Below are 113,816 nucleotides of genomic sequence, written 5' to 3' on the forward strand. Positions count from 1 at the left end.
GAGACTGAACCTCACGGTGGTTCAGATGGTGTGGGAGAGGTTCGGCAGAGCAGGTGTCGACCTGTTTGCCTCAGAAGCATCGACTCACTGCCCACTGTGGTTCTCCCTCTCAGAACCGACCAGTCCATTGGGGCAGGATGCCCTGGCACACTCCTGGCCAGACTGCCTCCTGTATGCCTTCCCTCCAATCCCACTACTCATGCTGACTCTTCACAGGATAGTCAGGAGCAATCACGTTGTGTTGCTGGTAGCTCCCTACTGGCCAGGCAGGATATGGCTTCCTCTCATCCGTCAGCTCCTCAACGGGGAGCCCTGGCCTCTTCCAATGAGGCAGTATCTTCTGTCATAGTTGGGCGGGAGCATATGGCATCCTCACCCGGGGCATCTCCAGCTGCATGTTTGGCCCCTGAAGGGCTGGACTCATTGCTAGATTCATGTGATCAAGCTGTTGTCGAGACCATAACCAATGCTCGTGCGTCCTCGACTAGACTGCTGTACGCCAACAGGTGGAAACTCTTTTCTGTTTGGTGTGGCAATCAGAATGTGAACCCAGAGCGTTGTTCTGTGCCTGTACTGCTTAGGTACATGCAAACGTTGTTGGATAGAGGGCTCTCTGTCTCTACTACAAAGGTATATGTGGCTGCTATCTCGGCTCGACATGCCCATGTGGATGGTCGATCGGTGGGCTCACATGTTCTTGTGAACAGCTTCTTGAAGGGTGCACTCCGGTTACGCCTTCCACATGTCGTTCGGGGGCCTTCATGGGATTTGTTGGTCGTCCTGGAAGCCCTATGTTCTCCTCCATTTGAGCCCCTGGAACATCCTGATCTCAGGTGGCTGTCTGTTAATGTCTTGCCATTACATCTGCAAAGCGGGTCGGTGAGCTTCATGCGCTGTCTATTGCTGCGGACTGTTTGCGTTGGGGTTCTGATGGATTACCATGTGGCCAAACCCCTCATTCCTCCCAAAGAGGCCTTCTGCTTTTCATGTCAACCAGCCTCTCAGTTTGACAGCCTTTGCCCCAGAGTCAGGGGCGGGGGGTCTACATTCTGATTCCAACTTACTCTGTCCTGTTCGAGCTCTGAGACAGTACATAGAGGTTTCGGCTAGATTTCGTAAATCCGACGCTCTATTTGTGTCATGGTGGGCACAGGAAGGGCTGTGCCTTGTCTAAGCAGAGGCTCTCGCATTGGGTTGTTGATGCCATTCCTCATGCCTACAGGCTTTAGGGTCTTCAGATCCCTCCTGTGAAGTGTCATTCGACAAGAAGCGTCTCCACATCATGGGCTGCTTTGAAAGGTGTTCCAATGAATGACGGCTGTCCTGTCTGTTCCTTCAGTCTGCAACTGAATTTCGGTGAGTGCGGATTCCTCATGACTTTGTTGGTACAGGTCATCCAGGTATTTCATACCGTCTCTGGCGGTCAGTAAGAATGAAATAGAATGAGAGTTACGAAACAAACAAATTCATAGAACTAAGGTTCTATGAATTCTGGATGACCGCCAGAGTTTGTTGTCACTCGGAATCTTGACGAGAAGATTCTGTAGGAGACGATCTCTGGGTACCAGCCTCCTTTATACAGGTCGCTTGTGTCACCCAGGTCACGTGACTTTGTTAATATTATGTCTCGATCTGCGCATGCGCGTGATGGATATCCAGGTATTTCATACCGTCTCTGGCGGTCATCCAGAATTCATAGAACCTTAGTTACATCCGTAACTCTCGTTATTTGTTGTGCTTCCGTTGTATTAAACAGCGACACGGCACAATTTACATATCACAATTGATTTATCCAGCTCTCCACCACACTTGTAAAAGCCAAAACTTTTCCACACACTTGACGCCAACCAGCGAGTTTATCACGTCAGGTTGTTCCTCCATGTCTCTACCATCTCTGACCTGACTCACCGCCTCGGGCTGCAGAGACAACTCAAACCAGAAGTAGACCAGTTTTTATAGTTTATATACGTTTATAATAATAGATATTATTTGGTCTGTATCGATGCAGATGTTTTAGATACGATACATCTCGCAGACGTTTGCCATCGATGCAACCGCATCGTATATATTCATATCGATATACCGATGCAAATCGGTGAATCTTCCCAACCCTACAACACAGCGTTCTCAGCAGTGGCTGAACTGTTTGTTTCGAACCTTCAAGTCTTCATAAAAGAGGTAATGGCGCAGATACACACCAAAAAAAACTTCCGTTCTATGGGATCATTAAGAATTATATGCTTAAATGTTACCAGAACTTGAAATGACATGACATGATCGAAACCCACTCGAGCCTGACAATCCTGGATTTTGTTTGAGCCTGGCCCAACCCATCAGGTCCCAACGGGCCAAGGTTGGGTATCTATGCTCTAGTGCTCAACATACAGTAGTGCTGAAACGTTTGGAGCCCCCATACCCAATATACCAGAAATGATGATGTCTTGAATGCAGCCTCACACCAGACATACTGCTTTACTGTCTCGTATTATCAGTTAAAATACAATTATAATTTTTTTTTTTATTTAATTATCAGTTTAAAGCAGACCTACACCGGAAATTCCAATTAACGCTGTTTTTTAGTGTGTATCTGTCACGTTTCCCTTTAAAGGGAAACTAAGATGTTTTAGGAGGAGGACCTGGATGCAGACAGGACAGCGGCAGGTAAGTAAAATAATGATTTTATCAGCTACCAGGTTGACAAGTGCTAACAGGAAATGTACGACACGAATGTACACGGGAAACGGAAAGCAGCTGGGCCAGATCCCACACAGCGACTCTTCGTGGCAACAGTGTTCGTTTGTTTTTCCCAGAGGAACGGACTCACTCGCAGGTGTAGCAGGGAGGAGTACTGATGTCCACAAGGATCGCGGGGAGAAAGGCAGCTGCTTCGTCGGCGTGGAGATGAAGGAGAATCTGAAGGGAGGCAACGATTCCGGAGGAGTTGGAATCCGTGGCAGCCCCGTGCTTCTCTCAGGAGCAGGAGACGTGGTAACCTGAACACGGAGGTTGAGGTAAGTACCAATCTTTAAAAGTCAATGTTTCTAATAGCGAAGTAAGTCGAGCGTCTTTACCAGCTGAACGAAAACAAGGAACTGACGCCAGAGAATCGCAAAGTCCCGCCTTATAAGCCCACATGATCGCTGATCAGGAACAGCTGGGCGGAACTGCGCAGGTGGTGGTGATCACTGGCGTCATTCTCCAGAATGTGGGTCAGAGAGAGAAAGACAACGGAGCAGGAGCAACCAATAATAAAAACAAACAGTGACATGAAATGTGGATCGTGACAGTATCTGCGTCATTACCTTGTTTAAGAAGCCCTGAAGGTTCTAAACAAACAGTTCAGCCATTGCTGAGAACGCTGTGTTTTATTGTAATCTCGGGCTCAGCGAGATCTCTGAAAAAACCCGGTCCGGTTACGTAAACAACGGTTCTCCTGAACAGCAGATCGTCCTGCTCCGGGCACTAGTCCGGGCACATCCGGTTGCGTACATTGAACCGCAGAAGAAGAATGATGTCTGTTGTGGAGGTGTTTCACGAGTGACAGTGTCTTCTGACTCTGGGTCTGACTCCGGGGTCAAAGTCATAAAAGGGACTGCGGCGGGGAGTTGTGACGAAGCTATTTTTAAACATTGTTAAAACAATGTTTTGATACTTAGTAACAGTGCATCCACCGTTCCAGCGGGGGGGTTGCGCTTCTGAGAGCGGGTGTGCTGAATATGTCACTTCTGGGTTCTGGCCAATCACAAGACAGTTGGGAAGCCGGGGTGAGAGTTGAGTCTCAAATATCGCGGCTGGGAAACTAGGAGGTTTTTGACCATAAAAACAAGTTAATGTATGTAAGTAGACCTCCATAACTTACATATATGTGCAACAGGACCACTCTATGTGAGCTTTAACACATCGCATGCTATCTACAAGTGATGATAAGTTGCAGTTGCAAACACCTGTTTGTCTGCATGGTGAGGTTTGTAACAGCAGCAAGAGTGATTTCCTCATGCATCACTTCTGATGTGGTGATGCAACTGGTTTGGTGGGAACATGCATGGTCCCTTCCTTAGCACCTGGCATGTGCTTTGCATCATTATTACGTGTAAACCATGCTTTAATTGAACTGGGAGGAAAATCAAAAATGTATTGCATGGAAACTGCCAGTGCTTTGAACCTGTAGGCAAAGAGGAACAAAAGTGATTCTCAGTAAACCTGCCAATATAAAGACAAAAGAGAGAGAGAGTGCAAGGCACATTTAAAAATACACCATTGACTATGTGAAGACATGATAGATGTCTAAGCACTTCGGCATGCGTTTCACAGGTTTGTAATACTTTCTGTGGATTTAAAGACACTCCCTTCTATCTGATCAAGAACAAAGCACGTAGTCTGAATGAAAATATGTCACTAATTCCTATAATAGTGGTTTAGGGTGGAGTAGTGCGAACTCTGTGTGTCCTCTCCTCACTCACACACCCACAGGTTTGTGCAGCTAGTCTTTGTAGGACACTGCATTGAATTCCAGTCATGTGGACAGCTTAAACAGACCATTATCCCTAACCAGAACCAGTTAGTGACGCCTGACCCTAACCTAAACCACAACCACAATTCAAGTATTTGCCCTAAACTTATCAGTTCCTCAGAAATGGGGTTCTGCCTCATTAGGACCAGATTTTGGTCTCCATCAAAACAAAAATCCTAAAGAGGTAAAGAGGTAACACAGAAAAACACAAACTGTACTTGTCCTTTGTTTGAGTAATGACAAAAGGAACACACACTATCTACATGTGCCTGTGTGTGTCATTTTGCGAACAGTAACATAAGGCCTGGAACATATTTCCAATGTATTGTACCACGATGCATTTCCACATTCACATGCTTGGCTGCTGTTCCGTTTATAGCAAGATGAAGTCTAGCATTCTATGCATGTGCAAATTTCAATTCAGAATTTCAGAGTTCTCGCCAGGAACTCATCTGTACTTTTACTGGACTTTGAGTGCTGAGTTGTAGAGGTATGGGTAATGATGGATCTCGTCACATTATCTTCAGGTCAGAAGCTTAATTTGAAATGTCCAGAAGGAGACTGTAACTCTAACAATGACATGATTGTTGAATACTGAAGCTGATGAATTGTGAGGAAACTCACAAATTCCAGCCACAAGGTAAACGGGCTACAACTGCAGGAACATCAACCTGAGGCTGCAGGTGAAACAGGACTAGATGGTGTGACACTGGAAAAATGTGGCTTGGCCTGAATTTTAGGTTTCTGCTACAGATGGCCAGTTCAAAATGTGGTTTGTGAATTGTATCTATCAACTTACTCATCCTACCTCTTCCTTGTGTCAACAGTCCAGACCAGTGAAGACAATGTGTTTCTTTTCACTCACTGGAGCATTACTACCAATAAATCTTGATGTGAATGCCACAGCCTGAGTGTTGTTGCTGACCACATTCATCTCTTCATGAATGTAATTTGAAATCTCATCATAATGGCTACTTACTGTAAAACGTGCACACAGTAGAGGTCATCTCCAATTTGCTTTGAGACAATGATTAGGTGGACTGCATATACAGTGTCATTCCCATTTAATCTGAATAAATCTGTAAGATCAATCATTGGATGTATTAGAAGAAGGAAACACATCTGCAAATATTTTGAATTCTGTAATGCAGTCATGTCATCATGGACCAGAATCTAAATTTAAATTCTGGAGCTATGGTTGGTATACATATGTACAGTACCAGATTACATTTAATCACATTACTGTACATTAATCAATGTACATAATACATAAATCAATCTCTGTCTCTCTCTCTCTCCCTCTCTCTCTGCTGACAGATGTGCAGCTGACAATCACAGTTTACCTCTCCAAATGTTTAGTAAAAATAATAATAATAATAATAATAAAATATCTTTCATGTTTTCTCATGTTTAACTGTAGCCGCCACTTTCATTTGTGTCATTTTTTTTTTTTTTTTTTTTTAAAGGTCCTATGTTGCCCGCTTTCCCCAGGGAACATAGGACCAAGGGAACATAGGTGCGACACCGTCAGAAAGATGCCATTTTGCTACTATTGTTAAACAAACAGCAATGAGAGAGAAAGAGCAGATCATTTTAGTTCTCAGATTTATTTCATTCAGGTTCATTTGATGCCAGCTGCTGCAACATTTATGCATTGGTCACATTGCTGTCAAGGTTTTTACAAAATAAATCTGGTTTCAACATAGTTTTAGCTTGAAGACAAGGAGTGGCAAAACAAGGCAGGGAAACATTTGACAGAATAGTAAAACAGAACTAGCCAGTGACCAATCAACTCAAGGTTTAAAAGGTAAACATGTAACATTACTCAAATGTATAATTCTTCTCTGTAGTGATAAGATTTGGTCAGTGACTTGCTCTTTTTTCTACTAAAACAGACATAAGATTCATGAGAACAGGTAGACAAAAATTGGTTCATCCATCTCAGCTCTGAGATCTAATTTCAGAGCAGATTAACAGTCTAATACATTTTATATTCTATCATTTCCTTGCTTTGTGTTAATGCTCCATCGCTCTTTTTTCTTATTTGTTGGATGTCAGTGCAGAAAGAAAACAATCTTTGTCTTGCTAACTGACCTCAGGCCATTGTGTGTTTAGGGCCTTGTTATCCTTCAGAAACTTTTGTCAATTCATGCTGAAGTGTGTAGTGAACAATACAGCCAGTGATACTTGAACCATACATGATGGCAGTGCCATCACAATGTGTTTTAGCAAACATTTTTGGTTCTTTTTCTTGATGAACAGTATAAACAATATTGTATAGGACGCTGAATTTCAAAATGTTCTGAAGGGGAAGAGGGACAGCTCTCCTTTTAAAAGTTTCCTCTTCTGCTGCTGCTTGATGAGACAACGGACTTGGTGATCATGCTACCACCGCCCATACCGCCCATACCGCCATAACTGCTCATACCGCCATAACCACTGCTGCCACCACCATAGCCATATCCGCCAGAGCTGGCAGACAATCCTGGAAAGAGGAAAAAAGACAGAAGGTGTTTTCATTTGTTCATCCATGTCTCATTATGGTCTGTTGGTTTGTGTTACTTATGATGATGATTATGTGTAAAATCTGAAACTTACCACCGCCTCCGGAGCTCTGCTGCACATGAATGGTTGCACTGGCACCACCGCTGGCAATTCTAATGTTGTAATGAAGCTCAGTTAGTCTTCAGTTCACAATTAAAACGGAGTGCAGGCACAAATCAGTATTTAATATTCAAGTATGTCCCACCTGCTCTCCTCTCCCTCCAGCAGTTTCCTGTAGGTGGCAATTTCAATGTCCAGAGCGAGTTTGACATTCATCAGCTCCTGGTATTCACGCACTTGCCGGGCCATGTCCTGCTTGGCTCTCTGCAGAGCATCCTCCAGGTCCCTGATGCGGAGCTTGGCGTCCTTCACTGCCAGCTCACCACGCTCCTCAGCCTCTGCGATCTGAGCCTCAAGGTTTGCCCTCTGTGGCAAAAATTATGTTACAAATTATTCAGTAACTCTGCAACCCCTTAAAAATGTGTAATGAGGCATCTGTCATGAGATGTTTCTTCAAATATACCTGTCCTTTGACTGCCTCGATTTCATTCTGGAGACGAGCGATCATGCGGTTCAGTTCAGCAATCTCAGCTTTGGTTGAGCGCAGGTCCTCACCATATGATCCGGCTGAGGACTGCATCTCCTCGTACTATAATGGAAAACACAAACAGTTTCATGACAGTTATATTGAAGGTTAGGAGATGTGTTGCACATGCTCAGACTAAAAGGCAATGTACCTTCACTTTGCTTTACACTCACCTTCTGTTTGTACCAGCCCTCAGCTTCTGACTTGCTCTTGTTGGCAATGTCCTCATACTGAGCACGAACTTCAGCAACAATGGAGTCCATGTCAAGGTTACGGCTGTTGTCCATCTCCACAATGACAGAGGTGTCCTTGATCTGGCCTTGCAGCTCACGAAGCTCCTACAGAAACACATGGTGATGTAAAATAGTGACTTATTTGTCTCATTTAGCTGTTATAAAATGATCAAATAATTATGCTGAAGTAGATTTTATATTACATACAGCCTCATAGACGGCCCTGAGGAAGTTGATCTCATCCTGAAGAGCATCAGCCTTGGCCTCCAGCTCGACCTTGTTCATGTAGGCAGCATCAACATCCTGGTAAAGAACAGAAGTGCATATATAAACTGTTAAAACTGGCCACATAACACATCCAGGAGTGAAAAATCTAAAGAACCATCAGGATGGATTTGTACCTTCTTCAGGAGAACAAACTCGTTCTCTGCAGCTGCACGTTTGTTGATTTCATCCTCATACCTGATGGAACACAAGGCAACAAATTACTTCATCTCCCCACACAGAACGTCTGCTCATTCTATCATTATTGTACTCATGTTGACACTCACTTCCTCTTGAAGTCCTCAACCAGGCCCTGCATGTTCTTGAGTTCACCCTCCAGCTTGACTTTCTCGTTGCCAAGCCCATCGAGCTGCCTGCGCAGGTTTGCAATGTAGGCCTCGAACATGCCCTCGATGTTGGATCGGGTGGTGGTCTGGTCCTGCAGGAGGCTCCACTTGGTCTCCAGCATCTTGTTCTGCTGTTCCAGGAAACGGACCTGTGCAGATAAAAAAAATCAAAAAAGATTAACAAATGTTCTTCCACAAAATTATTTAACTGTTTTTCTTACATATTTAATGGATATACTGTATATGGCTGATGTTTAGATTGCCATTGACTTCTTGCTGTTAAGGGTGGATTTTGACTGTTGGCATCCATAATACATTACTGCTGTCTTCTCAAGGGTGTGTCCTGTGTCATGTGTGGCTTTAAGGTGCCTCACCTTTATCTACACGACATGAAGATAACTACATATCTGAAGTGCCACACCCTTGTCACAACATTTCCAACTCATAATGAGGGCATACCTTTGTGAAAATGCTGTACAAGCTGCTGTCATGCGCAGCACATATGGTGCATATCTTCAATTCCTTATCCTTAAAACGAAGTGTATTATAGTGTATGGATACTCAGTATTTCACCTATTGTTTGCCTTCTTTAGCTATGACTCATCCTGTTAGCTCTGCTGAGCTGTGAAGGCCACACATTCACTCCAGTCATAAAAAAACTAGGTGTGGCTGATAAACCACACAAGACAGAACATTATCATTAGAGTTACAGTACTGAAATATTTAGAGAGTCCCACTCTACATAATGACAAATTGCATACAGCTTGTAAGCAAAGACGATTGTAACTACTATTGAAAAGCTGATTTTCAGCTCTGCACTCAACATTATTGTTTCCTACAACAACCAGGTGACGACAGACTTTGGACTCTGTGGGAACAGAGCAGACAGATCCCTATTCTGTCAGGTGAAGGATAAGCAAGTAACTGCAATATAATCCTCACCCATGTTTCCATAGTAGGCAAAATGGACAGCACTAATTTAGGGTAACTAGTGTCACTGGACTGCAATGCTTTCGTATGGCTTCTAATCCCTCTGTAACACATTGATGGATACAAGATTGACAGCTGTCTCGCTTTAGCAGCTTATACAGTAAATACAAACATGTTTGCATCTAGAAAACAATGCTTCACAAAAAGCACATTGCTGTTAATGGAGAAATGATAAACAGGTTTGAACTTTCTAGTCGTTTGTTTTTTTTCTCTCTGAAAGGACCTTAAGACAGCTGATGTTAAGTACCCAAGGAGGATTCAGGTTGTCATCACTAAGATAATCAGGCAGGAACTAACCTTGTCGATGAAGGAAGCAAAGCGGTTGTTGAGGGTCTTGATCTGCTCCTTCTCCTGGGTGCGGACAGCCTGGATGGTGGGGTCAATCTCCAGGTTCAGTGGGGCCAGCAGGCTCTGGTTGACTTGGACAGCTGTGATCTGTTGACCCATCTGTCCACTGAAACCACCTGACATGCCTCCACTGAAATAACCAGAAGCACCACCACCCATACTGCCACTGCCATAGCCCATTCCACCCATTCCTCCCCTTCCACCCATTCCAGAACCAACATTATAGCTGGATGTCTTGGTGACGGTGTAGCTGCTGTTGGCAGTTGGTGCAAAAGATCTGGAGGACCTGCTGCTATAGCCGTCTGCGACTGACAGTGACCTTCTTGCAGAATTCATGGTGGCTGATGAGTCTTGAGAGCACAAGAGATCTGAAGATGAGCAGACTTCAAAAGGAGAGCTAAATCCCTCTGAGTGTCTCAATGAAGACTCCAGCCTGCTTATATGGCTGCGTTGAGCCAGGGGGAGGATCCTTTTCAGCCACCACAACCTGTACTCTCACTTTTGCTGCACTCTCCCCTCCACCTCAGCCTACACGCCTCTGGCTCTGAATGACAGGAGTGGCCTTTCCTGTAAAACTGGTAAATAGGGATTGTCAGCAGATAAGCACTGCATTGACTTCCAATCATTTGGACAGCTTAAACAAACCATTATCTCTAACCAGAGCCACTTAGTGCCTGACACTAACCTAAACCAAAACCACAATTCAAGTCTTAAGCCCAATTTATACTTCTGCGTAAAGTGCTCTGCGTAGGTTACGCAGAGCCTGTCGAAGAGTCTCCGACTGTACAAAATATTTTTTAAGTGTCTGTCACTCCGTCAAGGGACAACGGAGACGGCAAGAGCTGCGATTGGTCCTCAGGACAGGCCGAGCTAAGCTGCTCAGTGTCGGCTCACAGTGAGCACCGAGCATCCACGGACGCGGAGCTGATCCCCGCCGATAACGCCACTGCCAAACTATAAATACGTCATATCTTAACACACAGAGCACATGTTTAGACTATAAATGGCCAATTTCTCGCCTCAAATTATCTTAAAACTGCGTTCCGTCACACAGAAAAGTGAGAAACATGGGCAGTGCACACCTGGTAGTTTCATTGTGTTTTTATTGTTTATGTGCTTTTCTTTTCTTTCATCGTCACCGTGTGCGTCTCACACACGGCTGTAACTTGTTTAGAATAGTATTTGTGAGCTATAGCTGAATCGAGGCACCACCCACACAGCTGTTTAATTGTTTACTATTCTCTGTGTGCCTTTCGCTTCGCGCGCAGCGGTCGATCATAATAGAAGTCTTAATTTGACCGGTAAAACGGCATATTTACTGGACAAACTCCAGCTAAATCTGTGTGGATGAATTAGGTTTCTATTCCTCCCACGTGTCCCCCCTTTTATTGCTGTGATTTGTTCCCCCGTGTATCGCGATCCTGCGTCTTCAACACAGCTTGTGATCACTTATTGAGAGGAAAACTTCCGTGATCTGTTAAAACCACAGTTAAGTCGGTCATCGCCGATTAAACTGTATGATTTACAAGCGTTTTCTGATCAGACACGTCCTCTTTGTCTACCTCACTTCCTTTTAAATTCTCTGTGTCACTGTTGACTCCATTTACTCCTTCAACTCTTCTCTTTTACTCAGCGCCCCCGCTGGTGAAAGACAGAAGAGCTGAGTGGCGAAATCAGAGCACGAGCGCCATCTCGCGTTAAACAAGAAGGAGGGGTCTCTGACGTGACGGTTGTCACGGCGACGCTCCTCCCACTTCCGGTTTACAAAAGGTTGCCTCAACCGTCACGTCAGAGACCCCTCCTTTTTGTTTACCTTTTAGCTTTGTTTGTTTTACTTCCTGTTTGCAACGGTGTTACCAGCTGCCAAAGTGACACGCCCCCGCCCGCCCCTTTTTGTCACACACACACACATTTCTGCACTCATATCCATGCCCCTTTCCTGCACATTTCAACATTTTTATCAGTAGTTATTTAGATTAGAGGATTAATGTTTGTTTGTTGTTATTGATCAATTTAATACTTCAATAAATGTTTAACCTTTATTTTAAAAGTACTGTTTCTGTCTTTTGTGCTTGCTTGTTTGTGACAAAGGGTTATTGAAAAAAGCCAGTGTACGATCTCACACCTTCCTTGTTAATTATTAATTAATACTAATTTACTTATTATTAATTAGTGATAACTGATAGTCGAGAGACACTTGCAGGTCGTTGAGTGACAGTCTTTCTGTCTTTCTGCTCGCCTTGAGAGGAGTGGTGTCCAGTTTTTAAGCAAATTAATAACAAAATTAATTATTAAAATAGTTAATCATTTGTATTATTTTCTCACTAATTACTAAGTTGAATCACAACACCACCATACCGGTGTATTTGATTACACAACATCCGGGCAGCCGCAGTGCTGTTATCTGCTTTGCGAGTGAGCGTGCTCTGCATGTAAGCGTTTCATTAATGTTTATATATTTGTTTCAAGCACTGAACGAAGCCTGTCATATTTGGGACAAGAGTTGAGACCTTAAATCACTTGCACAAAACTTTTGATCAGCACTCAGCATTTGTTTGTTTTATCATTTAAACCTGTGTGAGCAGAGAGCATGAGGCATTGTTGGCACGGGGCGGGAGAGAGAGAGAGCGAGTTCGAGAGAGTGAGGTTTGTGCTCTTGGTCATTAGTTCATTTACTTATTTTTTTGTAGGTAATATGTTGTAAAATATGTTGAAACTTAAATAAACTACATATACAGGTAGTTTTGTCTCGTTGTATTAGTTTGTCCTGTTATTGACGTCATGCTGTCATCGCCTGACAGTCTGGCCGATTGAAAGCCCCCCGATGCAGCGGATGCAACACACACCAGAGAGACCATCCTAAGTTGATCTACTGCAGTAATTCTGTTCTCAACCATTAGAAAATGCTGTGAACACCTGATTATGCATGGAAAAAAAAATACTGTCAGATACCCTGAAACCGTTCGAATTTTGAAAAATACCGTGATATATATTTTTGGTCATACCGCCCAGCCCTACCTGACATTAAGGAGTTACAGTAATCCAGCCTTGAAGTTATAAAGGTGTGATTACTTTCTCAGAGTCTTGTCGCGATATAATATTTCTAATTGTCTTAATGTTGCAAGGGTGGTAGAAGGCTGTTCTACATATTTGATGTGTGTCTAGTGATAAATCCTGGTCAAACAGGACCCCCAGGTTCCTTACTGTACTGCAGGGGACTGGGGTGTTACTGCCTAGGTTTATAGCTTGATTTGAAAATAGTGAACTTATGTGTTTTGGCCCTACAATTATGACCTCAGTTTTTTCTGTGTTAAGCATCAGAAAGTTCTGGGTCATCCATGTCTGTATGTCTATAAGACAATCTTGGAGTTTAATTGAGGGGTCTGGGTCGTCAGGTCGTACAGATACGTATAGGTGGGTGTCGTCTGCATAACAATGGAAATGTATGTTATGTTTCCTGATGCATGTACAGGGTAAAACGAATTGGGCTGAGCACGGAACCCTGAGGAACTCCGTAGTTAACTTTAGTGAGTATGGAGGACCAATTAAAATATTCGGACTGAATAAAATAATTGGCTGAGCTACCCGTCTGTCTTCTGTCGTGCGCCTCGTCTCTGTCATCTGTCACACGCCTCGCGGATCGCTGTCACAGTTTGCGAGTCATGCGCATCTCTGACAGAGCAGTGTACCCAACGTGGCGACTTTGTCGCCAAATCGGCCAAATTTTTTTGGTGTTCGGAGACTCTCACATGCAGTTACTGAGCTCAACAAGAAGCGTGTTAAACAGAGTAAGTTAAAATCCTGCTTATTTATTAATTCATTTAAGAGTACTGTTTTGGAGCGGAGGGAACGAATATTTAATAAACCACACTTTTGTAATGACAAAAGGGACACACCTTATCTACATGTGCCTGCGTCATTTTGCAAACAGCCAATAACATAAGGCCTGGAACATATTTCCCATGTATTGTACCACTATGCATTTTCACGTTCACATACTTGGCTGCAGTTCCGTTTATAGCAAAATTAAGTCTAGCATTCCATACATGTGCAAATTCCAATTCAGAATTTCAGAGTTCTCGCAAGGATTTTGATCTCATCTGTACTTTTACTGTACTGTGGGCCAATTCCAATTCCTATTTTAACCCTCAATCTTAACCCTTAATCTTAACTGGCCCTCAAAACCAAGTGTTGAGGGTTATTTTGTCACTTAGAAATGGGACACCCCTTAAATGCAGATACGTCTTCAGACTGCGGGGGGGCAGAATAACGCGAAAGCTGCGTCCAGTCTGTCAACTCCAAAAAAGAAGAAAAACACATTTACGTCACGATTATTTATTATGATCCGTTTGTCAGTCAAGTTATTAGGTTGTCAGTTAGTTATAAGATGATATTCATACAAATACCACAACCACGGACATATTCAGCTGACAGTTACCACACACCACGGCTTATTGAAAAGTAAACGATAGCAAACGATCGCGTGTCCGCACCGGCCGGCTATTGACAAAAGATCGTAAAATTAAAATAAATGTTACGCAACAATGACGTCAGTAATCCATAATATGGGCCTTAACTAAGATATTACATTGGTTTTCATAATTTTTAAAGCAAAATCAACAAAGAAAATACTTAATTTATAGCGTACTCGTTTCACTGCTTTCGGCGCCATCTTTGTTATGTGAAAACACACAATGCATTCTGGGTAGCCCTTGCTCCAAAGGGTGGTCTCGGAAAATCTCAATATTGAGGGCGATACAGCCCTTAAACTTGCCCCTCAACTTAATTTTTCTGAGAATCTGGACAGCACTTGCACTAGCGGGAGCGCTCATTTTTGAGATTGAGGGTTAAGCAAGGAATTGGAATTCACCCTTTGAGTGCTGAGTTGTAGAGGTGTGGGTGTGGGTGGACACTTAATTTTAAATGTCTGGAGGGAGACTGTAACTCTGAAAATGACATGATTGTTGAATACTGAAGCTGATGAATTGTGAGGAAACTAAGAATGCACAGCAATGCACACAATTTCCAGCCACAAGGTAAACGGGCTACAAAAGCAGGAACATCAACCTGAGGCGGCAGGTGAAACAGGACTAGATCGCCAGTTCAGAATGTGGTTTGTGAATTGTATCAATCAGCTTACTTTTCCTACCTTTTCCTTCCCAGTCCAGACCTGTGATGACAATATGTTTCTTTTCACTCATTGGAGCATTACTACCAATCAATCTTGATGTGAATGCCACAGCCTGAGTGTTGTTGCTGGCCACATTCATCTCTTCATGAATGTAATTTGCAATCTCATCATAATGGCTACTTACTGTAAAACGTGCACACAAAACAGAGGTAATCTCAGATTGGCTTCTGTTTCAACTTGATACTCGGTCTTGGACTCAAATGCATGAGATGTGAGCAGATTACAAAAGTTTGTTGCTTCGTTCAGCAAATTTATTTATTTTGTTTTGTTTTTCATTCAAATTAGCAACCAAAAAACAATAACAAAAACTCAGGGAGGGAGCGAAACAGGCTCAATTACTCCGCTAAAATACAGAAGACAAAACTACAGCCTTGCTGCAAAAAAACAAAAGACAAAACTACAGCCTTGCTACGTGACTCTCATAGATGATATAAAAACGAGACACATGAACTGGGAGTGTGGATATAACTTCTTTCGGTAAACATGAACAACACACTCACAACTGATGAGAGAGATGAGGGGAGCTTTTAAAGGGCCAGTGATAAAGAACACCAGGTGCAAGTGATAACTAATCATCAAGGGACGCAGTGAAGAAAAAAACAGTGAGCACAGACAGCGGAAACCCATCACCAAAATAAAACAGGAAGTGACGTAACAAAACCAAAACTAAACTAAAAAATCCCAATTTAACTAACATAGACACCGCTTCATGACAGCTTCACATGCAAAGACAATGATTAGGTGGACTTTAACGCTGCATATACAGTGTCATCCCCATTTAATCTGAATAAATCAGTAAGATCAATCATTGGATGTATTACAAGAAGGAAACACATTTGCAAATATTTTGAATTATTTATTGCAGTCTTGTCATCATGGACCAGAATCTAAATGAAAAGTCTCCAGCATCTGTCAAATCCATACCATGAAATACTGCAGTACCTATTGATATTTGATAAAGTGTCTGGTTGGTATACATATGTACAGTACCAGATTACGTTTAATCACATTACTGTACATTAATCAACTATGTGTGTGTTTGTGTGTGTGTGTGTGTGTGTGTGTGTGTGTGTGTGTGTGTGTGTGTGTGTGTGTGTGTGTGTGTGTGTGTGTGTGTGTGCGTGCGTGCGTGTGTGCGTGCGTGCGCGCATGCATGTGTGTTTTGAAATCTAACATTCAGAGGTGGAAAGTAATGAAATACATTCACTCAAGTTACTGTACTTTTTTGTGTATTTTGTATCCAAATCAGGATTTTGTATTTTACTTGAGTACGTATTGACTCAAGTATTGTACTTAGTTACTTTATGAATCCTATCCGTTACGGAGTAAAAATAAAAATTCAGCACAGTGAAGACCTAGAGGGGGGAAATATACACCAGAACCAGAAGAATGATGATGTGATTAGCACCAGCACTGGCGCATGAACATAGAGGGTTCGAGTCAAAGTGAAGTAATATCCTGTGTGTGAGCTCCAAAATAGTTTTGGATTTCTGACCCCTTGTCATATTTCTACTACCCTTACACCCCACAAAAAGTAACTAAGTAACTTTTACTTAAAGTACATTGCAAATTAACTACTTTTTACTTCTACTTGAGTACATTTTAAGATGACTACCTTTACTTCTACTTGAGTAATATTTCATCAAAATATTGGGACTTTTACTTGAGTACAATATTTTAGTACTTTTTCCACCTCTGCTAACATTTTACTTTCATTCAAGTGTACTGTTTGAAGTGGTGTACTCTGCTTAAATGTGCTATTTGATGGAACAAAAATAAATTAAAGAATAAGATTAAGCATAATACCTAATTGAGTGTTTGTGTTTGTTCCAATTGTTGAAACAAGCAACTGAGTAACTTTTACTCTTAAGTAAAGTTTCAATGAGGTACTTTTTTCTTTTACTTGAGTAGAATATTGTCATACTCTTTGCACCTCTGCACAGTACAGAGGGAGCTGCAACCAAGGAGGAAGTGTGAAAGTGGCACACCACTGCCACCATGTGAAACCACTGTCAGAAAAATGTCATTTTGCAGCCACTTAGCTGCTATTGTTAAAGACATGACTTTTTTACACAACAGTAATGAGAAGAGAGAGCAGATCATTTTAGTTCTCAGATTTATTTCATTCAGGTTCATTTGATGCCAGCTGCTGCAACATTTATGCATTGGTCACATTGCTTTTTTTTACAAAATAAATCTGGTTTCAACATAGTTTTAGCTTGAAGGCAAGGAGTGGCAAAACAAAGCAGGGAAACATTTGACAGAATAGTAAAAAGAACTAGCCAGTGACCAATCAACTCAAGGTTTAAAAACATGTACAATTATTTAACAGTCAAATTAACAGTCTAATACATTTTTATATTCTATCATTTCCTTACTTTGTGTTAATGCTCCATCGCTCTTTTTTCTTACTTTTTGGATGTCAGAAAGAAAACAATCTTTGTCTTGCTAACTGACCTCAGGCCATTGTGTGTTTAGGGCCTTGTTATCCTTCAGAAACTTTTGTCAATTCATGCTGAAGTGTGTAGTGAACAATACAGCCAGTGATACTTGAACCATACATGATGGCAGTGCCATCACAATGTTATAATTTTTTTTTACATTTCAGCAAACATTTTTGGTTCTTTTTCTTGATGAACAATATTAACATTATTGTATAGCACCCTGAATTTAAAAATGTTCTGAAGGGGAAGAGGGACAGCTCTCCTTTTAAAAGTTTCGTCTGCTGCTGCTTGATGAGACAACGGACTTGGTGATCATGCTACCACCGCCCATACTGCCCATACCGCCATAACCACTCACACTGCCATAACCGCTGCTGCTGCCACCACCATAGCCATATCCGCCAGAGCTGGCAGACAATCCTGGAAAGAGGAAAAAAGACAGAAGGTGTTTTCATTTGTTCATCCATGTCTCATTATGGTCTGTTGGTTTGTGTTACTTATGATGATGATTATGTGTAAAATCTGAAACTTACCACCGCCTCCGGAGCTCTGCTGCACATGAATGGTTGCACTGGCACCACCGCTGGCAATTCTAATGTTGTAATGGAGCTCAGTTAGTCTTCAGTTCACAATTAAAACGGAGTGCAGGCACAAATCAGTATTTAATATTCAAGTATGTCCCACCTGCTCTCCTCTCCCTCCAGCAGTTTCCTGTAGGTGGCAATTTCAATGTCCAGAGCGAGTTTGACGTTCATCAGCTCCTGGTATTCACGCACTTGCCGGGCCATGTCCTGCTTGGCTCTCTGAAGAGCATCCTCCAGGTCCCTGATGCGGAGCTTGGCGTCCTTCACTGCCAGCTCACCACGCTCCTCAGCCTCTGCGATCTGAGCCTCAAGGTTTGCCCTCTGTGGCAAAAATTATGTTACAAATGATTCAGTAACCCTGCAACCCCTTAAAAATGTGTAATGAGGCATCTGTCATGAGATGTTTCTTCAAATATACCTGTCCTTTGACTGCCTCGATTTCATTCTGGAGACGAGCGATCATGCGGTTAAGTTCAGCAATCTCAGCTTTGGTTGAGCGCAGGTCCTCACCATATGATCCGGCTGAGGACTGCATCTCCTCGTACTATAATGGAAAACACAAACAGTTTCATGACAGTTATATTGAAGGTTAGGAGATGTGTTGCACATGCTCAGACTAAAAGGCAATATACCTTCACTTTGCTTTTCACTCACCTTCTGTTTGTACCAGGTCTCTGCTTCTGACTTGCTCTTGTTGGCAATGTCCTCATACTGAGCACGAACTTCAGCAACAATGGAGTCCATGTCAAGGTTACGGCTGTTGTCCATCTCCACAATGACAGAGGTGTCCTTGATCTGGCCTTGCAGCTCACGAAGCTCCTACAGAAACACATGGTGATAGTAAAATAGTATCTTATTTGTCTCATTTAGCTGTTATAAAATGATCAAATAATTATGCTGAAGTAGATTTTATAATTACATACAGCCTCATAGACGGCCCTGAGGAAGTTGATCTCATCCTGAAGAGCATCAGCCTTGGCCTCCAGCTCGACCTTGTTCATGTAGGCAGCATCAACATCCTGGAAAAGAACAGAAGTGCATATAGAAACTGTTAAAACTGGCCACGAAACACATCCAGAGTGAAAAATCTAAAGAACCATCAGGATGGATTTGTACCTTCTTCAGGAGAACAAACTCGTTCTCTGCAGCTGCACGTTTGTTGATTTCATCCTCATACCTGATGGAACAAAAGGCAACAAATTAGTTCATCTCCCCACACATAACATCTGCTCATTCTGTCATTATTGTACTCATGTTGACACTCACTTCCTCTTGAAGTCCTCAACCAGGCCCTGCATGTTCTTGAGTTCACCCCCCAGCTTGACTTTCTCGTTGCCAAGCCCATCGAGCTGCCTGCGCAGGTTTGCAATGTAGGCCTCGAACATGCCCTCGATGTTGGATCGGGTGGTGGTCTGGTCCTGCAGGAGGCTCCACTTGGTCTCCAGCATCTTGTTCTGCTGTTCCAGGAAACGGACCTGTGCAAGAAAAAAATCAAAGAAGATTAACAAATGTTCTTCCACAAAAGTATTTAATTGCATTTCTTACACAGTGAATAAATCAGAGTGAGAGGGGCTAGACCCCCTGGTTAACATCCGAGACTCCCTGAAAGCCACAAAGGCAACAATTTGAGGGGGTCTAAACAGTGTAATTGGAAAACATGTTTTTTCCTAAAGATTTTTGTAATTTCAGTTTTTCATATATGATCTACATACATAATACACTTTTTTTACACTTTCTTATCCTTTATAACCAGACAAAATGTAAATTATTTTATTTGTAATTTTGTATGTTCATGTTTTAATTAATTACTTTCCAAATGGGGCTGTGGAAAAGGCCCACATTTGACAGGGAAGATAGCCAATACTGCAGGGTGGTACCTAGGGTGGTGAAACAGTATTGCACAACAAATGGGAGATGGGACCGAAGCCCCCACCCCTCATATGCGGCTTTAAGGTGCCTCACCTTTATCTACACGACTGAAAAGATTACTACATATCTGAAGTGCCACACCCTTGTCACAACAATTCCAACTCATAATGAAGGCATACCTGCATACCTTGCATTTAGAAAACAATGCTTCACAAAAAGCACATTGCTGTTAATAGAAATGATAAACAGGTTTGAACTTTCTAGACGTTTGTTTTTCTCTCTCTTAAAGGACCTTAAGACAGCTGATGTTAAGTACCCAAGGAGGATTCAGGTTGTCACCACTAAGATAATCAGGCAGGAACTAACCTTGTCGATGAAGGAAGCAAAGCGGTTGTTGAGGGTCTTGATCTGCTCCTTCTCCTGGGTGCGGACAGCCTGGATGGTGGGGTCAATCTCCAGGTTCAGTGGGGACAGCAGGCTCTTGTTGACTTGGACAGCTGTGATCGGTGCACCCATCTGTGCACCGAAACCACCTGACGAGCTTCCACCGAAATAACCAGAAGCACCACCACCACTCATGCCATAACTGGAACCACCGCTAAAGCCATAATTGGAACCGCCACCCATTTGAGAACCAAGACCAAAGCCACTGGATCTCTTGATGACGCTGTAGCTGCTGCTGGTTGGTACTGAAGCCCTGGTGCTGTAGCTGCTGCCTGCGACTGACAGTGACCTTCTTGCAGAAGACATGGTGGCTGATGAGTCTTGAGATTACAAGAGAACTGAAGATGAACAGACTTCAAAAGGACAGCTAAATCCCTCTGCGTGTCTCACTGATGAATCCAGCCTGCTTATATGGCTGCGTTGAGCCAGGGGGAGGATCCTTTTCAGCCACCACAACTTGTACTCTCACTTTTGCTGTCCAGCCTCCCCTCCACCTCAGCCTACACCCCTCTAGCTCTGAATGACAAGAGTGGCCTTTCCTGTAAGACAGGTAGATAGGGATTGTCAGCAGATAAGCACTGCATTGACTTCCAATCATTTGGACAGCTTAAACAAACCAATATACCTAACGAGAACCAGTTAGTGCCTGACCCTAATCTAAACCACAACTGCAATTCAGGTCTTAGCCGTAAACTCACCAGTTCCTCAGAAATGGGGTTCTGCCTCATTGGGACCTGATTTTGGTCTCCATGAGGACAAAAATCCTAAAGAGGTAAAGAGGTAACACAGAAAGACACACACTGTACTTGTCTATTGTTTGAGTAATGACAAAAGGAACACACACTATCTACATGTGCCTGTGTGTGTCATTTTGCGAACAGCCAATAACATAAGGCCTGGAACATATTTCCCATGTATTGTACCACGATGCATTTCCACATTCACATGCTTGGCTGCTGTTCCGTTTATAGCAAGATGAAGTCTAGCATTCTATGCATGTGCAAATTTCAATTCAGAATATCGGAGTTCTCGCCAGGATTTTGAACTCATCTGTACTTTTACTGTACTTTGAGTGCTGAGTTGAAGAGGTGTGGGTACTGATGGGTCTCGTCACATTATCTTCAGGTCAGAAGCTTAATTTTAAATGTCCAGAAGGAGACTGTAACTCTTACAATGACATGATTGTTGAATACTGAAGCTGATGAATTGTGAGGAAACTCAGAATGCACAGCAATGCACACAAATTCCAGCCACAAGGTAAACGGGCTACAACAGCAGGAACATCAACCTGAGGCTGCAGGTGAAACAGGACTAGATGGTGTGAGACTGGAAAAATGTGGCCTGGCCTGAATTTTAGGTTTCTTCTACAGATGGCCAGTTCAGAATGTGGTTTGTGAATTGTATCTATCAACTTACTCATCCTACCTCTTCCTCGTGTCAACAGTCCAGACCTGTGACGACAATGTGTTTCTTTTCACTCACTGGAGCATTACTACCAATAAATCTTGATGTGAATGCCACAGCCTGAGTGTTGTTGCTGGCCACATTCGTCTCTTCATGAATGTAATTTGCAATCTCATCATAATGGCTACTTACTGTAAAACTTGCACACAGCACAAAACAGAGTTAATCTCAGATTGGCTTCTGTTTCAACTTGATACTCGGTCTTGGACTCAAATGCATGAGATGTGAGCAGATTTCAAAAGTTTATTGCTTCGTTCAGCAATTCAAAATAGCAACCAAATAACAATAACAAAAACTCAGGGAGGGAGCGAAACGGACTCAAATACTCCGCTAAAATACAGAAGACAAAACTACAGCCTTGCTACGTGACTCTCATAGATGATATAAAAACGAGACACATGAACTGGGAGTGTGGATATAACTTCTTTCGGTAAACATGAACAACACACTCACAACTGATGAGAGAGATGAGGGGAACTTTTAAAGGGCCAGTGATAAAGAACACCAGGTGCAAGTGATAACTAATCATCAAGGGACGCAGTGAAGACAAAAAAAAAATGTTGATAAAGTGTCTGGTTGGTATACATATGTACAGTGCCAGTTTACATTTAATCACATTACTGTAAATTAATCAACTGTGTGTGTGTGTGTGTGTGCGTGTGTGCACTCGTCAACTTATTATTAGCCACACAGGGACGTGCAGGTATGAGGGGCTGTGTAGGCCATAATTCCTTTTTTTACCTCTCATATACACAATTTTACCTCTCACATACACAAGTTTACCTCTCACATACACAATTTTACCTCACACATTCACAATTTTACCTCTCACATACTCTCTTTTACCTTTTTACCTCTCACATACAATTGTTTTACCTCTCACATGTAATGTGTAAAAACATTTAATGTGAGCGGTAAAAAAAATTTAATGAGAGCGGTAAAACATTTAATGTGTGAGGTAAAACATTTAATGTGAGCAGTAAAACATTTAATGTGTGAGGTAAAAAACATTTAATGTGAGTGGTAAAAAACATTTAATGTAAGAGGAAGGCCTTCGGGTCATGTGACGAAAAGCAGGAACTGTGAACAGGTAGCGCATCATGGCGGCTTGGAGAGAACGAGAGCGCCTTGGCCAAGCTGTCGCTGCTTTATTGAACTGTCTGCTCTCTTCACCAGAAGCCATTCAGAATGTATCAAATAATCAGGGTGCGATCTTCGAACACGGACAATCAGAATAGGCTATTTTACACTGACAGATAGTGCTGTTTCTGAACGTTTCTGAGCGGCAGTCCAGGCAAGAGCTCAGTACAGAAGGGGGGGGCGGATACAAGAAGGCATAGTATAAGAAAACTTGTGCCCACTGCTTCTCTGGTTCTCCTGTTGCTTTTGGCAGGTTCCATTGACGCTAATGGTGTAGTTTCTGGCTTTTTCAGCCATTTGCGAATGCCCATTCTGAATGAAAGTATAGCTGGTTGCTTCCGCTTAAAAATCTGTACGGGAAGACACTGACAACATAACGCATGGGTGTCAAACTCTGGCCCATGGGCCAAATTTGGCCCGCCGTGTAATTTAATTTGGCCCTTGAGGCAATATCAAATTAACATTAGAGCTGGCCCGCCGGTATTATTATACACTTATCTATGTGAGCAACTTTTCTCCTCAATGAAGATGACGAAAACGTCTCACAGGATACGTCTGACTGATGAACACCTTCGTTCGATAATGAAGGTTGCCTCAGCTCAAAGCCTGAACCCTGACATTTATGAACTAGCATCCAAGAAAAGATGCCAGGTATCTGTCTTGGGCACATCAGATTAGATCAGTGTGTCGCAAACTGAGCAGTAAAAAGGCCTGAATGGTTGATTTATTCATTGTTATTTTATTTTGAAATTTGTGGAAAAAGTTAATGTTGATATTTACCTCAGAAGGCTGCAAATAGAAAAGAGGCATTAAATGTTTTATTTAAATTTTATTTAATATGCCATTGATGTTTTTTCGTTTGTTTTTTGAAAGTTGATTTTGCACTCTTAAGTTATATAAGCGTTGCTTGTTCCATATTCAGTGTTAAAGCAAATCAGTGTAGCAAACTGAGCAATAATTAACATTTTTTTCATGCACTTTCTCTTGCTACTTCAAGGCTTGAATGTTTGATATATTCATTATTGTTATTTTATTTTCAAATTTATTATTAGCCTGTGGAAAAAGTTTATTTTGATATTTACCTCAGAAGGCTGCAAATAGAAAAGAGGCATTCCATTTTTATCCATCCATTATCTACCGCTTATCCTGTATTTAGGGTGCATTCAATTTTTATTAAAAATTTTATTTGATATGCCATTGATATTTTTAATTATTATTATTATTATTTGAAACTTGATTTTGCATGTCACTATAAAGTTATATAAGCCTTGCTTGTTCAATATTCAATGCAAAACTTGTTTGGGTCCCTATTAAAAGGTTCATTTGTTCAACCTTGGCCCGCGGCTTTGTTCAGTTTTAAATTTTGGCCCACTCTGTATTTGAGTTTGACACCCCTGACATAACGTGACGTGTGGTGGGTTCAAGGACAACTGGAAACTCGGAATTTGCTCAACTGTTCATTATGGTTTTAACAAGTCAGTGAAATTACTTCCACATCAGGAAATCACAGGAAATTAGCATCCACTGTGTGAAAATAATCAAACTATTCATAGGAAAGCAGTGGACTTGGACAATGATATTTTTCAATTTATGACAAAAAAAAAAACTGACTTGAAAAATGGCTGCAGACACTTTCACTGTAACAGTGGGAGGTCCCCTATGTGATAGGTAGACGTGGGTCAAGGATCTTAGTCCCCACTTTGCTATTTCTTCAACAAAAAAAAAAAAAAGCACATTTGAAGTAATATTATGGTAAAAGACCTTTAAAGTAAATTTTCTATGCTTTTGTTTTTATTTAAAAATTACCAGAAACCAAAGTTCCCTGTTTGTCAGTGAAGAATGACAGTCCCCTCTCTGCTAGGTGTGCGCGTGTGTGCGTGCTATCAGGGCTATTTTATGCCAGCACACTATACTAAAACGAGTGTACAGTGCCTATGCGATGACATCAAACCAGTGCACGTGTAAATTTCATTCACTTTCAATGGACACACGGGCGTCACATATGTGTCATGCAGACGCTGCATACACGTTGTTGCACATACGCCTACGTGACGGGTGTGTGACGGGTGAACTACGCCTCAAATATGTGACGTGAAGACCACATGTGACAATTAGTACAATTCTACATGAGCGTACAGACACACACTGTGTAGTGTTTGTGGAAATCAAATAGTGAGGGGTCATGGGGGGCAGCTGTGGCTTAGTGGTTAAGGATTCGAGCTCGAGACCGGAAGGTAGCCGGTTCAATCCCCGACCAGTCCGCAGCTGAAGTGCTGTTGAGCAAGGCACCTAACCCCCTCACTGCTCCCCGAGCGCCGCTCACTGGCATGGCAGCTCACTGCGCTGGGTTACATGTTCTACACCTCACTGTGTGCTGTGTGTGTTCACTAACTCACTGCGGAATTGAATTTCCCCTTGCGGGACTTAAAGGGTTCTTAATCTTCTTAATCTTAATCTTAAATTCATGCCACCTGCACACGCAGCAGAAGTCTGTGCGCACACTCGTCTGCAGCTGCAAGTATTACCAAGAGAGAACGATGTGACAGTTTGCTGTTTCAGTCACGGGTGCACAAGTAAAGGCGTCTGAAGCTTTGGCTTCAGTACAATATTGACCACGCGTTAACGCCTATAGCGTGCACACGCCGACAGTCTAACTCATAACTAGAACATTTCGTCAAAAAAGGTATGTGATTGCATTGGACAGCCGGGCGGAGGGATTTCCTGGGAGCACATGACATCACTTGGGATTCCCTGTTCATCCCATTTCATTTTTGAAACCACGATTTCATGAGAATTACATTAGATATGAAAAAAGATGAGATGAACACACATTTTACGAGCACAGCTACTTCCACAGACACTTCCGACAGCAGGGGACGGGGCGGAACCGGGTGTGGTGCAGGTCGACGTAGTGCTGTCCAGGGTGCTGATCCTCATGAGGATTCATGGAGACATGGAAATGTTCTTCAGCAGAATAATTGAATTCAGTTCAAGAATATATAATTATAATGATATATAAACTAAACTGTATGGGTCTTGGTTTGGCAGCCGAACAGCGCATGAGCGAACTCGTTCCTATTTTCCAGCATTGCAGAGGTAGTAGATGATCATAATGAATAACACGTCATCAGTCTTGAAAGGATTAGTCAAGGTGGTTGAATTTGAAGCATAAGCAGATCTTAAAGACAATACTTGTAGTGGAGACCTAGGTGTATACTGGTTCTTGTGTATCACTAGTCCGATTCGGTGTGTCGGCCAGGACACCACTTTAAGCCAAATCTCCAGAGACTCAATGAGGAGGCTGGTGACCGTTTGGATCTCGTTTATTCTCCTCTTACAGGCGATTTGTTCTGTGGTTCTAAACATAAATGACAAATACACAAATGAATGAATAAATCAGCAGTAATTACTCAAACCACATAGCTCAGATCCAACTAAACATAGAATAACATGAGCATACACAATTACAGCTCTGAAAATATAATAACTAATCAGCAACAGATAAACACAACACTCTATGCAACGTCACGCTGAAAATAACCAACGTAATAACGATCGTGAAACACGGGCATATCACGTGACACTCAATATACTCGGGCGGAGAGTAAGCTAGCCATCATAACTAGCATATAGTACGGCTACGGCGCGACGAGCGTTAAAGCTCCGCGTCATACGGCCCAAACATCTAATAATGCAGCAATGCACATCCAACACACTCATATGCATACTTACATGCGTCATCCACGCACAGACAGTCGCCATAACATGAACCAATGACCCGTCTTTAAGTGTTCACTCCCCTCATTCACTGCGGCCGCACACACTGCTGCTCCGCTGCGTGCAGTCAATTACGACCCAAGCCCAGCAGGGGGCTCCCCCACACAGCAATCAACATACAACATACCTGACATAACAGTAACAATATGTGATAACTTTGGGGCCTTTTCTACATCCACCCCCAAATGTATATAATACATTTGCTACATGAAAGCAACAAAGTCTTTGGTCGGGATGAGGTCGTAGGAAGGGAGTTGTCCTCATCTTCTCCAGATGGAAGTGCAGGGAGGACCACCAGCCTGGCAACCGGCCGAGTGTAGACCCTTTCCCTCACTTTCACCTCAGCTGACTGAACGTGTCCATCAGGGCTCAGGCCTCCCTATGGGCCACAGCGCCCTGGGAAGTTGTCGATCTGCGATCATCGCCACACAGCCCTGTACGATGTTGGCTGGTGAGGCCTGCCACTTTTGGCGAGCTTGAAGACCTGGCACATAGAGCCGGATGAAACGGGCCCAGAAGTGATCAGCCAGGACTTGGGAGTGCCTCCAACGACGACGACTGATGAGCTCATTCTCTGGGTAGACTACTTGCGGTAACGATCCATCTGGCCGCCCCATCAGGAGAAAATTGGGCGTCACTGGGTCAGGGTCACTAGCATCGGAAGACACATATCCAAGGGGCTTGCTGTTAAGAATCCCTTCCACCTCAGTAAGCACTGTGTGAAGATCTTCCTCTGCGACTGGTTGAGCTCTCACAGTGGCATAGAGTGCTCCCTTAATTTCATGGGGGAGCAGATGGATCTGGTGAGTCACAGATGGAGGAGCAGGAGACGTGGTGACCTGAGCACGGAAGCTAAGGTAAGTAGCAGTCTTTAAAAGTCAGAGTTTCTAAGAGCGATGTAATCAATAGTCTTTACCAGCTGAACGAAAACAAGGAACTGACGCCAGAGAATCGCAAAGTCCCGCCTTATAAGCCCACATGATTGCTGATCAGGAACAGCTGGGCGGAACTGCGCTGGTGGTGGTGATCACTGGCGTCATTCTCCAGAATGCGGGTCAACCCTGCTGAGACAGAGAGAGAAAGACAACGGAGCATGAACACAACAATAATAAAAACAAACAGTGACATGAAATGTGGATCGTGACAGTACCTCCCCCTCAACGGGCGCCACCTGGCGCCAAGACAGGAGCATCTGGGTGATCACGGTGGAAGTCCTGGATCAGGGTCTGGTCCAGGATGAAGCGGCGTGGAACCCAAGACCTTTCCTCAGGACTGTATCCCTCCCAATCCACCAGGTATTGGTGGCCTCGACCACGTCGGTGGATGTTTAGGATCCGGCTGACGGTGGGTGGGCGGAGGAGGGGGATCGGCGGGAGGGACCAGATCGGACTTGATGACGGGTTTGATAAGTGAGACATGGAATGTGGGATGGATCTTCAGGGAGAGTGGCAGTTTGAGACGGACGGGGGTTGGATTTATGACCTTGTCGATGGGGAAGGGACCAATGAACCTTAGGGCCAACTTGCGGGATTCAACCTGGAGTGGGAGATCCTTCGCCGACAGCCAGACCTTTTGGCCAGGTAGGTATTCCGGAGCAGGGGTTCGATGGCGGTTGGCTTGTCTCTGGGTCTGTTGAGATGCCCTCTGCAGTGACGCCCTGACCTGTGTCCAAACGGCCTGACATCGCTCCATGTTAGCCTGCACGGAGGGGACAGCAACCTCTCTCTCCTGGAAGTCGAACAAGGGGGGTTGATATCCCAGGGACGCCATGAATGGTGAGACTCCTGTTGAGGCAGAAGAGAGAGAATTATGGGCATATTCAACCCAGTGTAAAAATGTGCTCCAGTCCTCGGGATGGCGAGCAGCGACACAACGGAGGGCCACCTCCATATTTTGATTGGCCCTCTCAGTCTGGCCGTTGGACTGTGGGTGGTAGCCGGACGACAGGCTGGCGGAGGCTCCTAGAGCGGTACAGAATGCCTTCCATACTTGGGAGGAGAATTGTGGTCCACGGTCCGACACAATGTCGGAGGGGAAACCGTGGATGCGGAAAACATGTTGTACCAGTGTCTCAGCAGTCTCCATGGCAGAGGGGAGGGCAGGGAGGGGAATAGAAAAGCGATCAATGACAGTCAAAACGGTGGTATTATCATGGGATGGGGGTAGTCCAGTGACAAAATCTACTGCTATGTGGGACCAGGGGCGGTGGGGAATGGGGAGGGGGTGCAGTAGTCCGGCAGGAGGGCGATTTGACGTCTTGCCTCTGGAGCAAGTGGGGCAGGCTGACACAAAGGTGGCGACGTCTTGAGACATGGTGGGCCACCAGAAGCATTGCCTCAGGAATTGAAGAGTGCGTGCGGAACCAGGGTGACAGGTCAATTTGGAAGAGTGACCCCATTGGAGGACCTCGGAACGTGTAGCCTCTGGGACGAATAGACAACCCGGAGGCCCTCCTCCGGGGTCTGGTTCAGTTTGTTGGGCCTCGCGTACCCTCTCCTCCACTGGCCATGTAGCGGGGCCCAGGATGCAGGAAGAAGGCAGAATGGGACCTGTTTCCAAATCGGGTGGGTCTGGAGAGTAGATGCGGGAAAGAGCATCGGGCTTTATATTCCTGGTGCCAGGGCGGAAAAGTCAATGTGAGAACCGCCCCACCCCGGTGTCGGAAGCGTCGACCTCGACCACAAACTGGCGCTCAGGATCTGGGTGGGCGAGGATTGGAGCGGACGTGAACGTCTCCTTCAGACGGATGAAGGCAGCCTCGGCGTCTTCGGACCACAGGAACACCTGTTTAGGAGAGCTAAGCTTGGTGAGTGGTTCGACAAAAATTGGCGAAACCCAAGAAGCGCTGGAGCTGCTTCCGGGTGGTGGGATTAGGCCAATCTTTGACAGCAGAGATCTTCGAGGGATCGGGAGCGAGACTGCACTGTTCTACAATAAAACCAAGGAATGGTACAGATCTAGCATGAAATACAAATTTCTCGGCCTTGACAAATAGCTTATTTTCAAGCAGTCTCTGCAGAACTAGGCAGACATGCTGGACATGTTCCTCTTCGGAGCTGGATCTTTGGCCAGTTGCCGTTCCACACCTCGTAAGGTGGGCATGACAGCTTCTTTGGTAGCCTGAAGGAGTGGCATGTCCCCCCGGCGCAGCAGTGGGGTGGCATAGCGGAGTATGCCATTGTCCTCTACTATGGTGGTCTTGGTCTTGAGGATACTGATGGCCTCCTGATCTTACTTTGAACGAGGGACGAGCTTCTCGCTCCTGAATGGGACAGTGTCAACTTGCCATAGTCTCTCAACATGTTTCATCAGCTCGCTCACCTGAGGTGCTACCACTGTGAAGAGGCACTGCTGCGGTTTGTGCAAGGTGGCGGACTACACTAGCTGGGCCCTGTAGTGTCCAACCCAGCTTTGTGTGGATGGCAGCAGGCCCCCCTGGAGGTCCCAACCTGACGGGTTCAATGGGGGTGATGAGATGGGGATCACATCTGTTAGGGTCGGTATAGGAAGGCCAATAAGGTACTTGTAATTCCTCCTGAGCTGCTTCATGGGGTAGGTATGACCAGCCAGTCCGATGCAAGCGGTGGTGAATGCACCTGTAATCTTAAACCTGGTCTTTGGCTTTGCAAGGGAAGAAATGGAGAATGACACTGATGCACCACGGAGTGTCTGCACCTCCTGTCTGATGGTGCGTAGTGGTAATTCCTCTGAGGGTCCTTGCACTCCCAACTGCTCTGCTGCATCCGGCAGCAGCATAGTATAGCTCAGAAACGTTATCCAATATGGCGTAGGTGTGCAGTGTTGGGCCACCATAGTGAATACAGACTTTAACGATTCAGCAGGACCCGGCTTCCCTCTGTAGGTCGGTCTAAATATAGCACCTCCGTTGTGGCCCTCGTAGCATGACTCGTTACTTGTGAGGCTGCTGTTGACTCCTTAGGTGACCTCACGTTGACCTCATGTAACACGTGAAGGTGTTTTCCCTGACGGAGAATACATGGCTTTTTCAGATTGCACTGTGCAGCTTGATGTGAGCGTGTACAGCGCCAACACCTCTTGTTGCTCTTTATCCACTCTGTCAGCTGATCCTTAGTCAGCCTGGAGACTGCTACACACTGACTGAGATAATGCTCCTCATTTTCGCAGAATGGACAGTAAGGCTTACTCTTGTTCCCCTTAAAGGAGCCGCCCTTAGTTCGAATATCTGGTATCTGCGGCGTTTCCACCATGGAGAACGGTAGTGGGGCGATGACTCTGACGACCGCCAGGGCGGGGCACTGGCCTCTCCCTAGCCCCTTTCACTGCCAGCTGTCCTTCAGAGTCCTGACACCAGGACTCATACTTCAACCACTCAGACAGATCAGGTAAGGTGTGAGTTTGTGAGCCTCGATGAAACATGCAGCAGGGAAATTCAGCTCTCTGCTCAGGTGGTAATTTGCTCAGCAGGCGAGCAACATGCGAGTCACACTGTAGCTCTGCTTTTCCCTCGGAGCCTAATGTCTTCAACATTCCTACCAGTGACTGTACTTGGAGGGTCGAACTTCTCGAATGCAGTAACATTTCCCCGTCTGATATCTGGTGAGTTCAACACAGCAGCAATACGCCTCAATGCTATCTGGTGTGGCTGACCAAGCTTATCATTCAATGCAGCCATGGTGTCAGAGAAGGGCGTTGGAGAGTTGAGGTAAGCGTCTGCTATCAACCGGGCCTCCTCTAGTTGCAGGTGATCCAACTAGAGGACACTTGATACTTAAAGAGTTTTGGGCGTTTGGGGGTAACAGGTTCTCCAATGAACGCTTAAGCCAGGCAAATTTGCCTGGGTCACGACGAGAGAAGCTGCGGATGGTCGGACGTGGCCCGTAGTAGCTGGACTCAACTGGATTGGAAAGTGGGAGGTCCTAACTGGAGGCAATGGTTGTGGCTGCATCCATGACCCACCAGGAGGCTGCTGGGGATCGCCTCGTGGCTCACTCTTGACTCCGCTGTATGCCGCAGAATGCTTAGGCTCAGCTGGAGGTGAACTGAATGACTGCAATGGGGAATGAAGCGGCTTGAGCCAGGGGCGTTGGGAAGGAGCAGTGTTCTTCTGTGGTTTGGTAACAGGAACAGATCTACCAGATCTGCTGACATGCGGCGCTGGGTCTGCTGGATGAGGTGTCTCTCTTGACGGATGTCCTCCAATTCTACCTTCAGATCCTCCTGTGGATGTCTGGGGCGCAGCACTGAATATAGGGGTGCAGAGCCATCATGGATCCGTTCCCATAACCCCCTCTCCGGTGACTGCAGGGGGGCTAGCTCATACTCTTGGACGTGCTGCGTTGTCCTCAGCACCATAGCACAAGTCCACCTCTTGAAGAACAGCATCCCGCCTCTGCACGCGGCTTGATAGGGAAGAATCATGATCTGTGGTGAGGGGGGTCATCCTGGCCCTTCCCTCCTGGTGATAGGCCTCTACATCCTCTCTGTATCTCTGACTGATGTAGCCCAGATGATCCATACCATAGTCTGCGTAGCGGGCTGGAGGACTACGATGTCATTTGGGGCGTGCACCATGATCCTCGTACTCTGAAGATGGATCCATCTCTGACGCGAACCCAGTGCTCTGACCTAGGTGTATACTGGTTCTGGTGTATCACTAGTCGCTAATCTAATTGCTTCGGTGTGTCGGCCAGGACACCACTTTAAGCCAAATCTCCAGAGACTCAATAATGAGGAGGCTGGTGACCGTTTGGTTCCGTTTGGTGAATTCTCCTCTTACAGGCAATTTGTTCTGTGGTTACACAGATGAATGAATAAATCAGCAGTAACAAATCAAACCACTTAGCTCAGATCCAACTAAACATAGAATAACATGAGCATACACAATTACAGCTCTGAAAATATAATAACTAATCAGCAACAGATCAACACAACACTCTATGCAACGTCACACTGAAAATAACCGACGTAATAACGATCGTTAAACATGGGCATATCACGTGACACTCAATATACTCGGGCGGAGAGTAAGCTAGCCGTCATATCTACCATATAGTACGACTACGGCGCGACGAGCGTTAAAGCTCCGCGTCATATGGCCCAAACATCTAATAATGCAGCAACGCACATCCAACACACTCATATGCATACTTACATGCGTCATCCACGCGCAGACAGTCGCCATAACATGAACCGATGACCCGTCTTTAACTGTTCACTCCCCTCATTCACTGCGGCCACACACACTGCTGCTCCGCTGCGTGCAGTCAATTACGACCCAAGCCCAGCAGGGGGCTCCCCCACACAGCAATCAACATACAACATACCTGACATAACAGTAACAATATGTGATAACTTTGGGCCATTTTCTACAATACTCATCTTGCCGACTCTTGATACTGCCACGTTTTTTTGTTTTGTTTTTTTCAAGACAGTGTGCACGTACAATAAACATTTCAATAAAATGAAAAGTTGGGTGTCAGTACATTGAGACGAGCGTGCACACAGACGTCCGCTGCGTTCGTACGTTGCATGACACTTCATCAACCGTCACCCTTCATTATTTGGTGTACTCGCAATACGCGTGTCTTTATGCAGGAGTAGGCGACGCGGTTAAGGCATTTTAGTATAGTTTGCTGGCATAAAATGCCCCTGATAGCGTGCATGCGTGTTTTGAAATCTAACATTTTACTTTCATTCAAGTGTACTGTTTGAAGTGGTGTACTCTGCTAAAATGTGCTATTTGATGGAACAAAAATAAATTGAAGAATAAGATTAAGGAAAAGGCCTCATTGAGTGTTTGTGTTTGTTCTAATTGTTGAAACAAGCAACTAAGTAACTTTTACTCTTAAGTAAAGTGTAGGAGACTAAATGCGGTTATCTTTTGTTTATAGAATAATTTAAGTTCATGCATGTAATATGTAATAAGTATATGTTTGAATTATTTAAATAATTGTTTAGAGTTATGTTTGCGGTACTTTATAGTGGCAGAATGTATTTTTGTTTGTGCAGACTGCATCTTTAATGTGTCACTCGCTCAAGGGTTTTTGGGTATATGATGTTAATTGAGTGGTCAGTCAGGACGAGCGGGGAGTGGAGCCAGATAGTTTTTTGACCTCTCTATTCAATTCTCCTTTTTTCTTTTTCTCCCACTTGCTCTTACAATTATGCGTATAGGACGCAATCTGTAATCTGTATTTTTTGTATTTTTGCCTGCATTTCGAAGTAAACACTTCAAATTTACGACTGATCTCAGTGGATTTCTTTGATGTGGATAACGTTACGTGGGAGATGGTCCAGATCGTCAGATACAGGCTTCACCACCTACATAAAGTTTCAATGAGGTACTTTTTTCTTTTACTTGAGTAGAATATTGTCATACTCTTTGCACCTCTGCACAGTACAGAGGGAGCTGCTCAACCAAGAAAGAAGTGTAAAAGTGGCACACCACTGCCACCATGTGAAACCACTGTCAGAAAAATGTCATTTTGCTGCCACTTAGCTGCTATTGTAAAAGACATGGCTTTTTTACACAACAGTAATGAGAAAAGAGAGCAGATCATTTTAGTTCTCAGATTTATTTCATTCAGGTTCATTTGATGCCAGCTGCTGCAACATTTATGCATTGGTCACATTGCTGTCAAGGCTTTTACAAAATAAATCTGGTTTCAACATAGTTTTAGCTTGAAGACAAGGAGTGGCAAAACAAAGCAGGGGAAACATTTGACAGAATAGTAAAACAGAACTAGCCAGTGACCAATCAACTCAAGGTTTAAATGTAAACATGTAACATTACTCAAATGTATAATTCTTGTACTCTGTAGTGATAAGATTTGGTCAGTGACTTGCTCTTTTTTACGAAAACAGACATGTAGGATTCATGAACTGAGAACAGGTAGACAAAAATTGGTTCGTCCATCTCAGCTCTGAGATCTAATATCAGAGCAGATTAACATTCTAATACAGTTTATATTCTATCATTTCCTTGCTTTGTGTTCATGCTCCATTGCTCTTTTTTCTTATTTTTTGGATGTCAGCAAGAAAACAATCTTTGTCTTGCTAACTGACCTGGCCATTGTGTGTTTTTAGGAACTTGTTATCCTTCAGAAACTTTTATCAATTCATGCTGAAGTGTGTAGTGAATAATACAGCCAGTGATACTTGAACCATACATGATGGCAGTGCCATCACAATGTTTTCATTTTTTGACATTTTAGCAAACATTTTTGGTTCTTTTTCTTGATGAACAGTATAAACAATATTGTATAGGACCCTGAATTTCAAAATGTTCTGAAGGGGAAGAGGGACAGCTCTCCTTTTAAAAGTTTCTTCTGCTGCTGCTGCTTGATGAGACAACGGACTTGGTGATCATGCTACCACCGCCCATACTGCCCATACCGCCATAACTGCTCATACCGCCATAACCGCTGCTGCTGCCACCACCATAGCCATATCCGCCAGAGCTGGCGCTGGACAATCCTGGAAAGAGGAAAAAAGACAGAAGGTGTTTTCATTTGTTCATCCATGTCTCATTATGTTCTATTGGTTTGTGTTATTTATGATGATGATTATGTGTAAAATCTGAAACTAACCACCGCCTCCGGAGCTCTGCTGCACATGAATGGTTGCACTGGCACCACCGCTGGCAATTCTAATGTTGTAATGGAGCTCAGTTAGTCCTCAGTTCACAATTAAAACGTAGTGCAGGCACAAATCAGCATTTAATATTCAAGTATGTCCCACCTGCTCTCCTCTCCCTCCAGCAGTTTCCTGTAGGTGGCAATTTCAATGTCCAGAGCGAGTTTGACGTTCATCAGCTCCTGGTATTCACGCACTTGCCGGGCCATGTCCTGCTTGGCTCTCTGCAGAGCATCCTCCAGGTCCCTGATGCGGAGCTTGGCGTCCTTCACTGCCAGCTCACCACGCTCCTCAGCCTCTGCGATCTGAGCCTCAAGGTTTGCCCTCTGTGGCAAAAATTATGTTACAAATTATTCAGTAACTCTGCAAACCCCTAAAAATGTGAATTTTTTTGTAATTAAAAGATGTTTCTTCAAATATACCTGTCCTTTGACTGCCTCGATTTCATTCTGGAGACGAGCGATCATGCGGTTAAGTTCAGCAATCTCAGCTTTGGTTGAGCGCAGGTCCTCACCATATGATCCGGCTGAGGACTGCATCTCCTCGTACTATAATGGAAAACACAAACAGTTTCATGACAGTTATATTGAAGGTTAGGAGATGTGTTGCACATGCTCAGACTAAAAGGCAATATACCTTCACTTTGCTTTTCACTCACCTTCTGTTTGTACCAGGTCTCTGCTTCTGCCTTGCTCTTGTTGGCAATGTCCTCATACTGAGCACGAACTTCAGCAACAATGGAGTCCATGTCAAGGTTACGGCTGTTGTCCATCTCCACAATGACAGAGGTGTCCTTGATCTGGCCTTGCAGCTCACGAAGCTCCTACAGAAACACATGGTGATAGTAAAATAGTATCTTATTTGTCTCATTTAGATGTTATAAAATGATCAAATAATTATGCTGAAGTAGATTTTATATTACATACAGCCTCATAGACGGCCCTGAGGAAGTTAATCTCATCCTGAAGAGCATCAGCCTTGGCCTCCAGCTCAACCTTGTTCATGTAGGCAGCATCAACATCCTGGTAAAGAACAGAAGTGCATATATAAACTGTTAAAACTGGCCACATAACACATCCAGGAGTGAAAAATCTAAAGAACCATCAGGATGGATTTGTACCTTCTTCAGGAGAACAAACTCGTTCTCTGCAGCTGCACGTTTGTTGATTTCATCCTCATACCTGATGGAACACAAGGCAACAAATTACTTCATCTCCCCACACAGAACATCTGCTCATTCTGTCATTATTGTACTCATGGTGACACTCACTTGCTCTTGAAGTCCTCAACCAGGCCCTGCATGTTCTTGAGTTCACCCCCCAGCTTGACTTTCTCGTTGCCAAGCCCATCGAGCTGCCTGCGCAGGTTTGCAATGTAGGCCTCGAACATGCCCTCGATGTTGGAACGGGTGGTGGTCTGGTCCTGCAGGAGGCTCCACTTGGTCTCCAGCATCTTGTTCTGCTGTTCCAGGAAACGGACCTGTGCAGAAAAAAAAATCAAAGAAGATTAACAAATGTTCTTCCACAAAAATATTTAATTGCATTTCTTACACAGTGAATAAATCAGAGTGAGAGGGGCTAGACCCCCTGGTTAACATCCGAGACTCCCTGAAAGCCACAAAGGCAACAATTTGAGGGGGTCTTAACAGTGTAATTGGAAAACATGTTTTTTTCCTAAAGATTTTTCAGTTTGGCATATATGATCTACATACATAATACACTTTTTTACACTTTCTTATCCTTTATAACCAGACAAAATGTAAATTATTTTATTTGTAATTTTGTATGTTCATGTTTTAATTAATTGCTTTCCAAATGGGGCTGTGGAAAAGGCCCACATCTGACAGGGAAGATAGCCAATACTGCAGGGTGGTACCTGGGGTGGTGAAACAGTATTGCACAACAAATGGGAGATGGGACCGACGCCCCCACCCCTCATATGCGGCTTTAAGGTGCCTCACCTTTATCTACACAACTGAAAAGATTACTACATATCTGAAGTGCCACACCCTTGTCGCAACAATTCCAACTCATAATGAAGGCATACCTGCATACCTTGCATCTAGAAAACAATGCTTCACAAAAAGCACATTGCTGTTACTAGAAATGATAAACAGGTTTGAACTTTCTAGTCGTTTGTTTTTTTTTCTCTCTAAAAGGACCTTAAGACAGCTGATGTTAAGTACCCAAGGAGGATTCAGGTTGTCACCACTAAGATAATCAGGCAAGAACTAACCTTGTCGATGAAGGAAGCAAAGCGGTTGTTGAGGGTCTTGATCTGCTCCTTCTCCTGGGTGCGGACAGCCTGGATGGTGGGGTCAATCTCCAGGTTCAGTGGGGACAGCAGGCTCTTGTTGACTTGGACAGCTGTGATCGGTGCACCCATCTGTGCACCGAAACCACCTGACGAGCCTCCACCGAAATAACCAGAAGCACCACCACCACTCATGCCATAACTGGAACCACCGCTAAAGCCATAATTGGAACCGCCACCCATTTGAGAACCAAGACCAAAGCCACTGGATCTCTTGATGACGCTGTAGCTGCTGCTGGTTGGTACTGAAGCCCTGGTGCTGTAGCTGCTGCCTGCGACTGACAGTGACCTTCTTGCAGAAGACATGGTGGCTGATGAGTCCTGAGATCACAAGAGAACTGAAGATGAACAGACTTCAAAAGGACAGCTAAATCCCTCTGAGTGTCTCACTGAAGACTCCAGCCTGCTTATATGGCTGCGTTGAGCCAGGGGGAGGATCCTTTTCAGCCACCACAACTTGTACTCTCACTTTTGCTGTCCAGCCTCCCCTCCAGCTCAGCCTACACCCCTCTAGCTCTGAACAACAAGAGTGGCCTTTCCTGTAAGACAGGTAGATAGGGATTGTCAGCAGATAAGCACTGCATTGACTTCCAATCATTTGGACAGCTTAAACAAACCAATATACCTAACGAGAACCAGTTAGTGCCTGACTCCAATCTAAACCATAACTACAATTCAGGTCTTAGCCGTAAACTCACCAGTTCCTCAGAAATGGGGTTCTGCCTCATTAGGACCTGATTTTGGTCTCCATGAGGACAAAAATCCTAAAGAGGTAAAGAGGTAACACAGAAAGACACACACTGTACATGCCTTTGTTTGAGTAATGACAAAAGGAACACACACTATCTACATGTGCCTGTATGTGTAATTTTGCGAACAGCCAATAACATAAGGCGTGGAACATATTTCCGTGTCAACATATTTTGTACCATGATACCTTTCCACATTCACATGCTTGGCTGCTGTTCCGTTTATAGCAAGATGAAGTCTAGCATTCTATGCATGTGCAAAATTCAATTCAGAATATCGGAGTTCTCGCCAGGATTTTGAACTCATCTGTACTTTTACTGTACTTTGAGTGCTGAGTTGAAGAGGTGTGGGTACTGATGGATCTCGTCACATTATCTTCAGGTCAGAAGCTTAATTTTAAATGTCCGGAAAGAGACTGTAACTCTAACAATGACATGATTGTTGAATATTTCTGAAGCTGATGAATTGTGAGGAAACTCAGAATGCACAGCAATGCACACAATTTCCAGCCACAAGGTAAACTGGCTACAACAGCAGGAACATCAACCTGAGGCTGCAGGTGAAACAGGACTAGATGGTGTGAGACTGGAAAAATGTGGCTTGGCCTGAATTTTAGGTTTCTGCTACAGATGGCCAGTTCAGAATGTGGCTTGTGAATTGTATCTGGGTCAATGACATGACGTGCATATTTTTGTGTCCAAGTCCATTATATAAAAAAAACAAAATGTAATCTTTTCATGACATCTATCACTTTATTCTATAAAACCTATTCATTTTCATGCGTTTTTCAGTAAATTCAAATAATTATATTATTTTATGTTCTGGCTTCTTAAACCTCTAAGATATCAGGTGATGCAGCTGTCCGAGGAAAAGAAAACTATTAAGAATTTTATTTTAATAATGATAAACTCAAAATAAAATACTCGGGCATAATTTTATGTTTGAAGTCTTTTGAATAATGTTTTTTCCCTAATATCAATAGTTTTAAAGCTGCTAAAATAACTGCAAAACTTTTGTCCAGAAATTCAAATTCCATAGTCACCTGTGACCCTCCCCGTGACACCGGGAAGGCTATAACTTCCAGTGTCATTAGAGGATCAGTTCCCAGAATCTTCTCGCGAAAATACAACGATTCTGAGTGACTGGACGCTCTGGCGGTCATCCAGGATTCATAGAACCGTAGTTACATTCGTAACTTTCATTCTATTTCATCCTTACTGACCACCAGAGGCGGTGCCTAAAGCACTGGATGACTCATACCAACAAGGTCACTCACAAAGAATCCAACACCCACCTCACTCATCAGAGACAGCAGAGCTCGGCTGTAGGATCACATCCATCGGATGGGGAGCAGCGACGTTGACACGATAAAAACCGTGCAAATGTGCCAGGCGACTTCCATGATGCCGCAGCACAGATTGACTCCAAGGGCACCCCTCTCAGCGCCGCCCATGATGTAGAGACACTTCTGGTGGAGTGGCACCTCACCCCAGATGGCGGGGGGCAGCCACTGGCCTTATAGGCTTGCATGATGGCATCAACAACCCAGTGGGACAGCCGCTGTTTGGAAAGTGCACAACCTCTGTTAGGGCCACTATGACACACAAACAGCTGCTCCGACCGCCGTATACCGGCAGTAGCAGCAACATAAGCTTCTAGCGCCCGGACCGGGCATAGCAGCTCCGACCTACCCTCCTCAGACAGGGAGCCAAAGCGTGCGAGCTGAATAGGCTTGTTGAGATGCGTACCTGAAAGCACATTGGGCAGGAACACCACATTCGGCCACAGGACCACACCCGAGCCATCAGGGTTCCATCGCAGGCAGGTATCAGCCACGGACAGGGCATGGAACTCCCCGACCCTCTTCGCGGAGGAAGAAATAGCAGCTGTATAGACTCTCAAAGTGGAATGAGAACGACCACGATCCAGCAGAGAATGCAGAAACTCAAGAACAGTAGCCACAGAGCAACACACTGGGTCTTCTGTCTTATCCCTGCACCAGTCAGAGAACAGCTTCCACCTGTTTTCATACTGAACCCGGGTAGATGGAGCCCTGGCATTCAGAATTGTACCCCTGACTCCCGCAGTGCATGCCCTCAGTAGAGGGTCGGGCCCTGAAGCGGCCAAACCCAGAGCTGGAGGCGACCGGGATCCGGATGCCAAACCTGACCCCCAGCTGCGAAAGGAGATCCTTCCTGCAGGGGAGGCGCCATGGAGAGCTGCAGCAGAGGCTGCGCAGCAGTGGAAACCAGAGTCTCCCTGGCCAAAAAGGGGCCACCAGAAGGAGTCTGTGGCCCTGCAAAAGCACCCGTTGGAGCGTAGGAAGAATCAGGGGCAGCGGCGGGAAGGCATACAGAGGTCTCTGCGGCCAATCGTGAGCCAAAGCGTCCTGGCCGAGGGGGCTGGTCACCTCCATCCAGGAGAACCAGAGGGGGAAATGCGCCGACTCCGCCGAGGCGAAGAGGTCCACTTCCTCCCTGCCAAAAAGACCCCATATCATCTCCACCACCTCCGGGTGAAGCTGCCCTCCCCCGGTGGGAGCTTTTGTCGCGACAGAAAATCTGCGACCTGGTTCTGTTCCCCCGGAATGAAGACTGCTCGCAAACTGGCCAGGCGGGGATATGCCCAAGTCAACAGGCTCCGAGATAGCTGGAGTAGTTGTGCAGACCGGGTGCCCCCCTGGTGGTTGATCTGGGCAACTGTGGACCTATTGTCCGATTGAACAAGCACATGTTTGCCTTCCAGTTGAGGCAGAAAGTGAGCAAGTGCCAGCTGCACAGCTTGGAGCTCCAGCACGTTGATGTGCACGTGGTGCTGGACCGGCCACCGACCCTGGGCAGTCCTGCCCTGCCACACCGCGCCCCACCCCAAGAGGCAAGCGTAGGTTGTGACCACCTCCAGGCGGGATGGAATAGTTCCCATCGGTACACCCATGGACAGAAACGCCCTCTGTCCCCATGGGGACAGAGAGAGGAGGCACCACCGAGACACCCTGACCTTCCAGTAACCGTGCCACTTGGGGTCCAAGTGGAGGCTGTTCAGCCACATTTGCAGAGGGCGCAGAGACAGCAAGCCCAAAGGCACCACAGACGAAGCAGCGGTCAGCTTTCCCAAGAGCCGGAGGAACTGAATAAATGGCACCATCCTGCCAACCCTGAAGAGGGGAAGGCGGAGGAGGATATCGTCCACACACCGAGGTGCCAGAGAGGCCATCATAGCTACCGAGTCCAGAACCATCCCCAGGTATACGACCCGAGGGCAGACAACTCCTGACTTAGAGCTAAGGCCTTCGCCGGGTCGCTGACGACAGTCATTTTGACCCGGCTGAAGGCTAGGGGCCGGCGTCGGAACTGCAATTCGTACCCCCGGGTCAAGGTGGAAACCACCCAAGGGTCTGAAGTACAGGCAGCCCAGTAACTGAGCTGCTGATGGGAAAAACATCCGACGGCCGGCCCCGAACCCCTAGCGCCTGCCCCCCCCCCGGCCTCCTGAGGCTCTGGGGGGATGGCAGATAGGCTTTGATGCACGAGGCTGCCAGGACGGCAGGCGCTCAGGGGCCCGAAACCCATCAGCAGGCTGCTGAGCAGTTTGCTGAGCAGGCCGCTGCGACCTTCGTAGACCACCAGGGTAAGCAGGTGGCTGAGAGTGCTGCCGGGGAACAGCAGCGGGGCCCCTAGATCTGCTAGGAGTGGAGACTCTTCTGCGAAGACCAGATAGCCGCTGCCAGGTCTGCGTGGCCTGGGCCGCCCTCTCCAGTGCTTCCAAAGCAGCTGGACCGAAAAGCTCCCCTGGTTCCACTGGCACAGCACGGAGAACCTTCCTACACGGCGACAGGGGCGACTGAGCAAGCCAAACCTGGCGGCGAGTCTGGACAAGAGTGGACATCGTGCGTCCTAACTCTCTTGACATGAAAGCGAATGCCTGTAATGAGGCATCGCTTAGACTCTGCAGTGAAGGATCAACTTGAGCCTGTTGCAGAGAGGTTGACAGGCTCAGCAGTAGATGGGAAAGGGAGTTTCCAATACGACCCATTCGTGCTGCAGCATCATAGGCCTTCGAGAGAAGGTCGTCTGTGACCCTGCACTGTGGTCGGGGACATCTGGCATCCGGCCTCAATGCCTCATCAGGAGCCAAAATGAGGGAGGCAATGGCAGGCTCAACCGATGGCATACGCCCCAGCCCAACCTGTGCTGCATCCTGCATGGCGGCTAAGGTTCGGGCATCTGAGGTCGAGTGGGAAAGGGCCCTCGTGTCCCTCCAACAGGCATGAAGCTCCTTCAGTTATTCCCCTGCGACTTCCTTTACAGTAGATTCATCACCGTCTGTTTTCATTATTTCAACAGCACTGTAAATAATTATTTATTTATACCCTTCAGGTATTCCCCTGAAGGAGGAACAATGAAAGCGGTCGGGGCAGGGTTGCGCCTGAAGAAGGCGCTAGCCTGAGTCGAATCAGTCTGCGGAACGTCAAGCTGTAGACGAGCAAGAGCCATACGCATGATGGCCCCCATGGAGGTGTCTGCTGTCCCCTGCAGAGAGCTCTGAAGCCGAAGCAGCGTTGCTAGGATGGGAGCGAACACACTGCCTAGTAAACAATGGACAGATATAAAGAAGCCTGCGTAGTTGTTGTTTTTTTTTTGTTTTTTTTTTAAAACAACGGCAATAAGGCAGCGAGCGCTGGGAGCGGGAGCGAAAACACTGCCTTCACCAGCAATCAGAGGTGACAAAGTATAGAAACCAGGCTGAGCGCAAACGCTCTCGCCAACAGAATATAAATAAATTATAGCGTTACCGGGAGCGGGAGCGAAAACACTGCCTTCACCAGCAATCGGAGGTGACAAAGTATAGAAACCAGGCTGAGCGCAAACGCTCTCGCCAACAGAATATAAATAAATTATAGCGTTACCGGGAGCGGGAGCGAAAACACTACTATCACCGGTAAGGTACAGAACAAATAAATAAATGAAGCGGTAGTCTTAAACCGCTAACGCAAAATCAATAATGCTACAAGCGCTGGGAGCGGGAGCGAATACACTGCCTTCACCAGTAACTACGGCCGACAGCAAGGGGTATATCCGCGAACTTGTCCAATCCTCAACTTTCCAATATACCCAAAGTATACGCACTCGCACCTGCCACTAACCGTTTAAATTAATTATTAATAAATTCAACAAAATAACTGTTAAATATTATGATATAATGCTGACTACACTTTATACATGTTCAAAGTATCCATATAAACTCGATATTGAACACAGAATACCTGAACTCATAAATTTCTCTCTAGTTTTTAATAAAACTAGTTAACCTATTATACCTTGTTAAATATTATGAATATTAAAATGCTAACTACACCTGCCATATCTTCAAAGTGTCCAAATGTCATGAAAAAGCATACACTATGTTTATTAAATTTCATGATAAAGCCTACAATATGTTCAAACTTTCCATTCAATGCATTAATAAAGAAATGGAGGCTTAACTATTTTTTATATGATAATTAATACATTTATATTATAATGTAATAAATATTATGAATAAGTGCTAGATAAACCCATGATATCCTCAATGTGTCCAAATGAGCTCAATAATAAAGAAAAAATGCCTTAACTATTTTTTCTGTGTTCACTAATAAGTTAACCAGTTAACTTTTTATGTAACTATTACCAATCATAGCCAAAGTAATAATGATTGTACTTGTAGATAGTTGTTACATGAATCATTGTACAACATTTGAAGGCAATATCTCCATCAGTCTGGAAGATAAAGCCGAAAATGTGTTTTTGGCATAATAAATTAATGAATTTGCTAATTAATAATAAAGCTACAAAGATAGGGATAATTCTCAGGTGGTATGTGATGCCCATGCAAAATTTGAAGCCAATACCTGCAATACTTTGGAAGATACAGGCGAAAATATGGTTTTTATATCATCAATTAATTAATTAATTAATTAATTAATTAATAATAATGGTAGAAAGCTCAAAACCAATAGGGATCATATACAGGGGGTATGTGACCCATAAAAAAAATAAGAAAATTAAATCTCAAACGCCTTTCCAGTTATCGCCTTAACGGCTGAAATCTGTGGACGTGCGAGACCGATTCCATAATATCCGCATTTCTCGCGGATAAACTAATGTTTATCTAGTGTAGACACCTTAAGGTACATTTGCCAAATAATTAATTTTAAAATAAATATTAGGAATGTATATATTTTTTTATAAATAGTTGGTTGTGCCACCTGACATTTTTTTTGTTGTGAAGTTAAAGATACTGTTAAAAAACGAGTTAAAATAGTTATTCAATATATGAGAAATGTTCAAACACATTGTTCTATTTGTCATTGACCATCTATCAACTTACTCATCCTACCTCTTCCTTGTGTCAACAGTCCAGACCTGTGACGACAATGTGTTTCTTTTCGCTCATTGGAGCATTACTACCAATAAATCTTGATGTGAATGCCACAGCCTTGTGGTGTTGTTGCTGACCACATTCATCTCTTCATGAATGCAATTTGCAATCTCATCATAATGGCTACTTACTGTAAAACGTGCACACAGCACAAAACAGAGTTAATCTCAGATTGGCTTCTGTTTCGACTTGATACTCGGTCTTGGACTCAAATGCATGAGATGTGAGCAGATTTCAAAAGTTTATTGCTTCGTTCAGCAATTCAAAATAGCAACCAAATAACAATAACAAAAACTCAGGGAGGGAGCGAAACGGGCTCAAATACTCCGCTAAAATACAGAAGACAAAACTACAGCCTTGCTACGTGACACTCATAGATGATAGAAAAACGAGACACATGAACTGGGAGTGTGGATAAACTACAATTTACAAAACACACATTTCTGCACTCATATCCATGACCCTTTCCTGCACATTTGAACACCTTTATCAGTAGTTAGTTAGATTAGAGGATTGATGTTTGTTTGTTGTTATTGATCCAGTCAATACTTTAATAAATGTTAAACCTTTATTTTAAAAGTACTGTTTCTGTCTTTTGTGCTTGCTTGTTTGTGACAAAGGGTAATTGAAAGAAGCCAGTGTACGATCTCACATCTTTCTTGTTAATTATTAATTAATACTAATTCACTTATTATTAATTAGTGATAACTGATAGTCGAGAGACACTTGAAGGTCGTTAAGTGACAGTCTTTCTGTCACAGTTAAGGCGTCTGAAGCGTTGGCTTCAGTACAATAGTGACCACGCGTTTACGCCTATAGCGTGCGCACGCCTACAGTATAACTCTGACGTCACTCTGGATTCCCTGTTTGTCCCGTTTCATTTTTGAAATTTTTGAAACCGCGATTTTATGAGAATTACGTTAGATATGAAAAAAGAGTGAAAAAAACACACAGTAGCACAGCTACTCCCACAAACGCTTCCCACAGCAGCGGATGGGGCGGAACCGGGTGTGGTGCATTTCGACGTAGTGCTGTCCAGGGTGCTGATCCTCATGAGGATTCATGGAAACATGGAAATGTTCTTCAGCAGAATAATTGAATTCAGTTCAAGAATATATAATTATAATGATATATAAACTAAACTGTATGGGTCTTGGTTTGGCAGCCGAATAGCGCATAAGCGAACTCTCCCGTCTCGTCCGGAAAATATTTCCTGAACTCGTTCCTATTTTCCAGCATTGCAGAGGTAGTAGATGATCATCATGAATAACACGTCATCAATCTTGAAAGGGTTAGTCAAGGTGGTTGAATTTGAAGCATAGGCAGATCTTAAAGACAATACTCATCTCGCCAACTCTTGATACTGCCACCATTTTTTTGTTTTTCTTTTTCAGGACAGTGTGCACGTACAATAAACATTTCAATAAAATGTAAAGTTGGGTGTCAGTACATTGAGACGAGCGTGCACACAGACGTCTGCTGAGTTTGTACATGGCATGACACTTATAACCCGTCACAGTGTTTGTGTTTGTTCCAATTGTTGAAACAAGCAATTAAGTTACTTTTACTCTTAAGTAAAGTTTCAGAGATACTTTTTTCTTTTACTTGAGTAGAATATTGTCGTACTCTTTGCACCTCTGCACAGTACAGAGGGAGCTGCTCAACCAAGGAGGAAGTGTAAAAGTGGCACACCACTGCCACCATGTGAAACCACTGTCAGAAAAATTTCATTTTGCAGCCACTTAGCTGCTATTGTTAAAGACATGACTTTTTTACACAACAGTAATGAGAAGAGAGAGCAGATCATTTTAGTTCTCAGATTTATTTCATTCAGGTTCATTTGATGCCAGCTGCTGCAACATTTATGCATTGGTCACATTGCTGTCAAGGTTTTTACAAAATAAATCTGGTTTCAACATAGTTTTAGCTTGAAGGCAAGGAGTGGCAAAACAAAGCAGGGAAACATTTGACAGAATAGTAAAACAGAACTAGCCAGTGACCAATCAACTCAAGGTTTAAATGTAAACATGTAACATTACTCAAATGTATAATTCTTGTACTCTGTAGTGATAAGATTTGGTCAGTGACATGAACAGAACAGGTAAAAATTGGTTTGTCCATCTCAGCTCTGAGATCTAATATCAGAGCAGATTAACAGTCTAATACATTTTATATTCTATCATTTCCTTGCTTTGTGTTAATGCTCCATCGCTCTTTTTTCTTATTTGTTGGATGTCAGTGCAGAAAGAAAACAATCTTTGTCTTGCTAACTGACCTGGCCATTGTGTGTTTAGGGCCTTGTTATCCTTCAGAAACTTTAATCAATTCATGCTGAAGTGTGTAGTGAACATTACAGTGATACTTGAACCATACATGATGGCAGTGCCATCACAATGTTTTCATTTTTTTGACATTTTAGCAAACATTTTTGGTTCTTTTTCTTGATGAACAGTATAAACAATATTGTATAGGACCCTGAATTTCAAAATGTTCTGAAGGGGAAGAGGGACAGCTCTCCTTTTAAAAGTTTCCTCTTCTGCTGCTGCTTGATGAGATAACGGACTTGGTGATCATGCTACCACTGCCCATACTGCCCATACCGCCCATACCGCCATAACCGCTGCTCATACCGCCATAACCACTGCTGCTGCTGCCACCATAGCCATATCCGCCAGAGCTGGCGCTGGAGAATCCTGGAAAGAGGAAAAAAGACAGAAGGTGTTTTCATTTGTTCATCCATGTCTCATTTTGGTCTGTTGGTTTGTGTTACTTATGATGATGATTATGTGTTAAATCTGAAACTTACCACCGCCTCCGGAGCTCTGCTGCACATGAATGGTTGCACTGGCACCACCGCTGGCAATTCTAATGTTGTAATGGAGCTCAGTTAGTCCTCAGTTCACAATTAAAACGTAGTGCAGGCACAAATCAGCATTTAATATTCAAGTATGTCCCACCTGCTCTCCTCTCCCTCCAGCAGTTTCCTGTAGGTGGCAATTTCAATGTCCAGAGCGAGTTTGACATTCATCAGCTCCTGGTATTCACGCACTTGCCGGGCCATGTCCTGCTTGGCTCTCTGCAGAGCATCCTCCAGGTCCCTGATGCGGAGCTTGGCGTCCTTCACTGCCAGCTCACCACGCTCCTCAGCCTCTGCGATCTGAGCCTCAAGGTTTGCCCTCTGTGGCAAAAATTATTTTACAAATTATTCAGTAACTCTGCAAACCCCTAAAAATGTGAATTTTTTTGTAATTAAAAGATGTTTCTTCAAATATACCTGTCCTTTGACTGCCTCGATTTCATTCTGGAGACGAGCGATCATGCGGTTAAGTTCAGCAATCTCAGCTTTGGTTGAGCGCAGGTCCTCACCATATGATCCGGCTGAGGACTGCATCTCCTCGTACTATAATGGAAAACACAAACAGTTTCATGACAGTTATATTAAAGGTTAGGAGATGTGTTGCACATGCTCAGACTAAAAGGCAATATACCTTCACTTTGCTTTACACTCACCTTCTGTTTGTACCAGCCCTCTGCTTCTAACTTGCTCTTGTTGGCAATGTCCTCATACTGAGCACGAACTTCAGCAACAATGGAGTCCATGTCAAGGTTACGGCTGTTGTCCATCTCCACAATGACAGAGGTGTCCTTGATCTGGCCTTGCAGCTCACGAAGCTCCTACAGAAACACATGGTGATGTAAAATAGTGACTTATTTGTCTCATTTAGCTGTTATAAAATGATCAAATAATTATGCTGAAGTAGATTTTATATTACATACAGCCTCATAGACGGCCCTGAGGAAGTTGATCTCATCCTGAAGAGCATCAGCCTTGGCCTCCAGCTCGACCTTGTTCATGTAGGCAGCATCAACATCCTGGTAAAGAACAGAAGTGCATATATAAACTGTTAAAACTGGCCACATAACACATCCAGGAGTGAAAAATCTAAAGAACCATCAGGATGGATTTGTACCTTCTTCAGGAGAACAAACTCGTTCTCTGCAGCTGCACGTTTGTTGATTTCATCCTCATACCTGATGGAACACAAGGCAACAAATTACTTCATCTCCCCACACAGAACGTCTGCTCATTCTATCATTATTGTACTCATGTTGACACTCACTTCCTCTTGAAGTCCTCAACCAGGCCCTGCATGTTCTTGAGTTCACCCTCCAGCTTGACTTTCTCGTTGCCAAGCCCATCGAGCTGCCTGCGCAGGTTTGCAATGTAGGCCTCGAACATGCCCTCGATGTTGGATCGGGTGGTGGTCTGGTCCTGCAGGAGGCTCCACTTGGTCTCCAGCATCTTGTTCTGCTGTTCCAGGAAACGGACCTGTGCAGATAAAAAAAAATAAAAAAAGATTAACAAATGTTCTTCCACAAAATTATTTATTTGTATTTCTTACATATTTAACAAATATATATGGCTGATGTTTAGATTGCCATTGACTTCATGCTGTTTAGGGTGGATTTTGACTGTTGGCATCCATAATACATTACTGCTGTCTTCTCAAGGGTGTGTCCTGTGTCATGTGTGGCTTTAAGGTGCCTCACCTTTATCTACACGACACGAAGATAACTACATATCTGAAGTGCCACACCCTTGTCACAACATTTCCAACTCATAATGAGGGCATACCTTTGTGAAAATGCTGTACAAGCTGCTGTCATACGCAGCACATATGGTGCATATCTTCAATTCCTTATCCTTAAAACGAAGTGTATTATAGTGTATGGATACTCAGTATTTCACCTATTGTTTGCCTTCTTTAGCTATGACTCATCCTGTTAGCTCTGCTGAGCTGTGAAGGCCACACATTCACTCCAGTCATAAAAAAACTAGGTGTGGCTGATAAACCACACAAGACAGAACATTATCATTAGAGTTACAGTACTGAAATATTTAGAGAGTCCCACTCTACATAATGACAAATTTCATACAGCTTGTAAGCAAAGACGATTGTAACTACTATTGAAAAGCTGATTTTCAGCTCTGCACTCAACATTATTTTCCAACAACAACCAGGTGATAGTTGAGATGACGATAGACTTTGGACTCTGTGGGAACAGTGCAGACAGATCCCTATTCTGTCAGGTGAAGGATAAGCAAGTAACTGCAATATAATCCTCACCCATGTTTCCATAGTAGCCAAAATGGACAGCACTACTTTAGGGTAACTAGTGTCACTGGACTTCAATGCTTTCGTATGGCTTCTAATCCCTCTGTAACACATTGATGGATACAAGATTGACAGCTGTCTCGCTTTAGCAGCTTATACAGTAAATACAAACATGTTTGCATCTAGAAAACAATGCTTCACAAAAAGCACATTGCTGTTAATGGAGAAATGATAAACGGGTTTGAACTTTCTGGTCGTTTGTTTTTTTTCTCTCTCTTAAAGGACCTTAAGACAGCTGATGTTAAGTACCCAAGGAGGATTCAGGTTGTCACCACTAAGATAATCAGGCAGGAACTAACCTTGTCGATGAAGGAAGCAAAGCGGTTGTTGAGGGTCTTGATCTGCTCCTTCTCCTGGGTGCGGACAGCCTGGATGGTGGGGTCAATCTCCAGGTTCAGTGGGGCCAGCAGGCTCTGGTTGACTTGGACAGCTGTGATCGGTGCACCCATCTGTGCACCGAAACCACCTGACGAGCCTCCACCGAAATAACCAGAAGCACCACCACCACTCATGCCATAACTGGAACCACCGCTCATGCCAAAACTGGAACCACTGCTCATGCCATAACTGGAACTGCCACCCATTTGAGAACCAAGACCAAAGCCGGTGGATCTCTTGATGACGCTGTAGCTGCTGCTGGTTGGTACTGAAGCCCTGCTGCTGTAGCTGCTGCCGCCTGCGACTGACATTGACCTTCTTGCAGACATGGTGGCTGATGAGTCTTGAGAGCACAAGAGAACTGAAGATGAGCAGACTTCAAAAGGAGAGCTAAATCCCTCTGAGTGTCTCACTGAAGACTCCAGTCTGCTTATATGGCTGCGTTCAGCCAGGGGGAGGATCCTTTTCAGCCACCACAACCTGTACTCTCACTTTTGCTGTCCAGCCTCCCCTCCACCTCTGCCTACACGCCTCTAGCTCTGAATGACAGGAGTGGCCTTTCCTGTAAAACAGGTAGATAGGGATTGTCAGCAGATAAGCAGAGACACACCCTGCACCAGGACAGGCTCAGGAAGAAAGGAGGTAAAAAAAAAAAAGCAACAAGAGCTTGTAATTATGTAAGGAGAGAAGAGAAGTGTTTTAACTTGATTTCATTAGGTTTTTTTTATACTTTGTGGCAAAAAAAAAGAAAAAGATTTACAATTGTTTTTGGGTAATGTTTTTTTTTGTTGTTGTTTTTTTTAATAATCATAAATGCATAAAGATGCACACAAACATGCATACGCCCCATACTCATTATATGAAATATATTTTTTTGAATAATAGCACATTTTAGCGATCATATAAATAGGTCAGTAGAAACTTGAATATGATAAGTAAGCAAAGGCACTTGCAAACTTTTTTCAAGCAGGAATAAGTCTGGTTCTTCCTACATGTATGTGCTAATTGGAAAAGTAGAGCGCAGTGCAGGCAGTGACATTAAATCAAGCACTGCTTTGGATTATACAACTGATTCAGCGTCTTGATGTAAAGTAGTTAAATTTGCTTCACATTCTACAAGATTATAATGTAGCTGTGTGAGCATATCAAACAAGTAGTTAGCTGCTAATAACACTTTAGTCTTGCTGTAATTCATAGTTTTAGAATAAAATCCCACATGCATGACATTATTGCCATTTTAGCCCTTTTTTTTGCTTATTTTCGGATGTGTTTTGACCTTTTAAATGCACAACCCAAAAATGTATTGAAATCCAGCTTTGACGTCTTAAGAAACAGTTGATTAAAGTAAAATCTAAAACACTTTTTTTCTCTCTCTTCTCTTGCAACATGTTTAACAACCATTTAACTGCCCAAACAAGTTATTCGCACACACGAATGGTCACAAGAGGGGTGTGACAGTCTCTAGCATCTAACTCACTCACTTTGTGAGCCTCCACCTCCTCCATGTGACCTTTGCTGCAGTGCAAGGTTGTCACACAATACTCCCTACATTTGTACTGAATGTAATGTGAATATATCTTTGCATAGGAGATTGTGTAACTTGGGAATAACTAAATTAAACATTTTATTTTACAAATGTAATGTGTAGTTGAAGAAGATTTGGCCAGAACCATGTTGAGTTTTTGCAAACAGAAGTTTCATGTTTGGACGACACCAGCTGTGGTGTCCACTCAAGTCATCATTTGCAATTGAAATAGAAAACTAGAGACTGAGATGTTCACCGATGGAGAATAGACTAATTTTCCCATAGATTTCCAATCAAACAGTTTTTACAGGTGGACTTCAGGGAAGAAACTGGAAGACATTGTACATTTTTATGCATTGATGTGGCTGTGTAATTCTGAATAAGCTTTTAATGGCTCTTAAAACAACAATAGGAGTTTGCAAATACAGTGTGGCAACAGTGTTGTCATTAGCAGCCTGCAAAGGTCCAGTCAGGTAAGTTCTGACGCAGTTTTCATCTCATTGTCTGCAGCTAAGTAAATGTCTGGGGGCTGCAGTGTGATGTGGTTCCAGGCCAGGACTAGCAGACTGTTAGACTCAACCCACATAACAACAAGCAACAAAATCTATGTTCAGTCCTGAAAGGGTGCTCAGAACAGCACTCTGTTGCTTTTGGACAGAGGTCACAATACTTGATAAAATACCACAAATGAGATCTAATTAAGTTCCACCATGCTGATGCAAGTCTGACACCAACATCACAACTACAGAAAAGAAAAGGAAACTTCTAAACTGGTGATCCTACATGCATAATACATGCATAATAAACTCATTTGGAACTTTTATGCATTTGCAAAACAGTTTCAGGAATGGATTTCAGCTTGGCCTTGTTTTACTACGTCAGTATTATTCTCGTTAAAACTCAAGACAGGTAGAACTACTACAACAATGTATGATATGAAAGTTATTCAAACAGATGCCTCAGGCAGAGTTATCATTAAAGTCTTGTTACAACAGCAAGTGAAAAGGATTATTTGTCGGCATCATGGCACGCACAATGATGTGTGGCAGACTTACAGTAGATTCATTCATTTTATATTAGTTTTTGTTTTGGTGAATAAGCTGTTACACATGAATCAGAGATGCACATTACAGACCACAGATTTAATGGTTGTTGTTTTCTTCTTCTTCTTTTCTTTTTTCTCTGTGTACACATTTTACCACACCCAGTTGTTCCACAACCAAACACTGCACTACTTGTTTCTTTCCTCTGCACCTTCGGTGTAGGTGAGGCCTGCATTCTTTGTCATTCCTCCCATTCTTCACATGCACATGTCTTCAATTTCTACTATGGTGTGGAACTTTACTCTAAAGCTCAAATCTCTGCTGTCCAACAGCTATTTGGAGAAAATTTATGTGCTGGTTTCTTTTAAAAAAATCGAAGAGCGAGCACTGAAGTCCCAACAAGAACACGCACACACACCCGCACGGACATGCACGCAGGCAGACACCTGTATCTCTCGCTGTTTTATTAAAACAGAAACATGTAATGCACATGTGTGTTTGCTGTTTGCAACCAGGCTCCTACGACAATCCCACGATTGGGGTGTTTGATAAATGTGGATAGAGACTGAGGAGGTTTCAGTGGGGAAGCTCAGAATCCAGAAAAGCCACTGATGATGTAACGTGATGAAAAGGGTGGACAGAGAAATCAACCCTTTACTGCGTGCTTTGTCTGTGCTTGTTTGAAAATGTCATGGTTGTCATAAATTAACAACTCAAGCCCAGTCAGTTTCGGTTTTATGTGAAGAAACCCAGCATGCAGACCCTAATGTACATGTTATCACATGTGTGAGGCGACGTGTGTGAGAAGGGTTCCAATTGGTTTAGTAAAGTCTGGCCACAGATAAGTAGGTGGGGCAGGGTGAGACTCTGTTTTCCTCTGTAAATGCAAAAAGAATACTCTCTGGGCAAAAGCATTCACCTCATCATGACTGAAATAGTTATAACACTAATAAATTAAATAAAGATAAAACTTTGCACACACAAAATACTATTTCTGTTTGTTTGTTTAATGAAAGAAACCCACCCAGGAAAAACCTTGGACATTTATTCATACATTGAAGAAAACCTCAAAACCATGCACCAGGGTGCTACAACTCATTCTCTTTCTTTTTCATTCAGTATTTTTATTTTAATTTTTCACTTTACTTCACTGGCGCCAAGCAAAGGGGAAGCAGTTGCACAGCAGCCGTCTCTTAGCCTTGAATGAAAACCTCTCCAGTGAATGCCTTTTGAAGGAAAGCCAGTGAAAGTGTTGCCACCTCAACCTCTGCCTCGCACATTCCCCGGTCTTTGCTCTCATGTCAATTTCAACACCCACAGCGATACGCAGGCTCTCACACACCCATTTTGCACACTCATCAAGTCATATAAGACAACCGATTGAGTAATTCCTATTGCTGATAAATTATGCATGTGCAAGTTTTTTTATTTTAGAAATAACAAAGTTTTATATATGTGTGTGTGTGGGGGGGTGGGGGTGGGTGTGCGTGTACTTGCAAGACTTTTCCTTTGAACCGCTGCAGCATGTGTAAACTGGGTGTGGGAGCTTGACAATGTCTGCACTGCTGTTTGGCAGCCTGTGCTGCTTCATGCTGAATATCTGAATGAGCAACTCAGCATAAAACAAAAAAAAGACTCTGTAATTCAAGGCAAAGTTGCTTTTATTAACTGTGAATGAAAGCCATGTTCAATGTGTAAATGACTCAGACCCAATGTTTGTCATATTGACTGGTGCCAAATTATAGGACAAAGATGAGGGAAGAAACACACAGGTGCACTGCATGGTACAGGAAGTTGTTTTGGGTTTTTTTGAAGTATGTTCATTGTTTGGGTATGGAAGATTGGAACTTCATTCACAAGGACACTCGGTTGACTTCCCTATGAACACGCATTAAATTGACAGCTATTATGGGGAGGACGATGATCAAATGGTTGATAGCGCATATTTGATCAGCGTGACGCTCTGGTTACTGAGAATATCAGTGTCAACAGTCAAGGAGGATTACAGGTTGCCGAGTGTGCCGTTTGCGAGTGTTGTGAGCAGCGCTCCATTGTTTCCTAAAGCCAGGTTTACACTACACAACATTCAAAGTCAGTAGATGGCTGTGTGTTCCACACTATACTAAGCCCTTTCTTGTGGCTGTGAGTCTTTGAGGTCATCAATAGTTTACATTACATGAATGAGCAGCAAGGATGAGGGTCAAACACAATCTATGACAATACCTCTTCAGTTCAGGTGTTTCAATCAGGTTTTGGGGTCTAGGCCCCTTATCTCCATAGAAGGACAATCTTAACACTTCAGCATACCATGACATTTTGGACAATGATGTGCTTCCAACTTTGTGGCAACAGTTGACTCTGCCTTGGTGCACAAAGCAACGACTATGAAGACATGGTTTGGCAAATTTGTTGTGGACCAACTTGAGTGATCTGTCCTCAACCCCATCGAGCACCTTTGGGACGAATTGGATAGAGATTGTGATCCAGGCCTTATTTTCCAACATCAGTGCCTGACCTCATAAATGCTCTAAAGAATGAATGGACACAAATATTACACCAGTGAACATTTTCATGAGGAGTTAATGATCTCAATTGCGAGTTTGGGTTGTTTTTTTGTTTTTTCAATTGCACATAATGTCAGTTTTGTAAATTATGTTCCAAACATGTCCCCCATTTTAATTGTGTATACTACTGCATTTAAGTGTTGGTAATGGCTTTACATATTTCACACACATTTTTATATTGCATTTACAAAATATTAAAACAATATTTTAATTTTTTTTCCAAAGCTGTAGAGGGGTCAAAGAACCACATATGGCTTAAGAGGGTTAGGTGTCTGCAACGTTGCAGGTCTGCAACGTGGCTGATGTCCACCAACCTGTCAAATGCAGGGCAGGGCCTCCCCCTTGTCAGTCGCAAATTATCCACATGTTGAGGAAAGAAATGTATGGAAAATACAGCAAAGAAAAGAGGACGCAGTGACAACAAAAAACAGGGAAACTACTCACAACTGGGTGAAGCAGCTGAAGGACATTTTCACAGTTTTTCTGAGATATTTTTTTGGAGCAGAGTCATACAGATCTAGAGACTTTGGAAGAATTTGCAAAAAAAAGCAATAGCCACAGTTTCAGATACCTCATTAGTCACTTATTTCCTATAGTGACTCATTTATATGCCATAGCTATTATAAAGCACCAGTCGTACATTCAATACTCTCAGCACTGGTAACGGGTGTCCCACATTGTCCCACATAAACATTCTCCACATGTGAGTGGACATCAGTGTGATACACAGAGTGAACTGTCCGTGCCTGTGAAATCTCAAGGTTTCAACGTGGGACTGTGTCCACTTTTTTATATTGGTCTATTGATGCAACTACAACTTTATTTCATGTTCACGCTAAAGACACACAAATGTATGTTTCTCTTGCTGCAGTTCAGGGTTTTCCTGTTTTTGTTCTGCTTGTGAAGTGCAGATGAACAGACGGAGGGCTTTATCGTCACCTCCATATATATTTACATACATACAGTATGCACACAAACAAAACTTTCACCACTGCTAGCAGTAGCGTGCATAAGTTAGCAGGACGTTTGATATTCGCTGGATATTCGTTTTGGAAAGACATTTTCTCAATCAACAAATAGATATTTTCCCATTCTGATTGCTGTAGTAGTTGCCAATGGTAGACAGCTACTTACTACAGGTGACCTTTTGTTGATATCTGCCATTATTGTGAAACAGTATGAAATTATATATTTAAAAAATTCCCCAAAAATCAACAAATTTTCTCATTCTGATTGCTGTAGTAGTTTCCAAGCGTAGGCAGCTATTCACCGAAATTACATTTCCATTGGCTTGTTGCCAATGGTAGGTTGTTACTTAAGATGACTTTCGTTGAAACAGGGAGGGAATAATTCTGAAAAACACACCAAAGGCATTGTCAACAAGTCATTTCTTTTTTATTACAGAGTATTTTAGATGAATAATATTTATAATAATTAATATCATACTGTTTCACAATAATGGCTCATATCAACAAAACTTCACCTGTAGTAAGTAGCCGCCTACCATTGGCAACTACTACAGCAATCAGAATGGGAAAATGTCTATTTGTTGATTGAGAAAATGTCTTTCGAAAACGAATATCCAGCGAATATCAAACGTCCTGCTAACTTTTGCACGCTGCTAGAGCAGTTATGACTGATATTAATCCCTTTTATGGACTGCATGTCACACATTCAGAATGAAGTAAGCAGTGTGAAACTTTTTCTTTGTAAAGGTGCATGTTATATGCACTGATCGTATATAAAACAAAAACTGCATGACGAGCAAACTCAGTGTATCAGCTTACATGAGGGCTTGGGTTTGACCACAAAAAGTGCTTTGTTTCTGTGACTTTGGTTGGATTTAGATAGAATCAGAGGCACGGGCTAAACATTAGTTGTCAGTATCACACCCTAAGGCCCCTTATTCCATTTGTCAGACATTAAGTGGTTTCTTATCTCTGGCTTTCAGTGCTGTAGTGTTAACTTTTGGTTCTTTCTAACAGCTTTGCCTCTGGATATATTCAAACCTGTTGAACAACTCCAGCCTCCCATATCTCTGGGGTTAATTTACTTAAGTTTATTTAAATTAACTTATTTAGTTAACATCGTCGAAGCTCCCTGTGTATTGTTAATGCAGCAGTCTGGTCTCACAGGACTGGTCAGTGATTATGAGACGGCTGTTTACTGGTCTAAATTCAACAGCTGTATTTCTAACGGTAAGTTTCGTAACTTAGCACAGTTTTGAATTTGCACGGTGCACGGTTGTTGCAAATCTTATGATATAGTCCGCTTCAATCTTGATGAGCATGGGTGAGAGACATTTTTGTCAACATATACCACAGATTGTGAAACATTAGGTCAGTGATAGTGTGCTTTAAAACAGATCAAACAACAAGTTGGTAACACTTTAGATTAGGGAACACATATTAACCATTAACTAGGTGCTTATTAACATGCATATACGTAGCATACTAGCCCTTTATTAGTAAATATTAAGCACATATTAACACCTTATGTAGGAAAAATATTAATTATGTTGTAATAGAGGTAGAATAAAGTGTTAATTCGTGCTTAATGGTTACCAATAAAGGGCTAGTATGCTACTTACATATGTTAGTAAGCATCTAGTTAATGGTGAATATGTGTACTTTACACATTTACTTTATTGATAATCATAAACATTAAAGGCCACATTATACTTCTCCGACTGCGTAATGCATTATCCGACTGCGTCACCACGGAGACACCTCGCCTTCATACTTACTGCGTCGTGGTGACGGATACGCGCTGCAATTTCCCGCCCGATCAGTAGGGGTCGCTGCGCAAGGTTGTTGTGCTTCTGGCTACAGTGAGCAATGGTGTCCGAGAGAGAAAGACTGTTGTTGTTGAAACAGTGGCCGTTTTTTTCACTTTTCTGTATCATGGAACGCAGTTTTAAGATAATTTGAGGCGAGAAATTGGCCATTTATAATCTAAACATGTGCTGTGTGTGTTAAGATATGATGTATTTATAGTTTGGCAGCGACGTTGTCGGCGGTGAACAGCTCCGCCTCTGTGGACGCTCGGTGCGCACTGTGAGCCGGCACAGAGCAGCTTCATTTGGCCTGTCCTGAGGACCAATCGCAGCTCTTGCCATCTCCGTTGTCCCTTGACGTGCAGTCGGAGACGACGCAGAGGCTCTGCGACAGGCTCTCCGTCGACGCAGAGGACTCTGCGTAACTTACGCAGAGCACTTTACGCAGGAGTATAAATTGGGCTTAAGGCATGTGGTAACCCCTGGTTGCACAGTATGAACACAATGAGTCAGGACTGTGTGGCAGTGAAACTCCTGAATTTGAGGACCTGGCACTCAGCCATCGTTCATTTGATTATATACACATGTGATTTTCCTATTGTGAAATGCCAACTCAAAGTGTTTTTACACTACAGTTGTGCTGTTCACCCTTTTCATACACACTCACACTTTTTTTAAACATTGTATAAATGTGTCGTACCCATTCACCTGTTGCGGGATCAAATACTTATACATGCACACACACATTTACACACACAAATGGTCACTGAAACCCAGCAGCAACAGCGTGTCCAGCTCTGTGCTGGAGGACGATCAAGTTTCTGCACGTCTAAGTCCCTCCGACTTTGCTCAGTATCTTAATCCAGTGTCTGTCAAGCATACTTCAGTCAATTGTACTGCACACACCATTCATCAAGCGACGTGCCCTGTTCATGTGTATTTTATTTTCACTCTCACACCACATGGAAGTCAGTAATAACACTGTGTTCACACTTCCACTTCTGCAAAGTTCTGAAAAAAAAATTATTTCAACAAAATGTTCACTGAGAAATGGACAAGGACAAAAGAAAAGAAAAAATCTGAAGCCTTTTGACACACAAACACACCCCACCGTGCTTGTTTTAGCATCCTCATATGGCCATGGGTGTGTTCATCTTGAGGGAGTGGATTGGATTTTAATCTGAGGAGCAAGAGGTGCACACCCTTAAAACACAGAGGCTGCAAATCATGCATGGAAATACTGTGCGTCGTCCAAAACGAAGACAATGCAGTGCAATGGATGTTTATATAAAAAAGGGAAATCACAACAACAATGTGGTATCTAAGCAATGTCTGTAAAACTCCCACCCCACAGTCCAAAATCTGCATGGGTCAGGCATAAATGTCAGGACGATGCAACTTTTTTATCTTCATTTTTAATCAGTGTTTTAGGATAGACCGAAGTAAAATATAATACAAAATAGTTCATTGTATCATTGTCACTCAGATCCGCCTTTCTTTTCTGCACCACAGGTTCACCTGGCTTTTAAAATTTTTCATGGTCGACACCTACAAATTGCAGTGTGAAAGAGGCCGAAGACAATGTTCCACAATAAAGCTGCTGCTGCAATGCGGAACTGCGGGTATGTGCTTACAAAGTCAACTGATTGTTGGCAAGCTAACACACATACACACCCACACACACACACTTGTTCCTCAGAAAGCACGAGGAGATATTACTTTACAATTTTGGACTTTAGCACCTTACTACCAGTGCATACACACACACTTTCACGCTGCCTCATTGTTAGTGTGGTTAGACCTGGGAACACGGGGCGAAACGGCAGCCTGACTGGATGACTCACTCTTTGTCAGACAGGGAAGTTCATGGAGACTGTCTGGCCAAATAAAAACATAGCAACCAAGTCATTTACTTGTGTGTGTGTGAGAGAGAATTTTGAAAACCCCTGCTATTACATGAGGTCATACACAGTTTTTCTGGTTTCTTGAGTTCATCGTTGATTGGCCACTTTCTCGTAACTTTCTCACATCAACCCCAGTGACACATGGTTAGCTTGGTAAGGTAGGACTTGTCTAGTTTTGTCTAAGATCAGTTTCAATTGTCTCCATAGTGTCATGACTGATATAATATCCATTATGTATTTGCAATGGACCAGTGAATGCTTAAATCCAAGGTTTTCCACCACTGAATAAAGTCAGATGAGGACAGAAAAGTTACATACCGTGGTTTTGTTGTCAACAACGGTTGCTTGCACCGGTGATTTCAGAGAAGCGGGGTTCGGTCAATGTGTCGCCCAAATCAGCATTTGCTATGGTTACAATTAGATGGCACAGCTTCGGGTTAGTGGGAAGAGGTAACGTGGTCATGTTTTTTCCCCCTCACTGGTGGGCTTGGTTAAATAGTAGATTCCACCTTTGCTGTTGTAGGCTGAGATTGTGACATAGTTTACATGAAGTTGTTGTCTTTCTGAACACATTAGGACAAAACACGGTTGTAGTCTCTTGTTAGATGGATAGTAATTCTGCATGAACAAGCCCTACTATTCCCTTGAAAGTAGCCACTTATTGGCGTTTGTTGAAAATGTGTTAGCATAGACAGGTCTGGGTAAGCCAATCCCACCGCAAATGCAAGCACACTTTCATAGTAGATTATTTGCATTGTAAATGCCATTTCCTTGTAACAAAAAACTCTTTTTGGTCCATGCTCCTGTGTAGTAGTGTAATATGAATGTTTTGGAGGAGAGAGAAGGATTTAACATTATATTTATTTTTGCAGGATTTCTTTGTCAGGTTCATTGAGAAACTTTAAGTAGTGTAATTAAAGTGTTGTTTTGTGTTTTTTCACATAGATTTCATTATATAAGCTACATTATCTGGTGTACCTTGGTTTTTGATGTTAAGATCGGTAATGAGTGACGAAATAATGAAAGGTGATGTGTCACTGCTGGAGTTATGAGTTGTCCTATATTTTCAGACGGGCATTAAAGTACTCATTGAGAAACACCGTATAAGGGCAGCCTCTGTTTTCCACCACATCCACAGCCCACACATACTGCAGTTTAATTGAATGAGAACCAGGTTGTAAGTAATCCTATCAAACACCAGGATTACAGTGTACTTTCCGACTAAAGGTGGCAAAGAAACTTCCTTTAACCTTCGTTTTTTGGAAGTTGTTCTCTCTTTTTTGGAGTTAATTAAAACTACCTGAGGATTAGTTGTCCCATTTTTGACCCAGTGTACTGCGTTCGAGTGCTGGACACTCACACCAACATAAGACACTTGTCTATGCAGGTCTGTCTGTTCTGCCTGCAGTGAGCACAATAACTGAGACACCGCCCAACCTACACCGGCCTCACAGTGACTCTGTACAACATATTGTAAAAGTGATGCACTTGTCTCAGTCGACTCATCTATCACTTGCTTGAATAGAAATCTGTAGAATCTGTTGCCATAGCTAGTAAAATATACTGAGATGTTGTAGAAGCTGTACTCAGTGATGATCATGCTGTAACTGGGCCTCCCATTTAGACTTGACCTTGTGACTCAATAACATAGGTTTAAAATTATATTTGTTATGCAAGCAGAAGGTTTGGTGGTAAAACAAATAAAACAATTACTTTCAATTACATTCTAAGATATTAAAGAGCGTATAACTCCTTATTCTGCTTCCTGTTATCAGACACACTAGAACATTTTCCCACAATTCCCTACTGCCAATGTGTAACCACCTTGTTATTGTTGCTGCTGTGCCTGGCAACCACTGTCATTACATACTCATCATCTATCATAAATTCTTCCTTTATGTGGGTGTGTGCACATTTGGTGTTGTAGAAGTGAATCTGCTGGCTGTGAAATAAACATTCTGTTGACGGAAACATAAAGAACAGAATCAATAGAGAGAATAGATTGCAGCACCAAACTGCAGAGTCCTGAGCACATACCTGCATATATGCGTGTTTGAACATGTCAACAAAAAAAAAGACGAGTACAGGTCATCACTCCACCCTTTGACACCTCCACACCTCCGGCACCGCGTTTGATAGTAGAAAATCATTGACCTGAACTCATAAACCAACACAGGATTCAAGACCTTTGCTACTTATCAGCTTTCAAGAGGTTGTACTTTAAAACTGCGTTCAGACAAAGAGTAAAAGAAGGTGTGACGGAAATAAATCTGAGACAGAAATATAGTATGCAGAGATAGTAACAAGAAACACTGCCTTGTTGCACTTGCACAGTGCATGTTTGCATTGTATTTTGGTATTAATTATCATACTCAGTCCTGCTTCATGTTTATGTTTCCAATGCCATTGGTCTGTACAGTCTGGTTGTCATGTTGTTTTTAAACGACTTTCATGCTGACAAGAGCATTTCATCTGAAAAGTTGTCAAGTTTAGTCTGTAGATATGTGTTGCATAACAGAAAAAAACACCAGAGAGAGAGATATTGTCCTGTTCTAAATAGAGCACTTTAATTAGCACTAATTCTAAGTCTAATTCTATTGAACATCCTCATCAACATGCACCTGGTTTAATTACACATGAACAGACAAAAACAATGGTTACTGTTTTTCAGTGTATTTTAAAAAATAATAAGTGTTGTGCATCAATTCCAACCTAAGACTATCAACACAATAAATAACAAATACATGGAGTAAAAACTGAAAAGAGTTTCTCTCCAGTCGTCTGTTCAGGATCTTTTGGGCGTGTCTAAAAAAAAAAGGCTTGATGACACACTGGAGACATAGTCAGTAGTCACTCGTGGGCAACTCACTTTGGTTTGCTTTATTAATTTTTTTATTCCCGCTTATTCTACGCACTCTGGTCAAAATTCCTCAGTTCCACTCTGATCACATGCCCTTGACAGAGTGTAGAGAGTGTTTTTGCACATACTCAACACCTCATCTTCTTCTCTGTCTTTAGTGTAGCAATATGTACCACAGCGCTTAAAGCCTTTTGTGGGGATGATGCCATGTTTATGGAGAACTATTTCAAAATGTCTTTGAAAAAGATCGCTTCAATTTTTTTGTGTGGATATAGAGTTCCTTCAGTGGACACGCACTCACATACATGCTTAAGTCGTGGCTTCTCGGCATGTTTGTTTAGTAGGAGGTTTGATACCAGTATGTTTGTGTTGATACTCTGTACAAACAGTGACAAACAGCATTGTTCAGTTGCTTTGTCTATGTGTGTGTGTGTAAAAATCTATATTTGTGGGGACATTTTGTTTGCATGGGCTTTATAGAGCTTGTTCAGGGTTAAGACCTGGTTTTAGGGTTATGGTTAGAATTTGGTTTAGGTTAGGGTTTGGGTTAGGGTTAAGGTTAGGCACTAGGGTAAATGTTGATGTCCTTGTTAAGATATAAAAACAAGTGTGACTGTAGTGTTGTGCACACGCCCCCAATGTCTGCAGAGAATGTTGCTGAGTTTTACAAAAAAAACTCTTCAACTTTTGAAATCTTTCAAATTCTGGCAAAGTAGTTAGTATCACATTTTCATGTGGGCTGACTTTGACAACACCATGCAGGAAGGGATAAATTGGTTTGACACACCCATACAGTCTTTGCAGTGAAAGTGATAAACACTGCATCAGGATGATTTACATTATGTGAGACAAACCCACATTTCTATAGCTCTGTGCATACCTTTCACGGGATGTTCAAGCATTAATAATCAGTGACCGTGTTACCCAGCCCTGCGCTTTACATCCAACAATGTCAGCTCACCTAAATAATGTCTCAGTTTGTCACTTCATCACACAGCTTTTGTTGAGTGACAGTTTTTATGTTGACAGATTTCAACAGAAAGAATTTTTCACATTACAAACAAGTCCTGGCTGCCACATACAGAAACTCAAAGCAATATAATAATCATATAAGGTAGAAGCAAATTTCTACCTTATATGATTAATTATAAAACATATAAGGTTTCATTTGAACAAATTTGGCCAGAACAAAGAAGACAATGTAATGGAGTAAAATAATTGGTTCAGCAAAGATATGATTGACACACTGTCAGGTCTTGATTCTAGGTATTGAGATATCTTTATGTGGTTGGATACGATCTACCAGTTAAAGCTTGACACACCCAGCACGAAGCAGACACCGCCCTTTGGGCAGGGCAGCTTAGCACTGTCAGATCATAGTTTAGATACATAGTTGGCGCCAAACTGGTCCAGGTGACAGGTTTGCCTGGCTGACAGGTACCCGAGTGTTATGCAGTAATTTAAGCGTCTTTCACTGCGGGGACAGAATAACCTGTCATTCAGTTTCAAATGAGACTGACAGATGATTTGTTAAACCTGCCTGTTGACCGTGCATGGAATGCTTAGAAGGGCTCGCAAGGGTGCAACATTGTGAAGAAAACTTGAGACTTTAATTTGTTCAAATTACTTCCTCCTAACAACAACAACAACAACAACATCTCTAGCTAAATTAATATGTTAGGAACCAAAAAAGTGCAGCCTTTTTTCGACCTTTCACCTCTAAGACTTATCTGTTTACTGTTTGTAAAGACGCAGAATCCTGTCACCTGCATGTTCCCACTGCATATGGTGACAGTGTCAAAAGCCACTTTGCCTCGGGTTGCCTGTTTATCAATTAGTTTGCACTAATTTGTTTGTACTAAAATTAAAGGGCTTGCAAGCAAGTTTAGAGAACAGGAGGTTCCACTGCTGCATTGACAATTGATGTATGCTCTGATCCAATTTACCATTACGACTTTCTGTCTGTTGAAGTTCTTAAAGCTGCAAAGTGTGTAACTTAGAGTGATGTATGTGTATTTGTTTTATGTATTTTTTGTTTGCTGGATCCTTCATCTAAAAACTTTAAAGCTCTGTCAAGCAATACTATCAGATTTAAGTGAGGAGGCATTTGTATCTATACAGCAGCGGTGCAGGGTTGGGTGAATTAAGAAATGTTTGTCCTGTCAAACTGCCTCACAATGGGGTTTTTAAGCAATAAAAGTCACATCTGAAACTTTTGTGAGTGCCTCTTTGTGTTGTCAGTCATACTCTTGCCTGCAGTCAAATTGCTTCAATAGTAGCATTGTTGCTGTTGCCTCTATCTGTCTCTATGTTAATATGAAACCAAGCAGAGGAATGTCACCGGGCGACACCAGCTCGAGAGCTCGGCTGAGATTCGTAATCAGCATTTTGTGAAATCATTCAACAATATATTTTAATCAAAGTTGATTATATTTATACGTTTACAGCTTAAAAAGCTATGTTCAGATTACCAGTGATGCTGAAGTGACGCCTATCTGATTTTCTGTTGATGTGATTCAGATCTGATTTTTTTCAGGGTTGTGTGGACAAAGAAATCTGATCCGCAATTCAGTATGTAGCCATGACATGTCATGTAATTTGGCAGACGCTTTTATCCAAAGCGACTTACAATAATACGATATGTCGGCATAACCCACGAGTGAGAACTATCACAGCAGAAACCATATTAGCCTTCGCTTATAAGCATGTGTTGATTGTTGAGCAAAGTTGTTGTCATCAGCACAGTCAAACAAAAATGGAGAGTTTTATCCTCTACAGCTAAATATCACCCACAAATCTGCTGTGACAGCTTCCTCTTTTGACACGTCTCAATGGCCTCACATTCTGTAATCACACAAGCTAAAATGTCCTCTAAAATGGCATAAAATAAATGGTCAAATATGTACTGTTGTATTCACAGTTCATTACTAAAAGTACGCTTGCGATATAACTAGTTGTTATATCGCACTATTGCTATATTGATATCAGCTGTTTATCGCAGATCGTCCTTTCACACATTCCCATTGCAGCACAGTGCATTAAAACCAATGCAATTGATCTTATTTTTAGTGCCTACTCTGGTGAGGTTCCAAGTGAGCTGAGCTCAACCAAACAATGTCGAACTGTAGATCATTTAAGACTTCTGAAAACAAAACAATCCTGAAAACATGCGCTAATCTCCAACATTTAGCAAAGAAATGACTCAAATCTCAATATTTAACAGAGGAGTCTGGTGCATTTAGCAACAGCACTGACGGGAGACGGCAATTTCAGTGACTGTCAGACAGAGTCTGTGCAGGAAGTACTGATTTAATCTTTTTAAATAGCTAACTTTGTGTCTTTGTCTCACATATTAAATGGCGTCATGGCACGGAGTCTATAGACAAATAATTGCCCGTTGTGTGATATTTGCTCGGCCATATAGACAGTTTCCGCTTGTTTCAAAGACCAGCAGCCGCCACTGCTAAAAATGTTTGTTTGTTACCATGTTTTTGTCTTTTATATTTATTGCAGAGACTTTTTTTTTTGTTAAGGATTGGTTGTATTTAATGCTTCAGGTTTTTGTTGTTGTTTTTTGCAGCCAGGCCTCCAAGCCTTAAACATGCTCTCTTCAAATATGTTGCTTTGCCCCTGGCCAAGTTTGAGTTAAAACCTGTTTCAAAACAATCTTGTACATGACAAAGCAAGAAAAAGCCCTGAAGTACGAGTTATGCAGTGTAGTATATGCTTCAAGCTAAACACACATTTCTGCCTCAGCCATTTCTTGTTTTTTGAAAGACTTTTGTAGTTAAGCACTAACTGAGGAATAAAGAAAACAGCCTTTAAGAACTTGCTGATAGAACAAGCAAAGGCCTTGTTAAATCTGACCTCTTTTTTTCAGTTTTCACAGCCATTTTAGAACATGAATTCACATTTTATTTCTGCTTTTGGTGATGTAAACGTGTTCAGTTTTACAAGACATGTCTAAACAGGAAATAAGGTGAGGAGTAACAGATTCCTGCTCTGGATGAGTGATTTTCAGACTGCTGATAGTCTCCTCTAATCCATTCCTTAACACAAGTGTCATCTGGACACCACCATCTTATCGGTGAAGTTTTTGTTCAAAATCTGATCTACATTTTTACAGACTGATTAAGCTGATCATATGACTCAAGTTGTTTCCTCTGATAAAAGATTCTTATCAAATAGGTGGGGATCAATAATGCCTGAAGAGATGCAGCTTGTTGAATTTATTGATAGTGTTGAATGTGCACTTAAGTTCACCTCAGAGCTGGCCTGAGGCATAAGCAAACTAACTGCTTAGTTAAGGGGGCCTCTATGGGTGTGGGAAGAAAAACATTTTAACATATTAAAGAAATGGCTAGCAGGTAGAAGTGGTTAGCACTGTTGTCTTTGTGGTAAGAACAAGGACTTTTCTGCATGGAGTTTGCATAATGTTTTTCTCTGGGTTCTCCAGTTCCCTCCCACAATCCAAAAACATGCATATTTTGGGATTAAGACAATTGGACACTCTAAATTGACCATAGTTGTGAGTGTGAGAGTGGACGGTTGTTTGTCTGTATGTGGCCCTGTGATGAACTGGTGAAATGGGGACATGGTTTCACCCTATGCCAGCAAGAAATCTAGATGGCTTTAGATGCATTCATATGTATATATAGTGTTTTTTGGTTAGTTGGTTTGTTTTATTTTGCAGGGAAAGACTGCACATTTAGTGCAAATTTGTGCATCTGTTCCCAGTTTTAAAAACCAAGGATATTAAACTGGCTAACTAGTTTGCAGCAAATGCAGCGTCTGTGTCAACAATGTGAAAGTGCAAATTAAAACTACGTCTTTTTGTGATTTAACTGAACATTTTACTGGTTTGAAGTAAATAACACAGCTATAATATAATGAATAAGCTTGTTCATGCTTTTATCACGACCCATCTAGACTATTGTAATGATCTTTATGTTGAGGTTTCCTAGCCCCAAATCACATTCAGCTTCAAGCCCCATAAAGGCTTGGGTCGCCCTTGGTTCACCTCAATGCAATCTGTGATAAAACCTCTACGGTGTTGGCAATTTAGAAAGCTTATTTTTAGTTTAAAGCAGAACTGACAGAAAAGTGAAAATGTGGCTTTATTTTCAATACTAGTCAATGAGATGGACAAAAAACAAGACAAAGACTGCAATTGTACAGTGTGTATTTATATTATTTTATATAATCATATAATTTAAGACAAGGTTATTTATAAAGCACATTTAAACAACACGGTATTTCAAAGTGCTTTACAATAAAAACAGAAAGAAAAATACAACAGCAAGAGCATTAAATATATAAAAGACATAATAAAGCACAATCAAAACATTTAAATAGAGAGGTAAAAGAAAGAAGGGAGAAAAAGAATTCAAAATAAACTAAAAGTTACGGCTGAGGTGCAGCAGTGATGATCATTTCGCTTTATCTTGCAGACCTGCACACTTCTGGGAGTTTGTTCCAGATATTTGGAGGCATAAACACTGAAGGCGGCTTCCCCATATTTTCTCCTGGTTCTGGGGACACAGAGCAAACCTGACCCAGATGACCTTAGTGTTATGGATGGTTCATAGTGAACCACCAGGTCAAAAATGTATTTTGGGCTGAAACCATTCAGTGTTTTATAGAGTAAGTATTTGGCAGGAGGGAAGCCAATGTAAGGACTTCAAGTGTCAACTGCTACTATATTGTGCATTTTGTTGTCTGCTGATATAAGTGCGCTGATTTCAGGTGTGTCTGGCATGCTGTGCAAACTCAGAGTCTGATTTCCTCAGAAAGCAATAGCTGCTGTTGTTTTTAATCCAATAAAATGGACACACCCATGTACCACACTCCCCTTTTCTCTTTTTTTTAATGAATTGGAGTCCTTCATCCGTCAGTTGCTTCCACTCCGAGCCAACTGAGGAATTCAGACCTGTTCCCCAAGTTGAGAGAACATGCCATGTGTTTTCTGTTTTTTTCTTGGTTTAAAAACACCTGTCAGCCTTGTTCCTTTTCATATTCATTCATGTATGGACAAATCCCTGAAAATACACATCTATGTGGTGATTAACTGCTTTGCCACTGATGTAGTTGTGGTGCTTAAAGGCTATTAAATCTGACAGTTGACATGCTATTTATAAAACCTGGAGAGACAACAATAAATAATAGTTTTAAATTAGTTAACATGTTTTATTTATTGGCATTTAGTACAGGTGGATTGCACATCATTTGAGGTTACTGCGGAAAGACGGAGCAAGCCATGCCTGTCAGGCATTTTCACATCTGACTCAAAGAAGTAGCAGAACTTAAGTAGAAAAATGTGTACTTATACTTAAGCAGAAGTAGAGGTTGTCTGGTGGCCCCGCTTTCCGGCCGTCTCTCGGTGGCTGTGGGCCATGGATGTATAATATGAACTGGATAGAGCACCGCCCCTTCGCTTCCGTTCATTCCTATGAAGCTGCTCACCCAGCACATATGCCAAAAAAGTTTTTGACTTCCGCGTTTATTTCCGGGTTATGGGGCCCATAGAGCATGCGCAGTAGTGTCACTATCATAATTCCTCTCGGCTATGTGAACGAGCTGTCCGCGTTATCGACTTGCTCTGCGTTTTTAACCATGGATTTGTAAATAAATGCAAAACCAACAATATCGAAGTGAATTTAGTAAGCTGAAAAGTACAATGACGTAGTTGAAGATTAAAACGATCAATAAAATCGACGATCAATAAATATCGACAACCCCGCTGCTTGCTGACAGCGGGGTTGTTGTCGCCTCATCCTCCCCCAAAATGTTTAATGCATACTAGATACCAACATCCCCCATACATCCCACAGCACACATATATACACACCACACCACATCCTGGTGGGGGGGCATGGGGGATGGGTGTGGGGGGACCTCCCGGGTACCTGGGTCCCGCCCGCCTCCCGGCTGGGCAGGGGTCAGCGGTTTGGGCTGGGGGGCGGCTGTGGAGCTCTGGGGCGCTGACGGCTGCGGGGGATGGTTGGGGCGGCTGTCGGTCTGTTGGGGGGATCCCCGGGGGACCTGGCCGTGGCTTGCCATGACTCCTGGGAAGGGTGATGGTGGGCGGCGAGCTCGTCGCTTGGCGGGGGCTGACTTTGGGCGCCTTGCCCTGGGTGGACGGTGGGTCCCTGTTCCGGGTGATATTATATATATTATTAATTATTATTATATAATATTTGGGTGAAATTATTTGAATTTGGCACACATTGAAAATCAAAGTGTATAATCACTTGTGAATCAACTGTCGTTTTTCATTACCCCAGAATGAGCCAGTGAACTGTGTCAGCTCTAAAGAGGACGCCATTTTGGACCACCATGTTTTAACAGTAGTGATGCTAAGTGAAGGCTACGTAGGTTCTTCAACACACTTGGAGGTGAATCTATTCCACCATTGTTGGAAACGATGACTTCAGCTCCCCGTTTTAGGGATAAAAGTACAGATATTTGTGTTGAAATGCAGGGAGTATAAGATAAGTGTAACTTTTAAACAGAAAGAAATGTTCACACAACGCTGATTCAGCCTATCAGACATACAGAGGCAACAGCAACATTATGCTATTAAAGTGAGATGGCTGCAAACAGGTTGCAGAATGACTGAAAAGACAAGGTTTTTTTTATCCTCATGGAAATTGCATTTTCGGGAGCCCTGAAACAGTATTTCTTTTTTAATGGGAAAATCTCAAAATCCCGTCCATGTCCCGGCTCTGACAGTCACTGTTGCTTTCTTTGTAGTCGTCACTGTTGTCATCCTCCTACTGTTAGGAGACTGTTCACTTTATGATAACTTTTATTTGCTCTCTTTCCCCTGGCCTGGTTCATTATGTCTCTGTTTCTGTAAATGTCTACATTGTAAAGTATATTCCTGTTGAAAAGTTTGCACATAGTGGATGCTTTTTTTTAAAAAGACCAAAAAAATCATCATTTAGCCTACATTTGTGTTTGTTTCCATGTCTCACACATGAAAAGTTTCAGAAATGAATTCTGCAGTCCCAAAAATCCCAGTCATTCAGCAGCTGAAATGCCCCACCCGTCCACTGCTGGTGTAGACACACAAACAGATCTGAAAGTATTGCTTGACAGAGTTTGTTTTTTTGAGGAAGGACACAGCGAATAATGTCCGTTCAAGGAAACCAAACAGAGGACACAAATGAAAACATAGACAACAGCAAAACATTAAGTTACGCACTGCAGCTTTAAGTATAATAACAAAGCATTTGTACTACATTACTTCCCCCCAGGATTCTCTATTAATGAGCTCATATGGTCTGACTCATGACTAACTCAGGTGCTCAGGTGTTTCTGTAATCAAACACTGCTTCACAGGCTGCACCAGAAGCTGCAGCACAAGCCTGCACCAACACGTTCCATGGAAAACTAGATGCAGTGTGAAAAGAATGCTGAAGATGACGGGTTTAAATGACTTTTATCAGAGACTGAGTCCAACGCAAACACCAAGTGTTTCGCCATTTGCCTGCAGGCAGACGAATGAATTACTTCATTCTCCTTTACCGCTGTAGTGTGAACATATTTGCTCTGCAGCGCTGTAGTAGGACACAGGCTTATTGTGTGGTTTACATAATAATACAGCTAAAACTGACAGTGTGACATGCTGTGAACCCTGGGTTGAGATGTGGAGTGGGAGTGGACAGAGATGTCGCTTTTGAATTGTCTTGTTCGACACTTGTCACTGTCACCTCGAGAGATTCTGCACAATCTATTGTTGTTGGGTTTTGGGGGGGTTTTTTCACAGCGTGTCTCACTGACAAAATGGCATAAAAATACATGAAAAAATAGAACATTAAGATTACATGAAGAATAATAATGCTGCATTTAAAAGACAAAACTAAGAGCAAATGCAACCAAATTAACAGTAAAGGAGTAAAAGATGTGTTGGTATATGCAATTTATTTGAAAGATGCAAAAAGGTTTAGCACTTCTGCAAACATGAGGTTTTCAGAAAAGGCTGTTGAGCAGGTGGGAACATAGAATTATCCTATTTTTCTCATTCTCTCTTCATAAAGTGTACACGTACTGTATCCAAGTCAATGCAGATTGACTTGGATACAGTACGAGTATCCAAGTCAAAGTAAATCATCTGTCAGTACGAGTACAGACAGATGATTTACTTTGTCCCCACGTCCACATAAAGGCATGAGCCAAAATTTATTGGAGAGTGGGTTTTTTTCAAGTCCCCCCCAAAAAATTGAAGGGCTTTTAAATTTTCTAATCGACTGTTAGTGCCTTGATTTAGATTTTCTGATCCAAAAACTCCCTTTATTTCTTCAAGTGTCAAAAAGTGAGACCCCATGCTCTGAGGGAAACATGCAGAGCTCCTGCAAACTCTCTCTTAAAACAGAAAGGGTTTTTTAGTCTGCTTGACAAGATGTTTTATATACAAGTAATGACATTTTAAAATCTATAATCGAAAGTCATCAGGATCAGTTAAGCTGCAGCTCTGCGGCTGAAAAGAAATTAGACTCCTTGCTGACAGCTATTATTATATTATTGGCATGTTCATGTAACTAATAAAATCCAGAATTATGGGATTAATGGGATTTCTTGCTTTATCAATGGGTATTAGTGTTTGGAATCTGTTCAAAGGCCAAATAAATTTTCTCTGACACGGTGTAACAGCACGAACATTGTTTTGAAGGATTTATGTCAGGTTTTCCCTGCAGCAATATGAGTGATTCCTGTTACAGCAAGAACTGTGCACATTCTACAATACTGCAAAGGTGGGGGCGAGAGAGTTTTGTGAATGAACGGTTTTACAAATGGTTGATGATTGATATCAACAAAACTAATTTATCTGGTCCATCGCCATCTGCACGTGTTTGGACTGTGGGGGGAAACCGGAGAGCCTGGGGAAAAGCCACGCACACATGCATGGCCTTTTTGGTGCAAGAGTAAGAATGCTAACCACTACCACCAACTGTGTGTGCAGCAAGGATACAGGATGTAAAAAATGTATATTACAATTACAAGACAAAAAACAACCAAATAAAAATACAGCAATAAACAACATAGATAATGAATAAAAGAAGAAGAAAATGTAAGAAAACAACTATAGTCTTGTACAATAACAAGGATCAATGCATAATTGTTTAGTGTATTTAATTTGTGCTAATAAACCCTCCTTAAGGTGACACACCGGACTTCATATATAGTCATTCAAACATGTAATAACCTTTTGTTGATGTTTGACAAAGGAAAATAGGGGGAAAAACACACTTCTGTGCGTTGCTTTTCATCCACATGCTTCTATCACACTCTCTACAGCCACTAGAGGTCACACAACAAAACCAAAAGTTGCAATGGCTTGTGAAAAGCTGCCTGGAAAAAAACAATACATGGCCTTGTTTTTGACAGGACACTCTCTCTAAGAGATGAAACAACCCCGACTTCTGCACTGGTTCTTGGATTTTTGAAGTAAGAATTTAATGTCACGAAGTTTGACATGTTTTGTTCCACAGTGCTTATCCCACAGGTGCCATAGTTTTACACACGGTAACAACACACAAACAATTCTGTTGTTGTAACTATGTAAGTAAAGCATATACCCAGTGCTACTTCCAGCCAAAATTAAGTTTCACACTTTACTGTTGAATGAATAAAACAAAAGTTTACCAGTATGTTACTGAGCTTTAGTTAGGCAGATTATGCAACCGTTGAGTAAAGCCAGGATATTTACCCTTTTCCCCTTCTTTACACTCAGCAAAGTAAACGTTAATTACATGCAAGTTTGGTATGTTTAAGTCACCAGTGAAGTGACAGCATGACCTGCACATATGCTCCAGCTGTTGTGGACATGGATGTGACTGCATCTTTGAGATGTGCTCATTAATTACTCTGACCTGAGAGCAATCGAGTGTATTTTATTCAGCGATCGGTTGAATGTGATGAACGGTGGGTGGTATTTGTGCAGGTTTCTGTCTTAAACTTCACGAGGGCTTGAATAGCCTTGGGTGCGGCATCACCACCCATGGTTCGTGTTCAAACCTGTTCCTCCGCAGGCAGCTTAAGTAAGCATTTACTGAAAGAGGTTGGGGGTGGGGGGAGGTGTGACAATAGTCTTCATTACTGAATTCTTCCATGTTTTTTATCTGTTCACGCAGGCTTTATGCAGTTTTTGATTAAACCCCTGACCTTTCTTGGCCTCCCAACTATATGTGCTTTTTTTTCTCTGATGTGGTTTGTGTGACCTTTGCGTGCATACTTTTTATACTTTTTTACTCATCAATTAAATATGCTCTTAGTTTAACATTTCCTGACATTTTAGCGGAATGCATGACCTTTATTTCATGCCATGGGGCAGAAGACAATCACCTGAGGCATGTACCTGCACCGAGGCAGGTTGAAACTTGTCAGATGTGTATATGTGAAGCTACATTTTGTGGACTTTTGTGGACACAAACGTGTGGCACCACACGCGTTTGTGTTACAAGTATGTTTTCTGTGTGTGTGTGTGTGTGTGTGTGTGTGTGTGTGTGTGTGTGTGTGTGTGTGTGTGTGTGTGTGTGTGTGTGTGTGTGTGTGTGTGTGTGTGTGTGTGTGTGTGTGTATATATATATTTGTGTTGACATAGCCTTCTGGATATGATGAGATGGCAATTCCCTTCAGGCTTATTTCCCATGTTTACTCGTTGTCCTTTACTGTGTTCCTAATGTTTTTCTGCAACTGTAAGGTGTTGTTCACTTTCAAATTAGGAAATTGTGCAACGTATGGGAATTTAAATTTCAACATTCAGCAACAAAATACAGCACGTCACAATGTGAAAACACTGTTTGAAGAACATTTATTGCTGATCGTACAGGATGCCAGGTGTTTCCAACAACAGCAAATTGGAATTGGATGTCTTAAAAACTATTGTGAATTATTTTCAGTTACAGCAGGTTTTACTCAGGAGTTCAGCATGGTGATGAGTTCTCACAGTGCTTTGTTGACCAAAGGAGCAACACGGAACAGCAGAATTAAAAACACACACTGTACTGCCACCTACTGGCTAAACATGTGTGGTGCAATAATTGCTGCACCAGTTTATTCCAAACAAAGTTTTCAGGAACCAGATTAAAGAAAACCCACATTGAAACACCGTTAGCACCTTGTCACGGAGAATATCTGACAGAAAGTTGTGTTTACATCTTTTACACAAAACACACCCTTTATTTGGTGAATGGTGTGATTTTTCTTTACATGTCGGATCAGATATCAGCCACAGCTTCAACCTCCACCTGCTCCTGCTCCTGCTCCTGCTCCTTCTTCTCCACAGCTGCTGGTTCCTCCTCCTTCTTCTCCACTGCTGCTGGCTCCTCGATTGCTGCCACCTGCTGCTGCTCCTCCCCCTTCTTCTCCACCTCCTCCTCTACCTTCTCCTGCTCCTGCTCTGTCTTCTTCTGCTCGGTCTTGATCACCACGGCTTCTGTCTTGGTAACTGTGCTGCTTTTCACTGCTGGTCCCTCAAAGGCAGTGATAGAACCACTGCTAGCTTTGACTCCACCAAAGGAGCCGGTGATGTAGGACGGGGTGCGGCAGCTCTCGAGGCCGTAGGCACTGTAGTTCATAGCTGTACATTCACACGTAAAAAAAAAAAAAAAACATGAATGAAAAACATGGACCAAAAGTGTGACCAAACACTTGATATTTGTGCTTGTTTGTTTTTCTAATGCAGGTTTTTTTGCATTTCCACGATCTGTGGTGTCACAATACCTTTGAATGATTTCTGGACATTGTTACTAGTTTATCTATATATATAGAAATGTTTTACAGCAGCAGCAGCATGACTAGGGTATGATACGATACCATACGATACAATAGTAACGGTAAGGTCCAGTGTGTAAGGTAACATTTAGGAGGGTTTCATTTTTAATGTAATATAATATAATATAATTTCTTGTATAAGTGTATAATTGCGACAAAATTTGTATCATTTGAGAGTGTTTTTGACAGTGGAATATATACATAAGGATGGCACCTTGCTTTCGGTAGCCCGGTGCAACGCCATGGTTCTACGGCAGCCTGAATGGACGCGCATTTAGTATTTCATCGCCATTAAACTCGATGAGATTAAGTGTAATGTATGATCATTTTAGTGGTTTTCATGATTTTATGGCAATAATCAGCAGCAGTGAAGCATTTAAAACATTTGCACCATGATCCCAAAAAAGAACTTACATGTCTGCTTGGATATAGTGGTCTTGATTCCAGTTGCTAACCTGTGAAATATTTTTCAAAAGGTCAAATTCCTTGATATATACAGACGAATACTGGAGTAAAAGGATGCTGCTTTTACAGTAGTGTCTTACCGGTCCTCTTCTCCCTCCAGCAGTTTCCTGTAGGTGGCGATCTCAATGTCCAGAGCCAGTTTCACATTCATCAGTTCCTGGTACTGGCGGACTTGCAGGGCCATGTCCTGCTTGGCTCTCTGGAGAGCTTCCTCCAGCTCTCTCACACGGAGTTTAGCATCCTTCACTGCCAGCTCACCACGCTCCTCAGCTTCGGCGATTTGAGCTTCTAAATTGTTTCGCTAGAAGTGACATTGATAATAGTTTAAAATGGACTCACAAACTACACAAAATTGTGACTTCACAGGATTTAAATGCTGATCTGTGTAATCCTCACCTGTGCTTTAACCATGTCAATTTCAGACTGGAGCCTCATTATCCTGCGGTTCATGTCAGAAATCTCAGCCTTAGATAACTTCAGGTCGTCACCAAATCTGCCGGCAGACTGCTGCATCTCTGCGTACTGATACAAACAAGGCACCATGATGAACTGTGTTTCTTTAAGTTCTCTTTAATCTCATGGCAAGTTGATGATGGCATCACACGGTGCACTCACCTGATGGACTGTGTTTGCATGCAGAACTTGTGAGAAAATTACAATTAAAGGTCAAATAAGTTGAGCTGAAGTGAGGTATGGTCCTCTGCAGAATACTGTACATTTAAAAATGACTGGCTACTTTTTGTTTTCTGTGTGTTAACTTTAATGGATTTTGTCTGATTTAATTTTCATACCCACTTAAATGTACTTAAAGGTGAAGTAAGTAGTTTATAGTGACATCTAGTGGAGAGGCTGAAATTTACAACAAAGAACTGCTCCTCTGCTCACCCCCTCCCTTCCCTGAGCGCTACGGTATCCGCAGCTGGTCAAATGTCGTCCTCGTCGTCTTTCTCTGTGTCAGCAGATGAGGTTCGTGAGGCGAGGGAGAGGGCGAGCTACCGCGGCCGTAGCAGACGAAGCGGAGAGAGAGGAGGCGGGACTTCCGCTACAAGTAAAGAGACGCTTGATTTGTTCTCTCGCGTTTGTCCTTACAAGCTCCGGTAGAAACATGGCGTCTCGCTGCTAACAGTGGCAATGCAGTAGCGGCCCGCGACCATTATACAGCGACTAGACAATGCAGGAGCACATAATATGTATAAAAAAGTGGATTTTGGGTTATATAAACCCATAAATACTACACATTGTCCCTTTAAGTCAAAGGGCAAAGGGTTTAGTGAGGCTGCCATCTTGTGCTGATATGATTCTCCAGGAGCCTGAACGGTTTGCGTTTTGCATTTTGAAATAAGTGCAAACAATTCAGGGCTTCATCCACATAAACCCATGCAAACAATATTTAGATTATTTCTGGTATGCAAGGGCCACAGTAGTTCCCTGATGTGCTTGGGAAATAGAGGGGTGAGTTGTAGGTCCAATTTGTTGCACTTTGTAGTCTCTTTGTCACTCATTCTCTCTTTTTTCAAATGTATGTAAGTATTTCAACAGTGTTGGATCCAAACCTTAATTTATAATACATAAACTTATATTTAGCAGAGCAGCGCCTCAATTTCCTGCATGTTTAACAAATCCTTGAATCACTGACACATTTGGCCTTGTTTGTTGTTCATTTAAGTGCTTTTATCCTGTATGTGTACACTGACACCATCATGTCATGCTTTTGTGTTTTGGATTAACAGACAAGGACTGTCCTCAAAGTTGAGTATTGTCTCACCTTAGTCTGGTACCATGACTCAGCTTCTGCTCTGCTGCGGTTTGCGACGTCTTCATACTGGGCACGCACTTCAGCGACAATGGCGTCCATGTCAAGGTTGCGGCTGTTGTCCATCTCCACCACGACAGATGTGTCCTTGATCTGGCCCTGGAGCTCGCAGATTTCCTATAAAGGAAAGCACAACACAAAACTTGTCAGCTAGAACTGCTTCCTGGGCTGGTTTGAGGTGCTATTTGTATGATGTTGAAACACAGCCAAAGAAAACTCCAAGGCAACAAATAAAGTGCCTTTAATGTAACAGCAAGGTTGTGTTCAACTTTAAAATGAATATGTGTAACAGGGTCAGTTACTACAGCATATTTGTAACATACTGCAATTCATTACACCTGATATTTATTTTATATTTCCTTTTCATGTTATAATTTCACAAAACGTGTGTATAGTTTTATTTTGTATATTTTATCCTGACACGGTAGGTTAAGTTCGCATGTGGAACCTTTGTCACTTTTCTGTTCCCCACGTTCACTTTTTCCAGTGCCCATCAGGTATTTATGTGCGTGTCTAGCCCTTACCTCTCCCCTTTTGCCGCTGCACACTGTGGGATAGGTACGTAATGTGCGTTTATGTGACTTCCATATTGTTTAACATTGTCATTATGCACGTATGGAGATTGTCATGCTAAACTTGACATGCTGTATCTGTTTATTTTATAGAGGGCACATTTTCGCTGTGGTTCACATGCTGATGGAAGTTTCTTTTATTTACCCTGTGTCAGGTATGTCGCTATGTGTTTTCGTTTAGTAACAGCCCTTTTGCCGCTGCACACTGTGGGAGAGTGGGCACATTTTCGCTGTGGTTCACATGCTGATGGAAGTTTCTTTTATTTACCCTGTGTCAGAAATAAACGGAGACTACTCCAAACGATATCCATCGAGTGACAAATTCTTCACAACGCAGACAAAACTACACCGGTTACATATGTATGGACACGTTTCTGCCTCAAGCGTCTAGCTGGGAGTCAAACGGATCAGACCAGGAACAGGCCATATTATAATGGTAGAATCTTTTACTTGGACATATGAACATCCAGCAGATGGCAGCAGGTTTGGCCCAACTCAAACAATTGAGAGAATGTAGGAAATACTAAGAAAAAATAATATTTACAAAAAGCAAGTCATAGATCATAAAACCAGGGGGGAAAAAGGACTTTCTGGCCAAACTTGCTGCCCTCTGCTGGGTTTTCATATTTCTACGCTGTCTTGAGCAGGGGTCTCAAACTCAAGTGTCTAGTTTGTGAAGAGAAAAAAAAGGTCAAACTTTGAGGAAAAATACATCAAAATAAGAATATTTATGATGATGTTTCACATAATTTCACAATTAAAGTGTCTGTTTTCATATAGAACGATAAAAAGTTCACAATATAAATGTATTTATGATGCAAATTGAATATAGTCATTAAGAAATAACTCATAAGTTGATAGTAAGTGGCGGGCCACAAGAAATTGATTTGGGGGCCGCATGTGGCCCCTGGGCCACCAGTTTGAGACCACTGCTCTTGAGGCAACTACTCAATGTCCAAGTCAGAAATTCCAACCATTATAAGATGGCCTTTTGTTCCTTTATGCTCTGTTTGACTCCATGAAGAATGCTTTAAGTAGAAACACGGCATACATATGTATTATAAAGTATGCCACTGCATTAAAGGGATTCTTAACAGTTTGAAAGTAAGCGTCTTGGAGTTTTCTCTGAGTGTGATTCATTTGTATGAGACCATAAAATAAAGTTGAGTAAATGAAGTCATTACTGCTTCATAGATCTGCCTCAAGAAGTCAATCTCATCAGAGAGCCCGTCCAGTTTGGCCTCCAGCTCCACTTTGATCATGTAGGCTGCATCTGTGTCCTACAGAGAAAAAAAGAGAGAAAATCACTGTTGCATATCAGCCTGACCCTGAGCTACAAATGGCTTCTTTATAGACTCATTGTGTTTGAAGTCTAATTATATTTTAAAGACAAAGAACATGAACAGACCTTCTTTAAGAGGACAAAGTTGTTCTCACATTCATTGCGCTTGTTGATCTCATCTTCATACCTTTAAAAAAAACAAAAAAAAAACAGAACATGTTGATTATAATTAATCACTAAATCACAGGGTTATGACATCAACACTTAGGTGAATAGTCAAACTAAATAATAGCTTATAACTAGACTGGTATCAGCATCTGGCTATGAGTCATGGGTAAAATTATATTAGAACACAGAAATGCTAAAAGTGGTTTAAGATTATTAAAAAGCAAATGCCTCATATACAGATGTAAAATACAAGTTGTTTTTTTCTAAGTTTAATGGTCTTGCTTGTTCTGCCAGTTTCAAATGTCCAGGACTTTTGCTCAAGTGGATGTCGTTTTTATTTCTGTTTGCACATAATAAAATGTTGAATGGGGAGGGAAATGCAATCAGTGCAGTGAAAAGTCTTAGCATGTATGTTTTTTTTCTAACTCTATTGAATGCATTAATAATTCTGTTTGGCTGAGATCAACAACCTCAGATCCGCTCACTTGTTTTTGAAGTCCTCAACCATTCCTGTCATGTGATGCAGGTCGGACTCCAGTTTGACTTTTTCGTGACCCAGGTTGTCGAGCTGTTTGCGCAGGTTGGCGATGTAAGCTTCGAACATCGCATCGACGTTGGAGCGACACGTGGTCTGTTCCTGCAGAAGTTTCCACTTGGTCTCCAGCATTTTGTTCTGCTGCTCTAGGAAGCGAACCTGCAGAGAGACAAGTCTGTGATGAGTGACCAAACAATATAAAATGTTTCAAGATATTGGCTTGATTAAACCCTGTTGATAAAATTGAACTCAAAAGTCCAATCAATAAAATAATGGACATTGAAAAACAACACAGAACAAAAGTGTTGGAAGGAGGAGATCACTGAGAGGAATGTGTTTGACAGAGTAAGACTGTATGTAAAGAGAGGGTGGAAGTGAAGCATGAAAAGCATGCGCTGCGGGCCATGAAAAAAGGCAGACATGGACATCGGCTAAAAGAAAAATGACAAACTGAACTTCTGCGACCTACGACACCCTCCAAATGTCACATTGATTACTGGTCACTCAGTTCTAACAAATAGTGCCACGTTTCAACACAAAGTGACTCTGTTTTCCAGTTGCAACACAGTTCAGCTGTTTGCAACGTTTTCATTCAGCACCCTGACCCTGGGTGGGGCCCTGCTACTACTCTGCAAACACGACGATAGACACTGTGTGTGTATATGTGTGTGTTATCACAGTGTCTTGAATGCAGAGGAGGGGTAAAAACCAGCCTCAGTGTGATTGATTTACAGGTTAACGTCAAACCCACACTGCTGCTGTCCCTCCTGATACAATGGACACCATTTATGAGTGACAGTGAGCGATAACTAAATAATTTTTTTGATTGATTTCAAATTAAGAGGCATGTAAGCTTCTCTCTCTTGATGGATACGACATATGTCGCTCAGGGTTTGTTTCATCAAGGATTTATGTAGTCGTTGAAAAATGGCTACAAAGCCTCATGAAGTAGATATTATTCAGTTTTTGCAGTCAGGTTTTATTTTTCCGCCACTGTAGAGATGTGATGTACTCCACCGAGTATTTAACACTTGTCTCACACAACCCTTCCTCGTGCCACGCCCTCACTTTTTCTCCCATGAGAGTTTGTACAGGCCCCAAAACAAAAATCGAATTAAATCACACATACTATACACATACTATACATATATATATATATATATATATATATTGAATTAATAAAAACATAAAACATAAAAAATACACTTTGGCAGATGATAGCTCACATATGGATGTGTGTCCCTTCAAAATCCTTGGGCTCTTCATCTCAGCCGAGTGTGTGCATGTGTGTGTTCCAGGTATTACTCATGTTGTGGGGACCTAAATCTTTTAACATGGTCACATTGTGGGGACTTGAAGGTGAAGACATGCTGTATGTGGGTTAGGATGAGGTTAATGTTGGGGTTAGGCCAGTAGGAGCTATGGTTACGCTTAGAGTAAGTTAGGGAATGAATGTAAGTCAATGTGATGTCCTCTGAAGTCATGGAAACCACACAGTGTGTGTGGTTGTGTGTGTGTGTGTGTGTGTGTGTGTGTGTGTGTGTGTGTGTGTGTGTGTGTGTGTGTGTGTGTGTGTGTGTGTGTGTGTGTGTGTGTGTGTGTGTGTGTGTGTGTGTGTGTGTATCCAGGCTGATCCTGTCATCTGAGAACTATGATCTCAACATATAGGGGAAGCTAAGCCATTACTCAACAGTCAGTATCATATATATTACAGTACAGCAGTAGATGACAGATTGTTATTCAGTACTGTTTTGTCAGGGATTATCCCCATTGTGAAGCTTCACCTTGGGCTGTTTTGGCTTGAAATTGTCTAATTTCCTCTGAGGTTCCTGAGTTATTTTCTGCTCTGGGTGGGATTTCATTGTTTTCATTTCATTTTCATTCATGCATGTTCAGAAGACACAAAGCAGTACAGTATGTACTGTAAGCGCATGGCAGAGATAGTGGGGATAAAGTAGCTGTTCTTTTACCAGGTAAGGGCTGCTTTTGAAAGACAATTTTATTCATTTGTTTTTGTAGTTGTATGCATACTGTATGTATATCACATATATTTATATAGTATGTATATTTATATGTGTGCTTATATTTGTTTTAAGTCACCTATGTTTAGTATGTTAGTTCTCAATTAAAAGTATTTAATAATGGCAAAATATTTGATTTTACATGTTATGTCTGTGAGATAACAGACATGTTTATACAGTAACCGTGTAGTAACCTGTTGACGATTTGCCTCTGCAATATAATTTTTTCCTTTTAAAATTATGAGGGGGTGGGGCCCTTTTTCTGCCCACTGAAAAGTCTGTGTGTATATGTTTTAAGCGTTTTCTAAATATTTTATTCTGGACAATAAACTGTATATGCACTATAAGCAGATGTTGCACAGGTAAGACTGCATTGGCTTTCATGGCAGTAAGTGTCAATGTGAAATGACAATAAAGATATTCTACTGTATATACAGTATTTCCCCATTACAACATAAAAGACGTAATATCCCACAGGACATTTATCTTGAAAACCTCACAGCAATCTCCTGCTGACTGACCTTATCAATGAACGAAGCAAAGCGGTTGTTCAAGGTCTTGATCTGCTCCTTCTCCTGGGTGCGGATACCCTGGATGGTGGGGTCAATCTCCAGGTTCAGTGGCGCCAGCAGACTCTTGTTGACAGTCACTGCTGTGATGGGGGCCACTTCGTTGGCCATGCCACCCCCCATACCTCCACCGAAGCCCACATAGCCAAACTCTACTGCACCTCCTCTTTGTGCAGAGCCTCCAGCGACATACCCACCGACCACCTTGAACCCCCCAGCACCCACAGCAGCGCCACTGCTGCCCACTCCCCCATAGGAGCTGCGCACAGGATAGCTCTGTCTGGCACCTCCATAGCCGGAGAAGGAGCGGCTGCTGAAGCCCTGAGATGGACCTCGGGAGGATGACATGGTGGAGTAGGTGGTGGTCTTCAAGGCTCTGACAGACATGGTCACAGTGGAAGTCTGTACTGAGGAGGAGTGAGAGGAGAAACTCTGCTGAGGGGGAGCACAGTCAGGCAGATGGACCCTCTCTGGTGTTTGGCTCTATTTATCAGAACAGGGGAGGGACACTGCTGAGGTGCAATTGGCTGGAGTCTTCAGCAGGGGAGTGAAGGATGAGGGGGAGAAGAGAAGGGGGAGAGATGTCAGGGAAGAAAATGACATCATGTTACACATTTACAGCCAACTGTGGTGCAGAAAAAAATAGTCACTTATAGTCACAGATTGTAATATATAATATCCATACATTATGTCAAATGTCAAATGTAAATGTAAATTAAACAAAAAAGTTATCCATTGTTATTTTGTCCAAGCAGTCAAAATTCATTTCACTCATATCTGGAGGTCTGTTTTTTGGTTTGTTTTTAAGAAGGGGGCGTGTGTGTGTATATGTGTGTGGTGCTACTGGCAAAGTTGGCTTCATCACCCCTTTAAAAAATCTTGACGCCAATAATAGTGAAGTAATCCAGAGAGCTGCAACCCGGAAAACAAAGAGTCACATTGAGCTTGGTCAATTAAATGTTGTATTTTCAAACAAATTAGTAGTATGGGGATTTATTATGATGTTGGAAACCTTGAGTGCACATAAAGTGAATACATCTAAGCAGGTGGAAACTAATTTAAAAACAATAGTCAACTTGATTATTTCACTGCTTTTTAAAAGAATCTAGAAGTGTGTGCTTGCTCGATAAGCTATACCCAGCAACTTCTGAAACATTATTTCCCATCATCGCTTTACATGATAATGACAATCTCTCGTTTTTAAATTGTTTGCTTTCTTGCAAATACTCTGTACTGAATGGGCCGTCATTCAGACACACACAGGCATCACATGCACACACAGCACCAGAATATGAAGTCAAACCTTGGGTATAATGAACAAGTAGACAATTTTATGAGCTTTACTGCAGTTCTCATAGACGTGGCATATTGCAAAGTAAACTGTGGTCACGCTGTGTGATGGTATTTAAGTGTCTGTGGTCAATGGCTGTATGTCTCATAATTGTGAGAGAGTTTTACCTGAGTGCATCCTTCTCACAGATCATTTTAGCTACCAAATGCTTCAGTAAGTCATCACAGTAAATGCTGTAGTTTGAATTAGATTTTTACAGGCGTCACTATCTAATACTTCAGAGTAAAATAACACTTTACAGTGAGTACATTGCACAACTACAGGGTGCAGTTTGCTGGAGCTATGATCATTGGACCAAACAATGAAATACTACACACACACACACACACACACAAAGCCATGCACAAAGATTATTGATGAGCATTCCTTTCATATCAGCCGAGTGCAGAGCAAACAGAGATTGTCTTTTTATTTTCCTCCGGACGCCAACCATAGTTTCAAAGAGCTCTTTCTCTGCCCATAAAAGTACTGAAGTACATATACATATATATATATACATATATATATATATATATATATATAGATTTATATATATGTGTATATATACTTACATATATCTATTCATATTTTCTGCCTGAGAATTGTTGCCGTCAAACAGGACCTGGTCTGCTTGAAGAGGCCTTCCAGGAAGTAAAGATATATTAAATAGCCACCAGTGGGCGACTCCACTGTTTGCAAAAAGAACCCAATGTGAGAACTAGAATTATGATGTCAGTACACATTTTCCTCAGAAGCTAATGATCTTAATTGGTGTGTGCCCATAGGTCTCCTTCCAGTTGGACATGCCAGGAACAGCTTCCTTACTCGGTCCGAACCACCTCACCTGGCTCCTTTCTACGCCATCATGACCCATGATGTACATTTTGTAAATATTTTTCCCTTTTAAGGAAAATGTACAATAAAGCACAGGCCATACAGTATGAGTGGACTCTAGTGGGATTGGCATCTGGTTTCATCCAATAGGTGCTGACATCTGTGGAACATCTCTACATGGTATTGGTCAAGTCACAAATTACAATGTTTCAAAATGGGGAGTTTAGATACTAATGTTTGACGTCACATCTTGCCATACTTTGGTCAAATTTGTTAATTTTGAGACATTTATGACGTGTTTCAGTGATAAAGAGAGTTCTGGAGATGAGTGAGTATTAGCACTAACCGATAGCAGCTGTGTGTGATAGTTTCACTTAAAACACTTTCATTTATCAAACTGTGGAAAGCATGACTGATCTGCGGATCTGCAGACACATGACTCATGAACTTTTCTGAGTAGTGTGATGCTGTTGCCGAGTTTGAAGCAGCTTAACACCCCCCTGCTCAGTCTATTAACATTTTTATCACACAACCATTCTATTCTATTCTATTCTATTGCAGTGATAGCAAGGGGGCGTGTGTCTTGGAAAGCACATATTAAAGTACCTAAAAGGCACAAGCACATTATGCACCACTCCAAAAATGCCCGTTTTGCTTGGCTTGCCTCAAACGGTGACGTGACTCTCCACAATGGAACTGCTGTGCAAAAGTTGGAGGCAACCTTATAAGCACAAGTTGGCCAGTTGTTGTTTCATTAACTTGGTCTCTGACAAATATATCACAGCTTTTCAACAGTGCTGCATTTATTCCACAATGGCTGGATTAAAGCTATTTCAGTCCAAATGCAAGAAACCTCCAAGAAGAGAGCAATTTACAAAGCTCACCCCACCACCTTTGGCCTCTTAAGAGGCCAGTGATGTTTCTGGTTTGTATAAAGCTGCTACATGACACATCGAGTGTGGAATGTGCTGCGAGACACACATATATGCTACAAGTTAGAGAGGAGTGGTGGAGAGAAGGGGGTGGGTATGAGAGTACAATTAGTAAAGATAAGAAACAAGCCCATTGCACAACCACTGACAGACTGGCTGAGATGTTCACTGTGGACAGGGCAGAATTCATGGTGGAGTATATGATGTCCCAAATCAAAGTACAATGCAGGAAAGGATATGTCCTACATCCTACACATTTATGTTTGTAAGATTGATATATGTGGTCTACACACAAACATTATTGTGAAGACAGCGATGAAAGCTGAGAGTTGTAGAAGTAAAAATCAATGAAAGTAGATGCAGAGTATACACAATGACTGCCTGTGATCTTATACACTCTGGAGCCACTTTATTAGGTACATATGACACCTAATAAAGTGACAGTGTTGACACACAGTGTGGTCTCTTGCTGCTGTAGTCCATCATCGGTTTCAAGGTTTGACATGTTGTGTGTTCAGAGATGGTCTTCTCACATACCATAGTTGTAATCTCACGTCTTTATAAACTCACCCAGAGAACTGCCACTCACTGGATGTTTTCTCACCATATTTTAGGACCATTTCTCTGTTAACCCTAGAGTTGGTTGTGTGTGAAAATCCCAGTAGATGAGCAGTTTCTGAAATAATCAGACCAGACTACCAGGCACCAACAGCCATGCAATGTCCAAAGTACTATTATTTCCCATACTGATATTGCAACAACAAACAGTTGCACAGGTTTACCTAATAAAGTGACTGTTAAGTGTACTCTTGGGAGGAGTCAGTTTTAAGAGTTCAGGGGGCCTCACTAAGCTTGCAAAGCTATCAGTACAATCAGTTGTAAAAAATCACTTCCTGCGATGTTCAGTGATTCCTGTTCAAACAAAGAAACTCCTCCAGATATGAATGAATGGCACAGAGCACAGAGACAAACAAACACAATGCAGATGTTCATGTAGAGAAAAGCAAAGGGCGCGGCCGCAAAGAAATGATGTGAAGAGGTTTGACTTCAAGCTTCTCACAGCATAGGCTTGCTTTACTTTGAGACTCATGCCCTCTAGTGACAGGGAGGTGCAAGTGGGTGCTTTTTTCAGCCTAGGAAACTGCAGGCGTGATATCACATGGTCATCACTTCCTGTGCCCCTTGGAAAAATAGCAAATCAGGGATTTTTCAGCCACATGCGTAGCATGGCTGCAGGTAAGACCATCTCTACCACATTCACATCATGTGTGAAATATCTCTGGTGGGTGGATTATCGTGAAATCACATTTTGGTCCACATTTTCAGCTATGTCTGACTCTTGAGCCCATGAATAAAATGTTTTACCCTCTGCTAACATACTTGTAGAGCCAAAGTCATTCTTGGGCAATACAAAAAAAGTAAAATCTAAATTGTTTGTCATATACCACAGACTAATGCATTGTTGCCAAAGTTGGTAGTTGTGGCTGGAGTGATTGTGTTTGCTTTCACCACCGAAACTACTGCTGACTCAGCAAGTTTTTTATTTTTTTGTTTAATCTGTGGAAAGATATTTCCAGAACAGGAAGACAGCTTTTGTTTCTGGCTATGGCTGGAAAAAGTCGGTGGTTTAAGTCCAGTCAAACAATGCAGTAGTTTTGAAAACTCAAATACCATCAAAGACAGGGCCATGAAAATTACAAAGTGACTGTGTTTAGAGAACTCTGAGAACTCTGAAAACGTTCTGCAAAGATATCAGAATCTGTGATCTACCTTTCATCAGTAAAACCATTAAACAGCACCAATGTTTTAAAAGCATAACTATAAGTACCTCCCTCTCAGCCTGGTGGGAATTTATTAAAATCACTAGGTCCTCACATATACCCTGTAAACTTACCCCAATCTGGAACAATCCTGACATCCTGCGAAATAAAGTAATGTTAAACTTCTCAACATGGCACGAAAAAGGAATAAGGTACCTGGAACAAATACTCGAACATAATACATTCATCCCATTCCAGAACCTGATGGAGCAATATGACCTCCACAGTAGTAAGTTTCTCGAATACCTGCAAATTAAATCTGTAATTCGAACAAGGTTTAGAACTAGTAAATGGGAACTGGAACTACCTCCAATAATAAATCAATTTCTAAACCTCACATCTCCCAGAAGATTATCAAAAATGTATGCTCTACTGACAGAGAATGACACAATAATCTCCTTACCAACTAAAAAATGGGAAACAGACCTAGGCATCAGCCCAGACCAAACCTTTTGGAGACAAATATCAGCTAACATGTTCAAAATGATTAAAACCCCAGACTTACAACTCATACAATACAAAGTTCTACACAGAATACACTACACAGGACAAAGAATGTTCAGAATGGGGTATTTACAATCAAACACCTGCTTAAACTGTAATGAAGACAAAGCAGATAATTACATGCATGCTATATGGCTGTGCACACCTGTACATATATTCTGGTATAAGATATGTGAGGACCTATCAGCATGCCTAGATCACACTATACCACCTACTCCTGCACTGTGTATACTGGGAGATTTAAGTCAAATAAATATAGAAACAGGGAAAAAACGCATGCTAATTACTAGCCTAAGCATCGCCAAGAAAACAATCCTCATAAACCCCCCTCGTGCAGGGGGGGCGGGGGGCTGCGGGTGTGGGCTGGGCTGCCCTGCGTCGTAGGTGGGGGGGGGGGGCCTGACCTGACCCTGCCGCGCCGGTGGTCCCGTGGAGAGCTGCAGCGTCGCCCCGGTCTGAGTGGGCTGGCCTCTGCTGGGCTGGGTGGGCGGGAATACACGGCTCTGCTAGTCAAGAAGCTAGCAACCGGCCTGGGTGGTCAACCTTGCCTGCCCTCCATGCTCCCCCACCGGATCTGGTATGTCACTCCCACACACACAACTAGGGCATTGGGGGAGATACAGGAAGACCATTGGGGGGGTTTGGGGCGGGCCCACCAAGTAGTGGGTCTATCCCCCATCTTCCCTGGGGAGAGCGGGGTCTCCGCTCTCCACATGGATGTATAATATGAACTGGATAGAGCACCGCCCCTTCGCTTCCGTTCATTCCTATGAAGCTGCTCACCCAGCGCATATGCCAAAAAAGTTTTTGACTTCCGCGTTTATTTCCGGGTTATGGGGCCCATAGAGCATGCGCAGTAGTGTCCCTACTATCATTCCTCTCGGCTATGTGAACGAGCCGTCCGCGTTATCGACTTGCTCGGCGCGTACATGAACAGCGAAAGGCATGATGGGAGTATGCTAATGACGTGAGCTAGCGGATTTCATGAATACCGGCGTCACGTTAACTTCGGCTTTAAACCATGGATTTGTAAATAAATGCAAAATCAACGATAGCGAAGTGAATATAGTGAAGCTGAAAAGTACAATGACGGAGTTAAAGATTAAAACGATCAATAAAAATGGTTTATTTGGGTTAGGACCGTGACTATTACTTTATATGTGTTACAGGAATCGTGTTGTTTTTGTCTGATTTCCCTTATATACTTATATAATTATTATTAGGAACAATAACAACGTGTTAAAGTAGGTTTATAACTCCCGATTATTTCACTCAACACGTTTGTATTCAACTATAATTCGCGTATTCATCACATTTAACAGTAACTTTATGAACCGATTGTGACGATAAGACAAACAGCCTCCCCGGGAATCAGTGGTGAAGTGACCGCAGATCTCAGTGCATCACACGGTCACAGCTCCGTAGTCCACACCGTCATCAGTGTCACGATAACATCATCACACGGTCACAGCTCCACAGTCCACACCGTCATCATTGTCACGATGTCCGGGACTGAACACAGTGATAAAGTGCAGCATGTCAGTCTCCTCTCCTCAATGAACCCACACAACAGCTCGTTAATACATCGATAATACGTTTTAAAATAAATGTTAATGAGCGCTGAATAAACAACTAAAACTTGCTTTGTCATAATATTTTAAAAATGTAAACGGAAAACCCCGCATTGTGTTCATTTATTCACATTTCTCATAAAGTTTTCATATCGTACGGAGCTTTCACTGACAGTAGCGCTGTTCCCGAGACGCCACATGACCGCGCTTTGCTGTGCTCGTACACAGCTGTGACGTCACTCTGAGAAATAAGATTTGTCTGGGCTTTTTATGACCTTTAGGAATGTTTTTCTAACATGAAACTCTGAAAATTCCAGTTCATATTATACATCCATGGCTCTCCCCCAATATTTTATGGCATATTAGACACTAAGGCTTGGGGGTGGGGTGGGGCATATCGACAACCCCGCTGTCAGCAAGCAGCGGGTTGTTGTCGCCTCATCCTCCCCCCACATTTTTAATCCATACTAGATACCAACATCCCCCATACACACATCCCACAGCACACATACATACACACCACACCAGATCCTGGTGTGGGGTGGGGGATGGGTGTGGGGGACCTCCCGGGTACCTGTGTCCCGCCCACCTCCCGGCTGGGCTGGGATCGGCGGTTTGGGCTGGGGGGCGGCTGTGGGGCTCCGGGGCGCTGGCGGCTGCGGTAGGAAGTTGGGTCCGCTGTCGGTCTGTCGGGGGGAGCCCCGGGGGACCTGGCCGTGGCTTGCCATGACTCCTGGGAAGGGTGATGGTGGGCGGCGAGCTGGTCGCCCGGCTGGGGCTGACTTTGGGCGGCTGGGATCCCTACGTGAGCCTCTGCCTGCTCCCCTCTGGGGGGGAATTCGTTTGGTTGGCTCCGGGGTAGGCGTCGGGGATAGCTGTGGCGGGCTCCGGCCTGCCTCCTGGGGTGCGGTCTGGGGGAGGCTCTGCTGTCCCTGGTGGTGGGCTGGGCTGCCCTGGGGGCCTGGGTGTGCCCCGGGTGTGGGGACCTGGGGCCTCAGTGCCTGCCTCGGCGTGTGGTGGGCTAGTCTGTGCCCGTGGTGCTGTTGCCTCCTTCCCCCTCGGGGCGGGCTCTGGGCGGGGGGGCTCCGGCTCTGCGGCTCCCTGCCCTGGTCTTGTGCGGGGTGGAATTGCAGCTGGCCCTGGGTCGGGCGGCTGCGGGTCTCTCCTGGCACAGGGGGCCGGTGGACGCTCCATGTGCCTGGGTAACTGCCCATCTTCTTCCGGGGGGCTGGGGGGCGGCGACGCGGTTTTCACCACGGATTCCCGACCACACCAAGTGACAACCTCCGCACATACATATACATGGATGCGCGAATGCACAGACATACAGATACACACACAGACAAACTCTGGTTCATGATAGAACCAATATAAACTGATACAGCCGTTATAAACAAGATCACCTTTTCTATATGTGGTTGTTAACAAATTCTAATGGTACTGTACTTATACAAATGCATATCAGTGTTATTAATGTTGTAATGTTATCATTATTTCCTTGTCTCTCTCTCCCTCTCTCCCTCCCTCCCCCTCTCTCCCTCCCTCCCTCTCTCTTTCTCCCCATCTCTCTCACACCTCCCTTGTCTGTCTAAACTTTGGCACCTATTGGCTTTGTTTGAGATTCATCACACAAGTTACAGATCTCCAGAGGATACATGTTCAAGAATGTATTGATCACTGAAACAGACATCTACATGTGTTAAAAAAGAGAGGAATTTCACATATTAACACATATATATATGAGTTTCTATTTTGAGATGGATTTTACCTCCTGATATGAAATTAATCTTGTCTCCATGTGAGAAACCACAGCACAGGTGATTGTCCACTGTCACAGTTCTAACTCAGTTATGCTCCGTCCTGTGAAATGTCTTCACGCTCAAAATGGACATGACATCCCACAGAGAAAATGTCTCAGTCGGCACATTTCGCTGTGCAACTCTTACTCGTTTCCAACTGTCCCAGCCATAAAACTGGAATGTGGATCCACACACAGCAAAAAAGCTTTTTACTTTAATTTACTTTAAATTATTTTTAAAAATGGCAGTACAAATAGTCAAAGGTGTAATATTATGCACACGTTTGCTCTTGTCATGGTTTATTTTGTGAATTGGATCAACATGGTTTGTCAGAGTGGGTCCATTTATAAAGAAAGGTTTGGGAAACACTGCTTTAAACAATCTGGTGAGTGGATTGATGATTCAGAGCGGAAGGGAGGATGTAGGGGAATTAGTGTGTCTGTTTAAGAATGTATCACACTCACATGCACATCCACATTCCTTACTGTATTTTTCAAGTTGCACAAGGTCATACAGAACTATGAATATGCATTTATGCAAATACACATGTTCAGCTTGGTGCTTAAGAGTGTGAAAGTGAAAAAGGAACCTGGACAAAGAGAGCAGAGGAGTGGAATTCATTCAAGGCCACAGCAGGCTGTGAGCAGTGATAATCAGTAATCCAAGATTTGTGAGGCACTTAGACTCTTGTTGTAGTTTCCAAATTCCTGCTGTGCGTTACCATGACTCACAGACTCAAGCTTCTACTTCTGCTTTTTTTTTTCATTCCTTGTCTTATCATGAAAAGAGATGGGTTATCATTCACAAAAGAACATCTTTATATGCACACATGAGGTTAAATAAAGGTTATTTTCTTTAAAAAAAAAAAAAAAACAACAGATCTTTCTACTGTGAATATGTATCAAACTGTATATTTTCAAGTTAATTCAATGTTCCTGTTTGTAAATTGTTTCTTTTTGAGGAGGTCACCAGAGAGGCCCACAGGTTGCCAACACAACATTCAAACAAACAACACCGTCATGAGGTCTGACTCATGCTGACTTAATTCACCATTCCTCTTTTTATCTGTCCTAAACCATGGGTCAGACTGATGTGTTGGTGTTGCTTTTGCTTCTTCTTTGCTTTTTGCAGCCGTTATGCTGTTTTTTTTTCTCTCACATTGAGTATCAAAAACCAGAGACCAGGAAAACAAATGCAAAACGAGGGGTTGAAACCTGATCAACCGTGAAGGTGACGTGAACACAGCACAGACAAAACCAGATTGTATCTGAGCTCGGGAGGGTGTTGGAGCCTTTGCCATTTTCTCTCCCGGGGCTTGTTTTTGTTATCCACTTCTCTGGCAGCCAGTGGGAAAACCCTGAGCTTCAACCTCACTTTAACATTTCAGGGTCAGAACACGGCTGCTAACTGCAGAAAATCAGTTTCTCTCTCTTACATAGTTTTAAAGAAGCAGTGCAAGATTTTTGTTGTTGTTATTATTCTGGCTCTGTTTGTGAACAGAAGTGATTTATTTGCGTGCTGCATACTTTGTCTGAAAACAGGCTCCGTCAAGCAAAACTATCACACCTGACAGAGGGAGCGTTTGTGTGTGTACAGCAGCAGTACAGGGGCAGGTGGGGGTGCAAATATCATTATATCCCGTCAACTACCAGTGTTTTTTTTAGCAGTTCTGAGCATAGAATTCTTTTCTGAAACCTGTTTTTGTCTCATTTTACTAGAGCAATGTTACTGCAGGCTCCATCTGTTCATAAGATCTAAACACTGCTACACGGGGTTATTACCAAATGTTACGTGTTTGCGAGGCAATTTTGTTAAAAGTTAAAAGTTACGCACTTTGTATTTAATATTTTTCTAGGGGTTCACACAGGGTCACAGGGCAAATTTTTCATACTGATATATCATACCTATTTCTCATGGCTATCATGGCTTAAAGGGTAATTGTTAAAAGTCTCAATACTACTGATGTTCTGATAGTTGTCTTTAGTATGACCGGTGAATGAGGGCATCTTTTCTTGCCTTTTGATTGTATTCCGAGCTCCGTATCAGCTAACAATGTAGCCCTTGGGTATATTTTTGTAGCTTGGGTGTATACTTTTGGAGGTTTCATTGTACACTTTGTGCACCCTGTGACCTTGTTGAAATTTGATCACAGTCAATCTGATAAACAGTTCTTTCTCAATAATTTTGCACTATATAGAATATAAACTAGTGACATTTTTTTTTATTTGAACAATACAATTAAAAGAGTCTTTGTTGTAGCTGCTGTATCTGGCTTTCAGTTCAGTCTCGATCTGAGGGAAGAAAAGATCTGTTTATTTTGGAGCATGGCTGACCACAAACTTAGAAAGTATGCAGTAAATATAGACAGGATGCCTTTTATAGGCAAACCTAGGAATTTTATTGCTTCCCCAAGAACTAAGCCTGGCTTTGCAAACAATAATGTCCCAGCGTCCTTCTCTGTTAAAATATGCACTGTTATGCTGAACAACGCTCTTGCTAGTGATTTCTTTCAGTGGCTGTGTAGTTTGTGTGATCTCTAAAGTTCAGGCAATGAAACTGATTTGCCCTGGTTGTTCCATTGTGAATGATTTAACACAAATGCCTCAAACATTTCCTTGGAGATGGAAAATACACAGTGTGTTTTAAAGAAAAGGAACATGTGAGTGAATGAGCGCACAAGAAGAAAGCAGGGAGGGGGAGCAGAAGAAAGAGCAGACTGGGACCATGTTGCAGTGGGCAGGGTCTGAGAGGCCAGCTGTGATTGAGGGAGAAGCAGGAGTATAAGTTCCCCTCTTCCTGTTGCCAGCGTCACTTTCTAGCCAGCCAGCGTCGAGCTTGAACATCCTATTTTTCACTTCATTCTCTGTCGTGTCTGAACTTCTTCAACATGAGCTCACACTTTCAACGCATCTCATCAGTCCGCTCTACACCCCAGTACAGTTCCAGCATTTATGGTGGAGCTGGTGGATATGGAAGCCGTGTCTCCTCTGCCTCCAGATCTTCCCTGCACTCAGCTGGCCCAATGACATCTTCATCTGCCTTCAAGCTGAGCAGTGGTATGGGTGGAGGTATGAGTGCAGGTTATGGTGGAGCCGGTGCATCCATGGCAACCGGCGGTGGTGGGATCCTGGGCAATGAGAGGGGAGCCATGCAAAACCTCAACGATCGCCTGGCCAACTACCTGGAGACAGTGAGGAACCTGGAACAGGCCAACAAGGAGCTGGAGATCAAGATCAGGGATGCGCTGGAGAAGGGAGGGCCCGACATGAGAGACTACACCAAGTATGAACCCATTATTGAAGACCTGCGCAGACAGGTGAGGATGAAAATGATGAAAACTATTAAATCTTCTTTGCTAAGAGACAGGGAGAGATGAGAGTTAAAATCAATCATCATCACAGAAAATGTCTCAAAAATGGACCTACTTGTGTATATGTTGAAATGTTGAAAACCAGCATTGAGTTCGCACAGAGAATGGAAGTATTTCTTTTGTTAGTTATCAAATTTCTTTGTGAGAGAATGAAGGGTGTGGTTGCTAAGCTGTAGCCACCCCCACCCCTATCGTAAAAACTCATCTATGCCACAAACTGGCCAGAACTTCCCCTGGTGAATCACAACCACGAGGTATACCATCATGAGGGACAGACTGAGACACCCTCAAATTGCCCTCACCAGACAAAAGCGTTTCCAAATGCTCCCAGTTGTAAAAAGTGATTTTGCATGCATGCTCTGCTGTTGGAGGGCCTTGATGTGAAACAGATGTGTGGTAATGATACACACACTCACACAAAGGATCTTGGACTGCCAGTGGGAGTGTGTGTATGTGTGTGTGTGTGTGTGTGTGTGTGTGTGTGTGTGTGTGTGTGTGTGTGTGTGTGTGTGTGTGTGTGTGTGTGTGTGTGTGTGTGTGTGTGTGTGTGTGTGTGTGTGTGCGCACATGCATGTGTCCACTCTGGTACAACAATCAGCCCCCAGTCAATGGAGTCAAATGTCACATTCCTCTACACACCCCACTTTTTCAGTGTCACATAAAGTAACACATTGATGGGGGCACTTTGTCTCTGACACATACAGGGACTTTTTTGTCTGAGACAGGATACCATGAAAAATGTTTAAAATGTACAAACACACTCATGCACAAAGAATTTTGTGGCCGCTGCACATGCAAACGCACGGCATGATCTGGATACAGAGACAATGAAAGACAGAGCAGCTGGCTGAAATTGGAGAGATGAAGAATTCTCTGTACGACTTTCTCAGACAGGAAACACTTTTTTCAACAAAGCTAATATGAACCAGATTTAGTTTTGGCTCGGGAACTCCCTATCTTCCTGTTCTTCCATTTGTAGATCCTCTTTTTTGATTTATGTAACGACGGATTCAGCCACGTTGTGGCCTTGAAATCTGCAGTTGCTATCGTTACATAACGGCAATACTGATTGAAATCATGTGTTGAACTCAGTAGCTGTGCAAAAAACACATTATGATTTGAGCAGACCTTTCAGTGATGTAGTGAATTGGGGAGTGTTCTTCTCAACCAATAATACTAGGAATAAACCAAAGATCATCAACTAATGAGGGTTATTTTGTCATGATTTTCCTTTCCTCCCCAGATCTTTGATAAAATAGTGGATAATGCTCGTTACGTGCTCCAGATTGACAATGCCCGTCTTGCTGCCGACGACTTCAAAGTAAAGTAGGTTGTTTGGTGTTTAATCTTAATGTGATTTACATTCATTTACACAGCATACACTAGCAATATGCATGAGGCACACCGAACCGCACTATCCTCTTACTAGACAAACACAGCAGCCATCTTTGTAAGAAGAGGTCCATACAGAAATTGACCAGTTCTTGTTGTTGTGTATCTGTATTATGTGATTTCTGCAGAAGGACTGTATCTGTACAGTTTCTCTGGAAGCCAAGCTGTGCCTTTTTGTGACGTTCCACTACATAACAATAATAGTTTGTGTCTGCTCACTTCAACAGGTTCGACAATGAGATGGCAATCCGCCAGTCTGTGGAGGCTGACATTGCTGGCCTGAAGAGAGTCATTGATGACACCAACATGAGCAGGATGAACATCGAGAGTGAGATTGAAGCTGTGAGGGAGGAGCTCGCCTTCCTAAAGAAGAACCATGAGAACGTGAGCAAACCTGACATCCTCACACTTCACTATTCTATCATATCACAGAAAACATCTTTAAACATCAAACTCGTTGTGTTGACATGCTCTGTCCTGTAGGAGGTGATGGAGCTGAGGAGTCAGATCTCTAATTCAGGCGTACAAGTAGACGTAGACGCCCCTAAAGGTCAGGACCTGGCCCAGATCATGGATGACATGAGGTCAAACTATGAAAAGACTGCTGTGAAGAATGCAGAGGACCTCAAACGGTGGCATGAAAATCAGGTAATGAAGTGTTCAATGAGTGTGATGATAAAGAAATACACTGGTGAATTCTTAAGTCTAATTTTTCCATCTGTCTGTCAGATTGCAGACGTGCAGGTGGAGGTATCACAGAACACAGAAGCTCTGCAGGGGGCCACAACAGAGAAGAGCGACTTAACCAGACAGATTCAGACCCTGGAAATTGAACTTGCCTCCCAACAGAGCTTAGTAAGAATGTATTTCACAAAAAATGTTTTACTCTTCTATTTAATCCAGCAATGAGAAATAGTTGAATCATATTTGTGAGTTTAAATACCATAACTAAATGACTAGATAACACCTTTTTAATCCTTTATCAGAAAGCCTCATTAGAGGACACACTACACAACACAGAGCTACGAAACAACATGGAAATGGAAAAGTACAACACCATCCTTGTTCGCCTGGAGGAGGAGCTGACCAACTTGCGTGCAAACATCCAGCAACAGACGCAGGAGTATGAGGCGCTCCTAAACATGAAGATGAAGCTGGAGGCAGAGATCGCCACTTACAAGAGTCTGCTGGATGGTGGAGACTTCAAGTAAGAGTTATAAAGAGGTGGAGCAGAAAAAAAACTGATGGAGGCAAGGTGGTGATGGTGGTGGAGGTGAATACCAGAGTCACTTGTTATTATAGTTTGCATGGTCAAGTATAACATCATATTTGCAGCATAATAACAAGCAGTGCTTTCAGCTGACAGTGGTCACGTGACCAGTTCAACGTGGATAAATCAAAGTTTCCTCTGTGTTTTGTACAGGCTCCAGGACGCACTCGATGAGCTGGTGGCCTCAAGTTAATTTGAAACAGTTGACGACAAAATAAGTCACCTTCACTATCAACTGTGGAGAAAATGTCCCACTGACCCAAACAACTGCAGTCATGTTTTTGAACCAGCACCACACACTGTTCAAGGCTGTTTTCACGATCAACCACCACCTGCCACTGAGCAGCAACATGAAAGTGAATTAAAAAAACTTGTTGAACCACAGCCTTGACTCTTGTGCTTTGTTACATCATGTTAAAACATATGCATGTTTTGTGATTAGTTGTTGTAAATGAATTAACATACACTGCATATTAAAAAATGCAGTGTACATGTCAGTTTACATAGGATTTCTGATGACAGAAGAACCTCTCCTAAAAAAGTAATCACCAAATGTCACACATTATGTTAGAACTTAAGAAAATATAAAGACAATTCACTGTGATCAAAGGTGCAATATGACACATGCACAACCAACTCTCCCAACTCGTTTTTGTGACTGACTTTAAAACGTCAGAGTTCAGAACAGCCACCAGGGGTCAGTGGAGTATTATTTTCTGATGCTGTGACAAGTCATAGGTCAAAAGTGAAGTTTGGCTGTTTAATCCTGTGACATCTCGTCAACGAGCATTATTGTTATTATTATAGAGCTGAGTGTGAGTCACATCAGGACAGGGACTTGTACTGATAACGTGTGCATTCCTCCATAAGACAATAACACATGTGTGTCCTTATAACCTGAACTAACTAAACTCAAATGAATGTGATTTCAACTGTAGTTGCCATTGGTTTGTATTTGATATTGTCAGCCACAGTCATTACTCTTGTAAATTATTTTGTGTTTCTAATTATTATTAGTATTTTTATTATTCAGTTTATATATGACAGGGTGTTTCTTTGAGTGAAACTCTGAACTTGAGGGGTTTTTTTTAAATACATATTTATGTTTAAATAGGATCAGATCACCTGAGGCATATGTCAATACCAGAGCTGACAAAATCCTGCATGGTAGCTCAAAGTGAAAACACGGTCTACTTTTTAATCTTAATGTATTTTTCACTCAGGTTTTTTACATCTCCTGCACCTTAATTTCAGTCTCATTTTTATTCTCAATGATTGTTTTGATTAATCATTTCATTGCATGGTCTGAACCACTGTGCTTTTACTGTAAATATGACAATATACACACACCAGCCACTATATTAGGTACATATAACTCCTAATAAAGCAGCAGACTGGCACCTGGGGTGGTCTTCTGCTCCTGGGTTTCTTCATCGTCTTCCTCCTTTTATGATTTATTGTAATTATTATTAGCATATAGTCTGTCAATCACATGACGCAGTGACTTAAATCTTCCTTTTTGTAAAGTGCATCAATAAACAAGCCTTCTTTTTAAAAGTTCATAGCTATAACATTTATTCTTAAAAATCTATTGTCAGAAATCAACATCCAGAGAAATATGCAACACATTCATTGTAATATATGATCATTTGATTATTTACAATATGTACATGTTCAGGTGGTTCAGTGGTAGGAGGGGGATAAAGGAGTTCATAGGAGGGGCATGTTCTGTCTCTCTCCTCCTCCAACAATTGGAGATCAACAATCAGTTTGTCTGCACATCTCCAATCTTTCACCCAACTCTGCCACCTCTCATTGTCTCCGTTTCCCCTGCTCCAAGTGTTCTCGCCCCTTCTCCATGCTGCCATTCAATGCTCTCCTCCACCTGGACTCTACAGTCTCAAAGACACTGCTCTTTTCCCCAACACTGGGGGAATGCGATTTTCCTTTGCTGTCCGTCTTTTATGAGCCATGAGCTCACTGTGGAGTAGCAAAACCATGTTGTTTGTACGTGCTGCTGCCAGGCTCAACTTTTTCTCCCTCTCTTGCCACCTCTGTCTGTCTTCGTGCATCTCTTTCTTGAGCTTTTCCACATTTCTCTTCCAGATGTACACCCTTGATGCCATGCTTTTCTTCATGTTCATGCCCATCTCTCTGTCCCTGGTACGAGCCCGTCTATTTTTCACCTCTCTTTTCAGGTTGATCTGGAGATGACTCTCAGATTCCTGCAGCCGAGCAAGTTGCTCCTTCAGAGCAGCGTTCTCCTCTCTCAGTCTCTGGATGTCATCCACTCCGTTGAGGAGGGTCGAGGTTTCACGATCTCTGTGCTCCATTTCTGCTCAAGAGACTTGTTGAAGGCGTCTTTACAAAGTGAGCTTCTGTTGTTATCTGCTTTGACGATGTGTCTGGGTGTCAGGTGTCTGGAAGGATACAGATGTGAGCCAAGTGCCAGCACTGGCTTTATATAGTCCCAGTCAATGATTCAAAGGACGCGATAAACTCACGATGACGTATCAAAGGACACGATGACGTATCAAAGGACACGATGACGTTGGCGCGTATCATAGGTATGTTTATGTTTTGATTTAAACATGTAGCTGATAGTACAGTATGACAATTGTGTTTGAATGTGTGTTGTCAACGAATTTGCGTACAGAAATAAACAAATAATGTTTTCATTGACAAAAAAATAACATATTTGATTTGACTCCAGCTATTAGCGTAATGTATTGTCACTAACTTGGGGCCCAAACTGTTCATATTAACAAACTAATAAGTTTTTCATTACTGGAATCTGGAAACTGAGCATCACATTAGAGAAAAGTTAAGAGACATCTTTGTTTTATGACCAAATAAACAAATCCAGTCGGTGTACGTAGCGGAGCCGCCATTTTGTGTCACCGCTGGCAGCAGTGCTAATCAGCATCGAGGAGATCTGCCCTCCCGGTCCTTGTTGAGGTATTACGTTTTTCCACAATGTACACAAGTTTAATCACTCATGTGAAAATAATACACAAAGTACCTGCAACTTTTTAGCTTGCTAACTAGCCGTTAGCAACTGTTGCTAACAAGTGGCTATGTTGTCATTACAGAGCAGGTACTTTCGTTAAAGTATGGCGGTCATGTTGTTGAATCTGTGTTAATTGCACACTCAGACGTTCTTTGTGAGGTAAAGTCGTGTGTATTTTACTGTCACTTTATTAAGACTAATTGTATTATTACTGTTGGAGCAATCACAGCCTCTTCCAGACTTCATAGACCATGTCATTTAAAAAGGGAGCTTTGAGGGAACTAAAACGTTCTGAAATGTTTTTGCAAGTACAAATGGTTCGAATTGAATTTGTAATTTATATCAAAACTGAGTGATTGTAGTCAAACACTGTTATAAAATCATCCTCAGCATTTCTGTTCTTGTTTCCTCAGATGTCCCTCCAGAGACTCCATCCATCAGTGGGGCAGCTCAAGTCCAGTACAAGGCACCTCAGACAGTAAGAGCTTAGAACAGTGTCATCCCATTCTTGAGTTAATCTTTAAATAACCATCAACTTGGATTCATAGAAGACCTGATAGGATTTTGGATTGCTGCCATGTCAGTGATACGTTGATCCATTGCTGCCTCGTCAGTAAGTTCAAATGTACATGTAAATGTACACTGTAACTAAAATCCCTTCCAGGATCCATTTCCGCCACTGCCATTTGTGGCTCGGGCCCTAACAAGCTTATTTATGATGTAATTGAATGTTGTATGTGATACATTTAATAATTATTGTGATAATTATGACTGGATGTCTTACTATTACTGTTATAAAAACCATTGCTACCAAACATATATTATATATATATTATATATTAATATATTATTCTCTCACCTCACTGGCAGCTGTGTCTCAGCTACACACTGTGTTTAACGGTGGTGAGGTTATGGGCCATGTTTTCATAATAACATGATATTAAGTGGGGGGCCACATGTGGCCCCCAGGCCACCAGTTTGAGACCTCTGTTATTATCTGTGTCACTTTACAGCAGTTTGTGTCTGAGCTCACAGAGATGCTGTGTACAAGTCATAGGTCATATGTGAAGTTTGGCTGTTTTATCCCGTGAATATGAGGAAAGAGATCAGAATTCAGTCATTTTCAATTAACATTATTATTATAGAACCTAGTGTGAGTCACACCAGGACATGTAGTTAATGTCACTGATAATGTGTGCATTTACACACAAGACACTAACTAATTTGTGTCCTTGTAACCTGAACTACATCTAAAATGTGATCTTGTAAAACGTGGTTGTTGCCCTTGTTTTGTTGTGAGATATTGACATGTTACCAGTTCACTACAAAACTGGATCTATTCATTTTATTTAACTAGTTTCAGTTATTTTCTTTTTGCTAACATGTATTTATTTCTATATACGTAAATGATACTGTATGTGTTCAGCCAACATGGAAAATGGTAACTATTTTTCATGTTTTCACTGATCAGTATATGGCCTGCCATTTTAACATTCAGAAGCTAGTTTGGATAGGTAATATAGATATCTGTAATTTGTTTCCTCTATCCAAAGCTGTCCTTTCAGATATCAACAGATATCTCATCATTCATTTTGAATGTAGATATTCATTATGTGAAATCTGAATTCATGCTAAGAAAGAGTGATGTTTCCATTTTGAAATGTATATATTTAAATTCTTACCAGTCATAAATCCAGGGGAATTGTAGATACCTCAAAATGGAATTACAGATAGTCAAAATGTATTTTGTAAAATTCATTTAAGATATTTGCAATGACCAACCTAATAAATATGAATTGAAAAACTGTTTCAATTTGCCCTGGTAAAAATAAGGTTTTGGAATATCAGGAATAACAGCTGTGGAGTGAAAGAAAATCTGAAGGTCTGAAATTCATTGATTTCACCAAGAAGAACAGAATTTTGCATATTTTTATTACATATGTAGACTAGCTTAATGTTAGTCACCTGCTGTACTGTAGGTGTCGTCACTGTAGCAGAGCAGATGTGGGTCAGTGAACAAGGGAGGGGATCAGACAGTCACGTCGTTCACGATGCGCGCTCCTGATGATAAACCTCTGATGGTTACATCCGGGCACTACTAGGAACTCGCTCTTCAACATGGCGGCGTCAGGTGAGATTTATGTGGGTGAGGGAGCTGGGTCGGTTGGGTGGTATTTTCAGTTGTTTCTACGTCGATGTAGTGCAACATAGTCCGTTTAGGAATTAATAATGTCTTGAAGTATCGATTCACATTGTTTGCATTACATTGTTGCACAAATGGTCAAAGATCATCAACTAATGAGGGTTATTTTGTTATTTCACTTTCCTTTCCTCCCCAGGGGCCTTATGTACAAAGACTTGCATGGATTTCCTACTGAAACTTGGCGTACGCCAAAACCCAGAAACGGTCGCACGCACAAATAAATTCAGATGTATCAAAGTGTGCGTAGGCATGGATCCAAGCACGTTTCTTTTGTACATCCCAAAGCAACGTGGAATTGAGTGCACCTGCAGTGGTGCCAAAATCCTCCCTGTCCACGCCCCTATTTAAATATGCAAATCAATTTAAATAGGCCCTGAGATTCACCTCTCTGTTCAAATGACGCAATGAAAGGAAAGAAAAGGAATTTTACGGAGTCTACGCCAGAGATTCTTGTAAATGAAGTGGAGACGCGCAGGGAGATTTTGTTTGGCACCCTGTCAAAGGGGGCTGTAAACGCCGTGGGATCAGAGCAGCGCACTCACACACAGATCAAAAAGAAAAGGTCAGATCTGAAGGTGGAGGTGAAGCGGAGGGTTTCTGCCCACCACCAAAGCGTGACTGCAACGGACGGGGAGACAGGAGTGGAGGAACTCTCCCCCTTCGACAAGAGAGTGGCCTTTTTAGTGGGTGACACAGCTCTCACCGGAGAGTGGCGGGAGCCCATGAAGGTGACACAGATCATCACCAAGGTAAATATGCTGCACTCATAAATGTAATTATACTGGTCATACAATTAGCTGCTCACAGTACACATTGCTCGTGCATAAAGATGCCAGGATATTAAACACTTTGACTCATGTTATTTTTTTATTATTATAATTATTTCTCAATAGATGATAAGCCAGGAGAGGGCACAGACTCCTCCACTGCACCCGGTGTCTCCACCGGCTCCACGCCAGCTGCTGACGTCCGCCCGACTGACCGTGTCCTCACCCGAGCTGTGCTGGAATCACAGGAGGAAATAGTGAGAACCATCGGTGGCATCAATGATCGTCTGGATCAACTTATTAATGTTCTCAGTGGTATGAGGAAATCAGTAAATGCACTTGTGAACAAGTAAATTCTGTCCTTGCCTCTTTACATGCTTGAAATCACATTCTGCCGGGCCCGTATGGCTTCCCGGGGTGGATTGAAGTTGACGGGTCCGGCATCCGGTTCCTCCGGTGGGGGGATGTTATGCTCTGGCAGTGGTATGCCATGGCGGTGTGCCAGGTTGTGGAGGACGCCACAGGCCATCACAATGTGGCACACCTTCTCAAGTCAGTACAGCAGCACCCCCATGCCCTAATGTGCATGGCGCTGGTTTACATATGGGACAATTAAAAGAATAATCTATTTACTCACCCAGAAGCCACCCATCGCACCAGGAACCCCAGTGTGGTCAGCACCTCTGTGGACACAGACAACCCCTGGCTCATCGCCGTGTTGCGCTCTAGGGCCGGCCGAAGCTCTGCGCACAACTCCAGTAACACTGGCCTTTGTAAGCGAAATCGGCTTATGAGCCAATGATCATCATTTGCAAGAAACTCTTCGCGTTCGTTAAATACTCACTCATGTCGGATTGCACCATTTGCAAGGTCCTCTAACAACACTAACGCTGCCATTGTTAATACCATTTTCTTCATCACATAGATCCTGCTTTTATATACACACATATAATTGCAAACACAATTGTCACGATGCACATTCTCACATTTTCCAAGTTCCTTGTTTTTGTCCCCTGCTGCTCCGTGTCTTCTCTCTCTCTGCAGGAGGCGTGGTTGACCTACTTCCAAGATGACGCTGGTGATTATCTCCACCTGCGCAGCTCCACCCCAGCTGCCTCTGATCAGCGATCAAGAGGACTCTTAAGGCGGAGCTGCGCCTGTCACCAGCGTCAGTCCGTTGTTTCGCTTAGCCGGTAAAGACGTTACTTACCTTGCTGTTAGAAACTTGACTCCAGGAACTATACTCACCACTCGTTCTCTCCAGGTCGCCACGTCTCCTGCGTCCGAGAAGATATGGAGGCTCCCGTGGATTCCATCACTTCCGGAATCACTTCCTCCTTCTGCCTTCTCGCCTCGTCACCTCCACGCCAGTGGATCTGCCGCTACTCCTCACGTCGCCTCTTCCTCTGGAACTCCTGTACTGCTCGTTTCACCAACCTGAGTGAGTTCGTTCCTCTGGAACCACAGATGAACTTTGTGCCACTGTGGAGTCTCTGACTTCTCCCGATCCAGCCATTAGCTGTTCCGTACTTACCTCTGACTATACTTACGTTCATGCTAGCTCGCTGTACTTCAGGGCTAATAAAACCGTGGGATCGCTACTATGCAGCTCCTCAGACATAGAGGCACGCTGCATCATGGCTAACATCGCCTTCCAATCGTTCTGAAAACTGTGGATCCGTATATCAAAGATTCCTCTAGCAAAAAAAGCTGCAAATATACAATGCTACTTGTGTCTCCATAATGCTATACAACTGCAACAGCTGGGCAGTGCCAAAGGCAGCATTGGACAAACCTGATGCATGTCATCGGAAACACCTATGCAAAATCACAGGGTACCAATGGCCCCACAAGATCTCTAACAAAGCACTATATAAGATGTGCAACACCACCCAACTGTCAACAAAAGTTAACCACCTAAGGTGGTGCATGTTTGGGCACATCCTCCATATGCCCGAAGACACTCCAGCACAAAAGGCACTAGAATTTGCCACAGTGGGGTGCAACAAATACAAGGCCAGGAAAGGAAGACATTGCACAAACCTACTAAGTGTCCTGAGAACAGACCTCAAAAACAAAGGAATGGGAAACCTAAAAACTGCAAAGAAACTCAGAGAGCTACCGCAGCTCCAGGAAAATGGACACCGTGGAAAGAAATGAAGAAAGACTGAATGCAGCCAGAGGTTGAATGCAACCTGAGCTGCAGAATACAGTGGATCATCTTCATCATCATCATCATCATCATCATCATCAATCAAACCGTATTTTATATACTTACCTTGTCTTGTCTGCATCCGAGTCCTCCATTCTCTCAGTCTCACAATCAACCACCACCTGCCACTGATCAGCAACATCAAAGTGAATTAAAAAAACTTGTTGAACCACAGCCTTGACTCTTGTGCTTTGTTGCATCATGTTAAAACATATGCATGTTTTGTGATTAGTTGTTGTAAATGAATTAACATACACAACATACAGTCACTGTGGTCAAAGGTGCAATATGACACATGCAGGATTGTGTTAGATCTGTTAAATGGTGTTAAAATCTGCCTCAGGTGATCTGATCCTACTTAGTCCATGAATATGTTTGGAAACCAACTCTCCCAACTCGTTTTTGTGACTGACTTTAAAACGTCAGATTTCAGAACAGCCACCAGGGGGCAGTGGAGTATTATTTTCTGATGCTCATAGGTCAAAAGTGAAGTTTGGCTGTTTAATCCTGTGACATCTCGTCAACGAGCATTATTGTTATTATTATAGAGCTGAGTGTGAGTCACATCAGGACAGGGACTTGTACTGATTACGTGTGCATTCCTCCATAAGACAATAACACATGTGTGTCCTTATAACCTGAACTAACTAAACTCAAATGAATGTGATTTCAACTGTAGTTGCCATTGGTTTGTATTTGATATTGTCAGCCACAGTCATTACTCTTGTAAATTAGTTTGCGTTTCTAATTATTAGTAGTATTTTTACTATTCAGTTTATATATGACAGGGTGTTTCTTTGAGTGAAACTCTGAACTTGAGGTTTTTAAAAAAAATACATATTTATGTTTAAATAGGATCAGATCACCTGAGGCAGATGTTAATACCAGAGCTGACAAAATCCTGCATGGTAGCTCAAAGTGAAAACACGGTCTACTTTTTAATCTTAATGTATTTTTCACTCAGGTTTTTTTACATCTCCTGCACCTTAATTTCAGTCTCATTTTTATTCTCAATGATTGTTTTGATTAATCATTTCATTGCATGGTCTGAACCACTGTGCTTTTACTGTAAATATGACAATATACACACACCAGCCACTATATTAGGTACATATAACTCCTAATAAAGCAGCAGACTGGCACCTGGGGTGGTCTTCTGCTCCTGGGTTTCTTCATCATCTTCCTCCTTTTATGATTTATTGTAATTATTATTAGCATATAGTCTGTCAATCACATGACGCAGTGACTTAAATCTTCCTTTTTGTAAAGTGCATCAATAAACAAGCCTTCTTTTTAAAAGTTCATAGCTATAACATTTATTCTTAAAAATCTATTGTCAGAAATCAACATCCAGAGAAATATGCAACACATTCATTGTAATATATGATCATTTGATTATTTACAAAATATGTACATGTTCAGGTGGTTCAGGGGTAGGAGGGGGATAAAGGAGTTCATAGGAGGGGCATGTTCTGTCTCTCTCCTCCTCCAACAATTGGAGATCAACAGTTTGTCTGCACTTCTCCAATCTTTCACCCAACTCTGCCACCTCTCATTGTCTCCGTTTCCCCTGCTCCAAGTGTTCTCGCCCCTTCTCCATGCTGCCATTCAATGCTCTCCTCCACCTGGACTCTACAGTCTCAAAGACACTGCTATTTTCCCCAACACTGGGGGAATGCGATTTTCCTTTGCTGTCCGTCTTTTATGAGCCATGAGCTCACTGTGGAGTAGCAAAGCCATGTTGTTTGAACGTGCTGCTGCCAGGCGCAACTCTTTCTCCCTCTCTTGCCACCTCTGTCTGTCTTCGTGCATCTCTTTCTTGAGCTTTTCCACCCTTCTCCTCCAGATGTTCACCCTTGATGCCATGCTTTTCTTCATGTTCATGCCCATCTCTCTGGCCCTGGTACGAGCCCGTCTATTTTTCACCACTCTTTTCAGGTTCATCTGGAGCTGACTCTCAGATTCCTGCAGCCGAGCAAGTTGCTCCTTCAGAGCAGCGTTCTCCTCTCTCAGTCTCTGGATGTCATCCACTCCGTTGAGGAGGGTCGAGGTTTCACGATCTCTGTGCTCCATTTCTGCTCAAGAGACTTGTTGAAGGCGTCTTTACAAAGTGAGCTTCTGTTGTTATCTGCTTTGACGATGTGTCTGGGTGTCAGGTGTCTGGAAGGATGCAGATGTGAGCCAAGTGCCAGCACTGGCTTTATATAGTCCCAGTCAATGATTCAAAGGACGCGATAAACTCACGATGACGTATCAAAGGATACGATGACGTATCAAAGGACACGATGACGTTGGCGCGTATCATAGGTATGTATATGTTTTGATTTAAACATGTAGCTGATAGTACAGTATGACAACTGTGCTTGAATGTGTGTTGTTAACGAATTTGCGTACAGACATAAACAAATAATGTTTTCACCGACAAAAAAATAACATTTGATTTGACTCCAGCTATTAGCGTCATGTATCGTCACTAACTTATATGGAGGGCCCCAAACTGTTCATATTAACAAACTGACACGTTGTTAGGTACTGGAAACTGGAAACTGAGCTTTACATTTGAGAAAAGTTAAGAGACATCTTTGTTTTATGACCAAATAGACAAATCCAGTCGGTGTACGTAGCGGAGCCGCCATTTTGTGTCACCGGCAGCAGTGCTAATCAGCATGAGGAGATCTGCCCTCCCGGTCCCAATTGAGGTATTGTAAATGGCGATGGCAACGCTTTCCCACAACGTACACAAGTTTAATCACTCATGTGAATAATGAATAATACAGAAAGTACCTGCAACGTCTTAGCTTGCTAACTAACCGTTAGCAACTGTTGCTATCAAGTGACTATGTTGTCATTACAGAGTAGGTACGTTCATTGAAGTATGGCGGTCTTTGTGAGGTAAAGTCCGAAATGATGTTTTTGCAAGTACAAATGGTTCAAATTTGTAATTTATATTAAAAGTGAGTGATTTTTAAGTAGGTTTATAGCTGTGTTGTCTTGAACCCAAACAGTAGTGATTACAGTATTTGATCATGTAAATGTGGGAAGTTGAATTTGTATAATAGCTGTACAGTATGTCCTGTATACACATCAATTGGTGATTAGTGAAAATTATGGTTGTTTTTCAGCAGCTCAAAGTACAGAAATTAGGTAATTTGCAAGTTCATATGTGGGCCTTTTAATTAACTTATCATTTATAATTAAATGTTGATGTACTAGTTATAAAGTTCCTTTAATAGTACACATTTCATTGTTAAAACTTGATAAATCCTACGTTCCCAATGAAATACAGTATTTCCTTAAAGCATCTTGCATTTAGTGTTAGCCTGCTGCTGGTAGTATTCACCCAAATCATTCAGTAAATCAATCAGTTTATAGTTTCAAAGCTCACTCTCACTGCAAACATGGCTGCCAAAGGGGCATAAGAAAAAACTGATTTTTATAAAATCTTTGACTGCTCAAGTCATTGCTTTATCCTGTTGTCATATAATCTTTACTGGCTGGAAGATGAAGTTTATGTTCACTCTTCCACACCATAGAGAAAATCAGCTCTTTTTAGTTTGCAGTTTGAAATCCTTTTGGATTTACTGGAGTGACATAAACGTACAAAAGAAGGCAGCAGTAGACCCACCTGCTAAAAATGCAGATTTTCTCTATAGACTTTGGTGCAGTAGCATGAGCAATGAGCTCTCTTTTAATTCAAGGAATCTATCTGTTCTTCTGCCTGTCTGTTGGTTAATTGCATAATTATCTATTTAACAGGCTTCAAACTTGGCAGGTGGCTTCATAAGGGCACTAATGTGTGCAGAGCCAACCTTGGTGGTGTTTGGATGACAAATGCGAGAGATATTGGTCGAAATGTGACAGATCCCTGTCTCACATGGAGAAATGCATGGAGACAAATTGCTGTATAGATTTCATAGATTTTTTTTTTTAGATTTTATAGTAGTGATACCATTCCATCCATCCGTCCATCCCTTTTCTACTGCTTTATCCTGTTAAAATTAGATTACAGTTGTGTAAACAGTTTGTGTCACTGTCCATGAGACAGTGTATAAAAGCTGAGATTTGGATCCAAAGCCATCAAAGGAAAGACTGGAATGACTTTGAACATAAAAAAGGTAGTAGTGAATAATTACTGATTCTGTAACAGCAACATAAGGAAGAAATGCAGGGGATAGAAAGCAAGAGATTTAACTAAACTAGCTTCGTCCGCATGTCAAAAGTGTTTAAAAGCTTCTGAGATTTGGATCTAAAGTCATTGACAGCAGAAGTCCTTTCCTGGCAGGTGTGTACAGTGCTGAGTGACATTGTTTGGATAAGAAATGCAAGAGATATCGGTAGAAATGTGACAGATATATCGGTAAACGAACATGCCTAAAGACTATTGTGCTCAATAGAGAGAGGTTACGTGTGGGTTTAGATTTGAACAAAGACTTATGAATTGCTCAAAATGTGTTCTTTGTTGGCAGCCATATTTACAGTTAAAGTAAGCCTCTGTGTCTCAGGTTCTTGGTGCAGTCTTTTGATCGGCAAAATGTAAATGTGAAATTTAATTTATAAAATGCAATGCACTTTCCATCACAGCCTTGAAACACTGTCATAAAATCATCCTCAGCATTTCTGTTCTTGTTTCCTCAGATGTCCCTCCAGAGACTCCATCCATCAGTGGGGCAGCTCAAGTCCAGTACAAGGCGCCTCAGACAGTGAGAGCTTAGAACAGTGTCATCCCATTCTTGAGTTAATCTTTAAATAACCATCAACTTGGATTCATAGAAGACCCGATTGGATTTTGGATTGCTGCCATGTCATTGATTTTACATCACAGCACCCAGGATTCGTTGATCCACTGCTGCCTCGTCAGTAAGTTTAAATGTCCATTTTGGGATTTGGTGTTTTGAAATTCATCATTCTGATTTACTGAAGTGACACACACTTACCAACCTAATTGGAAGTAGACTGACAGCTCATGTGTCCCTGTAAGCTAAAAACGCTGATTTTCTCTATGGACTTTGGTGCATGGAGTGGATTTCAGTATTTAGGGGTTAAAGGCTGTTCAACTGACAAACATATTCTAAAGATATTGTAGACTTAAGCCACTATAGATTTTATTTTAAGAGCATTTTGTGTCTCAGGCTGGTTCTTGACATAGAGAAAGATATTCACATAATTTACTGAAGTGAATTTACTTAACATTTAATTCTGTATATTATGTATATTATAAAAACAATCTTAATCAATGTCATTTGAAATTCAGCTCTGATGTCATTGTTGCCTACTTAGGAAATATGTCTGTGAAATTACCTCTCAAGTTCATAGTTTGACAGAGAAATTTTTATTTCTTTTTGAATTATTTAAGCGTCAGAGTTTAGGACAGCCACTAGGGGGCACTGGAGTTGTTATTATTATCCAGGGGTCTCAAACTCAAATTACCTTGGGGCCAATGCATCTATTGTGGTCAAGAGGGCACTTTTTGTTCCGGCCTAGGGAACAAAAAGTGGGGGAAAAGACAACTGTTCACATTATTATTATATAATATGAGGAAAGAGATCAGAATTCAGTCATTTTCAATTAACATTATTATTATAGAGCCTAGTGTGAGTCACACCAGGACATGTAGTTAATGTCATTGATAATGTGTGCATTTCCACACAAGACAATATCTAATTTGTGTCCTTGTAACCTGAACAACATCTAAAATGTGATTTTGTAAAATGTGTTTGCCTTTGGTGTATGTATGATATTGGCATGTCAGCAGTTCACTACAAAACTGGATCTATGCATTCTCTTTAATCAGAATCAGAATACTTTTATTATCCCGGAGGAAATTGTTTAGTTACAATTGCTCCATATCAGACTCAATACATTTACAGATGGAGAGTACAAGAAGAGCACACAATTTAATATTAAATTAAATCGAACCTTAAAATAAAATAAATTGAAGAGCACCAAAAAGAGTGCAACAATTAAGATTAAAATTTAAAGAGCACCAAAAATTAAGATTAAAATTAAATGGCACAGAACCTTATTTAAAACAAGAATGACAAAATGTACAACGTGTACAGGACAGGCATTATCAATATGATAATTACTAAATAAATGAATGAACGGCATCTACAAGTGGGAGTTATAAAGTCTCATGGCCACAGGCAGGAATGATTTCCTGTGCCGTTCAGTGGTGCATCTTGGTGGAATCAGTCTCTCACTGAACAAGCTCCTGTGGCCGACCAGCACATCATGGAGTGGATGGAGGTTGTTGTCCAGAATTGTCCTTAACTTGGACAACATTCTCCTCTCTGACACCTCCGTCAGAAAGTCCAACTCCACCCCCACAACGTTACTGGCTTTGCAGATCAGTTTGTTGAGTCTGTTTGCATCAGCGACCCTCAGCCTGCTGCAAAAACAGCATAGAGGATCGCACTGGCCACAACAGACTCATAAAAAATCCTGAGCATGGTCAGGCAGATGTTGAATGACCTAAGCCGCCTCACGAAATAGAGACGGCTCAGGCGCTTCTTGTAGACGGTGTGTGTATTCTTTGTCCAGTCCAGTTTGTCGCCGATGTGGACTCCCAGGTATTTGTAGTCCTTGACCACATCCACATCAACTCCCTGGATGAAAATCCACTATCAGCTCCTTCGTCTACGTCACGTTAAGCTGCAGATGGTTCTGTATGCACCACGTGACAAAGGAGTCCACCGCAGCCCGGTACTCCGTCTCATCACCCCTTCTGAACTTCTGAAGATGACACGTCTCTGTGCAGTAGCTGAAGTCACTGGTGTAGACGGTGAAGAGGAAAGGGGAGAGGGCAGTCCCTTGTGGTGCCCCAGTGTTGCAGACCAACCTGTCTGACACACAGTGCTGCAGGCGCACGTACTATGGTCTTCCAGTGAGATAATCCACAATCCAGGACACTAGTGGGGCATCCACCTGCATCGAAGTCAGCTTCTCACCTAGAAGAGTCGGCTGATTGTGTTGAACGCACTGGAGAAGTCGAAGAACATGACCCTCACAGTGCTAGCTGGCAGGTCCAGATGAGCGTAGACACGGTTGAGCAGAAAATGATGGCATCCTCAACTCCAAGGCGGGGCTGGTAGGCGAATTGAAGGGGGTCCAGATGTGGTCTGACCATGGGTCGAATCTGATCCAGGATGAGTCTCTCCAGGGTCTTCATGATGCGAGACGTCAGTGCCACAGGTCTGTAATCCTGAAAGCCACTGGGACGTGGTGTCTTTGGTACTGGAACCAGGCATGACGTCTACAGCACTGGGACCCTCTGCAGGCTCAGACTCATCCTGAAGAGGTGATGAAGGACTCCACACAGCTGGGGGCACAGGCTTTGAGGACCCGTGGGCTCACATCATCCGGTCCTGCAGACTTGCCTGAGTGGAGTCTCATCAGTCTGGACCTGATTGTCAGTGAAGATGACAGGTGTGGGAGGGGTGTCCGGTCTCACATAGGAGGCAATTAAATTAAATTAAATTTAACTAGTTTAAGTTATTTTCTTTTCCTGTACTGTATGTGGTCAGCCAACTTGGAAAATTGGAA

At 42.5% G+C, this 113,816-nt stretch overlaps 6 protein-coding genes across 7 annotated transcripts; 1 reads left to right on the forward strand and 5 right to left on the reverse strand.

The window, feature by feature from the left end:
* Positions 1-6,115: 6,115 nt before the first annotated feature.
* Positions 6,116-9,944, reverse strand: LOC310929421 (keratin, type II cytoskeletal 8-like). Its single transcript, XM_083892178.1, has 9 exons — positions 9,772-9,944; positions 8,425-8,633; positions 8,275-8,335; positions 8,081-8,176; positions 7,814-7,978; positions 7,578-7,703; positions 7,260-7,480; positions 7,109-7,167; positions 6,116-6,995 (listed from the first exon to the last, which is right to left on the reverse strand). Exons 1-9 carry the CDS (start codon positions 9,919-9,921, stop codon positions 6,841-6,843), a joined length of 1,242 nt encoding a protein of 413 aa, XP_083748304.1. The 5' UTR covers positions 9,922-9,944; the 3' UTR covers positions 6,116-6,840.
* A 7,778-nt stretch (positions 9,945-17,722) lies between these two features.
* LOC310929230 (keratin, type II cytoskeletal 8-like) lies at positions 17,723-20,426 on the reverse strand (the record flags this gene model as incomplete). Its single annotated transcript, XM_083891951.1, has 9 exons — positions 17,723-17,877; positions 17,991-18,049; positions 18,142-18,362; positions 18,460-18,585; positions 18,696-18,860; positions 18,965-19,060; positions 19,158-19,218; positions 19,308-19,516; positions 20,277-20,426. 9 exons carry the CDS (start codon positions 20,424-20,426, stop codon positions 17,723-17,725), a joined length of 1,242 nt encoding a protein of 413 aa, XP_083748077.1.
* A 14,412-nt stretch (positions 20,427-34,838) lies between these two features.
* On the reverse strand, positions 34,839-83,647 carry LOC310929420 (intermediate filament protein ON3-like; the record flags this gene model as incomplete). The annotated part of the gene is made up of 10 exons (XM_083892177.1): positions 34,839-35,192; positions 35,306-35,364; positions 35,457-35,677; positions 35,774-35,899; positions 36,010-36,174; positions 36,278-36,373; positions 36,472-36,532; positions 36,622-36,830; positions 37,587-37,736; positions 83,342-83,647. The coding sequence occupies 10 exons, from the start codon at positions 83,645-83,647 to the stop codon at positions 35,032-35,034; spliced, it is 1,554 nt and encodes a 517-aa protein (XP_083748303.1). The 3' UTR covers positions 34,839-35,031.
* LOC310929419 (keratin, type II cytoskeletal 8-like) lies at positions 46,649-50,774 on the reverse strand. The gene is made up of 9 exons (XM_083892176.1): positions 50,308-50,774; positions 48,953-49,161; positions 48,803-48,863; positions 48,609-48,704; positions 48,342-48,506; positions 48,106-48,231; positions 47,789-48,009; positions 47,638-47,696; positions 46,649-47,524 (listed from the first exon to the last, which is right to left on the reverse strand). Exons 1-9 carry the CDS (start codon positions 50,713-50,715, stop codon positions 47,352-47,354), a joined length of 1,518 nt encoding a protein of 505 aa, XP_083748302.1. The 5' UTR covers positions 50,716-50,774; the 3' UTR covers positions 46,649-47,351.
* On the reverse strand, positions 76,377-82,441 carry LOC310929716 (intermediate filament protein ON3-like; the record flags this gene model as incomplete). The annotated part of the gene is made up of 7 exons (XM_083892561.1): positions 76,377-76,601; positions 76,697-76,849; positions 78,066-78,230; positions 79,870-79,965; positions 80,094-80,154; positions 80,621-80,829; positions 82,418-82,441. 7 exons carry the CDS (start codon positions 82,439-82,441, stop codon positions 76,377-76,379), a joined length of 933 nt encoding a protein of 310 aa, XP_083748687.1.
* Positions 83,648-94,881: 11,234 nt separating the features above from the next.
* On the forward strand, positions 94,882-98,457 carry LOC310929417 (keratin, type I cytoskeletal 18-like). 2 transcript variants are annotated; one of them, XR_014592871.1, is made up of 7 exons: positions 94,882-95,366; positions 96,664-96,746; positions 97,040-97,196; positions 97,296-97,460; positions 97,542-97,667; positions 97,799-98,085; positions 98,236-98,457. XR_014592871.1 is itself a non-coding variant. In XM_083892174.1 (7 exons), the coding sequence occupies exons 1-7, from the start codon at positions 94,938-94,940 to the stop codon at positions 98,273-98,275; spliced, it is 1,221 nt and encodes a 406-aa protein (XP_083748300.1). In that variant the 5' UTR covers positions 94,882-94,937; the 3' UTR covers positions 98,276-98,457. The 2 variants fall into 2 exon arrangements, 1 of the variants encoding a protein (XP_083748300.1); XM_083892174.1 differs by having other exon boundaries at positions 97,799-98,019.
* The last annotated feature ends 15,359 nt before the right edge of the window (positions 98,458-113,816 follow it).

Source organism: Microchirus variegatus, assembly GCF_963457635.1.
Source record: "Microchirus variegatus genome assembly, chromosome: 7".
Taxonomy (NCBI): domain Eukaryota; kingdom Metazoa; phylum Chordata; class Actinopteri; order Pleuronectiformes; family Soleidae; genus Microchirus; species Microchirus variegatus.

Excerpts from the sequence above, each read along its gene's own strand:
- LOC310929417 (XM_083892174.1), top strand. The coding sequence starts at position 94,938 with ATGAGCTCACACTTTCAACGCATCTCATCAGTCCGCTCTACACCCCAG. Across the intron at positions 95,367-96,663 it reads TTGAAGACCTGCGCAGACAG|ATCTTTGATAAAATAGTGGA; the intron begins GTGAGGATGAAA and ends TTTCCTCCCCAG. Across the intron at positions 97,461-97,541 it reads AACGGTGGCATGAAAATCAG|ATTGCAGACGTGCAGGTGGA; the intron begins GTAATGAAGTGT and ends TCTGTCTGTCAG.
- LOC310929421 (XM_083892178.1), bottom strand. The coding sequence starts at position 9,921 with ATGGGTCAACAGATCACAGCTGTCCAAGTCAACCAGAGCCTGCTGGCC. Across the intron at positions 7,979-8,080 it reads TCAGGGCCGTCTATGAGGCT|GAGCTTCGTGAGCTGCAAGG; the intron begins GTATGTAATATA and ends GTGTTTCTGTAG. Across the intron at positions 7,481-7,577 it reads TCGAGGCAGTCAAAGGACAG|AGGGCAAACCTTGAGGCTCA; the intron begins GTATATTTGAAG and ends TTTTTGCCACAG.
- LOC310929419 (XM_083892176.1), bottom strand. The coding sequence starts at position 50,715 with ATGTCTGCAAGAAGGTCAATGTCAGTCGCAGGCGGCAGCAGCTACAGC. Across the intron at positions 48,507-48,608 it reads TCAGGGCCGTCTATGAGGCT|GAGCTTCGTGAGCTGCAAGG; the intron begins GTATGTAATATA and ends GTGTTTCTGTAG. Across the intron at positions 47,697-47,788 it reads CTGGAGGGAGAGGAGAGCAG|AATTGCCAGCGGTGGTGCCA; the intron begins GTGGGACATACT and ends TTACAACATTAG.